Here is a 144,179-nt window from a genome sequence, read left to right on the forward strand (position 1 = left end):
ACATTATATTACAGTGTATGACTACTTACATTCGAAGATTTTCGAACCCATAACTTCTTCGTCAGTGAGTTAAACATGATTTGAAACGAGAAAAACTTATTTCCACGTAACATGAAATGACGGGAGCAAATTTAAAATAAATGTTTTAACTGTCACTGTTTTGTTCGATTTTCAGCAATTGCTAGCTGATCTCGTATCTGAGAAAGATAAGTATATCATAAATTTTTCTCGAAAATTGTTTTCAATTTGTGTGTCACTACTAGGGCAGATCCCTATTCGACTTGATCCATGGCTATGGACAAATTTTCCACCAATTTAAGGGACTGCAATGTCTTTCAATGAATGCCGTTTCCGCCTTTAGTTTGTGTGTGGCACAACTTACAAAATATAAACTCTCCATTCGTAGAAAATAATGTATCTCCTCTGAATTTCTCCACGAAATTTTGTACCTAAAAATAAATATATATATTTTCAAACTTCTATAATACCCATTCGAATAACACGTATTCTCTAATTCCTCTAACAGACCGTTTATTTGTAATTCTCTGATTGTCATTGGCTTCAACATGACACAGTTAGATGTGACCACTTTCTTAGTACACACGACTGTCCTTGAGCGCTTACAGCGTGAGCTTTGTATACGTTGTACCTGTAACCTTACTCATGCACACGACACACAAGTCCCCAAGTTCCGAGCTTTGGTCATTAGTAGACTTCGTTGAATTGCCACACGCAGCATGTAATCAGGTTGCCGATGTACGGTAGTATAGAGGAGGTGAGCGACCGCCCGGTCTCGTAGTATAAGCAGTTCATGTTAAGAGTTGTGACCGATACAAATGGATAGAGCAGCTACAGCTAATGTATACCTATGTAAGCACTTGTTTTTGCATTACTGTGGTTGGAATAGTCAAAGCTTAACATGTGTTCAGTGTAGACAAGAATTCAATCAAACATACTACAATGAGAGTGTTGCTGTTCCAAATAATTGCCCCTGGAATACCCTTACCCTCGCAGCCAGTCTTGACACGTTGGGGCACGTGGTTGGATTCTGTTAATTATTATCCAGAATATTACAGCAAAATAATGGATGTAATTGATGCATTGGATAGCACAGACAGTTCCGCTGTTGCACCTGTAAAATCATTACCTTCTGAACAGCTATTGGAAGATATTCTGTTCATTGATTCTAATTTTAAAATCGTCTCCAAAAGCATCACCCTGTTAGAATCGTCTATACGACAACTCTCAGAAGCTCTTAATATAGTGGATAAAATATCACAAACCGTCATCCAAAATAACAATTCACTAATTTCAGAAAAAGTAAAATGTAAGTTGAGAAACGTTATTGCTAAAAATTCTGCCTATTCACAACTTCGTATTATAAATGATGTACCATGAGGTTACGACAAGAAATCTGAAGTTCGTGTACTAAAAATTAGTGACTTTCCGTTCTTCAAATTGTACTTATTACATCGTGTGATGTTGAAAGTACATTTTCCCAATATAAAAACTGTTTAAGTGACTATCGGAGGAGGTTACTTCGCAGTCGCTCAAAATGTACATAACTCTTCACTGCAATGCACATATTCGAGGATGATGTGAGTATCTTACATTAAATTTTAAGAGTTCATATATCTCACTATAAAATAATTGTGTATTTACATGTTTAGACATTTCCTACTTCAATGATCATTCATTATATTTCTTGAATGCAGGATACAGGTTTTATTGTAACCGCAGTATACTGCTCAGTGTTTACATCAGAGGCATACTCCATCCGTCGCACGTCCCCTTCTCATACAGTCTATACCGCGTGCACAGGAAACCTTACGATTCTCGTGGCAATTCCACGAAGTCTAGTCATTTGTCATATTTTTGCCCTATGTAGCATTATACAGTGAAACCTCTCCTTACGGACATACCCAAGATACGGACACTCCTCATATACGGACAGATTTTTATATCCCAACTTAAATAATATAGAAATAATGATAAATTTAACTCTCGTTTACGGACACACTCAGACAGACACAGACAGCTGTTTCACAGTCCTAAAGCTTACTGTATCTCCTGACTACGGACAGAACTTGGATTTCAAGACCTATACCTGGTAAGGTTTATCTTGTTTCAGTAGCAATAAAACCAAGTCCCTTCAAATGAGAGTGGAGATTATAGGAGGGTTGTAAATTTCAGGATACCTTTCAAAATCTTGTTATTGTACAGACTGCCGGAACTCAGTTTCTTGAAAGAAAGCTTAGTGACGGAACTACACACTACGAAGAGAGATATTTTGTTATTTTATTTTGCGCTACAGAATGTATCAACTAGTCCCTTCCGCCACTGAATGGATGGACGGCACCGCTCCACTCCCCTATCGCCATAACAACATAGACGAAGTAAGACATATCTCCTTTCTCTCTCTGTTTTCACAGTGAGACAAGATACATCACACAGCCTTTAATGTGTTACAAAAATGGAAAATTTAGTTTTGACAACTGTACAGAAATTCGTTAACACGAAAGAAAACGATAAGGGTCTCGTAGGCTACCACTAGCCCAGCCGGCTACCCCTTGTTAGCTGGAAGCGAGTGGATAAACAGTCATAAAATTTAACCTGTCTGATGGGTTTCCGCGATCGTGAAATTGTATTCAACTCATGATAGGGTTAGTAGGATTATTCTCTCCACTTCAATCAGTTGTACTGTTTCGAGAGACATGGCACCTGAACGTAAAGGTCAAGTTGAAAACTGTAAATTACAGTACTGCATAACTGTAGACCTAGAATAAAACTGCATGGCACAGTATTGTATTTTCCTTTTTCGGTCTTATCTACTGTAGTTCAAAGTTGCAAAGAATTTACTGTAGTATAGTGTAGGCTATTTAGAATTAAACTACAGTAATACATTTCATTTAAAGCGTGAAGGGGTACATAATGCATATTATAAATTTACACATCTTGATTACACAACTTGTAACACTGTATCACTTCGGAATATGTATAAGAACTTTGTGTTAAATTTTAACGTACCTTGTTAACTCAACACACTAGAACAATATGAACAGACACACGAAAACAGACCCCAACGATATTCTCAACACATAACTCAATTTCAGAACACATCCACTCTTTGACTCTACACTACGAACGTACCCACACAGGAAACAAGAGACGCCAAGACCAACAACGACCAGTTCCGAAGATGACCGAAAATAGGTCGAAACATGTTAACAAGGTACGTTAAAATTTAACACAAGAAAGTTCTTATCATACATATTCCGAAGGAATATAAATTTACTGTTAGATTGGGGAGCCTCCCTTCCAATAAAGGACACCTCCCAGATGCGGACAGATTGTTACGTCACTTCGATGTCCGTAAATGAGAGGTTTCACTGTATTCCTAACTACACTGTCAAATATTTTCTTAATATTTTTAGTAGGTTATTTTACGACGCTTTATCAACATCTCAGGTTATTTAGCGCCTGAATGATATGAAGGTGATAATGCCGGTGAAATGAGTCCGGGGTCCAACACCGAAAGTTACCCAGCATTTGCTCATATTTGGTTGAGGGAAAACCACGGAAAAAACCTCAACCAGATAACTTGTCCCGACCGGGAATCGAACCCGGGCCACCTGGTTTCGCGGCTAGACGCTCTAACCGTTACTGCACAGGTGTGGACTTTTCTTAATATCTTGGGAGATATTTCTATTGTCAATTAAACCATGTAATGCTGTTAATGCATTCCTTTTGTGCAATTCTGTGTTGTACATTTATTTGACATGTATATTTTGATTTTTTTTTGTTCCAATACATTACATAAAGACTGGGAAAAAAAGTAGAGAATATTGTTCGCTTTTATTCCCAGTTTTTAATATTCTAACCTAACAGCGGTGAAAAACAAATAAAAACCAGAAAACATAACAGCACCGGAAGGTAACAAACGCAACATGAATATAATGAATATGTTTGTTTTGACGTAGAGTGAAATAAAAGCATAGTTTTTAAACGTTGGCTATAATCTTTGCAGCGTTATGGATGCTTTCCTTGTGTCATGTAGAAACAGTACACCATCGCATACCTTACCTTACCTAGGCAGTGCATCAACAACCAAATTTCTTGGTTTGCATATTAATAATACAATAAATTGGAAAAATCATATCAAAGAAATAACTCCCAAACTTAGCTCAGCATGCTTCGCAATTAGGTCGTTACAACAATTTCTAAACAGCAGTATCTTAAAGACAATATATTTTGCCTATTTTCATTCCATTATGTCCCACGGAATAATATTTTGGGGAAATTCTGCAGATAGTAAAAATATATTCTTATTACAGAAAAGAGCCATTAGAATAATAGTTGGAGCAAAGGCTAGAGAATCATGTAGATTATTTTTTAAAAAATTAGAGATTCTAACCTTAACAAATCAATACATATACTCTATAATAAATTTCCTCTTATGTAATAAAGAAAATTTTCCAACCAACTCAGCCATACATAGTATAAATACCCGCAGAAAGAATGATTTTCATACGCCATCATCAAATTTATCATGCTATCAAAGGGGAGTACGTTACATGGCGATAAAAATGTTCAATAGTCTTCCTGAAGACATTAAGAATCATAGTCAAAACCCTGCATTATTTAAGGTAAAACTAAAAAATTACTTAATATCTCACACTTTCTATTCTGTAGATGAATTCTTGACATTTCACAGTACTGTATAAATATTTTAATACTATTAAATGTTAAACATATTACATTGTATAAAATATTATTTTTATTAAGGTATTAATTCTGTACATATTTCATATTTGCATTTTATATGTATTGCATTTATATTTAAACGTAAGAATTGGACATGTTCTTTATTCTATGCTATAAAGCAAATGTAAGAATGTTATGGAACGAATAAATCTATCCATCCATCCAAAAAAATTTGCCGCCCCCCACCTCCCACAAATAGTTTATGAGTAACTATTATACAGGTCATGTTTAGTTTAAATTAGTTTTAAATGAAATATTACAATTCATAAAACTTACTGGAATCAAAATACATGCATTTTACTTGTGTAGTATAAAGATTTCCTTCACACTTTCTTCACAGAAAAAGCATTGTTGAAGTCATCAAAGTCGACCTGATGAAGCACATCAGACTCGATGCAAAGAAAGATATTCAAACTTAATCATTGTCGAAACAAAATTGATTTGTGAAAGGCAGGCTGTGGTTTATTTTTAAGCACTGGTTTTGTTGGTGGTTACGAGTATTTCTTACTTTCATAGGAAGTATAAAGTAAATTGAAAAATAAACTCCAACTCTTTGCGGAATAAATCTTTCATATGGAATTATATAGTGCACATGTTGGAAAGGATTAAATAGTATTGTTGACGATATATTATAGGGAATGTAACTGAGGGTTCTGGTTGCTATTCATAGCGATACACATAGAGTTTGATTTTCAGCAATGCTTTCTTGTTTATACAGGGACATCATTTTATTTTTACTAACATTTTTAATATTAACCTGGTTATACCTTTGGATCAAAGTCGTTTGCTACCCCCTTCCACGACTGGAGTTCGATGATACTGGCGTAAAATACAAACAATTTACTGTACTATGTATAGGAGGAAAGAAAAGTAGTTCGTCCATTTACGTAAACTAGGAAATATCGCGATTTTGAGTTTGACAACTTTCATTAGGGTTTTGTTTAATCAAAATACAGTACTGTATTAAGAATGAGTGTTTTTACTCACAAACCGAGCTATCCATTCGGACGTATTCATTATGCAGTGTATATTATACTGTCTACAGCACATTAGCGTACAATATAGAGAATGAAGTTAAATTGAAAAATAATTATAATATGGATATTTAAACACATTTTTTAAAATGGTGGCAGTTCATTTCGATATAGGCTTCAGTTCTAATGTGCATATTATCGCACTATAGACTATTGTACCTAATCCCAATTACCAGTTTCGTCCTTCGTACTAGTAACTCATGTTGAAATAATTCTGTACCTACTCTATAAATATTAGACCTTAAGTACTGTAAATTCAATCTTCACCTCTGTCCGAAAGGCACAGATAACTTTACTCAGACATGCTATCCACTGCTCGTCCAAGTGGTTTTGTCACAGCGTCGTAGAAAGGGAGAAAATCACGTGAACAGTTAATTACTTAGCGAGGCCCTCTTATTTTAAACAGTTGTATAATATTACGTACACGTCCAATTCCTAACAGAAATTAATGTTTTCAGAAAAGAGCTAAGACAGCCCAGCCACTAGCCTTTACAGAGAATTGAGCAGAAGCGCGTGGGGGAAATCGGGATGGGACGTAGGCAAACGGACGACAGTACCAGTGCGAAAATATGATTCAATATTGAAAGCTCTTTCGTCGCGGGAAAACGCGAACATATTTCTGGAACGCAATATACTTACAACCTTAGAAGTGTTTACTATGACCGTAAAGCAACTTTGACTGCATACGCGGCCTTGGTTCTGTGTGGAGGACGATTGGAAGTTTACTAGTAGAGGGGGTGGGAGTGAAGTACATTCAAAAACTCAGGTACAATAAAAATTGAAGTAAAAATAAAATGATGTCCCTGTATAATAACGTGATACCGGTGTTACAATATAATTATGTAGCTGCACATTTTCCATTTACTCTCGCCACGACCTCGAAAATGTGATAACAAAACAATATCTGACTTCCACAAGATGTTCAACAACAAACTTCAGAAAAGATTTACGAACAATTGTTTCAAAAACAAATTTCACAGTAAAATGAAAATAAAAAGGGGGGGAAGGAAGAGATAGTGAGAGAGAAAATGCCGCCCCCCCCCCTGGAAATTGACGCCCTAGGCAACTAAATCCGGTACTAAACCTTATCCTGGTTAAATGAAGTATCAGTTAACCATGTGTAAGTAACCGGTGATTATATATTAGGCCTCTACATCATTCCGTCAACATTTCTCCATTTCGTCATCATTCCGTAGCATTTCCCGAAGGCCGGCTCACGACGCACGGAAGGGGGTTGCCTGCTCGAAATCTGGGTGCCCAGCGAACCTTAGTGTAGTCAGCCATTGTAGGTTTGGGAAAGTGCACCTTGCTGGAGAGTTAGCGCAATAGATCGTAACAGGTCGCAGTGCTAGGCCAGAGTGCCCCCTCCCGTAAATTCCATTCCATTTCATTCCAACTGGTGATTATAAATGGTACACCAGAATTACATTTTAACCACGTTATTTTTTAACCGTGGTCACTACGTTTCTAACGGAAGATGATTAGCTTCGCTACTAATCTGCCTACATAGCTACTTTCTGTAGGATAATATGTGAATTGACTGATTTAGAAACTTACGTGTTTTGTGCGTGTGGAATGAGTACGGCATTCATTTATGTTAATTGTTTTAAATATACCAATTTGATGATCGTTTAGGATTTTTGTCACTGGAATGTAGGCTTATGTGTTAAAGGCGTAACTGAACTGAAATGGAATGTTCAAGAATGTTATGAATATAAAAGGGTTAAAGTGAAAATACATTTAATTTGAAAGAGAAGAATTTAAGTTGTATGTTTACAATTCTGAGTTTACGTTAAAATTAAAAAAAACTTACATATGAAGAGTCCACTGCAAGAATGATGGATGTCACTTTCTTGTCGAAAATGAACCAAGACTTTCAATGCATACCTTAAGACATATAGAATGTACGTACAAAGTTATATGACATTAACACTGATAGTCATCGTCCAGTAATCGGAAAATCACAGTTAAGCTCTGAGCGCTAAGCATTTCAAGCTTTCAATTGCTTCTCCTGCAAAATGCATTCCAAATGACATCCATCATTCTTGCAGTGGACTCCTCATGTTTAATTATATTTATCTTGTACTAAAATTACTGTATGTACCTAAAGGCATCATTTGACAACGAGCTGTTACATATTTATTTACAAAAATAGAACTTGTTCCAATATGTGTAAGTGTATCTAATGCCTACCCACTTCACTTGTGTGAGTCGGGTTCCGCATATTGCTGATAGATGGCAGGACTGTGACCCCATTGTCAAGTTGCACATCACTCATGCCACGTTATGCATGATGTGTATCTGTGGAGAGTATATGTATAAATGTTCGTGCAAGTGTAGTGTAGGAAATAGGTGAGGACGATGATGAAGAAGATAAAAAAGAGAGAAGGGAAAACCCGGTTCCTGCACGTAGCCTACTCCTGTCGAACAGCACCAAGGGGACCGATATGCTTAACGTCTCCGTCCGACAGACGAATCAATATCTATTGTCAGCATAATTTGACGATTTCTCATTAGGTAAACAAGAGTTTTATCTTGGAGAAATCCTGTGATGGTCGCGACAACGCAACCATAGGACAGAGGTTGTGCTATTCCCATTTCGAATTGCTCCATTGCAGCCGTCCCATCGCCTAAACATCTGCAAAAGGCTTCTATGTTTTAAACGTGACGCTAAATAAATAATTATATGACTGCTATTAATACCCCTACCGGCATGTTTAAGGCTCAGCTTTGGCTAGAAACAATGACTGACATTCATAATTATTTGGACATTAAATACTAAAACCTTCACCTTCAACACAATGTAGTTCTGTTGAGGGTATATTTAAAACTCAGCAGCTGTAAGTGATCGTAGTCTGTTGCCAATACGGCGAAGAAATTGTTTACCTTTACCATTAACATTGTGCTTCAATAGTGGAGACCTCGTCTGAAGTATGTCAATTTCATAGTGATGAGTTAATGAATTTTAATCAAGTTTGCTATTTTTAAGATTTTATTTATAAAAGACAACGAAATCAAACATTGGAATTTTACCTTGGAAATGTTGTGAAAAACTCATAATAAGTTCTAAATACCCAACTATTATCGCCGCGCAGTGTTACCAACTCAGAATTCCATTTACCGCTGCACAAACTTAAAATAACAGCTAAACTGTAGTTAAAAAACTCCAGATTTTTCTTAACATATCACTTCCAAATTTGACATACAAACTATACAGTTTCAGGAACTAGAGAATTTTATAAAAATGTAGACTAAATTATGGAAAGTGTGTATCACTTCATAGGCTCTATGTTCTATGTAAAACCATATGGACAATTAAAACTGAATATTTTGCATTCTGTATCACCTTACACCATTTATTTCGAGCTTTCCAACTATCACCGGCAACTTCTCCCACTCGATCTTTCAACTCAGTAGGTATGTTTTTTTCACACATCTCTAAACTTTTGTACGTATGGAGTTTTACGCGGCATATTTCTTCAAAATTGAATCAAGTACATCAAAAATAATATACTGGAAACTTCGGAAACAATCACATTCACAATCACACCAGTCCGTTCGAAATCTGATTTCACACTGAGCTGGAGACGTGCCTGCCAATAATGAGTCTGGTTTAAGTTTTAAGTATGTCTGTGTTACATAAACTATAATGCGGAATGATAAATTAAATAATATAGCCTATAATATAAGACGACATTAAGAATTATGTATGATATAGGCATAAAGTAGGAAAGACTGGAGAATGTAGTGAAAGACCTACTCATGGGCAGACCATTATGAATGAATAAATCATAATATAGGCTAAGCTAACATAAATGAAAATAATCATTCAGTTCATTATCTACTCTTTATGATTAGACATATCAATTCATTTACAAAACAATGTCTACATGATTAGACTAAGAGTTTAAGGAATGTGACATACCTTATTTGTACAACAACAATGGATGAGGTAGGAAATGGACGTGGTTGTACGAAATCGAGTTAACAAAAAACATTGATATTTTATACTCGCACAAAGAAAAATTGTGGTAATACCATATTAATCTCTGGTTTATGATTGACTAATATCGTTGTTCGCAAGTACATATAAAAACTACAATAATATATTTACAGAAGAAAAGTTTAAAAATATTGTCTCCCTATGCCGGAATCATCAAAAAAGCCAAATAAATAGCTAGCCGCTGACGGTAAAATTCTGTAGCTGACCACAGTCGTAAAAACACCAGATTTAGCTACAAAACCGCTAACTTGGCAACACTGTCGCCGCGGCCTCATGCTTAACATGTCGGCATCATACAATAACGTGCGGTGTGCTTTTAAAACATAATTTTGCCTACTGATTGTTGCTCTGTAGGTTTCACTCTAAGCGTCACGTTGTCACGTCTACTTCCTCGATAAGAATAAGCACTAGTTTGTTATATTGTTAAATGGATATTATTATTATTATTATTATTATTATTATTTCATATACGAGTACGTTGACATTCTTAGCCTTAATAATAACTCTTTAATAATAATTTTTAATCACATACCTTAATGTTCGTCCTCAGCACAAGACATTGCAACCTCGGTTTTAGTCCACGTGGATTAGACAAGTCATTTAAGGGAACCGGGTAGTAATTAGGGGTCAAAAATTCTATTTTTTTTTTATTTTGTATTTAAAAGAAGTATAAAACTCGCACTTTAAAACAATATATTGTTGGGAGGGGTATCTCTGGCGCTGCATGTAATTCATAGATCCTTTTTTTTTTTTAAATACAGTTTTCTGTAAGTTAATATTTTTCAAACTTGAGTGCATTTTTCTCTGAAACTACTAAATCAATTTACATATAATTTTTATAGTGTTTTCTGCAGCCTAAGTTCTACAAAGTAGACCTACGGTTTTAAGAATATCACACATAGAACACGAGGAAAAAAATATATATATTCATTGAAAAATTGGCAAAAATTGTTAATCAAAGTTCAATATTTTTCCGGTTTCACTAAGAGTGAAATACTTAACTAAATTTTGCTTTAGAATTTACAATATACATTACTTGATAACTTAAAAAAATACAAGATATATGAGTGAAGATTGTAGCAAGTAATCTGCACCTGAAGAATGAGGTACACTTAGCAACATTGGAAAACAGGTTATCAGTTAGGACCTTACTTTTGCATTTGGATAGGAAACCAATTAGCTGCCTTTTACACCAATGAATTCAGAATGATTGATTGTATAACCATAGAAATTTTTATTTTACTCTGAACACTAAAATCCTAGAAATATTGAACTAAACTTTTGTACTAAAATTCTTTAATCACAATGGCATCACTACCCACTCCCCTTAACAATGGAAGCAGCTTATTGGTTGCAGTATTGAAATTGAGGCGAGTGATTGGAGTGGCGACATAAGAAATTGAAAACAATAATACAATTAAATTTCAAAGACCTGCCGAATGTTATGCACGAGGCCGCTCAAAGACCTGCCGAATGTTAACCATGAGAGCGCGCAGATAATACCAATCATGATCTAGGACAAGACCGCCCCATATTACTCATTGTTTTAATGCAAGTATATGTGTTGAAAATGTATGTACCTTATGCACGAGTATATTTCATTTCATTTCATTTCATCGCGACGCTGTTATTCCCGGCGTGACTACTCCTCTTTGCTTACGTCTTAGTAAGTCAAGGCTCTACCTATAAAGTCTAGGTAGGTAGCATCGTTCGCCAATATTTTACAGTAACCTCAAAAGAAATAATGGGAAACACTCAAATCAGGCGACATGGGAGGCCATAATCCTGCGCCTGTTGAAATAATTCTGTACCTACTCTATAACAGAGTACCTTACGTACTGTAAATTCAATCTTCATTTCTGCCCGTTCCTCACAGATAAATTTACTCAGACATGCTATCTACTGTCCGTCCAAGTGGTTATGTCGCAGATTCTGATTGAAAAATAATCAAAATCTGATTATTGAAGAAACAATTCTTGAAAATGTATGTATGTATTTATTTACACTGCAAGTGGGCAAGCACCCGGTGGCAGTGGTATATACAATATAAACAATACACAATAAAATGATAAGCAATACACAATACAATTATACAATACACAATACAATTATACAATATTACACAATAATTACAATTAATAATAAAACATAAAATAACCTAATTTTACAATACAACCTACATATGTATAGGCCCTACATAAGTTTCAATAGTCTTTCACTATACTCTCATCTCACTCACTGTAGTGGCACTATGACGCATTTCACTGACACTATGGGACACATTTCACTGACACTCTATAACACATTTCACTGACACTATAGAACACATTTCATTGACGCTATAAATTATCACTGATCGGAACTATTCACTGAACTGTAAAACCATAACTTCACTGACTCACCTCGCTTCACTGATACAACAGTTCAAATAAGTCATATAATTGCATCCTTATGCATACTTATAAACAGAACTACATTTAAGCTAAACGTTTCTAGTCTAAGACCCTCTTACACGCTATTTTTAAATAATTTACAGTTCAAACCATGGCAGTAGCTCTTCAGGCCAAACAAACACATGTCACCTTAAAAAATTAAATGTTAAATGTCACCTTAATTTTAATTTGCACTTTATACACGACTTTTTAAGTTATTCTTGAATCTCCTTAAGGAAGGACAGCCCTCAAAGACCGCTGCAGGTAGGTCATTCCAATCATTTATAGTTCTATTTAAAAAATGAGAATTTACCTACATCCGTTTTCTGTTTCCTACATTTGATTTTAAAATCATGATCGTTCCTACCATAGTAGGTTGGCTTTTCTAACCGAGTCGTTATGTCTACCCATGCTTTCGACCTAGATGTGCTCTATACAATGATGTTATTCTAGTTTTCCTACGTCTGTTTTCCAAAGTTTCCCATTTAAATTCTTTTATCGTATCGTTTCCATCTTCTCTTTTACCTTTAACAAATTTAGCTGCCCTATACTGGATTCTTTCTAAGGAATTTATCTGATATATTCTATAGGGATCCCAACATGTAGTTCCGTATTCCATTAATGGTCGCACTAACGTTAGATATGCTATTTTCCTCGATTTGGGGCTAGCCTTTCTCAAGATTCTCATAATAAAGTGAAGTGCCCTCCATGCTTTACCGTAACATTATCAACATGCTCTCCCCAAGAAAGTTTGGAGTTTAAATACACTCCTAGGTATTTACAACATAGTTCTTGCGGAATTACAACACCACTGAATTCGTAATTAAGACTAGTTTCCTCTCGGGTTTTACAAAATGTTATAGATTTACTTTTAGAACCATTTATTTTCATCGTATGCTTTAACGCCCAGTTATAAATTTTATTCAAGTCTGAATTTTATTCAAGTCTCAAGAACTAATCGATATAAATTTAAAGTTCATTACTCTGTAATTTAAGGCCATTTGATAATGATAACGTTATTTGTAATCAATTTTATTGTCGTATCTGAAATTTTAAGGCAGGATAAAGTAATTAAAATCACTTTTCTTATGAGATATTTCATCATAAAATACTATTAACCTTCAAATCTTTTTGTCTTTTAAAAGATTACTCCATTCCGTACATGATTAGTACAGTACTGCAACTGTTGCGTTTCCATGTTAATGCTAATACGTCTTGTTTCATCTCTGAAACTGGAGCAGCTTAACTGCAGCGAAGACCTTGAGGTGCTGCGATACTCGTGGGAGGACTGAATGACCTGTGCGACTATTCCGAAGCCGGAGGCGGCGCAGCTGCGGATTCTATTTCGGTGTGCCAGCTGATAGCCGCGACATTGTCTCCTCTTGCGGCAGGTTCGTCGCTGTCAGAGGAATCCGTCTCTAGGCTGGGGGATACATGTGTACACGTCACTTCCCGTTCAAATAATCGTGTGGCATGTCAAGAACTAATCAAAGCGGAATTGGAAAAGTTTTGTTATTGTAACATTTAAGAGTTAGGCCCAGTTTCACCAAGCTTCGTTAAAATAACGCTAACATCATGTTAACTAACGTGTTGTTAAAAATTAAACATCCTGTTAGTGTAATAGTGTTTCATCAATCATTTGAGGTACTTTGGTTAGCTAATATGATGTTAAGAGTAATGTAACAGGAATCAAAGAAGCAGTGATTGTATGAAAGTTTACTGAATGTGCCTTTAATTGGCGTAGTCATTTGTTTTAGCGGAAAACTGTATATTTTGTGCGAGATCGTGCGTATTTGCTTGTTTACCGCACAGAACCAATACGCGGCAAGTGTGAAATACCACATTCAGTATTCCCAAAGTAACACACATAACAATTTCCCTCTTCTTACCGCTTAAGCACGACATTCATTTTACTGCTTTAGGCTTTTAACATATTATTTTTAGAGACGTTTAACATAGTAATAATTATAAATTGGAAACTTACCACTGCAATTTCACCTAAATTGCAATGTTAATTATTGTTTTTAAATATTTGCAAAAATTAAGTAAAGTCTACTACTCCACGAATCTTATTGCATTCCTGATACAACTAACATTAAGGAAGCCGTGAAAAAATCAACAAGATTCCAGATGCCGATGCTATTACTGCAATATGTTATATAAATAATATTGTTAAAATATTAAAATGAAAAATAAATCATTACATAACCTTACCGTTTGTTTTAAGTTCGCATTTATAGACTGGTGGAAAAAAAAAGACAGACGTATATCACGGCCTGCTGGAGTATAGTAAACACAGAAAACATTTTATAGCAACAATGTTGAAGAAAGATATTTTGGTTTTCCGAAGTTGCCGTCATTAAACAGAAACCAACATGGAGATTTCATTGCAACTAATTAGAAATTCGTCTTTCAGGTATGTAATAAACGATCTACGCACAAAATAATGTACGATACACGAGCGGTATGTCTGTTTTCATGTTCTCGGAAATTAAAAAAGCTCAACTACATTTCGCTTTTTCAATCTTTTCCTCGACCATGAAAACTTCAACATACCGCTCTTGCAACGTATATTACTATTACATTATGGAAGTATTGGAGATCAATATCATTGCAAAGGAAATCGAGAAAAACAAAGTGTAAGGAGCAGTAATTTTACCTCATATGAGAAATATAATTATTTCAGTAGATGTAGCAATTAATTATATGAATGTAATTGAACTCAAACGTAGTGATGGAACTTTCATTAGGAAAAGGAACAAGCATGGGTCTCTTTAACCCAATATTTTCAATAGCCATTTGGATGTGAAAACGCAAACTATGAAACAAATCAATGTTATGGAAATATCAAAGCAAAAATTAAGTTGGTTCATGCACAAGATACGGTGGAACATTTGAAAACTGACGGTGGTACTTTCACTCTCAAAGTTGATATTTCTGCGAAGATTCTTTCAATTATCTAGGGAACCAGTAGAAAATGAAGATAATAGTGATGCTGAATATTACAATGGTAAAAGTTAACATTATTTTCATATCTCATATACCTAACATATCTTCACCCTGTTAAATAAGTGCAGTAAAAAAATATCGTTTTGAAAATCTGCAATTATATCTGAGTATTACTACGGAATAATAATCACAGAAACGCTTACGTTAATAAACACACATCTTCTGTTTACTGCTGATACAGTGCTAAAATTAATATCAATCATTTTAGTATTTATGAATATATCTATTCTGAATAACTAAAAATCCTGAAGTAGTGATTACAGCTAATAGTTTTCATTTCAAATATATATATATATATCGATATAATAATGCGGCGTGTAACATATTGTGACAGCGACGTGAGTTTCGAACTCACGACCAGCGTCCCGCAAGAGAGCAGATCGCGCGGGCTCCACGGAGCATTAAGGGACGGCGCGCGGCGGAGAAAAGAGAGGAGAAAGGGCCAACGCGACGAGGGGAGAGTGCGCGCGCAGCTGCTACTTGCGGAGTTAAAGGGGGACGGACCCTCCCGACTCTTCTAGAAGTCCGTCGAAGTGGAAAGATCGCGAACTCGAACTTTCCAGGCTACGCCGCTGTGGCTATAAAAGTTGAAACGCCAGCGAACTTGGGCAGTTGCAGTTTCAGTTTATTCAGTCAGTGAGTAAGCCAGAGCAAGCAAGCCAGTCTTGTGTACCGGAGTTCGGCTCGAGTGTGCTTCCGCAACTGTGTCAGCATCCGAAGGCCTGAGTTCGAGTGCAGTGGACCGCAGTTGGAGGGACCTGAGTTCGAGTACAGTGAACTGTCTCTGAAGGTCAGTGGTTCGAGATACTGTGACCTCGAATGACTGAGCTAGAAGAACTGTGAACCGAGAACTGATAGTTCTGATTTGTAAATAGTGCTTTGTAAATATTAGTTAAGATTAACAGTTCATTGTTGTTCGTAAAAGTCCAAGTAAATTGTCATTGCCGTCAGTGGAGTGCTATAACGAATACTGTGTTGAGTGAAAATCCTATTGTTGACGAGAACGTTTAAGGTGAATTGTAGAAAGGAATTATTGTTGGAAGAATAAAATCCTATTATTGTTGAGAAATAAAATTTACAATATGTTCCCTGGCAGCCATGATTCACGCTGTAACAGGATGTTAAGGATTTAACTGCGGGAGTATTCTATGTTAATTTAACAGTGGTTTTAACATTGTGTTAGCAGTAACAATAGTTGATGAAACATCTCTTCCGTTAAGTTTACTGTTAAACTGCCTTAACGACATGTTAAATATTTAACGAAGGTTGGTAAAACTGGGCCTTAGTATTACAAGCATTACATATAGGCCCATAATTACATATTCCTACATTAAAACAGCCTTACTGCCTAACAAGAAGAGGTCCTCATCGGGTTTCATTTAAAAAATAACTCTAAAAAGTTGAATAATGTGGAATGTGAAAACATTTTGTTATTGTAACTTTTAAGAGTATTCTTGACATGAGTTGTCTCTGCGCGATTCCAGGATATCACAGGTCTCCAAATGTGAGACGGCTATACTGACATATGTGGTTTCAGCTCGGAATGATAGCCCTATAACAGGCCTGTAAAACTGTAGCTCCTGAGAGCACTGCTATACTCCCCTTTCTTACCCCACCCACCTTTTCTACCAGTGCGGTCATGACGTTCTAGTTACGCTCGGCTGCATTAACATTCATTCTCGCGGCAGCAGGTATACAATACGCTATCAAGAATTACAAATGAACAGATAATAAAATCCTTAGGAACATACCTTTAGAAAGTAAGAGAAAAATGAATTAGGGAAATAAATAAATTAAAAGACATGTAAAATAAATTTTAAAATGTATGTGTGCTAATAATGTAAGAAGGTCTACCTATGTTTATCGTCCTATTACTAGTAAAGCCGATTAAATCCACTTTTTGTGTAAAATAAGTTAAGTACAGTCCCTGACATGTCTTTCCGTGCTCTGTATTCCACTAAAATGCAATAAGTCCGAAATGTTGCTTGCAGGCAACAAACCAATTACTTTATTTAAAGAACTTATTATGAGTTTTCGTGCATTAATAAAGTTTTAATTCCTGTTTTTTGCAAAACTTGTATTACTGGTCTTAACTGGTTTTACTAATCATAGGACGATAAATAAATTGTACGTTGATAAGTGAGTAATAGCTATATGACCGGTTGTCAATGCTGTCATTCAACATTGTAACGCACTCCAGCCAAATAAATAAATATATAAATAAATAACTAAATGCATAAGTAAATAAGTAAGAAAGTAAGAAATTAAGTACATAAGTAAATAAATAAGTAAATACGTAAATAAATAAGTAAATATATATATATAAGTAAATAAGTAAACAAATAATACGCGTACTGCAGTTTAAAGAGAAATGCAACATGGCAAAATCTAAACCCGTGAAGGAATACTACTTCCAAAGGAAATAGTAATATAATTATTTTGTTGTTGAAGACGAAAGAATTGCTTGTTTACTGTCTCCCATCCAATTTATTTCCACTCGTCATTTCAATATTAAATTACATTTCAAAAAAGTCCATATTAAGAATTATGGAATGCACAAACTTTAGGGTAAGTTCATTATTACGAACTGTGTATTGATTATGGATTTATATACTGTAAAATTAAAGACGTCACTCGTGTTCATTTTGAATTGAAATTAATAGTGACTTCCAAGGTTCATTATATAAATGCTATAAATTTATGTTTCCGTAGGTGATGATAGGAGGAAAGTTTTCGAAAATCTAAAGCAGGTTAGGTGCAAAGAAATCTCAAAGAAACTACCGACAGGAAATCTGGCATAATTGTAAAACTTGAAACGAGATAACGCATTATAAAAACAATGAAATTATTACAATCCTTTTTTAAAATTACATGCCGCCACTGATGTACCTTTGACGACAAGTGAAGGTAAATAACTCTACGCGGAAGTCGATCATCCCCAATAGAAGTGGAGTGAGGCTGACGTCATATTTCCCCTTCTTACGAGTTCTGCAGGCCTGCCCTATATCAACAGTCCATGAAACTTGAATAAACTCATTTCCCCACAAATAGTGACGTGCTGTTTCTGCAATCCCTGATTCATATTTGTTTATTTTATTCAGAATTATCGCAACTACAACTTCTATTCTTAAAATAACCTCTATATCACATTCAAGTAAATTCGTTGATTACAAGACTTGTATTAAAAGAAAATGCTTAGCACTGTTCTAATATAATTTGTTATTTTGTAAACTGGAGCAACAATTGCATCTAAGTCTTCAACATGACAAGCCAACAAGCGTATGCATACAAAACGATGTTTAAAAATGTCAGCGGACCACTGAGCATGCGCTAACAACTGTTAGAACGGACACGAACACAAGCTGGACGCGTAATGTGTTACAACGCAGGAGCATGGATAAATATATAATAGGATGCGAAACTGCGGTCAGCACCATCTGGATTTGGAGGTCTGAGATAAGGTGATCAGCGCCCAACGTCGTAGGTGGTGAACATTAGAACTACGTGTTGGGTACATTACCCAGAGTTCTCTATTTATCCGTTCGAGATATTGCTGTACGGGAGAGTCGAGGAGCCGAGATGGCGGACTGAAACTTGCTAATAAGTGAACATAAAGTGATACGTGTGTGTATAAGCAGTGTATGTTAAACAGTGATGTTTATGGACGTTGTAAAAATAGTGTTGTTGAATGTATTGTAAAGTAATAGTAATATAATAAATTGAACTATCTAAGTAGTTCTTGCAGACTTTTCCATACCCAAAGAATACAATCCCAATTATCTAACCTTTTGCTTTATTTTTTGTATCTGTCTGGTTATATTTTAATCGGGTAGTGAAAACACATCGTCTCTTTTATCTTCCTGTCGGCTCCGGTAAGAATTTTCAGTAGAATATGCTGTGAGGAATAAAACTGTAAATGTTTTATTTTAAACTGTGTTAGTTTTGAATATCGTTGAGGGTGGGAGGGAATACTTTCTGCACAGTTTAACATTTTCGTCACCAGGTGCGCTGCTAAATGCAAGGAGTAATTACTCTTTTCGCTACTTGTTGCGCTGCTAGATGTAATAACGTCCCTCCCACAAACAGATGGCAGCAAGATCAATTTCTACAACAGCGCCTCTAGTATGTGTTACGAGAAACTCAGTAAGTTTCGCATCCTATTATATATTTATCCATGGCAGGAGGTCGTGACAGCAGCAAAGGCGCAGCTTGGTCTGTAGAGGAGGACAGTGTCCCCAGGAGTCCATTGCAGAAAACCCGACTCGTATGCGATGTTAACGTAAACAATGATCTCTCTCCACGTTTGTGTCTCAAGGGCTAACACGCTGTTTTACAAAAATACAAGTTACAGGTCTCCAAGTGTACAGGAAACTGCACTGGTAAGTGCAAGTTACAGGCTACAGACGCTTTTCTTAATTTAGTACAGAACTTCTTTGACTTGAAAGGAAAAGTAGTTATTTAAGACAGCCATGGATTCTGCGCAATATCACTTTTGTTGACGTCGTACAAAATTTTGTCCAATATTCTTTTGAGAAGATTAACTCCGTATCTAGACGACATTATTGGGGATCATCAATGTGGTTTTAGGCGTAATAGATCAACTATTAACAGGATGTTTTGTATAAGACAGATAATGGAGAAAAATGGGAGTACAAGGGTACAATGCATCAGTTATTTATGGATTTCAAAAAGGCATATGACTCGGTTAAGAGAGAAGTTTTATATGATATTCTTATTGAATTTCGTATTCCCAAGAAACTAGTTCGATTATTTAAAATGAGTCTCAGTGAAACATACAGCAGAGTCCGTATAGGTCAGTTTCTGTCAGATGCGTTTCCAATTCACTGTGGGCTAAAGCAAGGAGATGCACTATCACCTTCACTTTTTAACTTTGCTTTAGAGTATGCCATTAGGAAAGTCCAGGATAACAGAGAGGGTTTGGAATTGAACGGGTTACATAAGCTGCTTGCCTATGCGGATGACGTGAATATGTTAGGAGAAAATCCACAAATGATTAGGGAAAACACGGGAATTTTACAGGAAGCAAGTAAAGAGATAGGTTTGGAAGTAAATCCCGAAAAGACAAAGTATATGTTTATGTCTCATGACGAGAATATTGTACGAAATGGAAATATAAAAATTGGAAATTTATCTTTTGAAGAGGTGGAGAAGTTCAAATATCTTGGAGCAACAGTAACAAATATAAATGATACTCGGGAGGAAATTAAACACAGAATAAATATGGGAAATACCTGTAATTATTCGGTTGAGAAGCTTTTATCATCCAGTCTGCTGTCAAAAAATCTGAAAGTTAGAATTTATAAAACAGTTATATTACCGGTTGTTCTGTATGGTTGTGAAACTTGGACTCTCACTTTGAGAGAGGAACATAGGTTAAGGGTGTTTGAGAATAAGGTGCTTAGGAAAATATTTGGGGCTAAGAGGGATGAAGTTAGAGGAGAATGGAGAATGTTACACAACATAGAACTGCACGCATTGTATTCTTCACCTGACATAATTAGGAATATTAAATCTAGACGTTTGAGATGGGCAGGGCATGTAGCACGTATGGACGAATCCAGAAATGCATATAGTGTGTTAGTTGGGAGGCCGGAGGGAAAAAGACCTTTAGGGAGGCCGAGACATAGATGGGAAGATAATATTAAAATGTATTTGAGGGAGGTGGGATATGATTATAGAGACTGGATTAATCTTGCTTAGGATAGCGACCAATAGCGGACTTATGTGAGGGCGGTAATGAACCTCCGGGTTCCTTAAAAGCCAGTAAGTAAGTAAGCAAGCCATGGATTCTGCAATGTAGATCATGATGATGCTTCTTTGTTCACATCACCGCCCTCTGGATTACCTTACCTGCGCAGTGCTAGTTATACATTATTATGACTATTTCGTTTATGACGTCACTCCATTTTCGACCAATGAAGTTTAATGAAATTTTGAATTCCAACCAATGACAGTCACAGATCGCGATAATTTTTGCAGCTATATTTATCGCTATCAATTTATCGCATGGTCGTTCTTTTGTTTAGTCAGTGACGGCAACTGTTTCCCCGTAAATCGATGAGCATGAATCCACTGTACTAAATAAAGTCCGAAATCCTACTTCCACATCTACGAGTACATCTTCATCTACATCTTCATCTTCTAATTCCATGTTCATCGTATCTAAAGAAAATGATACTCTTTCATAACAACTGTTCATTTAATTAATGTAGCTATTAATCAGATTATTTGCAATTATATTATAAAATGTTTAAATTAAATTATTATTTCAGCAGATAATGAAAATGTATTTGTTATAATAACAAGTGAAACGCGCAGTACATGTAACTAACATTGTTAAATCTGTATTTCGTTTTTCTCAATTGGCATTACTGAATAACATCAAATTTCTTTATTGCAGTAATCGACATTCATCTATTTCAACTTCACAATGTCTGAATAGGTTAAGTATTCATAAGTATACATTTATTAACATTTTTTGAGCGAATTTGAAAGATATGTTATTTACATTTTTATTTTATTAACGAAATAGTCCTAATAAATGTCACTCGAGGTCTGAGATTACCTAGATAAATCGGGGAATCTCAGACCTCTCGTGACATTACTATAGAAAAATTACCATTGTTTTAAATTGTAACGTAAAAACTGATTCTAAATTGGTTATCGTGAAGGAAATTCTACAGAAAAAGAATACTTTGTTTGGAGATATTTTTGAAAGGCTTCCGAAAATAAGACAAATTTATTAATTATATGCAACACAAAGTCGCGAATTCTAAATGAGGCAGTAGAGCAAGTGAACAGCTTCAAATAGTACTTGGGTTGAACTATAAGCAGTAACACGAGCTGCTGCCAGGAAGTCAAAAGGAGGATAACAATGGCAAAAGAAGCTTTTAATAGAAAAAATAGGATCTTCTGCTGACCTCTGGAAAAAGAACTAAGGAAGAGACTGTTGAAGTGCTTTGTATGGAGTGTAGCAGAAACATGGACATTACGACGAAGTGAAGAGAAGTGACTAGAAGCACTTGAAATGTGGATAAGGAGAAGGATGGACAGACAGAATAAGAATCGAAGCTGTGTTGGAAAGAGTGGGTGAAGAAAAAATGATGTTGAAAGCGTTCAGGAAGAGGAATGCTGGTGAAATGAGTCCGGGATCCAGCACCGATACTTACCCAAGATTTTCTCATATTGGGTTGGCGGAAAACCCCGGAAAAATTCAACCATTTCCACTAGGGAGGCCGAGACGTAGATGGGAGGATAATATTAAAATGGATTTGAGGGAGGTGGGGTATGATGATAGAGACTGGATTAATCTTGCACAGGATAGGGACCGCTGGCGGGCTTATGTGAGGGCGGCAATGAACCTTCGGGTTCCTTAAAAGCCATTTGTAAGTAAGTAAGTATATATATATATATATATATATATATATATATATATATCAGGACTCACAATGGCCAAAGCAAGCCAAGTAAGTGTACGAACCCATGCGGGGTACAGCCCTCGTAGAGCGAAGCCAAGCCAAACACTGGTCTATGTATAACGAGATGGGCGACCCATCTTATGCCCGGTGACCGCATTAGCATAACAGTACTAAGCGCCGCATCTGTGGCTCAGCGCATCTTCCAACCGGATGGCCCGAGTTCGATTCCCATCCTGTCGTGGTGGAATTTGTTGTGGAAAAATCAGACGTTGTATTCTTCTTTCATTCCATCTTCCTTTGTACGAAAATTGTATAAAATCTACAACATGACAGATTTTTTAAAATTTCATATTGTGGTATGCCGATAAGCTATTAATATTTGACTATATTTCTTTATTTACTGTGCCACATTTGCTTATCTTAAAAGTTAATAATTTACATTAACGTTTTCGATACATTTGTATCATCTTCAGATGTAGAGTGTTAAATAAACATTTATGATGGAAACCTTGCCTGATGGTATGGAACTTATTATGATTTTCAGATCTTGCTAAGGTGAATTGCTCTAACTTAACCTAATTTGGATTATAATACACATGTTACATTAAATTAAATTAAATCATTTGCAGTCCATGTAGTACAATTTAAAAAATTTAAAATTATTTAAAAGTGATATAATAATCAGAAGAACATAAAAACGTTTTAGGACACTTTAAAACACTGTAAGCACTTGTTGGCTGTGTGTGCCAGTTTTCAACATCGTTAGATGGGGCTGCTTTTGTTGATCTTGATTTTAACAACGAAATGAAACGGAGTACTGTTTATATCACTAACATGTCTATAATCATTAACAATGTGTATTATTAAAGCATTTCATTCGATTTTGGTCAATGGATTGATGTGAAAATCATAGATGTATGTTGCTATGCTGCTATATATCGGTGGTTTGACCTTATTGGTACAAGGACTGCAAATGATTTAATTTAATTTAATATAACATGTGTATTATAATCCAAATTAGGTTAAGTTAGAGCAATTCACCTTAGCAAGATCTGAAAATCATAATAAGTTCCATATCATCAGGCAAGGTTTCCATCATAAATGTTTATTTAACACTCTACATCTGAAGATGATACAAATGTATCGAAAACGTTAATGTAAATTATTAACTTTTAAGATAAGCAAAGGTGGCACAGTAAATAAATAAATATAGTCAGAGATTTTTTAAGGTTTCCTTGTGACGCAGAAAGGCACACCTGTCTGAGACCGGAAAAATTCTCGCGTCTAGGATGTACATTGTACCAATATGAGCTTAGGGGTATTGATCCATCCCACACCTTCGAAAAGACCAGACAAAATGAAGGCGAAATGAGTCCGAGACCCAACGCCGAAAGTTGCCTAGGAATTCTGATTAAGTGGTTGAGGGGGGTGAAAACCTCGGAAAAACCCAAACTAGCAACTTGTCCCAACCAGGATTTGAACCCCGAAATGGTGTTACAAATTTTCAGGGATGATGGGGAAGGACACATGTATCAATTTAAGATAAGGAGCCATGGTCCGGAAATGACCGAGTCGAAAGTTATAAGCAAAAATAGTTGTGTGGAAATGGAATTGTAATTTGGTACCACATGCCCTCCTTCCCTTAACTTTTGGAACAGTCGTTGAAAAAAGGTATGGGCCGGATATTTCCTACGTGGGTACTTGTCCCGATACAATCTGTGAGCTTGTCTACTGTTCCCATTGTCTCATCCGTATTCGAAAATCAGATCTGCTTATCCCGCTCTCGTGTACTCCTCCATTTCACTAGGACTGATCGACTGGACACTGCAACTCGTACACATACACTGCTGTCTACAGACGTGCATATCAGGACCGACCATGTCTGTTACACATTACGCTATCTGCATTGCTTTAGTGTAGTTTCCTGTCCCCATCCCTCAGACAGCGCATTGAATGGAATACTGTAAGTAGACAACGTAAACAATACAGTATGTGTAAGATGTACAGATAAATACACATAAATAAGGTGTACAGCGGAATAAAATTATTCCATTTCCACAGAACTATTTTTGCTTGTAACTTTCGACTCGGTCATTTCCGGACCAGGGTTCCTTATCTCAAATTGATACACGTGCCCTTCGCCATCATCCTTGAAAGTTTGTAACACCACCTCGGAAACATCCTGTATATGGATCAAGAATTGGTGCACAGCAGCCAGGGATAGTATGTCCTGAAGAAAAGTCTTCAATAGTACCCAGACGGGTACTAGGCTATAGGGGTGAAGAACTTGATGGTGATATAGCTTTAATTTGTAGTAATTTTATTGAATGATCAAAGTACTCATTTACGGAAAGCCAACTTAAGAAATATGGTATTTCTCACACACAACCATGTAAAATAAAATTATGTACAATGTTATAACACAAATTAGAACAGATGTAGTTAACTAGCCGAATTACCTCCCTCGAGAGACCATGTTATTATGTATGAGCAGAAAAATTCTGAGTTGGGTCGCATTCCCAACTGATGGTCATTGTAAATTGCTGAACAACAGTAAACACAAACTTTATCACGGAATAAACCTGAATAGTAACGGCGTTTGGTCTCTCCTCGTATCTTCCTTTATGGTACTGTATGCAGATCTCTTCGAACTGAAGCGCTTTTCTTTTCCCCCTAACCCTCTACCGTACTATTATGTTTGTAAAATGAGTCGTATTAATTAACAGCCTCAAAAACCAAAGTAATATTCCCTTTGGGCATAGTTTTTAGAATTAGAGAATAGCACTTTTGCTGCTTGCACGGTCGCTAGGAACGCCAGTTTTATCGGTATTTGTTCAGATAATTGAAGTCAGCACAAGTTTCGCTCAGAGATACGCAGAGGCACGAAAACTCTCTGAACTGAAAACGTTTATATGAATAACGTCGAAGTACATGGAATAGTCATAATATTATTACGGAACAAATCTCTACTGTTTCATGGAAACAGGCTTCTCTAGTTATTTCTTTGACTTGCAAGCGCTTGTGCATTATTTTCAGAATCTTTTGATATCCGAATACGTACACCGTAACTAGAGACTGTCTGTCTGTCTGTCTGTCCGTCCGTTTGTTTGTTTATTTATTTACTTATATATTTATTTATTTACTTATATATTTATTTATTACTTATTTATTTATTTACTTATTTATTTCTTCACTTACTTACTTCTTCACTTATTTACTTATTTATTTATTTACTTACTTACCAACTTATTTATATATTTACTTATTTATTTATCTATTTATTTACTTCTTTCCTTATTTATTTATTTATTTATTTATTTACCTTTTTCCTTATATATTTATGTATTTACTTCCTCCTTATTTATTTATTTATTACTTCTTTATTATTTATTTATTTACTTCTTTATTATTTATTTATTTACTTCTTTATTACTTCTTTATTTATTTACTTCTTTCCTTATTTATTTACTTCTTTATTTATTGATTTATTTATTTACTTCTTTACTTCTTTATTTATTTACTTCTTTATTATTTATTTATTTCTTTATTATTTATTTATTTATTTCTTTACTTCTTTATTATTTATTTATTTCTTTACTTCTTTATTTATTCATTTCTTTCCTTATTTATTTACTTCTTTCCTTATTAATTTACTTCTTTATTTATTTATTTACTTCTTTATTTATTTACTTCTTTATTTATTTACTTCTTTATTTATTTACTTCTTTCCTTATTTATTTACTTATTTATTTACTTATTTATTTATTTATTTACTTCTTTATTTATTTATTTACTTCTTTATTTATTTATTTACTTCTTTATTTATTTATTTACTTCTTCATTTATTTACCCCTTTATTTATTTATTTACTTATTTATTTATTTACTTCTTTATTTATTTATTTATTTACTTCTTTATTTATTTACTTCTTTATTTATTTATTTATTTACTTATTTATTTATTTATTTATTTACTTATATAGTTATTTATTTATATTTACTTATATATTTATTTATTTATATTTACTTATATATTTATTTATATTTACTTATATATTTATTTATATTTACTTATATATTTATTTATATTTACTTATATATTTATTTATTTATATTTACTTATATATTTATTTATTTATATTTACTTATATATTTATTTATTTATATTTACTTATATATTTATTTATTTATATTTACTTATATATTTATTTATTTACTTATATATTTATTTATTTACTTATATATTTATTTATTTACTTATATATTTATTTATTTATTTATATTTACTTATATATTTATTTATATTTAATTATATATTTATTTATTTACTTATATATTTATTTATTATATATATTTATTTATTTCTTTATTTAATGTGACAGGATTAAGGCCATAAGGCCTTCTCTTCCATCCTACCAGATAGCACATGATGATTATCAATAGTAGCAATAATATGGCTCACTTCAAAGACGTGTAAGAATTTCATTTTTTCAGTCGATTTCTACTAGTGTTAATCCGCAAAAATGCGAAATCATTTGAAATTCAAAATTTGAATATTTCTATGACGAACATAAAATTATTTTGCGATTTAGTTTCTCGACGAAGTTTTCAAAGCACTAGATTTTTCACTCATTTGAAATTATATATATATTTCGTCACAGCATTTCTTACATGTACTGTAAGGGTGGACCTCAAATTTTGTCCACAACGGTGGAGTAACAGCAAACGCGTCTGTCTGCGAAACCAGGTAGCCAGGGTTCGAATCCCGGTCGGGGCAAGTTACCTGGTTGAGGTTTCTTCCGGGGTTTTCCCTCAACCCAATACGAGCAAATGCTGGGTAACTTTCAGTGCTGGACCTCGGACTCATTTCACCGTCATTATCACCTTAATCTCATTCAGACGCTAAATAACCTGAGATGGTTATACAGCGTCGTAAAATAACCTAATAAAATAAATAAAAAAGTCAATAGTAGCAATAATACGGCTTACTTCCAATACGTGTAAGTATTTCATTTTTTTTCAGTCGATTTCTTCTAGTTTTAAACCGCAAAAATGCGAAGTCATATGAAATTCAAAATTTGAATATTTCTATGACATAAACACAATAAAATTATTTTCCGATTTATCGTGATATTATTTTCTCGACGAAGTTTTCAAAGCACTAGATTTTTCACTCATTTGATATGATGTATACAGAGTGTCCCAAATTGATATATATACACTCTTTGAAATACTATTCCACAGCAAAGAAATACGATTTTTGCAGTTTCTGATTTAGAAGGCAGTGAAAAGCACGGAAACATGTTCATCTGTTTATAAACAAACATGGAGGTGCAATTATCGTTCGATGAACGTAAGTCAACACTGAAATGCTATTGGAAAGTGGAGAATGTTGTTCAGGCTCAATAACATTGGAGGGTTGAATTTGGAACACAACCACCAACAAGGTTAACTATCACAAGAATCCGAGACAAGTTTGAAGTCGACGGAACGGTGCAAGATGTGTTGAAAGAGCGGTGTGGAAGAAAGAGAAGTTCCACCAATAACGAGAGTGTTGATGTAGTCATGCAGGCTTTTGCACAATCCCCAAAGAAGTAAACAAGGCAATGTTCTCGTGAGATCGGTATCAGCAAATCCAGTTTTCATCGAATTTTGCGAGCTCAAAAATAGAAGCCTTACATTCCGAGACTTGTCCACGCACTAAATGAGGACGACCCAGAGATGGATAGGACGAAGAGGAAGTGCTACGGAGTTCCCACCTCGATCTCCGGATTTAACTCCTCCATATTTCTACATATGGGGAGCTCTAAAGGACATACTGTACGACACAAAATAACAAACACTGGAGGAACTGAGAGTTCAGATTGAACATGCCTGTAATGATATTCCATTAACAACAATTCAGTTGTATGTCGCTCTGTTGTACGTCGTTACTGGGAGTGTACTGTGACGGAAGGAGGCCATTTTGAACATGTACGGACTTAAGTAATAGAAACCCGCAAAAATCGTATTTCTATCTCATCTCGTTGCTGAGAAATAGTGTTTCAAAATGTGTATACATTAATTTGGGACACACTGTATTTCGTCACAGCATTTCTTATATATAATGGTAGACCTCACATTTTCACGCTACCACCACCAACAATCATTACAAATAACACCTCTTTGCAGTACACTTAATTAAAACCAACCTAATCCCACTAGCTATCTCCCCTCTTACTGCTCAGTCCATCGCCTATTTAATATTTGTATGACTTGAGGCTTTCCCGGCGTTTGATGTAGAATAACTCTTCTCGGGTTCTCAGCCAGGTGAGTTGGACATTTGCTTCCAAGCTTTCGACGGCTAGCTCTGCCATCTTCTTCAGGGAATGAAGTGATGTGGGACCATGTCTAGCCGGTATATATGCAATAGTAGGGCTTCCCGCTGCGGGCCAATCAGGAGCTAGTTCCTAGTCCCGACCGCCAGAGGCGTTCTAGTTGGTGGAAGCGGCAGCCAATCAGGAGCTAGTTGCTGGTCCCGACTGTCTGCCGTGTGCTGGTGGTCTAAGCGTATTGATGGCAGGTTTCCATGCTGTACTCAGCTGTAGACCCCCGTCTCTGTTGAAATTATTGCCATCTAGCTGGAATTGGATGGCTTCCTTGATAACAAAGTCCCAGTAACCTGATGTCTTGTCCATGATGGTGGTGGCGCCAAAATCTATCTTGTGACCAGTTTCAAATGTCGGGATGAGCCCTAAAAGAAATGGGCCACGGACCTGCATTCATATCCCCATGAATCTCCCTAATTACTCTAAATTAATTAATAATTACATCTCTCCCCTCTCTTCGTAATTGAGTCGCCATAAAGCCAAATGGCTGGTCTCTAAATTGAGACGATTCAACAAGGTTCATGACAACAATCACCTCCTACATAATAGCCAAATTGGCTAGTCTCTTATATATGAGACAACTCATCCTGCCTAAGGTATTCCGTGGTTTTCCTAAGGCGTAAGACAAATGTCGGGATGAGCCCTATAAGAAATGGGCCACGGACCTATATGCCCTTCCCCATATATATTCCCCTTTTCTTTTAAACGACGTATGCCCTAGTTCAGAACCTATAAATTGTCTGTTAAATGTACAAGGTCACTCAATTAGTCGCAATTTGAAAGGACAGGGACCTCTCAAATTGCAGATTTAGATTTCACGGCGCTTCTTCCGATGGCCTTCACATGCCTTGTCATCGAACAACAGATGACAGCGTCTCGCTATCCTAACGGCACACACCAGCCATCTCTCAGTCCCTCTCGCGTATGTGGTACCTAAGAGGTTACGTCCAACTTCGGCTTCCCCTTCAAAATTTTCTAGAGCTCCTTCAGTGGAGCAGCGTAACCCGGAGTGAGACTAGTGGCCAACAGGCTTGGAGCTCACATATTTAGTTTTGTACAGCCCCCAACCCCTTGCAAGGACGCGATTTGCGTACCTTTTAAATTTGTCCTCCCTAATCTCTTTCGATTTTTCGATTTTTTCGGTCCCACATCACTTCATTTCCTGAAGAAGATGGCAGAGCTAGCTGTCGAAAGCTTGGAAGCAAATCTCCAACTCACCTGGCTGAGAACCCGAGAAGAGTTATTCTATTTAATATTTATCCTACCTTGTTTTTGTTATTCATTATTTTATTCACATGTTCACATATACCTTACTGTTTATACCAGTTCACTTCTACAGTCGATTCCTAAAAACAGTTCACTATCCGCTATAATAACTTATGTGCACCATCAATAATTCCTACTATTCACACCTTCGTTATTCCGATGCCTTGATATTAATCTTTCCATCTACTCTTCTCTGTATCTTTTACTACTTCACTAATATTGCTCACTTATTAACTCCAAAAATACTATTCACTAGTATTTTTCCCCCTTAGTAAAAACAGGTCGTTATCGTCACTAATCTCTATCTCCTTCACTGAAAACTTCTCCCTCCCCTTCTTAGCTAGGACTTTCTTCACTCGCTTGTCTTCCGTATACTATGAAATCTCGTCCCCCCCACCATATTTTTCACCAATTTTCTTTATCCCCCACGCACGGGTTACTTAACGTTTGACTTAATTTCTCGAATGTTTTCACCATCATGCTTCTAAAATCTTCAATATCCCCACAGCATTAATCTTTTCTCACTCATTTAAAAGTGTATAATTTGCAGATTGATGTCAGATGTCTCAAGACTACATTGTTCACAACATTCGAGAGAATGGAGATAATGTTTTAGAGACTTATATAATAATAATAATAATAATAATAATAATAATAAAAGTAGGTTATTATACGACGCTGTATCAAGATCTCAGGTTATTTAGCGTCTGAATGAAATGAAGATGATAATGCCGGTGAAATGAGTCCGGAGTCCAGCACCGAAACAGCGTATTCCGAATCTCACCGATCCGGTGGCATCAATGACGTCACGTTGCAGCGAAATAAGGAACAAAACTGCTGGAAGGATTTATGGCTGTCATGGCGACTGTAGAAGTTGTTGTCTGTGCTACGCTAGCAAAATTTTCGAAATTTTCGTACTTCCATCTCGTTCAAAGAAACGAGAGCATGAACAATTTATTTCTTGAACCGGTAGTAATAACTGGTTCGTTGACATGTTCGCTCATAAGCCATTAACATATTGTTTTTACGTTGTGCTCATTACAAACAATACAGCAGAACACACCGCCATGACACAACAGTGCACGATGTTATTGTCTGTTAATTCCAGCCTTATACAAGAACCAATCAGATTCACTGATGGCGGCTGATGGTGCCATCACCTCTGCAAGTTGATGGCACCGGTGCGATACCGGTGGAGCATCAATGACGTCATCGGTGGAATTCGGAACACCGTGATGCCATCGGATTGCGATACATGTGCCCTTCGGCCAGCGAAAGACAATTTTCTCCCGCGCATACGTGAAATTCCTGTAACCTTCTTGGAAAGAGCACGGCTTGAAAAAATCAAACAGATCAATATAATGTTATATTTTCAAATTGCTCAAATCCATGATAAAGTTTTGCATACAGTAATACATATTAATAAATCTTGTTTTTCATACAAAACTCATTTTTATCTGAAATTACTACGTTTTCAGCGAGAGTTAACACAACTTAAATAAGTATATAATAACCGGAAAAAAATTACGAACTAACCGACAGTGTCGATGTCCATTGAATGCGTAACTGAAAACACAAGTAAGCCTAAATACACATTATGAGAATGGAAATGATTAATTAAATAAATTATTATTATTATTATTATTATTATTATTATTATTATTATTATTATCATCATCATTATTATTTACTTACTTACAAATGGCTTTTAAGGAACCCGAAGGTTCATTGCCGCCCTCACATAAGCCCGCAATTATTATTATTATTATTATTATTATTATTATGTACAGTAATATGTTCAGACTGTCAGTGTTCATTAGGTCCACTTGACAGGTCATATAATAGGATGAACTCCTCTTCAATACTAGAGGCCTTTCAGCCCGCCTTGGGGATAAGGAAATAATTTGTCCTGCAGCAGAAAATATTTAAATACAACAGTACCTACGTTGTTGTCTGCTAGAATTAAGTAAAACACGTGAACTCTGTTTGAACTGACCGGTAACGGCTACGGTTAACCGAGTAACTTCGGTGCTCCGCTGCCAAGCACATAAACCGATAGAACCGAGTAACTCAACGGATCTACTCGCTCCGTCCCCAGCTCTACTGAAAACCGAATCGCGATCCTTTCTCCTCACTCACGGACATCGATCGTTTTATACACGCTGCGCCGTGATGTCTTGTTACACGCAGTGCAACAGTGCTGGAGAAGTTGCCGATCAGGTTTGGCGTTAAATGAACGCAAACAAAACTAAACCTTTTCCTAGCAAATAATTAAAATTTTCAAGTCGAACACGCTGGACTAATGAATAATGGTTATCATTCTCGCCTTTAAGTGGTAATGTGAGCCAGTGCCGGTGAGTAAAAAAAGGATAAGCAATGGCAAAGGAAGTTTCAATTAGAAGAAAGGGCATCTTCTATAGGCATATGGAGAAATAACTAAGGAAGAGATTAATTAAGTTCTTTGTGTGGAGTGTGGCATTGTATGGGACAGGAACATGGACATTACGACGAAGTAAAGAGAAATTATTGGAAGCATTTGAAATGTGAGTACGAAGAAGAATGGAGTGTATGAAATGAACAGACAGAATAAGAAATGAAGCTGTGCTAGAAAGAATGGATGAAGACAGAATAAGGCTGAAACTGATAAGGAAGAAAAACGAAATTGGCTAGGTCACTGACTGAACCGCCTACCGAAGGATGCACTGAAAGGAATAGTAAACGGGAGAAAAATTGAGCAGAAGAAGATATCAGATGAGAAATTAGACGTACAGAGAAGCTAGAGTATGCAGATGAAGGAGACCTTGATTTCAGTTCAGTGAAAACTGTTAAGAATTGTGAATGAATGAATGAATGAATGAATGAATGAATGAATGAATGAATGAATGAATGAATGAATGAATGAATGAATTCACTTCTTGTGTTCGGAAGTTCATCAAAGATCGAGCCAAGATCTGGCTATCCTGACTTCAGTTTTTCGTGATTTTCCAAGTCCCCTCCGGATGAATGCTGAGATGGTACCAATTCGAAGGGTCGCGATCACTTTCCTCCCAAATCCTAATTAACCCTCACATTAGAATTGAACAACGATAGAGAAAGCAAGACTAACTGCGCCCGCAAAGCCGAAAACCCGTACGACAGTATTGCCTGGTCGTTGATTGGTTGTCAGTGAATCAAGCGAAAGTTCAAGACATCGGGAGTGGTCAACTCTCGAACGTCAAGCAGCCTTCAATCTCATAGTTGTTTATACCTGATTGAACTTTTGTCTATTTTGGAAACGGTTACGTATGTATAAACAATCAAGTAACCTACTTGAAACATCATCTCTACTTTTCAGTGTACAATAATCTTCAAGAAAGGCAACATCAAAGATTGCACAAACTACAGAGAAATCAGTCTCCTAAATAGTGGATATAAAATTTTCTCAAGAATAATAGCTCTTAAGTTGGAAGCTCACTACGAAACTCTCATTGGTGAAGAACAAAACGATTTTCGAAAAGGCAGATCTTATTGATATTTTACTTTGAAGATTTTGATCGAAAAGCATAGGGAATTTAATGAAGAAACTCACTTGGCTTTTATTGATTACGAAAAAACTTTCGACCGTATTGACAGAAATAAGCGCTTTCAAATTTTGGCAGATGATTCAGTTCCAAACGCAATTATAAGAACAATTTACTAATTATATAACCACAATATTATCAAAATTACTATCGGATCAAAACATATCGAATGGAGACCGATAAACTGTGAAGTTCGTCAAGGATGCCCCCTCTCACCACTTTTATTCAATATATACGTCACCTCCAACAACAATCATTGGCGACTAACAATTCATAGAAACATCCCGCTCTTCCGAAATTGTACTCTAGATGCATTATTATATGCAGACGATCAGGTTCTTTTTGCTACAAATGAAGAAGAGCTGCAATACTCAATATATCACCTGAGTATAATAGCACAAAATTTCAATATGAAAAATTCCCCAAACAAAACAAAAATTATGGCGTTTCCAAGGTAAACAGCCAGTTAGGAGTAAAATTTGCATTGGAACCCATACTTTAGAACAGGTAAACTCATTTAAATATTTAATTTATAATTTGCCATATTTACCTGTTCCTGATATACCTGAAAATATTCAACATTTTAATGGAGCCTTAAGAACCATCAACCAGGTTTTCACAACCACGAAAACCCAAAAACATACCAGGTTAAAAGAGGTTTTCACAACCACGAAAACCCAAAAACATACCAGGTTAAAAGCTTATAAAGTTCTAGCAAGACCTGTCCTCATGTATGGTAGTGAGGCCTGGACTGTCCGAAACTCAGATGTTCAACGCCTAACAACTGCGGAAATGAGATTTCTAAGGAGGACTGCCGGCTACAGCTTGCTTGATCCACAAAAGGAATGAACTAATTACAAAAGAATTGAAAATTACACCTATTTATGAACATCTGAACCACTATAGACATAAATGGCTTAACCATGTCAATAGAATGGACTGTTCTAGACTCCCAATACAAATTCTCCGCTATATACCACATGGAAGACGATCTTTGGGACGCCCCCTGAAAAGATGGACGGAGACAGTAACAGGCCACAAGGCCTAATACCTGCAAGGACGATGATGATGATGATGATGATGATGATGATGATGATGATGACCCAATCCCCAGTCTTTATTTAATTACTAGGCCCTTATTAAAAGGCTATTTTTTTGCGTATGTTTGAAGTCAAGTTTACATTCTCAAGTAAAAAAAAATATGAACGCTTTATTTAACGTTAGGTTTTATTTTTCTTAGAAATGCAAATTTATTTGAGAATTATTTTCTATTTATATAACTATAGCTAATATCGAATAATAGAACCAAAACATTTTGATAACAATTACACTGTTTTGTTTTGTCTTTTTGTATCAGTCAAACATCTCCAGTGCTATTTATTTCAATGATGTATGTTATTCAAAGTTACGAAACCTGTCCAAGCCGACCAAATGCTATTTCGAGAATGATGAGCGAGAATCGAAGCGCACGAGACAAGTGCAACGAACACAGCGAGCGAGAGCGGCAGTAAATTTTGTTCATTTCTACCTGACATACTTCACCATAACATCTACAATTATATATATATGCTATATATATATGTTATATATATATGTTATATATATGCTATATATATACACACATATATATGCTATTTCTTTGTTAAAATTTCGCCACACAGAAAATCGTGTCTTCTATGGGAATCACGGAGGAAAAAGTTTAAAGAATTATTGCCGTAGTAATAGTTGGACAGAAATAGTGACATTTATTTAAATATTTATTAATTTATTGAAATATTTATTTATTTAAATATTGAAATATTTATTTATTCAAATATTGAAATATTTATTTATTGAAATATTTAAATATTTATTTATTTATTTATTTAAATATTCAAATATTTATTTATTTATTTATTTATTTACTTATTTATTTACATATTCAAATACTTATTTATTTAAATATTCAATTATTTATTTATTTAATTATTCAAATATTTATTTATTCATTCATTTACTCATTTCCTTATTCATTTACTCACTTATATATTTATTTACTCATTTATTTACTTATTCATTTATTTACTTATTTACTCATTTATTTACTCATTTATTTACTCATTTATTGACTCATTTATTTATTCATTTGCTCATTCATTTATTTACTCATTTACTTACTCATTCACTTACTCAATTATTTACTTATTTATATGTTCACTTATTTATTTACTTATTTATTTATTTATTCATTTATTTACTTATTTACTCATTTACGTATTTACTCATTTATTTACTCATTTGCTCATTTATTTACTCATTTAATCATTTATTTATTTATTTATTTATTTATTCATTCATTCATTTGCTCAGTCATTTATTTACTCATTCACTTACTCATTCATTTACTCATTCACTTATTTATTTACTTATTTACTCATTTATATATTTATTTACTCATTTATGTACTCATTTATATATTTATTTACTCATTTATTTACTTATGTACTCACTTACTTATGTAATCATTTATGTACTCATTTGCTCATTTGTTTACTCATTTACTCATTTATTTACTTATTTACTCATTTGTTTACTTATTTACTCATTTATTTACTTATTTTAATCATTTATTTACTTATTTACTCATTTATTTACTTATTTACTCATTTATTTACTCATTTGCTCATTTGATTACTTATTTACTCATTTGCTCATTTGATTACTTATTTACTCATTTATTTACTCATTTGCTCATTTGATTACTTATTTACTCATTTATTTACTTATTTACTCATTTATTTACTTATTTACTCATTTATTTACTTATTTACTCATTTATTATTTATTCATTTACTCATTTATTTACCCTTTCTACACATTCGTTTGGTTTATCATCTACCCGTTGAGGGCTCGTTTTTTCCGGGTACGATACATCGACAAAGAGCTTTCAGGGCTATCGCGATGGATACTAAGATGATATGAGTGGTGGGAAAGGGTTAATTAGGATTGAAAAGATGTTGGGTCGTGGTATTAGTATTATTAGAGCATTCTCCTCGAGAGATTTGGGAACCCCTTCTCTGATCCAGCCTCCGAAAAGCCAAGCTGTGACTATAGTAATAATGTCTCAGAAACAAAGTAAAACTAATTGTGATAGCTGTTACAGTATACAAATAGATTACAGTTACTACAACAGTAAGAATAATAGTAGCAATATTAACAACTATTAATAACAATAAGAATAGCAGTTACAGTTATTTTAGTTTCAATCCTGACGCTCTGTAGCATGACCTTAACCTTTTTCAAGGACCAGAACTCGTCCTCTGATCTATTACTCTAATGGGTACTCTAGCCTTCGCTTTGTTCATCACTTCAAACGCCTCTGAATTTCGCGCAGAGTGCAAGGGACATAACTACATTAATTTTAGAGGCGATTCGTAGCGCCGGACGGTGCGATATCGGTTTGGTTTCTGCTTTACTGTTTACAGGACAAAATTAATTGGTAGACACTGTTAGAACCTTTACTGTAAGATAATGTTGGGAAATACCAATTATAAATGTGGGAATTAGAACAGGAAGTTAACTGCGCAATTCACAGCTTTATTCGATCTTTGAATAAATTGTCCCGTTCTTGCAGCATTTAATTTCAACACCGATATTATTCCCTTTATGGTCAATTAAGTGGGAAGCCTTAGTTTCCGAATTGCAACAGATATTTCAGTAGCGCACAAATCACTTAAAATATGTTACATATTTGTATAAATTTTAGATTTAAGATGAAGTTGTTCACACCTGTGGAGTAACGGTCAGCGCGTCTAGCAGCGAAACCAGGTGGCCCGGGCTCGATTCCCGGTCGGGACAAATTACCTGGTTGAGATTTTTTTCCGGGCTTTTCTCTCAACTCAATATGAGCAAATGCTGGGTAACTTTCGGTGCTGAACCCTGAACTCATTTCACCGGCATTATGTATCACCTTCATCTCATTCAGACGTAAAATAACCTAATAAAATAAATAAATAAAAGATAAAGTTATAATTTATTTTCTCCATTTTCCGTCAAGCCACAGTTAGTTTGATATACTGTACAGACAATTCTTTTTCCTTAGTCAAAATTTAAATTTTAAGAAAAGGACAGGAAATGTCTAAAAGTTTCCATGTTTAATGTTCTTAAATATATACAGTAATTGAACTGTTATTATGGAACTTTACAAGTAGCCTATGCCAGCAGTGAATTCAAAGCACTACTATTAACATTGTACAACAGAATTTTAGATGAAGAAATCCTCCCGGATATTTGACATAAGGCTCTAGTAAACCAATTTATGAAAAAGGAGATAGGAATGACTGACAATTACAGAGGTATTAGTCTTCTAAATTCAGGATATAAAATTTACACAAAACTTTTAAATAAAAATTATACACAGTTCATTTTATAAAACAAAATCAACAAGATTAATGTGCTGATGGATGCTTTGCTCTAAAAATGATAATACAAAACAGAGAGTTTAATAAAGAGACACATTTGGCTTTAATCGATTTTATAAAGGCTTTTGATAAAGTTGATACAAAAAAGTTATTTTAAATTCTGAGAGAAGATCATGTTCCAAACCAATTAATAAATGCAACCTATAGTTTATATTATGAAAATTATATTTCAGTACTAGCCGTACCCGTGCGCTCCGCTGCACCCGTTAGAAATAAATATAAAGTAATTACATAATTAAAATAGGACGTTTGATCCAGGGAACATTCGTCTTTGATAGAAGGATAAATCGTTTAATATGTTACTTAATTTAAATTGCATCCAAATAATTAAAATAAGATCATTTTGGTCCAGAGACACTCATTTGGTGCAATGACAATTCCTTTAACCTGTTTCTTAATTTTTATTACATGCAACCATAGTTTAATGAAGATTGACATAATTTAGATTTAATGTGTATATTTTATTTTACTTGTTACAGGTTTCCATTGAATTATGGTAATAACTTAATTTTAACCCTTGTTTTCTACGTATTCAGTAAATGGCGCTTGGCCCACTATGGTTCTGAACCCTTCAAATAACTTAAATTATATTATATAATATTACACATTATATTATATTATATTATATTATATTATATTATATTATATTATATTATATTATATTATATTATATTATATTATATTATATTATATTATATTACATTATATATTACATTATATTATATTATATTATATTATATTATATTATATTATATTATATTATATTATATTATATTATATTATATTATATTATATTATATTATATTATATTATATTATATTATATTATATTATATTATATTATATTATATATCAGAAGTTACTGTAATAACATTATAACATTATGTCCATGTAGAGAAACTACACTTTCCAATGGTGAAATAATAATTAATTATAGAAATCGGTTAATTTAGCTTCCGATATTACTTCATACAAACACAGAAACATTCTCTGTAGGCTATCTTTCATAGCTTTCGACTGTTGCTGTCCAAGGCCCCTTATAGACAAGTCATTTGTTTTTTAATTCATTACACGGCCTTAGATGGCAGTTATTTTAATTTTAAAACTCATTTATCTCATTAAATATCAGTCCTATCAAAATTTTGCAACGGATAAAACGTATCGCAAATTATTTTTAAAGAAACGTTTGTTATGTAACATTTTTCACAAAAATCAATAATAAGCGAGATATTTCGATTTATGTAATTCAGGCCCCCTTATAACCCCCCTTTTAAATAATGTATTTTGAATGCCATATAGCCTAAAATCTAAGTTACAACGAATTTAATTTATATTCCAATTTTCATCGAAATCCGTTCAGCCATTATCGCGTGAAAAGGTAACAAACATACAGACAGACATACATACATACAAACAAAAATTTCAAAAAAGAGATTTTCGGTTTCAGGGTGGTTAATTATATATGTTAGGACCAATTATTTTTGGAAAATCGAAAATTACCAGAAAAATTTCGGCTACAGACTTATTATTAGTATAGATGTATTGGAAACAACCAAACTGAGTGGAAATCAATTAATCAAGGTGTTCGACAAAGTTGTAGCCTATCCCCATTACTATTTATTACATATAGACGGTGTATTCGGGATGACTTAATGAAAAGTGAAGTTGTTTCGTATCGGAGTATATGGCACGTGCCGCGTCGTCCGTCTTTGTGTACCTGGCGAGTACAGCAGCGTACAAAACGAAGGAACCCCGTCCGCTCATAACGCAATGTGTGCAGTTGTGTTATCCTGCTCAAGTATTTAGTACGAGTTGAATAGTGTAGTGCTGGTCCATTCATAATGTCGAAGGCAAAACGTTAAATTCGCTCAGAGATACGAAATGCAATTAAGAAATATGGGAGCGATATTTTATGTATTAACGAAGACAATATCGTGTGTAATGTACACTTAGCGGCAAAAAGAATGGGCAGGCAGACAATGTCTAAGTTCCAGACACATACATTGCGCATGCTCGTCTCGTCAACGCCGTAGTTCACCAGGTAACACATAATTAATCCATTCAAATTTGCTGTATTTTGTTTAAGAGGCTAAAATATGTAATAAAATGGAATGGCGGGTTGATTCTAGATACATCAGGGCCCTTGAAGAGTGAAATAATAATAAAATTGATAAATACAAAATCAACCGGAGCGAATATGAACAGGAAAACCATGTATTATGCCGAACTCATATAAACAGTTGCAGTAGCGTAAGTTGTTACGGCATTGACATATTGAACACGTTAGTACTAGTAGCTCAAGGTTCGAATCTCCCCCAATCTTCTTTTTTTTTATTACAAATTTGTCATCATTTGTGTCTCGTAAAGCTATAATTATGTGGCGATATCTCTTAGAATATGCCCAAACTCTAATAAATAATAAACCTCCCTCTCTCTTTCAAGCAATTCTGCTATCTGTTAATGCAACGTTCTGTCTCGTCATTACGCTTGAAGTTGGCACAGAAACTATAACTCATTGCCCTTGTTCGCATAGGTTATTCTGCGTATGCTACTCTCCGACAGGACTTCGATTGGAGAAATGTCATTTTCTCCGACCAGGTAATTGTCTCCAATGGCAATGATAGTACTGCCTAGTTTATTGTATGAATGACCACCGATACGCTTCGCGTGAGGGTCGCGTGTTGGGGGTGGATGTCATACGATGGGGCAGGACTTCTGGAACGCATCCACGGTCTGTTTACGGCAGAAGTCTACGAACACATTTTGGCAAATGTAATGATCCCTTCCGCCCGAAAACGATATCCAGGAGGAACACTTTTCTTCCAGCAGGATAATCATCCGATACACACCGCCAACCGGATTCAAAGATGGTTTACGAGAAGGCGTGATGTCGACCCTGTCGACTGGCCTCCAAATTCACCAGATATGAATCCGATTCAAAATTTGTGGGCTGCAGTCAAAAGGATCCTACGCTCTAATTGGGCAGAACAACCACCCGCTCGGACACCTGAGGAATTGTGGGACAGAGTTCTAGATGCAAGGGAGAAGATGGCCAAGAATTTAGACCTGTGTATGACTTGAGGCTTTCCCGGCGTTTGATACAGAATAACTCTTCTCGGGTTCTCAGCCAGGTGAGTTGGAGATTAGCTTCCAAGCTTTCGACGGCTAGCTCTGCCATCTTCTGAGAAGAGTTATTCAATTTATACCTGTTTCATAATCTTGTGGACTCCATGCCGCGCTGAATGAGGGCAGATGTTGACGCAGGTGGTTTGTGGACGAGATGCTAGTCCCCACCACAGCCTTGTTTTGTTAATATATTAACAAATTGTTTGTTTTTGTTAATTTAATTATTTATTTGTGTTTGTTATACGTCCGTTTTTTTAGGATGTGAAACAAGTATTTTTGTTCATACAGGCCAGGTCTCACCTACTAACAGCCCACAGATGATGGGCAATAATATTTTTACAAGGCGGGCATAACGAAGTTTGTTAACAAATGCCATTTCACATTTAAACTAATAAATTAAGTAAAAGTTAAAATAAAAATAATAATTTTACCGTACCAGGAGGCGAACTCACAACCTCTGGCACGGATGTCAGACTACTTACCACTGGACCACACACTGCTCGTAAGGTTTACTACATTATAGACGGACGACTTTCAATGAAGAGACACCACAGCAATGCCTTGCAGTGGGTTACGTTTACACGAATGGACCGCGCGATAGAACTTAGCATTTCTATCAACCAAGAGTCGGCCCATTCTTTTTGCCGCTAAGTGTACGTAAAATTGAAATAAAAACCAGAACAACTCAGGTTATAGAGAAACATTGCAACAGTACATCGCACAGGAAATGCGTTGAAATTAAATATGAGGAACCCTCTACATCATCATCATCATCATCATCATCATCATCGTAATCATCATCATTATTTAGTTGTACGGGTCTAAACGAAACGTTTTGCAAAGACATGTGTAATATGATGCTCAGTGCAAATATTCCTCTAAGGTAATTGAATGATCCCCATTTTAGAGTTTTTCTTCAGATACAAAAAATATTTAAGCGATAGGTGAAGACGATTCAGCTTCGACAACTTACGAGAATATATCGTCGTTTACTGCAACGCTGGTAATTCCATCAATGATGATGAGGACTCAACCTTGCAAGGTATGTGCTACAGTACGTCATTTTTCTTTTCCTTCTGAATGTAAGGAGATACAGTAGCATGTTGACGTTGTCTGTTTACGTTTAAAACCTGTTGAGCCAGTGGTCTGAATGAAAAAAAGATGTAACATATAGTAAATGGGCACCTACATTCAGCGATAAATCATCCCGCATCCACTGTCTAGTTATATATAGGAATCATATGATTATGAACTGGAAAAGAACAACACATGGTAATTTGAACATCAATAGAAATTTAAAGTTAGATATATTACTGTTTGCTGATGATGTAATATTATTAGCAGATACTGAAGATGGCCTCTAACGTTCTGTTTTCAAATTACAACTCATTTCTGAGGAATACGGGATGGAAATTTCAGTTAATAAAACTAAAGTAATTGGATTCATCGGAAAAAATCATATCCGAAGCAAAATTAGCCTTTATAATAAACCTGTAGAACAGGTCTCATGTTTTAAATACACTCAGGGACAAAAAAAAACCTGACACTTCTATATTTTCATGTATTTTGTTGCCAGTTATTTCAAAATGAAACAAAACCCATTTAAACAAAATAATGTTTCATTTAGCACCTTATACGACAACATTTGAAAAAAAAAATCTCTGATGACAAAATTTACAAAAAATTACAAAGGGCGTATAACTATGGCAGCGTTTGGTCTAACCGTTTTTTCATTTCATGGTGCCTTAAACATTAAAAACTCTTTTAGTAACGGGTATTACCCCCTCTGGCTTCAATAACTGCATCCATACGTCTTGGCATGCTCTCAATTTGTTTAGCAATGTCTTCTTGAGGAATAAGTTCCCATTCTTCGCCAAGTGCTCGCCTCAACTCTTCTAACGATTCTAGTCTCGGTCGTCTATTCTTAACACGCCATCCCAGCATGTCCCACACGTGTTCAATTGGGTTCATGTCTGGACTCCTTGCTGGCCATGGAATAACATGGCTTCCCACTTCTTGGAGATAATCTCCGACCGCATGGGCAATATGCGGCCGTGCATTATCATGCATTAAAACAAAATTATCGCCTACAAATTGGCCAAATGGCACAACATGATCAGCCAAACATTCATTTATATACTATCAGCTGTTAGTCTTCCATTTTCAACAAAAACCAACTCTGTACGAGCATCCGTACACACTCCTGCCCAAACCATCACTCCACCACCTCCATACGGCACATTTTCGGAAATGCAACACTGTGAAAATCGTTCTCCCCTCCTTCTCCAAACTCTTTCACGTCCATCAGGTGAGCACAGATTGAAACGGGACTCATCGGTGAACAGAACACAGCTCCACTGTCCATTTCTCCAATTCCTGTGATCATTTGCAAAACGCAGTCGTTCAACTCGATGCATCCTGAGAAGTCTGGGACCAGTTGCAGGTCTACTTGATATCAGCCCACTTGCTTTCAAACTCCTTCTAACTGTTTTGGCCGAAATTGGGCGTCCATGCATGTTAACAAATTGCTGGGCTACAGTAGTAACTGGCAGGTTGCGCTCCCTAAGAACTCTCAACACCATATACCTGTCTTCATTTGGATTTGTAGCTCTTGAACGACCCGAACCTGTCTTCTGGTATATTTTAGGGTCTCTCTATACCGTTTTATGGCATCATGGGTTGTGCTTCTAGCCATATTCATAACATTTGCAATGTAACGTACACTGCGTCCATCATCGTAAAGGGCTACAGCTCGAGCCACATCTTCAGGTCGGATCTTGTTTTAAGACAAATGTTACAACCCCACTTAAACTCAGAAAATGTAAAAATAAAGAAATAACGAATGATAACGATAATGAAGCACAAAATGGTTGAGACAAAATTGTTATAGCTGAGACTCCGAAAGCAAAATTGGAATATTTGGTTGTAATGGCTTGTTTATAAAACAAAAAACAATCAACAATGTATAAACGTCTCCATAACAACAGATGGCTACCATAATATTGTATGAGAAGATAATGTTTTGCAAAATACCAACAAATTTTAAAGTGTCCGGTTTTTTTTTTGTCCCTAGGTGTATTTGGGTAATCATTTGAGTTATGAACAAGAGAAAGATATTTCTACAAAACTGAATTACTTTAACTATGCAATGAATACCATTACTAACATTTTCAAACCTTCTTTTGTCCAAAAACATGCAAGAATTAAAGACTATAAAATATTGGCGCCACTGTTCTCATGTATGGAAGAGAAGCTTGAACAAAGCCTGGCTGTCCTGAGCGCTCACGGAAATACCCGATTCGAACTTAGTCTCTCAGACGCCGGCCACTTTCATTTTGACCAAGTGTTCGTTTGGGAACGGAAATGCGCTGCCAGCTGATACCGAAGAAAATTTTTTATCTAGACGAAATCTGGGCTAGCGACCATGTGGTCTTTGCATCTACGAATTTATTTCCATCAACTTATAAAGTCGAGATTCTCTTTATTTATGAAAAGCGGAATAATATGGATAATTAGAACGTCAGGCGGATGGGAAATAAATACAGCGGGAAACAAAGTAGTGATGGTGCCTTGGCGATTGAGAATGCAGACATGTTTGTTTCCACAGCGAGGTTTAAATCAAGCCGAGGCCTCATACAATGTAGGAGACGGATTTTTATAACACTACGTTTGCAAACTTACGCCTAACCGTGTTCGTAGTCAGATCTAGTAAGCACACCAATTACTGCGCTGCCTTTATACTTCGTTGAGGCCACAGTCCTGTGTTCGAATGTCAGTTGGGGTAAGAACATAGTTGTCTGTTGTCAATGCAATTTCCTTTGTAGTTCTAGACGGAGCCTCGATTACGCGTTGACTCCAATTGCAAGGGATTCTCATATGTTCCAACGTCTTTCGAAAATAAAAACATATTTTATGCTCGACCATGCCGAAATGTAGTAATTATACACCTGGTAGCAGTCCTTTAATGCATGACATTAAAGTACACCTACTCATTACAGTACAGGTGATCAGCCAATAACAACTCAGCTTATAGGTGTTCAGCCAATGACAAGTCAGCTTTGTACCGTTATAAAACCGCAAGTATCGATTATTCTCGGATATGCAATCGAAAGAGAATTAGCGAAAAGTCACGGAGGCTGGAAATCCAATACTGTCGCAGAAGGTTATGTTCTGTTACTATAATAATTAGCGTTAATTGTAAATAATATTCAAATAAATTCAATTTGTCATCTCGTTTTTCAATGTCGAATTCAATAATCAAGGTTATATCAAGTTTAACGGGATTACATCAAGGTCAATGACATTATTGTTCCTCGGAAAAAATCAATATTTTCGCGTCTGCGCACATCTCACAATTCACGACCTAGAACAAGGTCACTTCCGATCTTATCAGATACAAATAAAATGTATACATCTGCTCGTTTCATAAATATCCATACTTGCGTCTTAATTACTATGATTATAGGCTCGTTGCATAATGTCCTATTAAACTCTCGTAAACTTCGATATGTTTTAAAATACGAGATGCGGAAGCACATGATTGTACAGTTAACACCAATGTCCAGGAAGTTTTTATTGGAAAAAGGGGCATCTTCTGCGAACCTCTGGAAAAAGAACTAAGAAAGAGACTAGTGAAATGCTTTGTATGGAGTGTGGCATTGTATGGGGCAGAAACATGGACATTACGACGAAGTGAAGAGAAGCGAATAGAAGCATTTTAAATGTGTATATGGAGAAGAATGGAACATGTGAAGTGGACAGACAGAATAAGAAACGAAGCTGTGTTGCAAAGAGTGGGTGAAGAAGGAATGATGCTGAAACTGATCAGAAAGAGAAAAAGGATTGGTTGGGTCACTGGCTGAGAAGAAACTGCCTACTGAAAGATGCACTGGAAGGAATGGTGAGCGGGAGAAGAGTTCGAGGTAGAAGAAGATATGAGGCAGAAACGTGGACATTACGACGAAGTGAACAGAAGCGAATAGAAGCATTTGAAATGTGGATATCGAGAAGAATGGAACGTGTGAAGTGGACAGACAGAATAAGAAACGAAGCTGTGCTGCAAAGAGTGGGTGAAGAAGGAATGATGCTGAAACTGATCAGGAAGAGGAAAAGGAATTGGCTGGACACTGGCTGAGAAGAAACTGCCTACTGAAAGATGCACTGGAAGGAATGGTGAACGGGAGAAGAGTTCGGGGTAGAAGAATATATGAGGCAGAAACATGGACATTACGACGAAGTGAACAGAAGCGAATAGAAGCATTTGAAATGTGGATATCGGGAAGAATGGAACGTGTGAAGTTGACAGACAGAATAAGAAATTAAGCTGTGCTGCAAAGAGTGGGTGAAGAAGGAATGATGCTGAAACTGATCAGAAAGAGAAAAAGGATTGGTTGGGTCACTGGCTGAGAAGAAACTGCCTACTGAAAGATGCACTGGAAGGAATGGTGAACGGCAGAAGAGTTCGGGGTAGAAGAAGGTATCAGATGATAGACGACATTAAGATATATGGATCATATGAAGAAACAAAGAGCAAGGCAGAAAAAAATAGGAAAGACTGGAGAAAGCTGGGTTTGCAGTGAAAGACCTGCCTTTGGGCAGAACACTAAATGAATGAATTAATTAATTTGTTCTGAAGTTTTGTGGCTTATTTCCACTCAATTTCTTTTCCTTTAGAAATTTCCTTTGGTGGGCATATTTTTTGACTAGTTCGATTTCTGGCGGGCAAACGCGTAACTAAATGGAGTGTACGGCACTGGGAAAGGTTATCACTAGCAGATTATATAGCACAGCTAAAAGTCGTAAAAATTAATCAATTTTTCGCGTGATAAGTTACTTACGAAAGACCCTGTACTGTGACAAGTTTTAGAAGTGCCGAAATTCATGAATTTATTAACAAAATCTTCAAGCGCGCTTTCTAATGTCGATATAAAAATGAAAAGATACTACTTACTCCTTTCTTAGCTTATGGTTCGACGGACTCTTGATGAATTCGTTCCCGACTTTTTGTTTTATTATTTAACTCTACACAGATTGTTGTGTACCCAGTGACGTTGATACGCATGGCATTTGAGACAAACCAGAACATCACACGTCAACAGACAAATACACTGGCTCTAGGTCAGTGAAAACACCAGAGACAATTTTCCATCAATTTTGTATCCCCAATGTATTTTTGCAAAATCCAAATTATTCATATAGAACTCAATTTTTAAACTAAGCGCCACTGTCGGTTTGTTCGGTTGTTGGACCTAAAATTAAACCGACTGTCATCTGTTTGTATTGCGATTAACGGCTGTCATTGTCAATTGTCAGTTGTGTGCAGTGTTGCCAACTCAGAATTCCATTTACCGCTGCACAAGCTTAAAAAACCGCTAAACTGTATTTGTCCAGATTTTTCTTAACACGTCACTTCCAAATTTGAAATACAAACTATACGGTTTTGGGAACTAGAGAATTTTATAAAAATGTAGACTAAATTATGGAAAGTGTATATCACTTCACAGGTTCTATGTTCTATGCAAAATCGTATGGACAATAATTAAATCAGAATATTTTGCATTCAATATCACCTTACATAATTTACATCGTGCTTTCGATTTACCACCGGCAACTTCTTCCATCCAATCTTTCAACAATTTCCCCCCCTCCCCCCACACATCTCTAAACTTTTGTACTATGTAGTTTTTTTTTTTTACACGGCTTATTTCTTCAAAATTGAATGAAGTAAATCAAGAATGTACTGGACACTTCGGAAACGATCACATTCACAATCACACCAGTCCGTTCGAAATTTGATTTCACACTGAGCTGGAGACGTGTCTGCCAACAATGAGTCTGGTTTTAAGTTTTAAGTATGTCTGTGTTACAGAAACTACAATCGGAATGATAAATTAAATAATACATAATATAAGACGACATTAAGATATATGGATCATATGAGGAGACAAAGAGGAATGCAGAAAGTAGGAAAGATTGGAGAATGCTTGGTTTGCAGTGAAAGACCTCCCCATGAACAGAACACTATGAATGAATGAATGAATGAATGAATGAATGAATGAATGAATGAATCATAATATAAGTTATCATTCATGAAAGAATAACTCATTTCATTATCAACTCCTTATGATTAAACATATCAATTCATATTTTACAAAAACAATGCCTACATGATTAGACTAAGAGTTTAACGAATGTGGCATATCTTATTTGTACAATAATGCATGAGGCAGAAAATGAACGTGGTTGTACCAAATCAAGTTATCATAAAACATTGATATTTATACTCGCACAATGAAAAATTGTGATAATACCTTACTAATCTCTGGTTTATGACTAACTAATGTTGTTCTCAGCAAGTACATATAATAGTACATTATGCAACGAGCCTATAATGAAGGTAGTTAAGAAGTGAATATGGATATTTATGAAACGAGCGCAAGCGAGTTTCATAATTTTCATATGAGCTTCTTAATTACCATTATAGGCGAGTTTCATATGACTTTTTATGCTCGACCATATTTCTAACTTGATATTATTAATTTTTGTTTGTATCTGACCTTGACCAATGTCCCGTATGTTGTGAGATGTGGGCAGACGCGGAAGTATTGATTTTTTCCGAGGAACAGATGTTCACATTGACCTCGCTAGGCCATAAGAACCTACAGAGATAACATTCAAATTAAATTAGACATTGAAAAACGAGATGACAAATTGAATTTATTTGAATATTATTTACAATTAACGCTAATTATTATAGTAACAGAACATAACCTTCTGCGACAGTATTGGATTTCCAGCCTCCGTGACTTTTCGCTAATTCTCTTTCGATTGCACATCCGAGAATAATCGATACTTGCGGTTTTATAACGGTAGAAAGCTGACCTGTCATTGGTTGAACAGTTGTAACCTGAGTCGTCATTGGCTGAAAGACCTGACCTTTAATGAGTAGGTGTACTTTAATGGCATGCATTAAAGGACTGCTACCAGGTGTATAATTACTACATTTCGGCATGGTCGAGCATAAAAACAATTATAACATCTTTACAGAAAAAAGACTTAAAAATATCGTCTGCCATTGCCGGAATCATCAAAAACGCCAAATAAATAGCTACCCGCTGACGGTAAAATTCTGTAGCTGACCATAGTCCTGAAAACACCAGATTTAGCTACAAAACCGCTGACTTGGCAACACTGGTTGTGTGTATTGTTATCGGCTAAAATGAAGCGATACACGAAGAATCAAGACGTCCAGATTCTGCAAGTGTATTTTTAAGTACGTGAATGTTATGCAGGGACCGTTCAAAGGCTTCGTGTGATTTTTGGTAGGCGATATGCGGCTAACGTGTCAACAATGCAGAGACTGGCAAGGAAATTTGAAGATATAGGATCGACAGAGAACATCAAATCACCTGGACGACGTCGTTGTCGTCGATCGGTACAGAATGGCAGAGCGTTGCTCCGAGCCCAATGAAGTCGAATCGCCGCCTTTCTCAACAATTAGCCATTCCGAGAAGTAGTTTGCAGGGAATTTTAACAAAAGATCTGAATATGTATTCTTTTAAGGTCCAAATAACACAAGAGCTGAAGCCGATGGGCCATTTGAAGCGTAATATACAGGACATATTAAAAGTCCGGTAACACTTTCAATATTTTATTACACAAAAACTACTAATGATAGCACTTTCAAACACACGTCAGTTTGAAGTCAAACTCTCAAAGTTCTGTTTACACCTTACAGAGATTCAATGTGTGAACTACGAGTGACTCGGCAGATGTCCAAACGATAATCAAACTCTTCCCATACCCTTTTCAACATATCCTCTGTGACCGTGGCGGCAGCTTCTCGAATTCTGGTTTTTAGTTTCTCTAAATCACGTGGCAAAGGCGGTACAAACACACGGTCCTTTAGATACTCCCACAGAAAAAAGTCACATGCAGTCATATCGGGTGACCTTGGTGGCCATGTCATGAAACATCTGTCCCTTACTCCAGCACGTCCTATCCAACGATCAGACATCTCCGTATTCAGGTAAGCACGAACTGCATTTTTTCTCTAAAAGTAAGCAAAAACGAGCAAAACTGTATTAAACTTTCTGTTTGAAATATCTGAAAGAATAACCCCCTGAAATTTCTGCTATGTCTCGTGTAATAGTTTATGATATTCGCACAGTAAATGTGTTCAGTGCAAAATGTGGCTAATTATAACCAATTTCTATAGCTCCATTATTTCTTCATATTTTATCCCATTGCTGATTTTAATAAGTAATTGAGTTATGAAACTAAACTCCTAAGTATCTAGGGCATACTCCGAAAAAGGAAAGAAACTCAGCTAAAATTTGAATATTTATTAGTGTTTTTGTTTTCCACAACTTCGTAAAAATTGGAGTTACTTCGTTTTTGCAGGGAGCCCTTCTATTGTAGCATAGGAATACTAGTTTCATGTTACGATATGTGTCAGTCATTCTCAGTGCATGACTAATCCATATCAGATGCTTGCCTATTTCCATTGTGAAGCAACACAGCTTTCAGGCTTTATGAATCTACAAAAGTAGCAAACGAAATGCTCTACGTTAATTATCTAATTAGGTATTCTTGTTTACGAATACGGATGTACCTTTGTGTCAGAAATTCCATTTATTTAGACCTGATTCTGAAAGCTGTCAATGACAGGCTTAATTCTCGCACTAGATAAATTAACTGGCGTTACTTGGTAAGACGTATTGGAATTCCATCCAAGGCCTTATCTAGAGCTTGACGGAAGTGTTTTCATTGGATAATCACTTCTTTGATCTCTCGTTTACCACGCTTGGAGGGGGATGGGAAGGAGAAAATCACCACTATAACTGAAGTTTCTAAAATTATTGAGAGAACTTTCACTTCTCCCTTTAATTCCTACACGTATTGGGTCGATGTGTATATTCTTGGAGTTTTTTATTTAATCCATAATTATTCAAGTCTTACTTACTTACTTACATACTGGCTTTCAACGAGCCCGGAGGTTCGTTGCCGCCTTCACATAAGCCCGCCTTTGGTCCCTATCCTGAGCAAGATTAATCCGTTCTCTATCATCGTATCCCACTTCCCTCAAATCCATTTTAATATTATCTTCCCATCTACGTCTCGGCCTCCCTAAAGGTCTTTTTTCCCAACTAACACTCTATATGCATTTCTGGATTCGCCCATACGTTCCACATGCCCTGCCCATCTCAAACGTCTCGATTTAATGTTCCTAATTATGTCAGGTGAAGAAAACAATGCGTGCAGTTCTGTGTTGTGTAACTTTCTCCATTCTCCTGTACCTTCATCCCTTTCAGCCCCAAATATTTTACTAAGTACCTTATTCTCAAACACCCTTAACCTATGTTCCTCTCTCAAAGTCAGAGTCCAAGTTTCACAACCATATAGAACAACCGGTAATATAACTGTTTTATAAATTCTAACTTTCAGATTTTTTGACAGCAGACTGGATCATAAAAGCTTCTCAACCGAATAATAACAGGCATTTCCCATATTTATTCTGTGTTTAATTTCCTCCCTCATTTATATTTGTTACTGTTGCTCCAAGATATTTGAACTACCCCACCTCTTCAAAAGATAAATTTCCAATTTGTATATTTCCATTTCGTACAATATTCTCGTCACGAGACATAATCAAATACTTTGTCTTTTCGGGATTTACTTCCTAACCTATTAAGCCTATGTTGCATAAACTAAAAGTACAGGCTACACAAACTGTTCACTAATATAATCATGCATTTTTTATCACCGCCTCCCAACGTTCTGGTAGTTTCTCGATTCCACAACTCAAGAAACGGTAGTTTAGAGTTTAAGAAACCGACGAAGTTAATTTTGAAGGCAGTATCGTTATTATAAGAAGTTCCCCGGAGTTGGTTGAATACGGAGTGTTAAATATGGAAATCTGATGGAATAAGATCGGTGGAAGTGAAATAACCTCCCAAATGACGTGTATAATGGCTTTTCTCATGTCAGCAGTATGTGGACTGGCATTATAATGTTACAAACCACTTGATGTTGTCTTACCAGTTCTTTTTCTTGAATTGCGGCCTCAAGACGACTGACAAACAAACATTCTGATGGGGGCAGATAAAAAAGTTATTTTTTTTTCTTTCACCAAGTTAATAATTTCAAAAGAAGTGCTTATACACATTTTTTGCCACTCGACCGCAATTACGAGGGTCGTAAAAAAATAAGTTCGCCAGGGGCCGTTAACAATAAGAAAAGACAATTTCATTGGAAAAATTTATTCGAAAAGAACAGCAATTGTTGAGCTATTTTTCAACATATTCCCCACCGGAATTGAGACATTTGTCATATCATGGGATCGACAGAGAGGTGCAGACGGCTGTCAAACGCTGGTTCCGATCCCAGGCGGCTGACTACTACACAAGGATACAAAAATTGATCCCATGGTATGACAAATGTCTAAATTCAAGTGAGAGATATGTTTACAACGTAACAATTGCTGTAAATTATATTTTTCAATAAATCTTTCCATGCAATTGTGCTTTCTTTCTGTAACAGCTCCAAGAGAAGTGACTTCTGGACGGGCTCGTAATTGCGATCGAGTGGCCAAAATTTATACAGAGACATCATTTTATTTTTACTTCAATTTTTATTGTACCAGAGTTTTTGAATGTACTTCACTCCCACCCCTTCTACTAAAGAAGTTACAACTGTCCTCCACACAGAACCAAGGTCGCATATAGTACTGAGTTATTGAGTATAGTACGTTTCAGAAATATGTTCGCATTTTCCATTGACGAAAGAGCTTTCAATATTGAATCATATTTTCGCACAGATACTGTCGTCCGTTTGCCTACGTCGCATCCCAGTTTCCCCCACCTACTTTTACTCGCCCCTCTGTAAAGCTAGTGGCTGGGCTGTCTTGGCTCTTTTCCGAAAACATTAATTTCTGTTGTAATATTATACAACTGTTTAAAATAACTTAAATAAAAGGGTCTCGTTACGTAATTAACTATCACGTGATTTCCCCTCTTTCTACGATCCTGCGACAAAACAACTTGAACGGACAGTAGATAGCATTTCTGAGTAATTTATCTTTTCGGATCGGGCAGAAGTGAAGATTGAATTTACAGTACGTAAGGTACTCTTTTATAGAGTAGGTACAGAATTATTTCAACATGAGTTACTAGTACGAAGGACGAAACTGGTAATTGGAATTAGGTACAATAGTCTACAGTGCGATAATATGCACAAAAAAACTGAAGCCTGTATCGAAATGAACGGCCACCATTTTAAAAAATGTGTTTAAATATCCATATTATGATTATTTTTCAATTTAACTTCATTCTCTATAGTGTACGCTAATGTGCTGTAGACAGTATAATATACACTGCATAATGAATACGTTCGCATGGATAACTCAGTTCGTGAGTAAAAACACTTATTGTTAATACTGTACTGTATTTTGATTAAACAAAAACCTAATGAAAATCATCAGACTCAAACTTGCGACATTTCCTAGTTTACGTAAATGGACGAACTATTTTTCTCCCCTCCTATACCTAGTAAAGTGATTTGTTTGTATTTTACGCCAGTATCATCGAACTCCAGTCGTGGAATGGGGTAGCAAACGGCGTTTTCTGTTTTCAACCGTTAATCCAAAGGTATAGCCAGGTTGATATTAAAAATATTAGTAAAAATAAAATGATGTCCCTGTATAAGCACTTCCTTTGACATTATTAGCACAGTGAAAGAAAAATAAATAAATCTTTTATCTGCCCCCATCAGAATGTTTGCTTGTGAGCTGTTAGCAGTAAATCTAATCAGTGATGTTATTGTGATGTACCGAAGTACATATGATAATTTCCGTGCAGGAATTCTGCGTTATCATATGATAAAGGATGGGTGGAGCGATCACTTATTCACTCGTAGGCTAATGAGTGCACCTCTGCACATAGTGTGTTGGACATTGTGCTACTGTCACACATCTAAGACACAGTGTACGAGGGTTGGCCACTAAAGGGAAACAGAGGTGAAACTTAAATTGACAGGATTCAATCCGGTATCGGAACTGGAATCCGGTGTGGCTTAGTGCAGCGTTTCTTGAACTATGGTCCGCCGACCACATGTGGTGCTCGAGGTCTGCCCTTGTGGTCCCTCAAAAAAGGCAGTAAGAAAAAATAAAATTCAAACGAATTTCGTATCACTCTACAGCTGAAAATCTCAGAGTTTGGAAATGACACATGGCAATCGCTTTTCACTTTTTCTCTCAGTACTGACAGTTTATGAAATTTATTACCCTATCCGTCTACCGACTTCCCACTCTACTCTCAACAAAAGAGGGATTTGAAGCACTATGAACGTGGTGTTCCACGCCATCTTTTCCTTGCACATCTGACACCGCCCCTGTAACTCAGCCAGGAACCACCCAAATTCATAACAGAGGACCGAACCTTTTCATGTATTTGACTTTCTTAATAGTTTTGCCGACACTCAGTCTGCACATTGAAATAATCACGTATATGTCATACACCAATAATACAAGTCTTAGGTCACAATTTGAAACTTATTTTCCAAGTAAACATGACGAATTTTCATGGGTTCGTGATCACTTTCATTGCGATATTGAAACTAACAAACTTTCTCTGTATGAAAGAGAACAGTTAATTGAACTCTCGAATGACACCGGACTTAAAATGAAATTCCAAGCGGAAGGTATGGTTAATTTCTGGACCCCATCACAAGTGAAAAGAGAATATAGTGAACTGTACAATGATGCTTTAGAGATTATAATTCAGTTTGCTTCTACGTATCTGTGTGAGAAATGGTTTTCATCACTAACTCTAATAAAAACAAAGTACCGAAATCGACTCGATGTATGTGACGATCTCCGACTTGAGCTTACCAGCATACCTACATTCAAATATAGAACAACTGTGCAAGAATCGGCAGGCTCATCCATCTCATTAATGTGAGTTCCAACATTTATTTTTTTTTTAGTTAATAAGCTAAAGATTATCCAAACTCTAATAGCCTTGAATTATTAAAGAAACAAAAATGAATTTTCTTCTATTAACATTAGCTTAATTAGTTAATACTAATATAAAAATAATTTAATTTAATTAATTAATTATATTTTTAAATGTAGGTATACTGATATTAAAATATGCTACAAAAATTATAAATTTGCTTTCGAAGGGAACAAGAGTAAGGTGGTCCGCTGAACTGTTCTGACTTAAAAAAGTGGCCCCCACTTCAAAAAAGTTTGAGAAACGCTGGCTTAGTGGATAAAGCGTCAGAACGTAGAGCTGATAACCTGGGTTCGAGTTGTGGTGCCGGAGAGAATTTTTCTTCGCTCCACCCATCCTTTATCATAATCAGTGATGGTTACATTCCTAGGAAGCAATCCATAGTAGATCAACTCCTTCTTTAACCCAGCAGATGCACAACATTATCTTGCGTGGATGGAAACGGCTTTTGCGCGGGGAGTTGCTTTTTTGTTACGGCTCAATCATTCATTCTGCTCTTGGTGTTGATATAAAAGCACCATTTTTTGTCATCAGTAACAATATGGGACAAACCGAATGACGAACTAAATTATGGTAAATCCAGGCAACGCGTGACGATCTTCCTTAACTCCACCGTCAAAGGGTTGCCTTTTATTTTCAAAAACATTTCCATTATGACGGATAGCATCGAAACAACGGAAAATGAATTTCTATTCTTTTATTAAAAGGGGACGAACATTATGTCCGGAGCATAAATGAAAGTAAGATTCCGATGGCTTTCAAACTCCAGCAACTCCCTCCCAGTTTCCATTAAGTGACCCGGGAAATTCCAAAGCTGAGTCCGCAGTCACACCATAACACCGTTTGTCATTTCTACCTGATCAGTCTGTTTCTAGTGTTCCAACAGTGAATGTACTGTATAAAAATGTCGAAGCGTGAAGTGTTTTCTTTGGAAGATAAGGCGAATATTATAAGTGACATTGAACGTGGTCTTTCGCAAGCGGACGTGGGTCGACGGCATAGTTTAAGTAAATCAACTGTGAGTAACAGTATACAGTGTAATCCAATGCACAAAAATGAAATGTTTTATTTTATTGTTCACAATTTCATTCATTCCTGTCATTTAAGGTTAGAGAAGAGACACTTCGGATATAATGAACCTCGGATATAGCGAATGACACGTGCAAGTCCGCAGAGGTTCACTATATCCGGAGTTGACTATACTACTCGACCAAGGCGGGACCCGTCGTGGCAGAATAAGGAACTCCATGCTCGCTGCGTATGCTTACTGCTGGAGTGTCGTCACATCCAATGCCTAGCGTTTCGATATGGTCGCAATGCCGCGTGTAGGAAGACGAGTGTTTCGTAGCCAAGCCATAAAGTTTTGTGATGAAGAAAATACAACTGGTTTATTCCTATCTCTATCGAAGGCAACAGAGCGTGTTGCAGCTATTTTGAAGACAAAATAAATAAGGAAACAATTAGTAGTCCACACCTGTGGAGTAACGGTTAGCGCTTCTTGCTTCGAAACCATGGTTCGATTCCCGATCGGGGCAAGTTACCTGGTTGAGGTTTTCCCGGGGTTTTCCTTCAACCCAATATGAGCAAATGCTGGGTAACTATCGGTGCTGGACCCCGGACTAATTTCACCGGCATTATCAACTTTATCTCATTCAGACGCTAAATAACCGAATGTTGATAAAGCGTTGTAAAACAACCTACTAAAAACAATTAGTAGGATTAGAAAAGAAGGTAAAGAATGAGAAATGCTAAGATAAGAAATGCATATCAAATGCAATACCATATAAAATACGGTAGCTACTTTAGTTTACGTTACTTTCGATTCATGCTCTCTCCTTTACAAACACCGATGTTGTGGTGTGTTTTCTGAATAGATTTCTATGTGTGTAAGCATATGATAAATAAAACTAACCAATAAATTATAAATTATAAACTTATACGAACACATAATATATAAAGCGTATTAATAATAACGAAACAATGTCGACCTGGTTGGCGAGTTGGTATAGCGCTGGCCTTCTATGCCCAAGGTTGCGGGTTCGATCCCGGGCCAGGTCGATGGCAATTAAGTGTGCTTAAATGCGACAGGCTCATGTCAGTAGATTTACTGGCATGTAAAAGAACTCCTGCGGGACAAAATTCCGGCACATCCGGCGACACTGATATAACCTCTGCAGTTGCGAGCGTCGTTAAATAAAACATAACATTTAACATAACGAAACAAGAGAACAGTTCAGCATGTGCTTCATTTTGCATCTGATGCGGACTTTACAGAACGGCCTGTGTTGTGAAGCGAATCGCAGCGCCACCTAACAAAACGGTTCCTGCCTTGGTCACGTAGTACTATGACATTAAAATCACAAATGACAAATCCCAAGAAAACAACTTTTTACGAAAGCCTAGTACAACGGGCCATACAAAAATAACAGCTATAGAGTTGGTAGTTTTCAGCATTAAATAGGCATTAAGAGCGATAGAGTTATATACGCTTGCTCTTACTCATTCCCTTGAAAGAAGAGCGTCCTATTCATGAAAAGCCTTTCTCTTATTCATGTCACTTGCAACATAAATACGGTTCATTAGTCCCCTCATTAGTGATGTGGCACTCTTTATCTCTGATATATTATTAGGCCTATATGTTCACGGCTTATATAACTTAAGCCTGAACATAAAACTAGCTAATGGAAGGTGCTTACGTGCTTTAAATGCAATGGAAATGTAAAGAGGAGGAATTTTAGGGAGAACTAAGTGTGGATGTAACATTATTGCCAGCCTACATAAGATTACTGAAGACTATATTAGCCAGAAATGAGTATAAATAATTTAAAACTGTTACTCCTTTACCTTAAAACCTCGCTTCAATCGTAAGTAATCACCTAGCATGACACCAATACATGGTAGTAACACTAAAAATGTTATTTCTAGTAGACAGAGTGTTAACTCTTAAAATTTCAACTAGATACACTAAACCCTTACTTACAAACAGCTTTTAAGTAACTCGCAGGTTCATTGCTGCCCTCACATAAGTCCACCATCGGTCCCTATCCTGTGCAAGATTAATCCAATCTCTATCATCATATCCCACCTCCCTCAAATCCATTTTAATATTATCCTCACAACTACGTCTCGGATCCCCAAAGGTCTTTTTCCTTCTGCCCTCCCAACTAACACTCTATATACAGTTCAGCATTCGCCCATACGTGCTACATGCCCTGCCCATCTCAAACGTCTGGATTTAATGTTCCTAATTATGTCAGGTGAAGAATACAATGCGTGCAGTTCTGTGTTGTGTAACTTTCTCCATTCTCCTGTAACTTCATCCCTCTTATCCCCAAATATTTTCCTAAGCACCTTATTCTCAAACACCTTGTTATAGGGGCCATCGCCTCCTGTACTTTCCAGTTAACCAACTTTTCTGTCTTTTACCTGATATAATTTCATTGTATTTGTTTTATTATTATTTCTTGTATTAGTATTTATCACTCTACTTTTGCTTACATATATTTGATTATTTAAATTAAACAATAATTATTTTAGTGTAGGCTTAAACTTGTAATATTACTCTTTAATTATTTAATGTAAACTCCACTCCCGGCCACAAGCTTTTGCTTCATCGGGAGTGCCAGCCAAAAGTGTACCATTATTATCGTTCAAATAAAAAATATATATTATACCTTAATCTCTGTTCCTCTCTCGAAGTGAAAGTCCAAGGTTCACAACCGTACAGAACCACCGGTAATATAACTGTTTTATATATTCTAACTTTCAGATTTTTTGACAGTAAACTAGGTGATAAGAGCTTCTGAACCGATTAATAACAGGAATTTTCCATATTTATTCTGCATTTTATTTCCTCCAGAGTGTCATTTGTATTTGTTATTGTTGCTCCAAGATATTTGAATTTTTCCACCTCTTCGAAGGATAAATCTCCAGTTTTTATATTTCCATTTCGTACAATATTCTGGTCCCGAGACATAATCATATACTTTGTGTTTTAGGGATTTACTTTCAAACCTATCGCTTTACTTGCTTCAAGTAAAATTTCCGTGTTTTCTCCTAACATATTCACGTCATCCGCATAGACAAGAAGGTGATGTAACCCGTTCAATTCCAAACCCTGTGTGTTATCCTGAAGTTTCCTAATGCCATACTCTAGAGCAAAGTTAAAAAGTAAAGGTTATAGTGCATCTCCTTGCTTTAGCCCGCAGTTAATTGAAAAAGATCAGATAGGAACTGGCCTATACGGACTCCAAATTCAATAAGAATATTATATAAAACTTCTCTCTTAACCGAGTCATATGTCTTTCTGAAATCTATGAATAACTGACGTACTGTAACCTTACACTCCCATTGTTTCTTCAATATCTGTCGAATACAAAAAATTTGATCTATTACGCCTAAAACCGCATTGATGATACTTAATAATTTCATAATATCAAGCCCTACACCGTATATGGTTCAAATGAAATTCAATGTTTATTGTTAAATAAAATATGAAGACATAAGACCAGAAATGTATACATCAGACCTGGGCGTTAACAACTCAATTGAGTCACTAAAGACCACCCCTTAACTCTCCCCGCCACATTCCCCGGCTCAGACTACAATGTTTTATGCGGTACGAGCAGACAGGAAGGTTATTGAAGGGTTGTCAGTGGGCATTATAGCTTTTACGAACTTTCTGCTCTCGTTGGTCGTTTAAATTCCACCTTTGACGCACAGAGCTTTTCTCTGCGTTTGTTTATAAGGCGGTGTAGGCGAAAAGGATATGGGTGGAGGGTTCTGCATCCCTTTCAATTCCCTTCTTATGACCAGGACTTGTATACATGGTATTGTAAGAGTTCGACTTTATTTTCTTCCTGGATTTCATTCGCAGCCGATTGAATGGTATGGGGTCGCAAGTTGTTCTGTCCTAGTTACACCCGTTTTCGATTAACTAGCTTAAACTTGCTCGTTTGGTAGAAAGCTGAGCGTTAACAGCGTGTTCATTTAAACCTGCTTTAAGTGTATTTAGTACTTTTAGTTGCAACACACACCATTACTTTACACTCAAATCGATTTTAGTAATGGTCTAGCAAGCTGAGCATGGTTGAGTCACTTTAATGTGTTGGGATTACTAAAATACATCCGATTTGAAGACGCAACAATTTTTAACCAATAGTTTTCTCATTGAATTCGCTTCATTTGCTTTCGTCAGATTTTTACCCCGCGCTGATTCTGTTTTGTCGTAAAGTCACGATGAGTTGGTAAGTCAGATTGTAAGCTACTTCAAACAGATATTACAAACTTACATATTTGGAGTATTAATAATTAATTGTTATTTAATATTAATAAGTGTATACATATGACCTTTTCTAGATTGAAAAATACAATTAAATGTTCATATAAAATAGAGGCAAAAGTTTTACCAACAGAAAATGAACATAAAGATTTAGGTATATTATTTAGGAGTAATTTTACATTTCAAAGTCATATTAATAATATTATAAATTTGTTCTATAAACGTTTAGGTTTTGTTATGAGAAATTCTTGTAAATTCAAAGTCAAAACTATAATAATTTTGTATAATTCCATTGTTCGATCTAAATTAGAGTATGCTGCTGTTATCTGGAACCCAGTTACTAACAAATATATTCTGTTACTAGAAAAAATTCAAAATGAATTTTTAAAATGGTTATATTACAGACTTTATAATGATTATCCTAGCTATGAGAGTTATGCTACAATGCTTCAACATTTCCATTTTACTAGTTTGCATATTAGACGAAATTGTCAATCTTTAAACTTTCTTTATAAAATTATTAACAATAAGTTGGACTGTGTTGGTTTATTTTATTATATAACATTATATGCACCTAAGTTTAAACCGAATTTCGAAATTTGTTTTACATACCAAGGACAAATACTGAATCCCACAAAAATTCCCCAGTTTTCCAAATGTCACAGTTATACAATAAATTACATCCTCATCCGAATGTTGATATTTTCAATATGAATTTCTCTAGATACAGAAGTATTTGTTATCATATTTTACAGAATATTGTTGTTAGTTAATTTGAAGCTACTTTCACACCTTATTTCAATTTCTCTTTTTTCTATTTTGTTTCAGTTTTTAATAAGTGCATGTTTCCTTTTCCTTGTTTATGTTTTACAAAATTAACTAGCCGTACCCGTGCGCTCCGCTTCACCTGTTAGAAATAAATATAAAGTAATTACATAATTAAAATAGGACATTTCATCCAGGGAACATTCGTGTTTGATAGAAGGATAAATCGTTTAATATGTCACTTAATTTAAATTGTGTTTAAATAATTAAAATGCGATCATTTTGGTCCAGAGACACTCATTTGGTGCAATGCCAATTCCTTTAACATGTTTCTTAATTTTTATTACATGCAACCATAGTTTAATGAAGATTGACATCATTTAGATCTAATGTGTATATTTTATTTTACTTGTTATAGGTTTCCATTGAATTATGGCAATAACTTAATTTTAACCCTTGTTTTCTACGTATTCAGTAAATGGCGCTTGGCCCACTGTGGTTCTGAACCCTTCAAATAACTTAAATTATATTACATAATATTACATATTATATTATATTATATTATATTATATTATATTATATTATATTATATTATATTATATTATATCAGAAGTTACTGTAATAACGTTATAGCATTATGTCCATCTAGAGAAACTACACTTTCCAATGGTGAAATAATAATTAATTATACAAATCGATTAATTTAGCTTCCGATATTACTTCATACAAACACAGAAACATTCTCTGTAGGCTATCTTTCATAGCTTTCGATTGTTGCTGTCCAAGGCCCCTTATAGACCAAGTCATTTGTTTTTTAATTCATTACACGGCCTTAGATGGCAGTTATTTTAATTTTAAAACTCATTTATCTCATTAAATATCAGTCCTATTAAAAATTTTTCAAGGAATAAAACTTATCGCAAATTATTTTTAAAGAAACTTTTGTTATGTAACATTTTTCACAAAAATCAATAATAAGCGAGATATTTCGATTTATTTAATTCAGGCCCTCTTATAACCCCCCTTTTAAATAATGTATTTTGAATGCCATATAGCCTAAAATCTAAGTTATAACGAACTTAATTTATATTCCAATTTTCATCGAAATCCGTTCAGCCATTATCGCGTGAAAAGGTAACAAACATACAGACAGACAGACAGACAGATAGACACACAAAAATTTCAAAAAAGCAATTTTCGGTTTCAGGGTGGTTAATTATATGTTAGGACCAATTATTTTTGGAAAATCGAAAATTACCAGAAAAATTTCGGCTACAGATTTATTATTAGTATAGATTTGTTAGTCGTGAACATTGTAATTAGGCTTTGCCTGTTATGTTCAACAACAAATGAATAAATAAATAAAAAATAAATAAATAAAGTTTCTTATTTCCTCCCCAGTTTTTACATTGGTAATGTACTCTACAGCTTAAAGGATGAAGTCAATCTATTCTGTTGGATTACGAAAATATATTAGGTTGAAACTTATTTGAAAACTGCGAGGATGTTTGAAACAGTCCGACAAACAAAAACGAAGCGATAATTGACAGAGTGCGTTCGTTCGCTGTTTTATACGCGGTAACCTAGCGCTCAGATGATTCTTCTCAAGCGAGCGTACCGTCAGCTGACGGTACTGAGGGAAAATGTCGGTGCACCGCATCTGTAACTTGATCACTGTCAAGAATTAACCATGTTTCCGTGATTGGTGATAAACGGGTTAGGTGATCGAGAATGGTGCACACGGCCATAAGTCTACCAGAATTTGATTTTTTCCAAAACCCTGCACGTACACTCAAGCAGGAGCGGACGCAGGATTTTTTTTCGGGGAGTGATTTGAGGAGTTAGTAAAAATGGAGTAATGAGAAATAAGTTTATACACTCACAATTTGTTTCCGAGTCACAAACATTTACAAGTTGGCCTAAGTTGCGTAGTCGGTATAGCCTTCTGTGCTCGAAGTTGCGGGTTCTATCCCAGCGCAGTTCGATGGCATTTAAGTGTGCTTAAATGTGGCAGGCCTCATATCGGTAAATTTATTGGCATGTAAAAGAAGCCCTGCGGGAAAAAATTCTGGCACACCAGTGACGCTGATATAACCTCGGCAATTGCGAGCGTTGTTAAATAAACAACAATTTTTAAATTTTAATATTTACAATGACTGCAATACAAAAACAATGACAGAATGACATTTACAGAAGAAGGCGACGAGGCTTCTTAGACATTTCATCCAGTACTTCATGAGCTTTTACTTCTACATTTTTATGTATATACATCAAGCCAGTCCATTTAATCTGTCTGCTCCAATCGTGCTCCTCAAGTAAGTCTTCAAATACCGCAAAGTTGAGAACGGCCGTTCTGGTGTTGTTGTAGTTACAGGCAACGTGCAGAAAAGTTTTAGCGCCTTGCGAGTGCAGGGAAAAATAATTTTATTGCACCTGTTCAAAGATGATATAAAATCAGTAGGCATTAGGTAAAGATTTTTCTTATCAAGGAAATTTCTTCTCCACATCTTCAATTCATTGAAGAAAGACTCTGGTGATGCATCAACATCATTGGGCCACTGATTTACTATAGCCTCAACAGTTTCTAAATCTTCATCTGATGCTCGCACTATGTTTTAGGCAACAAAGTTTGTATGGACTTTAGGATTCTCTTATGATTTAAAAACCTGTCCCTGAGCTGACTAATGAAATAGTATAAGAAGGGAAGGAGAATTGAAAGCCTAAAATACTCTTCAGGACTCTCTGTCTTGAAGTTAGAATGTTGTGTTTGTGTCTCTGCAGTTCTTAGGATTTCCAGCGTAATTCCAGTAGTTCAGCAAAACTTTTTGCCTCTAGGTTCACTGGCTGAAAATTTAAACGAAAATCTTCCAGTTCTCTTTCTAGATTCTCACATAGTTCAACGCATGTCTTAAGGTCCATCTGTTCTGACTGTAGTAGACTGGCTAAACCATGTGACAGGCTAAAAACATTGCTAGCTACAATCATAAACACCAAAAATTTTGGTTTCTGTATGGCTTATATTACGATGTACCGAAGTACATATGATAATATTTCAGTGCAGAAATTCTGCGTCATCATATGATGATGGAAGAGTGGAACAGAGAAAAATTCTCTCCGGCACCAGGATTTGAACCCGGGTTTTCAGCTCTACGTGCTGACACTTCATCCACTGAGCCACACTGGATTCCCATTCCGATGTCGGATCAAATCCTCTTAGTTTAAGTTCCACTTCTTGGGTTCCCTCTAGTGGCCTACCCTCACGCACTGCGTCATAGAGATGTATGACAATGGCACAATCTCCATACATGTGCAGAGGTGCATATCATGATATGCGAAAAATAATCACTTTGTGATTTAAGATGGTGCTTATTCCGTCGGATCCTGGCCACTTAGTCACTCATAACTAGTTATATTATTAGTCCTCTTGCGTTGGATCTCTTGTAGTGAGTGTCAGAGAACAGTGCTGCTCTGCAATGGACAGTGGATCAGAGTTGCGAAGCAGAGGCAAGAAAAATCCCATATATAGGGATTTCTTTCAATGTAAAGATACATTTGTTTAACATTTTAGCAAAGAGAATTTACGTGGAAAACCCTCTAATTCCTATGTACATTCACGAATTAAAATCAATGTTATTTTTGTTTCTTGTTTCGTATTTTTCTCAAAATTTCGGGAGGGGATATATCCCCTTAATCCCCGCCCCTGCGTCCGCCCCTGCACTCAAGATACTATACAGAAGGACATATAGAGCGATGCAATGGTGGCTCTTCAGCTCGTCCCTCCCCCAACTTTCAAGCGCTGGAAATCACCGTCGTGCTACACGTCATAAATTCACCACATCTCCACACGCCACTTCACAGCGTCCTTAGCAGCTAATCGAATATAGTTCCAGTCATGCTGAAGAAGCATGAGCATTTCACACTTTTTGCACCCATTCATTTACTTGCCTAAACTAAATATTTGCAGTATGAACATTGTCATGGTAACGACTCTTAATCTGACATTAAATTTGCTCCTTGAATTTTTCATTACAACTAAATAATACCAATGAGATAAGATTGTTAATTATTTATAAGCTACAACAGAACTAGGTACAAAAACTGTCCGTAGATTTCAGTTTAATATGTACGAAAATTGTCTATATTTTAATAAATTTTTTTCTAGAGACAATGACTTCCTATATCGTATAGAAAGTAGTAACAATTCACATTTGAGCAGGGTTTCCGGACGTCCTAGAATTCCCGTGATTTTTCTGGATTTTAATGTGTGGCATGTGTCCTGAATTTAGTTATTTTTGTCACTCAATTTTAAACAAAAAGCATTCTTTGCTCATGTCCATAAAACCATTTTTAAAATACCTTATTCATTTTTTAAGACCCTGTGCAACCTATGTTCAATGTCGTGGTCAACGCCGTCTGACGCCGTCTATCGGGTTGCATTGAAATAAAAACGATAATACTATAGACAAGGAAGCGTTTAATAGAAAAAGAAGCATCTTCTGTGGACCTCTGGAAAAAGAACTAAAGAAGAGACTAGTGAAGTCCTTTGTATGGAATGTGGCATTGTATGGGGCAGAAACATGGACATTACGACAAAGTGAAGAGAAGCGAATAGAAGCATTTTAAATGTGGATATGGAGAAGAATGGAAAGTGTGAAGTGGACAGACAGAATAAGAAATGAAGCTGTGTTGGAAAGAGTGGGGGAAGAAAGAATGATGCTGAAACTGATCAGGAAGAGGAAAAGGAATTGGTTGCGTCACTGGCTGAGAAGAAACTGCCTACAGAAGGATGCACTGGAAGGAATGGTGAACAGGAGAAGAGTTCGGGGCAGAAGAAGATATCAGATGATAGACGACATTAAGATATATGGGTCATATGAAGAGAAAAAGAGGAAGGCTTGATATATATTTCACCAAGTACAAATACAGTACTACAAGCAATAGCTTTATTTCCATATCTTATAAACTTTATAACTCTTTACTATTGCATATAAGGAAAACGTCATATTTTACTTTCAGAAGGTTGGTGAGAAGGACATTGATGGCAAATCCACTCTACAGTGTCAATGATTTTAGCAATATTACGTTTTAGATACTATTTGTTTTAACCTCATGTAATTGACAAATCTGTACATTTCAACCTGATTTTATTCTGTTTTTTTTTTTACTTATTTTTGTGATTATCTGGTGATTGTATATTTATTTTTTATTTTATTTCTACATTTATCATATTGTAGTAGCTATGCAATTTATATTTCTACTCTAACGTTGTCTATGGCTATTAATTTGCTGAATGACATTAAATTCATCTATCTAATCTAATCTATCTATCCTATTCTATCTAAATCTATCCAATCTAATCTATCCATCTAATCTACCTACCTAATCTAACCTACCTAACCTACTTATCTAACCTACCTACTTTTCTTTCTAGGAAAGATTGAATAAAGCTGGGTTTACAGAGAAATACTTCCATTGGGCAGAACACTAGATGAAGGAGTGAATGAATGTATGAATGAATGAATACTATAGAATAAATTAGACATTACACAGCATCTTTATTCCTTACTCTCTTTCGAAGTGGATTTATTATTGAAAGGATTTCAAACATTGTATCGTGCATTTTTCTGTATAGATGAGGCTGTAATAGAACATTATTTTTCTATACTTCAATAATATTTAAAGGAAATTTTATAATCTAGCAAATAAGTAACAAAATTCAAAATTCAGGCCCTGTATAAACAGTTGAAATATATGAAACGAATAAAATCAATTTTATTGCAAACTGAATTAATTCAAATGTGTAGTCACATAAAGGTACGCAGTATCATCACCTGTCCTTCATTCCTGATAAGAGAATCTGGCAACCCGGAATTTGAGTTGATTAAGGAGTGAGTATATTCAACCAAGTTCATTATCAATTCTTCTTTCGCTGTATACTTCTGAGATACTGCATCGTATGTTACTTCTAAAAATAACAAGAATTCTCCACTGTCCAGCAACATACTAATCGTTTCTTTTTCTATACGTAGTGTAATGCTGTGAGAAATTGTTTCGATTTATAGCATTTCTGGCAATGAAAAAGTTCGTTTTCATCACACCATCTGTTTCTGTCTCTCTGTTTGTATGCGTACAATTTTTTATCCACAACTGTTTGTAAGATTTTATTCATGGTATCTATCAGTAAATTTAAGCAGGAATTTTGCGTAAAAATTATACAGTACCCACAAATATTACCCTGAATTCAGACTGTTATTGCTTTCCACTGATGTCACAGTCTATGGAATGGTAATAGTGAGATGGTATTTGCCGATATGAGGCTCAGGATTCGTCATAGATTATCCGATATATATATAATGTAACTTCGCGCTAGAATATGCCATTAGGAAAGTTCAGGATAACAGGCAGGGTTTGGAATTGAACGGGTTACATCAGCTTCTTGTCTATGCGGATGACGTGAATATGTTAGGAGAAAATACACAAACGATTAGGGAAAACACGGAAATTTTACTTGAAGCAAGTAGAGCGATCGGTTTGGAAGTAAATCCCGAAAAGACAAAGTATATGATTATGTCTCGTGACAAGAATATTGTACGAAATGGAAATATAAAAATTGGAGATTTATCCTTCGAAGAGGTGGAAAAATTCAAATATCTTGGAGCAACAGTAACAAATATAAATGACACTCGGGAGGAAATTAAACGCAGAATAAATATGGGAAATGCGTGTTATTATTCGGTTGAGAAGCTCTTATCATCCAGTCTGCTGTCCAAAAATCTGAAAGTTAGAATTTATAAAACAGTTATATTACCGGTTCTTCTGTATGGTTGTGAAACTTGGACTCTCACTCTGAGAGAGGAACATAGGTTCAGGGTGTTTGAGAATAAGGTGCTTAGGAAAATATTTGGGGCTAAGCGGGATGAAGTTACAGGAGAATGGAGAAAGTTACACAACACAGAACTGCACGCATTGTATTCTTCACCTGACATAAATTAGGAACATTAAATCCAGACGTTTGAGATGGGCAGGGCATGTAGCACGTATGGGCGAATCCAGAAATGCATATAGAGTGTTAGTTGGGAGACCGGAGGGAAAAAGACCTTTAGGGAGGCCGAGACGTAGATGGGAGGATAATATTAAAATGGATTTGAGGGAGGTGGGGTATGATGATAGTGACTGGATTGATCTTGCACAGGATAGGGACCGCTGGCGGGCTTATGTGAGGGCGGCAATGAACCTTCGGGTTCCTTAAAAGCCATTTGTAAGTAAGTAAGTAAGTAAGTATAATAATGTACCGAAGTACATATGACATTTCCGTGCAGATATGCTGCGTCTTCATATGATGAAGGATGAGTGGAATGCAGAAAAATTCTCTCCGGCGAATAATCACTTAGGGCCGTATTCATAGACATTCTTAGCGCGGGCTTTCGGTGGACGATCAGCGAACTAACGTTTTTCGTATTCATAAACCAGTGTTAGCGATATGATATGATATGATATGATATGATATGATATGATATGATATGATATGATATGATATGATATGATATGATATATGATATGATATATGATATGATATATGATATGATATATGATATGATATGATATGATATGATATGATATGATATGATATGATATGATATGATATGATATGATATGAATCCTGTACAAGTAATCAGTCGATAGCCGGGGCTAATTTAGCACGCTCGTAGCGCGAGCTAGCGAAATTTCTATGAATAGCACCCTTAGTGATTTAAGACGGCGCTTATTCCGTCGGATCCCGGTCACTTAGTCACTCATAACAAGTGCACCTCTGCACATGTGTGGAAATTGCGCCACTGTCATACATCTATGACGCAGAGCATGAGGGTAGGCCTCTAGAGGGAACCCAAGAAGTGGAACTTAAACTGAGAGGATTCGATCCGACACCGGGATGGGAATCCGGTGTGGCTTAGTGGATAGAGCACCAGCACGTAGAGCTGAAAACCCGGGTTCAAATCCCGGTGTCGGAGAGAATTTTTCTCCGTTCCACTCATCTTTCATTATATACACTAAATTTCAACAAATTATAGTTTCATTAATACCCTTTAAGCCTGTTAATCTTCATAGAAGTCAACTTCAACGAATTCTTAATAGACGAATGTGCAAAATAAAACATAATACGTACGTGCGAAATCATACAACCGTTGTAATCCTGATTTTATTCTGCTATTGCATTTTCTAGAAAATTATAGTTAATTGCTATAGGAGTCTAAAGTTTATCAGGCAATATAATAGATTGTGACAGCCACACAGTAATTAAAAATAGCAAAATACAGTAATGGTTGACACGTATTATCATTTTTCTAATAAGCAAAATTATAACGGGATCGATTTATATTCCATGTGTGTATATATATGTGTAAGAGAGAGAGAGACTAATGCCAACCCACTTCAATTGCGTGATTCGGGTTCCGCATACCGCGGATAGATGGCAGAACTATGACCCATTATCAAATTGCACACCACTTCGGCGGGCCACATTATGCATGAATTGGCTATGATCCACAAATTAATCGTGACAGAACGTACCAATGAGATGATCAAGTCATAATTTCCAATTCAGAGGATAATTTACAAAGAGGATTATATACATTAAATAAAATATTAAAAGATTTTGGGATGGAAATTTCAGCACAAAAATCAAAAGTAATGGCATTTTTAGGACAAGACCCAGTCAGAAGTAAGATAATACACAATAACCAATGCCTCGAACAAGTGCAAAATTTCAATTATCTGGGTTGTGAAATATCTTATCAAAATGAAAAAGATGTGAACAAGAAAATTACCAAATTTACACAAATTCTAGGAATAATGAACAATACATTAAAAGCTAAATTAGTACAAAAATCTACAAGAATATAAATATATAATACACTAGCATTACCCTCCCTTTTATACGGAAGCGAGATTTGGACATTAAAGGAAAAAGACATGAACAGAATCAAAGCAACGGAAATGAAATTTTTCAGGAGAACAGCAGGATATACTCTTTTAGACTGAAAAAGGAATGGAGAAATTTTAGAACAATTAGAAGTAGAGTCAGTAGAAGAAAAAATCAGCAGATACAAATTCAATTGGCTAGATCATGTAAGAAGAATGGAAAATTCAAGAATCCCAAAAATTATGATGCAATATAAACCTAGAGGACATCGTCGACCAGGAAGACCTTTAAGAAGACTGCTAGATGGGGCCGAAACAGGTCTACACAGGGGCCTAATTCGTGAAGGATGATGATGATGATGATGATGTAACTCATTATTAGGTTACCTAATAATATAAACTGGGGATTTATTATAAGACAGAGTTCAACGTAATCCAGGAAAACATACATAAAAGCAGACGAGATAAATTTCCTCAACACAGTTAATGTTCTTGCGAGCATGTACGTCATTCACATCTTTAGTAACGTAGATAACGTAGAACAGAATGGAAGGAACATCATTAACGAACGGAAACAGTCGGAAGCTGAAAGTTTCCGTCAACTGCACTTCTGTAAGAGACGACAGCGGATGTGGTGGAAATGTAGACGAAGACAGGAGGGAAAATTTGTTATACAGAATGCATGAAAATATTACAAAATTATACGTAGGCCTATTCTCCTTGTTATTTACATTTGAAGTTTAATTTATGCTACTTATATATTATACGAAAAATGTTTTTTCTTCACATTTTACTTTTCCATTATGTTGTATAGAAACAAGCATTATTGCAATACTGCACACAATTTATTGAAGAACTTCCATGACAATATAAGAAACGGGGCTGTATTGGAAAGAGTGGATGAAGAAAAAATGATGCTGAAACTGATTAGAAAGAGGAAAAGGATATGGCTGGGTCACTGGCTGAGAAGAAACTGCCTTCTGAAGGATGCAGTGGAAGAAACGGTGAACGGGAAAAGAGTTCGGAGAAGAAGAAGATATCAGATGATTGACGACATTAAGATATATGGATCATATGATAAGACAAAGAGGAAGGGAGAAAATAGGAAAAATGAGAATGCTGGGTTTGCAGTGAAAGATCTGTACTTGGGCAGAACACTGTGACTGAATGAATGAATGAATTAATTAATTAATTAATTATATAAATTATCAACTAGTATCTCTTTGTCCGCACTTCCAAGTATACTGCATTCCATTAATACCATAATTTTGTCAAGGGAGCGGTGATTATTCAAATTGTTTACAAATTGCATTATTGGTATTTAAAATTTTGTGTATTATTATTATTATTATTATTATTATTATTATTATTATTATCATTATCATGAGCCGAGACGTAGATGGGAAAATAATATTAAAATGGATTTAAGGCGGTGGAAAATGATATTACTGACTGGATTAATCTTATTATAGATTTATTAATTTGCCATAATGAATAATATCTGTAATACTGACAATTAATATTTGGGGAGAAAAATTCGCCCCGGCGCACAGTGGTCTAAAATCCATATTTAGGACAAATGCAGAAAAATGACCTGTAAAAAAATGAAATTAAACCCTTAAATTATTTTTCCTATATAACTGAGTAACACTGAATTGATTATCTTAATCAGCGGAGGTGGCTGCATAGCGAGATAAGAAGCCGGTACAATGCCACATTTCGCCACCCAGCATTCTTACTCAGCAAGTGCCGCGAGTCTGCCGTTTTCCTTGTGCTGTAACTCTGTTGTAAGTGGTCGATTCCATTCATATTTGGTATCAACGTGTCAAGTAGTTCTTTAGGTATGTAATACTGTTTGTTTTTGTTACATTTAATGTTATTATAGGGTAGTATGTAAAATTAGCATGAATGGACACGGGACAAAATATAAATATAACCATTGAGTGCAGACTTTGCTAAGGTAGAGAAAAAAAAACCCCCCTCTGGTTCGTCCAAAAATGATTTTTTTTTTTCACTTTCTCCACTATTTACCTCTATTTTAAATCTAGTCTTAAGGCGCGCAGATTTGCGGAAGTAATAATTCATGAGCACTATTCTTTCGAGGTGCAGTAGTGCAATTCTACTCGGTTGCAGTTATTTCAATATCTGTGAGCCGAATCTACTTCCGCAGTATAATTCAGGGAATTCAAGACGACAGCTTGTTAATTGTGCACCAAATAAGCTTCCCGAGTGTCCAAAAGGTGTAATAGTACCTAAAATGTTACATTTTCCCCCCCTGTAAGATTTTGTCTAAATGCATCCCCCTGTATGGGGCACTTCTGTTCATACCAACGTAAACAGAGTTTGTACACAAATCAAATGTACTAAGTGTAACTACTGTATAAAATTTCATAAAAATCTGTTAGATAGGACAAAAGTTACTAATTTTGTCTAATTGCGCCCCCCTATAAGGGGTAGTTCCCCTTATACCAACGTAATGAGAGCTTGTATACAAAACATATATGCTACCTGTAACTACTTTGTAAAATTTCATTAAATCTGTTAAATAGGAGAAATGTTACTAATTTTGTCTAATTGAGCCCCCTATAAGGGGTAGTTCCCCTTATACGAACGTAATCAGAGCCTGTATACAAAACATATATGCTACTTGTAACTGCCTTGTAAAATTTCATAAAAATCTGTCAGATAGGAGAAAAGTTTCTAATTTTGTCTAAATGCGCCCACCTATAAGGGGTAGTTCCCCTTATACCAACGTAACAAGAGCTTGCATACAAAACATATATGCTACCTGTAACTACTGTGTAAATTTCACTAAAAATCTGTTATGTAGCTGAAAAGTTATTAATATGTCCCGCTAAATTTGCATTCTAGACCACTGTGCGGCGCCGGGTATCGATCCCGTGTCCTTGGTTCTACGTACCAAGCGCTCTGACCACTGAGCTACTGTCAATATTGCAGATATTATTCCGTAGGACAAATTAATAAATCTATAATATTCTCATAGCTGCAGTGCATATGTCTGTACAGATTACTGTGCACGTAACTGCGGAATCCCGGCCGAACAAGTCACTCAGCTGAGTGCGCTCCTAATATAATGGCAGTTGACATTGGATACACGTCAACATATATATGCCTAACTTGGAGTCACGCCAAAAAGGGAAATAATGAAGGAGGAGAATTCGATCCAGTGCTGTGGATTGAATTCGGCGTAGCTCAGTGGTCAGAGCGTTTGGTACGTAGAACCAAGGACCCGGGTTCGATCCCCGGCCCCAAGACAAATTTGTCTCCTCAAATATTAATTGGATTAATCTTGCTCAGGATAGGGACCAATGGCGGGCTTATGTGAGGGCGGCAATGAAACTCCGGGTTCCTTAAAAGCCAGTAAGTAAGTAAGTAAGTAAGTAAGTAAGTAAGTATCAGCTCAGTATTCACATGAGAATGTAAAAATAGTTCCTAAAAGAACGTTCATGACAACATCGTCACTCTGCGGCTGCGAAGAAACATTTTAATGCGAAATTTTCACTAACCTGACGAAAATCGCAATGCAACTTTTTGCTAAAGAATTGTAAAATTGAGTTTTGTGGTAGCTTAGAAGTATCAAAAAACTCAGAACGACAATTTGAAGATTATATTTACTTGCCGCCCTCACATAAGCCCGCCAACAGTCTCTATACTATGCAAGATTAATCCAGTCTCTACAATCATATATCACACACGTCAAATCCATTTCAATATTATCCTCCCATCTACGTCTCCGCCTCCCCAAAGGTCTTTTTCCCTCCGGTCTCCCAACTAACACAATATGTGCATTTCTGCATTCGCCCATACGTGCTACATGCCCTGCCCATCTCACACGTCTGGATATAATGTTCCTAATTATGTCAGGTGAAGAATACAATGCTTGCAGTTCTGTGTTGTGTAACTTTCTCCATTCTCCTGTAACTTCATCCTTTTTAGCCCCAAATAATTTCCTAACCGTAAGCATTTTATTCTCAAACAACCTTAACCTCTGTTCCTCTCTGAAAGTGAAGTTTATAAGAACTCTGAAATACACGTAAGGTTTAAAAAACGTTTCACAATAAAGTCAGAACTCTAACGAACGGGTGAATACCATTCTTAAAATGAGTTTAAAATCGAAAATGCACTATATTTAGGTAAGATCTGAATTGCATAACTGTCAAAACAACCTTTCCAATATGTTTCACAAGTTAAATTCCATACTGTGTCAGTTTCATTTTATTACAAGATAGATTCTACGCGATAAGTCTCTCTATAACAAAGACAGTATTTTGTGTGGGTGTGTGCGTGCGTGTGTGTCTAATGCCTACTCACTTTACTTGCGTGATTCGGGTTTCGCATACTGCGGATAGATGGCACGACTGTGATCCATTTTCAAGTTGCAAACCACTTCGGCGGGCCACGTTATGCATGAGGTGTATCTGTGAGGAGTTCTGTCGTGTACTACGGTGAGTGTATATGTAAGTGTTCGTTTAAGTGTGGTGTAGGGAATAGGTGAGGATGATGAAGTGAAAAGGAGAAGGGGAAACCCGGTGCCCGTACATAGCATCAAGGGGACCCCCAGGCTTAACGTCCCCATCCGACGGACGAATCACTATCAACAGTGACATATACAGGGATATTATTTTATTTTTACTTCAATTTTTATTGTACCTGAGTTTTTTAATGTACTTCATTCCTACTCCCTCTACTAGTAAACTTCCAACCGTTCTCCACACAGAACCAAGCGTATACAGTCAAAGTCGCCTTACGGTCATAGTAAACACAAACAGTACTGAGTTAGTGAGTATATTACGTTCCATAAATATGTTCGCTTTCAATATTGAATCATATTCTCGCACAGGTACTGTCGTCCGTTTGCCTATGTCGCATCCCGGTTTCCCCCACCCACTTCTGCCCGTCCCTTTGTGGCTGAGCTGTCTTTGCTCTTTTCTGAAAACATTAATTTCTGTTAGGAAGTGGACGTCTACCTAATATTACACAAGTGTTTAAAATAACTTAAATAAAAGGGCCTCGTTTAGTAATTAACTGTCACGTGATTCCCCCCTTTCTACGAACCTGCGACAAAACCACTTGAACGGACAGTAGATAGCATTTCTGAGTAATTTTATCTTTTCGGATCTGGCAGAAGTGAAGATTGAATTTACAGTACGTAAGGTACTCTTTTATAGAGTAGGTACACAATTATTTCAACATGAGTTACTAGTACGAAGGACGAAACTGTAATTGGAATTAGGTACAATAGTCTATAGTGCGATACTATGCACAAAAGAACTGAAACCTGTATAGAAATGAACGGCCATCGTTTTCAAATATGTGTTTAAATATCCATATTATGATTATTTTTCAATTTAACTTCATTCTCTATATTGTACGCTAATGTGCTGTAGACAGTATAGTATGCACTGCATAATGACAGCTCAGTTCGAGAGTAAAAATACTTATTGTTAACATTTTACTGTATTTTGATTAAAGAAAAACCTAATGAAAATTATCAAACTCAAAATCGCGATATTTCCTACTTTACGTAAATGGATGAAGTACTTTTCGTCCCTCCTATACCTAGTAAAGTGATTTGTTTGTATCTTACGGCAGTATCATCGAACTCCAGTGGAAGGGGGTAGCAAACGGTGTTTCAGGTTCACAACCTTTAAGCCAAAGGTATAGGCAGGTTAATATTAGAAATGTTAGTAAAAATAAAATGATGTCCCTATACTTTCTCTTCATATGCACTGCTGAGAGATTTGAGATTTAACCGAGGCATATTGGTGCACAATTTAGTGATTAGAAGTTGTGCACCAGCAAATCTCCTAGTCCCGAGATAGAAATTTTACATGAACATTTCTGACCACTCCGGGAATCGAACCCGGGCCGGCTAGTCTAGAGGCAGACGTGCAACCATAGAGCTAACTCGGCGGACACAGACATCATTGTTATAATTCGGACATACCGCAACACCCAGCCAGGGATTATATTGAAGAAGGCGTAGGAAGATTATGCCTTATGCTGATGTAGATTTTGTTACTCTAACAGTGAAAAATTAGAGAAGGAGAAAAGATTGTGGATTTATAAAATGCTGAAATCTAAATATGTAGGCCTAATTGTTTCAAAAAGTCCAAGGAGAGGGGGGTTCAAACCCGATAACCTCACCTTGAATACGTCCCTGACTGTAGTTCATATTTGAGCCGTTGAGAGCAGAAGTGATGTAAGTTAAAATGGGTAATTAGCGTTAAAGTAAACATTCTGTAAAATAGGGCGCAAAGTAGCAATTAATATTCAATTTATTTAAACTATCAGTAGCCAGTGGATAGCACGAAGGGCATTAATTGCTACTTTGCGCTGCATTTTACAGAATTTTTACTTTAAACCTCATTACCCAATTTTGACTTGGGCCACTTCTGCTCTGAATGGCTTATTTTTCCTTTAAGACGACCCTCAAACGATCAACTGTATGGGCATCGGTGGGTAACTCGTGCTCTCGAAGTGTGAACACAACCTCAGTGCAGGTAGAACGGACTCTGTACTGTAGTGTCTGTATGCAAGTTTGCTCGCGTCTGCAGTAAGTGGCGGCTTGTTTTAAGTGGAAAACAATATAATTCCCGGATCATTCCCCTTTCGTGATGAGTCGAAAGAGAAAGATTTTTATTATGAAAGGCGGTAAAGCTTGTATTGGGTTCTATTGACTTTCTTACGCATGACATTTTATGTTACAAATAAACGCAGTGAAGGTTTTAGTAAAGAAATACTGTCTAGATCTGGTTTAGAATAGCTAAAGGTAAAAATGGGATATCAACAAGGTGAGACTGATATCAAATATCCTTAGCACGTTGTGCGTTCGAGTCACAGAATTGCACGACATATGATCGACTAGGTAAGAGCATTTATGGATAAATTTGAAATGTGGCAGTATCATGTAGAACATAGACAACTTCACTTTCTTTGAGTATAAACTATCTTGAAGAGTGATAAGAAAATCTTCTTATTAAATATAAGACCATACTTCAAGACCTACAGCAGAATTCACTGGTAAGTTTGGAGAAACAGTGACAATTGACAAGGAATCGAGATTTTTCTGAAATCCTTTTGGCTTACAGCAGATAGAAGATCCTGAAAGTTTATAGCTTGAATTGATAAATCTACAAAACAGCACGCCACTCAGATTCCAGCGAAATCAGGAATCATACTGTTCGTAATGTTGCCTAAGTCAGAATTTCCAAATATACTTTTTGCTTCCATATATATTGTATGTCCTTGAGACAGACTTTAATACAAGAAAGAAATGTAAAAGCTCTCAATGTACAGAAAGAGCTTAGAAGTAAGTTTATTTCATCTCCCGTGACATGTGAAAAATACTTCCTTAAATTTGTGTTTGTTTACGAATAAAGACTACAGTAGAACCCCGATTATCCGTCACCCTATTAACCGATTGCTGGATTATCCGACTATCTTTCTCTTGATTTTTTTTTTCTTGCTACAGAGACATATAGTCTGTCTTCTTCATATGTATGAAGTACTACTATACGTTATATTAGTACCAGAATGTATTTTTTCTAGAGTAGCCTATGTTATTACAAACCTTGACACACAGTATGATCTGCTGTTAGAGTTGCCGTAATGTAGAATTTCTATATAAAATATATTCCATGAGTATCAAAAGAAAACGTGTTGTGGTAAGTACCGAAAAAACGGAAATAATTGAGTGGTTCGCGGAAAGAGAAACTGTGGCTCATCTCGCATCAGAGTACGAGATTGGTGTTACAATTGTGCGCGATTTAATAAAAATCAACAATAAACTGTATAAAGTATGTAAATCTACAAGACGAGACCTGTATTATTCCTATGTTTCCGCTGACAGCCATTACAAAGAATTTCCTTGCCCCTTAAAAACCCGTCATTGACAACCAGACTTGAATGATGAACTTTTGATTCACTATCTAGCATGTTAAACACAAGAACACGGAGAAAATTAAGAACTGCAAGTTTTATTCACTTAATTTACGAAAAGAAATTACGGTACGGTTTATCAGATTTTTTCGCTTAACCGTTCAATCCACCCCCTTCATTACCACGGATAATAGAGGTTCTACTGTATTATATTTGTGAGAACAGAGGAATACTCTTTAATGTATAAAGACTTGTAAATTCTCGCGTTCTATGTTTCAAATAAGACATCATAAAATATTAACAAGTAGCATAATAATAAATAAATGTTGCAGCTACGTTTGTTGTATCTTGAAAAGGTTGTATTCAGTTTGTGTTTCCAGTACTAAACTAATTTACAAAGCTAGAAAATAATATAATTTTGTTATGTGTGTTTAGGTACAGTCTGTCTAAAATTACTATAATTATTGTACCAGCGTCATTCTGAAATTCAAATCATGGAGTAGATATCACGATCACCTGCATGAGCCGCCAGAGCGCACCGTGGCAGTGAACTGCTTTTGCAGCGAAACTACAAACAACTTGTAACTGCTGCAGCTGGCTCCGTCTGCCTTTCTCTCTTTCAAGGTTTTTTAGCACTTTGGGAGCACGAGTTGCCCAACCATGGTCATGGGCATGGATGGGCAACTCGTGCTCCCAAAGTGCTAAAAAAAACCTTGAAAGAGAGAAAGGCAGACGGAGCCAGCCGCAGCAGTTACAAGTTGTTTGTAGTTTCGCTGCAAAAGCCACGGTGCGCTCTGGCGGCTCATGCAGGTGGTCGTGATATCTATTCCATGATTTGAATTTCAGAATGACGCATGGTACAATAATTGTAGTAATTTTAGACGGACTATACCTGAACACATAACAAAAGTATATTATTTTCTAGCTTTGTAAATTAGTTTAGTACTGGAAACACAACCTGAATACGGTACAACCTTTTTCAAGATGCAACAAATATAGCTGCAACACTTATTTATTATTACACTATTTGTTAATATTTATTATTATATGTCTTATTGAAACGTAGAACGCTAGAATTTACAAGTCTTTATACATTATAGAGTATTCCTCTGTTCTCACAAACGTAATAGTCTGTATTCGCAAACAAACACAAATTTAAGGAAGTATTTTTCACATGTCCCGGCAGATAAAATAAACTTACTTCTAAGCTCTTTCTGTACATTGAGAGCTTTTACATTTCTTTCTTGTATTAAACTCTGCCTCAAGCACATACAGTATATATGGAAACAAACAGTGTATTTGGAAATTCTAGTTACGCAACATTACGAACAGTTCGAGTCCTGATTTTGCTGGAATCTGAGTGGCGTGCTAATCTGTAGATTTATTAATTCAAGCTATAAATTTTCAGAATTTTCTATCGGCGTAAGCCAAAAGGATTTCAGAAAAATCTCGATTCCTTGTCAATTGTCACTGTTTCTCCAAACTTAGCAGTGAATTCTGCTGTAAGTCTTGAAGTAGGATCTTATATTTGATAAGATTTTCTCATCACTCTTCAAGATAGTTTATAGTCAAAGAAAGTGAAGTTTTCTATGTTCTACATGATACTACCACATTTCAATTTTATCCATAAATGTTCTTAGCTAGTCGATTATATGTCGTGCAATTCTGTAACTCGCACGCACAACGTGCTAATGATATTTGATATCAGTCTCACCTTGTTGATAACTTATCTCATTTTTACCTTTAGCTGTTCTAAAGCAGATGCAGACAGTATTTCTTTACTAAAACCTTCACTGTTTATTTATAACATAAAAAGTCATGTGTAAGAAAGTGTAATAGAATACAAGCTTTACCTCTCTTCTTAATTAAAAAAAATATATATATCTTTTTACTCGTAACTAAAGGGAAATGATCTGGGAATTATATTGTTTTTCACTTAAAACGAGCCGCCACTAACTGCAGACCCGTTCGAACTTGTGTCTTAAAAGAACCGCACACAGACAGTACAGCTAGTACAGAGTCCGTTCTACCTGCACTGAGATTGTGTTGACACTTTGAGAGCACGAGTTGCCCACCCATGGTCATGGGAAAAAGTGAAAGTGGAAACAGTGTTGAGACATGAAAATCTGCAGTTGCAATTTATACTAATAATAAATCTGTAGCCGAAATTTTTCTGGTAATTTTCGATTTTCCAAAAATAATTGGTCCTAACATATACAATTAACCACCCTGAAACCGAAAATCGCTTTTTTGAAATTGTTGTCTGTCTGTCTGACTGACTGACTGACTGACTGACTGACTGACTGACTGACTGACTGACTGACTGACTGACTGACTGACTGACTGACTGACTGACCGACTGACCGACTGACCGACTGACCGACTGTCTGTCTGTTACCTTTTCACGCGATAATGGATGAACGGATGTCGATGAAAATTGGAATATAAATTATTTTCGTTGTAACTTAGATTTTAGGTTATATGGCATTCAAAATACATTATTTAAAAGGGGGGTTATAAGAGGGGCCTGAATTAAATAAATCGAAATATCTCGCTTATTATTGATTTTTGTGAAAAATGTTACATAACAAACGTTTCTTTAAAAATAATTTGCGATAAGTTTTATTCTTTGAAAAATTTTGATAGGACTGATATTGAATGAGATAAATGAGTTTCAAAATTAAAGTAACTGCCATCTAAGGTCGTATAATGAAATAAAAAAACAATGACTTCGTCTATAAGGGGCCTTGGACAGCAACAATCGAAAGCTATGAAAGATAGCCTACAGAGAATGTTCCTGTGTTTGTATGATGTAATATCGGAAGCTAAATTAACCGATTTGTATAATTAATTATTATTTCACCATTGGAAAGTGTAGTTTCTCTAGATGGACATAATGCTATAATGTTATTACAGTAACTTCTGATATAATATAATGTAATATAATATAATATATGTAATGTAATATTATATAATATACTTTAAGTTATTTGAAGGGTTCAGAACCATAGCGGGCCAAACTCCATTTACTGAATACGTAGAAAACAAGGGTTAAAATTAAGTTATTACCATAATTCAATGGAAACATATAACAAGTAAAATAAAGTATACACATTAAATTTAAATGATGTCAATCTTCATTAAGGTATGGTTGCATGTAATAAAAATTAAGAAACATGTTAAAGGAATTGTCATTGCACCAATGAGTAGTCTCTGGACCAAAATGATCGCATTTTAATATTTTAAATACAATTTAAATTAAGTAACATATTAAACGATTTATCCTTCTATCAAACACGAATCTTCCCTGGATCAAATGTCCTATTTTAATTATGTAATTACGTTATATTTATTTCTAACGGTTGCAGCGGAGCGCACGGGTGCGGCTAGTAAGCCTATAAAACTTGGAGGATGCTTTGCATGCGCAAACGGGATGCAGGAACCGCCTTCTCGTTAACACGTTGCTTGATATTGTTTCTCTGTCAAAATCTGTACGCCATTCTACGTTCCGTGCAGTGCGTAGACTGAACATTACTGCTGTGTAAACATGATTATTGCTTCTGTCTATATTTGTTCACCGATGACTGCTAGTGGCAGACGTTGGATTTCAGCGGATTGTGCTCCGCTTCCAGGATTATATTATCCTTACTTCGATATCTCGCGTCGCCTGTCAGTTGTTCGCATTATTGGTAGTGACACCAGCTAATTACAGATGAGCGTCTTCCTAGACGTAGGCCTATATACAAACATCACACTGTGCACCGAGCCAGGTTGCGGGGTATACTCCGTCGTTTTGTTAATACGTAGGAAGATGTTCAATAACATACCTCTTAAAGCAGGTATGCACAAAATTGTAAAAGCCCCGATTACACGGATGATGCTGCACTGCATAACATACACAGTGTAGGAACTGGGCTCCGCAACTACATTGCAACACCGCCCGTAGCATAGTTCTTACACTCTTACAAATATGGATAATAAACTGAATTGGAAAAAGGAAAGAGTATACACTGCAAGTTATTACATTATTTATTATATTTAATATAGTATTTAGTATTTATTTATTTAACCTGGTAGAGATAAGGCCGTCAGGCCTTCTCTGCCCCTCTACCAGGAGATTCCAACTACAATATCAACAATAAAATTACAATTAGTATTAAATTTACAATTACAATTACAAACAATATTACAATTAGTATTAAATTTACAATTACAATAAAATCAAAATACGATAAGATTACCTGAATAATTAAAGCTAGATAATTTATCATAGAGAAACAAAGAATATTTTATATTTACTGAATTACAAATTAAATCTAGAATAACAAAATTGTATAGTGATGAAATTACTGAATATTGAAATATTTTGTGATAGATTAAAGAAACTATTTACAAGTAATCAATTACTGACCAAGTGCCTAGTAAGTTTTCGTTTGAATTCAATTTAATTTCGACAGTCCCTGATGCTAGCAGGTAGCGAATTCCAGAGTCTTGGCAGGGCTATTGTGAAAGAAGATGAGTATGAGGAGGTGCGATGGGATGGTATTGTTAGTATTGTTTCATGACGAGAGCGTGTGTTCAGATTATGGTGGGAAGAAAGGTACGTGAAGCGAGATGACAGGTACGAAGGAATAGAAGAGTTCAAGATTTCGAAGAGAAAGAGAAGTGAATGTAAATTTCTTTTCTTATCTAGTTTAAGCCAACCTATTGCTTCCAGGGATGGGGTAATATGATCATATTTACGAACATTGCTTACAAAACGTACACACAAATTATGAGCACGTTGAAGTTTCATTTTGTTGTCGCTGGAGAGGTCAGTCAGTAAAATGTCCGCATAGTCGAAATAGGGAAATGCAAGTGTCTGCACAAGGGACTTTTTTAAGCAAGTTATGATATAATAATATCATAGATAATATCATTTTCATATTCCACCATACAGTCTACTTTGCGGTCTATTCAACATCTGCATTCTTTTCTGCAAGTAATCGGGAATCTATTTCCAACGAATTTACTGCAATGTGCAAAAGATGCTCATCTGTTAATCGGGACCTATGTTTGGATTTAGTAACCTTCATTCTCGAAAATAATTGTTCGCACATTATATGTCGAGGCGAAGGTAGCTAACATAGTGGCCGCGAATAAGCTCATCTTGTAATATTTAGTTTTGTTCATTTTTTAAATAATTCTATGCTTGTCAAGTCATATTCTCTGCATTTAGTTCTGAATTCTATGTTACTTAGTAAATCAATTAACTCGTCCTGGAACTGCACTCTCCGGATTGTACTAAATTTATGAAAAGATTAACAAAAATACTAATATCACTCTCCATACGTCTAAAATCACTAAATCTATGTTCTGTGAATTCACATTTGAACAGTTGCAGTACAGAGACATAATTAACTATATTTTGTTCAGGCACCATACATCTCTTTACAAGTTCACCATCCGTGAAGGGTTTTAGTGCCTTAGCTAATTCCCAACATACTACATAGGCTAACTTGCTCCAAAACATAGACTCTGAATTGTTCGACTCTCTTCAATGTTTGGCCTTTCATGAAGTGCTTTCAATTCTTGAAGCTGTAGTGCACGTTGCACCCCTGAAAAATTATTTTATCAAAATATTTATTTCTCCTGGAATAAAATCGCCACAATAACAATAATAATAGTAATAATAATAGGTCTAATAATAATAATAATAATAATAATAACGTTGGTATATGAAAATAGATAAAAACAGCTTCTCTGTCACTTCCGCATGTTCCGGGTAGCAGAGCCTATAATGTAGTTTTATGTTGCTCAGTAGTATTCCTGACAGTACCTTACAACATAGTAAACAGTTCACGTTTTCACCGAACGCACAACAAAAATAGTCTTCTTCCCACACTGTACGGAATGATCGTTTGCTTACAGAAGGTTTTGACTGTGTCATTGTCCCGCACTGTTCTACGTTTACTAAGTACTTGAACTGCCTTCCGCAGCCATCCGTCGAGCTTCGAACGAGGAACAGCACGCTCTACATTGGAAGGTTGTGATTACAGAACGTAATCGCGAGTCAGAGAATGAGCATACCTGCTATAAAATAACGCAATACAGCTACTAACATACAAAGCATCACCAGTTTGCATTACACCTCTTCATAGGTGTGCAGTAAGAATATACCGTAACTCTAGAACACCCTGTTTGTGAAGTACCGTTGCTATAGATACGCTATTTCAATAATGGAATTCGTTCCTTTAGAAATCTAATTTTATGGACGAAATTGGTATCGATTTTGGTACTTCCATTTGTAAAAATAATGTCAGCTGCTCTGGAGATGCTGGAAAAAGGAGCGCTTACGTACCAGCAACGTGTGTTCGAGAAAGTCATTTCGTGTTGTTACGTGTAACAAGATGGATAGAGACAAATTCAGGCTCCATGCTTCTAGATGAAATACGAAGTCGATTTTAAGACCATCAACATTTGAATAATATACTAGAGACTGTAAGAAAATTCTTTCAAGTGTAACGAAACAATATGCGAACACATTTCATCATAATGTAAGCCGGGAAAAACAGCATTACTTAATTTATATTTGAATGTCTACAGACAGGTCTCCAACTGTGACAATTTAACCCTAGAATGCTGTCGTACGTAATTTTGACGTATAATGGGTAAACAACTTATCCTCACTACTTTTCCCGCCAAGCGAGCCCCTCCTTCTTCTAGCTATGCAGTGTTGCCAACCGTACGATCTGGATCGTACATCTACGATAATTTGGCATCATGTACGATCCAACCCGTGGCTAGTACGCAAAATGTACAAATCTGTCTGGCAAAAAGGGTAAAATATGTCAAAAAGAGAGGATCTTATGGGGAGGGGACGGTATTTTTTTTTAACTTTTTTCCTATTTGATGTAAAATTTTGATTTTTTGTGTGTAGAGAGTTCATAGCTACAGCAACTCAACCAAATATAAATATTTAAAAAAAATTATTTTGGGCCCAGATTAAAAAAAAAACCAATGTAGGATTTTACTAAAATCGATATATCTAAGACATTTTTAAAGATAAATTCAAATTGTTTTTACATTTTACTTGTCAAAGCATGCTCTACAAATTGTCTGTAACAGAATTTTGATATCAGTCTCTACATTTGTAAAATAAACAATTAAAACTGAAGAACATTTTTTATTTCCTTTTTTGCAAACAGACGCATATCTTTACAATGAAATCAATCAGCAAAATTCTGTTATAGAGAAACGTTTCCTAATAGTTTAGAGAATGTGTGTTCTAAATTTCACGCATGTATCTTTAATAGTTCACAAATTACATCCATTTTTGATTGGCAGTGTAAGAAAAAAATGAAGTTACCAGAAACAACAATCAAAGGAGCATGTGATTTAAAAACCCAGAGCGCAGGAACTTTAAAAATGGTGTCTCAAAGGGCATAAATACCCACAAAATGTAGTGCAATGTATTCTACACGTACCACACATTTTAAAGATTTTTTTTAATTTACTAATTTTGTCAAAAAAATACCGTCCTCTCCCTTTAAACATGTATTACAATTTATAACATTTACAATTTTATATATACATTTCTGCAGTATTACGGGTATATTTCACTTATTCATTTACGGCCTTACTAATAAAAACTCTATATACAGACGTTTAACTGTCTTATACTTATACAATGAGTAGCTCGTTTATAAGTCGTGTGTAAATTCCTTACTAATAATCACTACATACGTCGTGTATAACAGTATAACTGTTACACAGCTACGTCATAGTTTCGTCATTACTTCGTTACAAAAGGTAATAGAATATCTGAGGTTCTGTACTGCATCCGGTAGAGCGCTCTAGTGTGGCGTGTTAAGTATCGACAGTACAACTGACTGTAATCGATTACCACACTATATTTTGGTCAAAGAGTACAAGCTGCAGCATATTATTCTAATTATTCTGTGCTCTTTGGTTTGTTCTTCTGTGGTTACAAGGCAACCATCATCATAAAATGACAGTCGATACGAACAGCTGTTAGAAATTATTATGTTTTATTTAACAACGCTCGCAACTGCAGAGGATATATCAGAGGCCGGATGTGCCGGAATTTTGTCCCGCAGGAGTTCTTTTACATGCCAGTAAAATCTACTGACACGAGCCTGTCGCATTTAAGCACACTTAAATGCCATTGACCTCGCCCGGGATCGAACCCGTAACCTTGGGCATAGAAGGCCAGCGCTATACCAACTCGCCAACCAGGTCGACAACAGCTGTTAGAGGGGCAGCCATTTTTTCTCTATATACAACGCTTAAACAAGGAGTTTCGTGTATATAACTACTGCAAAGCAATTCCCATTGTATAGTTACAGCCTGTTTATACATCCATTGTTTATGCATGGTTTATTAGTAACGTTTTCTGTCCCAACTCCATGTAAGTCTCGTATAAAAATTATACACGGTTTATTAGTAAGACTGCTAAAGTATTTTCTGCACGTAGCACTTCTGCATTACAAGTACTGTAGAGAGTACTGTCGCAAAACATATTTCTGTAAACATTGCTCGCCTAAGTTTCCAGGTCCATGTGGCATGACAGCTTTATTTTGGTAAACATTATTATAGCGATAAGAAGTCACGTAGTGTCCATTACTTGTGGCTATTCAAAAATGATGCTGACAAACATTCCTTCGTTTATTTCCAAATGTCTCAGATAAATGATCTCTCCAATCCTCTCAATAGACTAAACATAATTACCATTGCCACGTCAGCCAGTAATAACTAGTAAGTTGGTTGTGTTTTGAGAAACCCATAACAGAAAAAGGAAATAAACATATTCAAAATCTATATATATAATTTGAACTGGTAATGGAAATTACGGGAAAACGGCTGAACGGATTTTAATGAGTGACCCCTCATTTTAATGTCTGGTATCCAAAGTTTTTCGGAAAAGTAGTAGTTTTCAGTGAAATGTCAATTTTCCTACATAATTTTCCTATTTTCCAAAATCCATCTGTTGTCAGTTTTCAGAACTAATTGTATTGACTCACGGCCGACTTGATTGAATTTCAGAACAAAACACACACTACAATAAACAATAGGCTATTACACGAAGGCCATGACCTGCAGGATTGCCGACATATTTAGGGCTCAATTCAATTTGTTATTAAAAACTGATTCTGCAGAGTATAATTTTCTGAGTATAGCTGTGTATCGGATATTCAAATCTACGAAACCTGAGGTGGTTTGATGACATTATTACTATTAGGAATTAAATATTATTATAGTTAATATTATGGCGCATCTTTTTTTCATTAATTGTACATAATATTGATGCTATATTGATGACGTGAAAGTGAAACTTTTGTAGTTATGTAAGTAAATGCAGAGAATATCTTAATTTAGATCTTCATTTCTATAATTTACTGAGTAGCTGCTATATATAAATAAAAAACTTAAGTAAGATAATAATATTGTTATTAAAATCAAATATATTTATACTTATTAACCCAGTGGGGTTGGGTCTTTTTCATATACTTAATGGCGGTGTAGTGTAGATATTGATATGTGTCATTGTCTTCAGTACTTGGCTCGAGAGAGCGCAAAAATTACAGTTCCTAAGGAAAGATGAAAATGTATTACTTACTGATAAAATAAGAGGCCTGGAAAATTTTGTAGTCTCCAGATCATTTCAGCATGATCTCTTAGTAGGATAAAATGATTTTACGCTCTACATTTCAAGTTCTACATGCAGCAGCTATACGAAAATGCTATTGTTCGAAAGCTTAGCAAACCTGACATTTTTTAACTTTTGCCTACAATCCACAATGACCTGAAATAGCTACTGCTATCGTCCTGACATTGATACTTGCGTTTTCGCGTTGAAACTCAAAAACTGAAGTTGGATAGGTTCAAGAAAAAGTATTTGGCCTAAAAAAAATCCACTCAGGGGGAGTATGTTTCATTATTATAGAAGCAAATAACTATCAAAAAGACAAGTATTCTTCATTGAAAATAAATCTGAGAAATTGTTATTTGAACGTCTAACGAACTTAGTTTGCAGCAGCATTTGCTGCACAAGCCACTAGTATGGGTCTATTTTGTGGATACAAAGGAACAAGGAACAGCCTGTTATAGTACTTGCTTGTGCCAGTCGTGTTTCGTGGTAGTGCACGGGCAGTGACAAATCAGGTGTCATTGTGACAGGTTCTGACGTGAAATAGTGGCAATGGAATCAGAAGATAGTGATAGGAGTCCTAGTAAGCAAGTTCTACTCTCAAAAAATCTATATACATATATAAATATACGGGACGGAAACAAAATTGTAAAAAAATATGATCAACAATTCCTAAATTTAAAGCTTGGTTTTGCTCTGATGAAACAAACTGTAAAAGAGCTAGATGTAGGTTCTGGTTCTTCTCTTCCTGCTGTTGTTGATCCTTCTGAGGATCCTTCCAAGGTAAGGAAACAACAAGGTGTTTAAAAATCATTTTGTGCGAGATCGTGCGTATTTGCTTGGTTTTCGCACAAAACCAATCCGCGGAAAGTCTAAAATTCCACATTCAGTATTCCCAACCTAACACATAACAATTTCCCCTCTTCTTACCGCTTAAGTGAGATATCGATTTTACTGCTTTAGGCTTTTAACATATTATTTTTAGAGACGTTCAATATAGTAATAATTATAAATTGGAAACTTACCATTGCAATTTCACCTAAATTGCACTGTTAATTATTGTTTTTAAATATTTGCAAAAATTAAGTAAAGTCTACAATTCCACTGAAGTTACTGCATTTCGTGATGCATGTAACATTAAGGAAGCCGTTTGTTTCAAGTTCGCATTTATAGACTGGGGGGAAAAAAGACAGACTATATTACGGTCTGCTGGAATATAGTAAGCAGAGAAAACATTTTAAAGCAACAATGTTGAAGATAGATTTTTTTTTTTTTTTGCCGTCATTGAACAGAAACCAAGATGGAGATTTCATTGCAACTAATTAGAAATTCCTCTTTCAGGTATGTAATAAACGATCTTCGCACAACATAATGTACGATACACGAGCGGTATGTTTTCTTTCAATTCTCGGAAATTAAAAAAGCTCAACTACGTTTCGCTTTTTCAAACTTTTCCTCGAACATGAAAACTTCAATATACCGCTCTTGTAACGCATATTACTATTATACGCCGATATTTAATTTTAACAATTAGTTTCTTGGAAGAATTTTAAAAATCGTTTAAATAAAACACTGTGTAGGGATTTTAGGTAAAATAATCATAAATAGGCCTATTTTATGTGTAGTGCACGATCGTACTATCAAAAGTACGATTATTTGGAACCAATTGTGCAATCCAGTCAAGCCTCAGGGTTGGCTATGCTGCTCCATCCGTCAGCCCCTGTCTAAATCAGTCGTGACAGCAGGTTGCAATTTACGCGCTTAGCCAAGTTATTACAAGATATATTTGTGCGAGATCGTGCGTATTTGCTTGTTTTGCGCACAGAACCAATACGCGGTAAGTGTGAAATACCACATTCAGTATTCCCAACGTAACACACATAACAATTTCCCTCTTATTACCGCTTAAGCGCGACATTCATTTTACTGCTTTAGGCTTTTAACATATTATTTTTAGAGACGTTTAACATAGTAATAATTATAAATTGGAAACTTACCACTGCAATTTCACCTAAATTGCAATGTTAATTATTGTTTTTAAATATTTGCACAAATTAAGTAAAGTCTACTACTCCACGAAACTTATTGCTTTCCTGATACAAGTAACATTAAGGAAGCCGTGAAAAAATCAACAAGATTCCAGATGCCGATGTTATTACTGCAATATGTTATATAAATAATAGTGTTAAAATATTAAAATGAAAAATAAATCATTACATAACCTTACCGTTTGTCTTAAGTCCGCATTTATAGACTGGGGGGAAAAAAAAGACAGACGTATATCACGGCCTGCTGGAGTATAATAAACACAGAAAACATTTTATAGCAACAATGTCGAAGAAAGATATTTTGGTTTTCCGAAGTTGCCGTCATTAAACAGAAACCAACATGGAGATTCCATTGCAACTAATTAGAAATTCGTCTTTCAGGTATGTAATAAACGATCTTCGCACAAAATAATGCACGATACACGAGCGGTGTGTTTGTTTTCATGTTCTCGGAAATTAAAAAAGCTCAACTACGTTTTGCTTTTTCAATCTTTTCCTCGAACATGAAAACGTCAACACACAGCTCTTGTAACGTATATTACTATTATTTATTTATTATACTCCAATTTTACAGAGAACCCTATTTTACCTGAGATAGGTATGTTAGGGTTATAAATACATAATAATAATAATAATAATAATAATAATATATTTATTTATTTAATGTGCTGTACAACAGCCAGTGGCCAATTACAGTTCAGCACAAATATGACAAAAACATAAAACAGAACAAAACAACAAAAGATGATGAGAATGAATGATAGAAAATGGCAATGAGATGAAATACAAACAATATAATAGTCTACATCAATTATTGATAAATAATAATTATAAAATTATAAATTTAGTACAATGAGATAATTGAAATAATGGAATAGTCTACCTTAATCAATTGACCAAATGCAAGAGAAAAAAAAAATGGACAAATAAATATTAAAATTAGATCAGTGAGAAAAAAACTCAGATATACTACACATTAAATGGATCCAAGTTGTATCCATGCAAATTAGCATATTTAATGCATCTGCAGACCGGAGAGAGAGATTTAGGATTCTTATTATAAAACGATTTATGAAATCTTAAACCATTAGCAGGAATACGAAGACTGATATTGCTTATGAAGGATTCACAATCAATATCACCCTTAATGACTTTGCAAAAAAATAAATAATCAAGATCCTGACGTCTGGTGAACAAACTACCGCAATTGAAATATTTGCATTTAATCTCATAGTTATAATCGGAATTTGGTAAAAATCTATAAGAACACAAGGAAATAAATTTTCTTTGAATATTCTCCAATTTAGCCGAGTCAGTGGAAGTAATGGAGTTCCATACAACAGATGCATATTCAAGCTTGGATCTAACCAACGTATAGTATAAAATTAATAAACACATAGGAGTGGAAAAAGAATAAGTTATAGACCTAATTAGACCAAGCATTCTTAACGAATGGGTATAAATATATTGCACATGATCATGGAAATATAATTTTGAATCAAGTAGGACACCAAGATCTCTAATACAATCTTTCCTAGTAATTACGACATTACAGAGAGAATAGTTAAATTTTAGGGAGATAGTTTTCCGTGAAAAGGAAATAACAAAAGTTTTGGATTGATTAATTTTCATTCCATTTTCAACAGACCATTGTGAAATTGAATTAATGTCATTTTGAAGAATTTGACAATCAACCAAACTATTAATTTTGCGAAAGATTTTGAGATCATCCGCAAATAAAAGGCAGCTAGAACTTATTCTTTTACTTATATCATTTATAAATAATAAAAATAAGAGAGGTCCCAATGTAGACCCTTGAGGAACACCGCATAAACTATTAAATGGAACCGAGAGAGAATTACCTAGTCGAACACAAGACTGTCTATCTGTTAAATAATTTTCAAACCAATTAACGTAGTTAGCGGAGAGACCAAAAATTACTAATTTATTTAATAAAATTTTGTGAGGAACAACATCAAATGCTTTGCTAAAATCAAAATAAATTGAGTCAATTTGACCTTGATTTTCAACTATAGGCATTATGAGATTAAGATAGGAAACTAAATTAGTAGTAGTAGATTTCCTCTTGTAAATCCATGTTGGGCCGAATTGATCTTATTTTTGACATAAAATGAAATGTGTTTGTGGATAATTTTTTCAAAAATTTTAGAAAAATTGTTTAGGATAGAAATGGGTCTATAATTAGTAACACTGTTTTTATTACCATTTTTGAAAACTGGAATAATGGATGCTTCCTTCCAAAGTGACGGGTAAATTCCTGTTTTTAAGCTAAGATTGAATAAAAAAGTTAAAATAGGCAAGAAAATATTAGAGCAACCCTTGATTATAAAATTAGGAATGCTATCAGTACCTTTACATTTATTAGGCTTTAGCTTTTTAATAGCTTTATTTACATCATCGAATGTAATATTAGGCAGGGACAAACAGTCAGTAATATTAGAATCATAAGTAATGAAATTAGAGTTACAATTTTGTTGAACAGATTTAAATTGACTAGCAAATGCATTTGCAATTTCTTTTTCATCTGTGATGTGAACGCCATTTATTTAATAATAATAATAATAATAATAATAATAATAATAATAATAATAATAATATGATATTGATTAATGAAATCTCCTATTGATTTAATCTTACGTTTCAATTATGGAATTAATACAATTTTACAAATCTATAAATTCAGCAAATCTCTACAAAGTTTTATAATTTATACTCATGAATGAATGAAATGCAATGAGATGAAATTAAATACTAAAATACAATCTTATATTTCTATTAACAAGTTTCATTAAATGTATACTATATTATAACCTAAGCAAATAACTAATCCTAATATTCACTAGAATGTAGTTTAAATTTCTCTGGGTTGATATCTCTGAAGACGTTACACAGTTTTCCGTTAAACAATGTTGTTACAAGCAGTTTCTAAATTTCATACAACACATTTATCGTGAATATCTTTTAGATTATTATCCTAATTTATTTCTATCAACTGTTAATTTAAATATTTATAGCAAAATATATAAGGAAAAAACTATAGAGAAAAATAATAATAATTCAGTGGATATATACAAATTTTATCATGTGTTCAGATTACAACTTTTGTGAACGTAATTTACATATCTCATAAAATCTTGATAACAGCATTTATTTCGGACCACTTGTAATGGTGGGGAGTACTTGGTATCGCACCTGTCTAACCGACAAACTAGTTCAAGACGTTGGAGTTCAAATTTGTGACACTCATATAACAAATGTTCGACTGTTTGCAGGGAATCATCACATGCACAAATATTTCCACCTTCTGTTTCTATCTTGAACCTTTCGAAATAGCTACCAAACTTGCCATGTCCAGAGAAGAACTGAGTAAGAACAAAGTTTGGTTGCAGTAACTTAGAATTTACTCTATCGTAAGATATATTTGAAAGTGTACGTAAGATTTAAGTAACAATAACTGTATTTTTAATCTTATTACACATCTCCCACAATATTGTAACCAGTTTTATATTCGGCAGTTTAACAGAGCACATCGAAGCATTTTTATTGAAAGACTAGCCGTACCCGTGCGCTCCGCTGCACCTGTTAGAAATAAATATAAAGTAATTACATAATTAAAATAGGACGTTTGATCCAGGGAACAACTTTTACAACAGCGCAACATAATCTGCTTCGCTCATTACCCATTTTTTTGCATTGCATTTATTGCATATATATTTTATTCTATGTATTTTAACACGATTCAATTGAGCATAGTTAAAATTTGATTTATAAAATAATGGATTGCTAAGCTAACGTATTATTACTGCATACTAAATCAATACACTCTCGTTGTTCGTTAATTCTCTGATATTAAAATAAGTGTACATAAATATTATTTTAAGAAACACAGACAACGAATGTACAAAATAGTCTATCAAATTTTCTGTGCATAAGAAGCTATTTTAATCTTACCTGTCCTCGATTTACTCAGACGTTACTGTAATAACATTATAGCATTATGTTCATCTAGAGAAACTACACTTTCCAATAGTGAAATAATAATTAATTATACAAATCGGTTAATTTGGCTTCTGATATGACTTCATACAAACACAGAAACATTCTCTGTAGGCCACGTTTAATAGCTTTCGATTATTGATGTCCAAGGCCCCTGTTTCGATTGTTGTTGCCCAAGGCCCCTTATAGACGAAGTCATTTGTTCTTAATTCATTGCACCGTCTTAGATGGCGTTATTTTAATTTTAAAACTCATTTATCTCATTACATATCAGTTCTATCAAACATTTGTAAAGAATAAAACTTATCGGAAATAATTTTTAAAGAAACTTTTGTTATGTAACATTTTTCACAAAAATCAATAATAAGCGAGATATTTCGATTTATTTAATTCAGGCCCCCTTATAACGTCCCTTTTAAATAAAGTATTTTGAATGCCATATAGCCTAAAATCTAAGTTACAACGAACTTAATTTATATTACAATATTCATATAAATCGGTTCAGCCATTATCGCGTGAAAAGGTAACAAACATACAGACAGACATACAAACAAAAATTTCAAAAATGCGATTTTCGGTTTCAGGGTGGTTAATTATATATGTTAGGACCAATTATTTTTGGAAAATCGAAAATTACCAGAAAAATTTCGGCTACAGATTTATTATTAGTATAGATATGCCTAGGTTTAATCCAGCAATATCCAACACCAAAATTTCAAATCTCACAGCTATTCATTTGTTTGCTCCTGTTGCTAAGATTCAGTCACGAGCAGATGGAAGAATAAACAAAGCAAATGACGTTACAACTTCATAACTGTCGGATACCAGCAAGAGATACACCGTCCTCTGCTTTATAAATAGCTCGTCCAATCCAAACATTGATGTTAGAAGTTAACACACACCCGTGTATCTGTCGACTCCCTCACCTACAACGGCAATCCTTAGTCCAACAGGGTCTCGATTCCCAGAAGGGAAATGGAGATTTACCTCCCTTCCGTAGGGACTACCGGTACGTTCTTCGTCTTAGGCCCGTAACACACTTGCAGAATTTTCGCCAGAGAGAAATGTGTTGCGAGAAAATTAAAAAATTAATAACATGGATTCCAATGGACGTCCACATACTGGAAGAGATTCTCGTTCGAGGCAAAAATCTCGCGCGAGTTTCTGGCTGGAATCGGTAGCTCAGCGAATTTTCTTGATACATTTATCAAAGATATTTGACATTTATACTCTTTATGACGATTGAATGTAGAAAAAGATATCACAGATGGTGATTAATTGTATTGTTTTTATTTGAAAATGAGGAAAGATGGCTGATAATTGCAATCACAAACTTATCGAACTTGTACGTTATCACCCGTAGGCTTATTTATATGAAACACGGGATGAAAACTATAAAAACACGAAACTTACAGAAGAAATCTGGAGACAAATATTAGATTATCTGAAAATAAATAGGGCTATATTTTATTTTGATTAGATTTAATAGTATTGATTAAACATTTGAAATAACGTATCTATATGTCTTAAGAGTTTACGTAATTTTAATCAAAATATAGCAAAGAATTCTCTATCATATCATGAATGGCAAAAAAACTGTGGTCCATTCAACCTGAAATAACGCTTAAACGTATCATCATTCAAATCGAAACCAGTGTCCAAAACTCGCCCTTATCAGATACAAGGTGATTTTCAGATATTTATGGCTTTAATTTCAGGCCTACTTCTTCTTTTCATGAACAAAATATGTTCATGTAACTCCATTTCCTCAGATGGATAAATTATTCAGGCCGAAGCACAAGAAGGCTCATAAAATAATTTTTAGTTGAGATGCCAACAGATAAAATGTTGATTCGTGAGTACTCGCCAAGCGAAAACGTTCCGTTAACTCGCCATAACTTGGAAACCAGCGTTCGTACGTAATTTGTAAAGTACGACAATATACTTACAGGTTATATATTTAAGTACGACAATATACGTAAATACATAACCTATAATATTTCCCCCAACGAGTCATTACTATAATCAGAAAAATGCTTTCTGCATGAAGGCAGTGCATAGATGATCATAGCGAGGTGTGATCTGTGATAGCGAGAACTCGCCAAGTGTGTGGAGGAAGGCTCTTCGCCTCTTTCTCGCGACACATTTCTCGCTAGCGAAAACTCTTCAAGTGTGTTACGGGTCTTATGTTGGCGTTGAATTCGTCTTAGAAAAAGTGATCTTATACCACACTCCAGTATATTCAGTCACGAAGCTTGAGTTGTTCAGGGTACTAGAAACAATAGACGGTGCCAGTAGTATTTCGCTTTGTCTGTAATGAGGCGATAGCAGCGATCCTAGTGGTTAGCAACTATCTATGGATGAATATTTATTACGTATGAGCTTCGTGACTGTATATACTAGACAGTGCTTATACCATGTTAAATGCATGACCACAAAATGCTTAAAAACAAATAATAAAGTAAGAAGATGTGACAAAATATTCGAGCTGAATTGTATAGTGCTGTAATATTATTAATAGAGTCCGGATATTTGGCAAAATGCCTTTTTTTTATTGAGTTGAAGTAAATCATTATTTTCATAGATATAATTGTGATTTGGGATAAATCAAAATGATAGGGGCAATTTTTATTTTGCCTATTTTGCCTTTTTAAGGGGTTTCTTTCTTACTAATAAATGCCTTTTTTGTCATTTTAAAACAATATTTCTTGTTTATTTGCAATTTTCTAATTAATTGTAATGTAATGCGTACGAAATTTAAATATTTGAAACAATGACTAACTTTACTAACAATAGTAAATAAAAGTAATTTATTTCGGTGCTTAATCTGCTAATAATCGTGCTTTAATAATATTAGTGTAATATGAATAATTATCGACAATCCACAGTTACAAATATAATATTGTCATATCTTCACGGTACCAACAACCAGCTTTATAATTTTAAATATTAAGCTCTAGATTGTGCACCAATATGCCTGGGTTAAATCCCAAATCTCTCCTCAGAGCATACAAAGAGAAGACGTATGTCACTGTTGAGAGTGATTTGTCCGTCGGATGGGGACGTTAAGCCTGACGGCCCCCTTGGCGCTATTCGACAGGAGTAGGCTACGTGCCGGCACCGTTACACCTTCATAAATTGATAAGCGGTAAACTTCTCTCTTTTCACGTTATATGGAGGGTCAAAGCGAGAGAAATGTTGAGAAAGAACGCAAATTACTTTTAAAAATGATCGCTACTCAAAATCTTTACTGGTTTCCAAGTTATGGCGAATTAACGGAGCGTTTTCGCTTGGCGCAGTACTCACGAATCAACCTTTTATCTGTTGGCATCTCAACGAAAAATTCTTTTATGAGCCTTCATGTGCTTCGGCCTGAATAATTTATCCATCTCGAGCTGTTCTAGGTATATGAATATCATCCACAGTCATAAATCGCAAACTAGATGTCATGTTTTAACACCGAATTAGGCCTACGTTAAATTTCTTTCACGTCCACGTTATCTGACTAGAGATAGCGGATTCCGCTATTGAAATAACGTAAGGTGAATGACTCTAATTGGCTCTTTCATCAATGACGTCAACATAGCGTTAACGTTTAGCGTACGGTGAGGATGTGTGTGTATTAACAATTAAGAGTTTTCGGAATAATTTTTACCTTGGGTGAATTTGTTTGGCGTTTGTAGTGCTCATTTCTTTTTCTCGCTCATTATTATTATTATTATTATATTATAGTATTAATATTATTATTATTATTATTATTATTATTATTATTATTAATTCGTCGCCATTGTATATTTCTTCTTAATAAGAGAATCGAAGAAACTCTACAAATTGTATCCCGATTTAAAAACAAAACAAATCGCATTGTGATAAAAATGTGAGGTTATGATAAGGCATGACTTTTGCAGGAATATCTATATATATAATTTGAAATGGTAATGGAAATTACGGGAAACGGCTGAACGGATTTTAATAAATGACCCCACATTTTGAAGCTTGGAACCCAAACTTTGTCAGAAAAATAGTAGTTTTCAGTGAAATGTCAATTTTTCAACATAATTTTCCTATTTTCTGAAATCCATTTGTCGTCACTAACTAATTGCATTTCAGAATAAAACAAAACACACACTACAGTAAACAATATTACACGAAGGCCATGATCTGCAAGAAAGCTGAATATATCGAGCTCAAATTAAATTAGTTATTCAAAACTTCAAGAGTTACTAAAAATAATTTACAGGTCTGATTCTGTGGTGTGTAATTTTCTGAGTACAGCTGTGTATTGGATATTAAAAATTACAAAACTTGAGGTGGTTTGATAACATTATTACCATTAGAAATAAATTATTATTATTATAATTAATGCCATGATGTGACTATTTTTCATTAATTATACATATTAATGCTACATTGATATGAAGTGAAACTTTTTGGGGTTATATAAGTATGTGTAGAGAATATCTTAAATTAGATAATGATTTCTATAATTTATGATAAGTATATGTTACTGAAAACTATAAAACTTACGTAAGATAATAATACTGTTATTAAAATTCAAATATTTTTATAGTTATTAATCTAGTGGGGTTGGGTCTTTTTCATATATTTAATGGCGATGTGGTGTAGATATTTATATGCGTCATTCTCTTCAGTATTGGCTCGAGAGAGTGCAAAAATTAGAGTTCCTAAGGAAAGACTAAAAGATATTACTTACTGATAAAATAAGAGGCCTACAAAATTTTGTAGTCTCCCGATCATTTCAGAAGATCTCTTAGCAGAATAAAATTATTTTACCCTGTACATTTCAAGCTCTACATGCAGCAGCTATACCAAGATGCTATGTCTATTGTTCGAAAGCATAGCAAACCGGACTATTTTTTTAACTTTCACCTACAATCCACAATGACCTGAAATAGCTATTGCTTTACTTCCACATGAAAAACCCACTGATCGTCCTGACATTGTTACTTGCGTTTTCGCGTTGAAACTCAAAAAATGAAGGTGAATAGGTTCAAGAAAAAGTATTTGGCATAAAAAAACATTCAGAGGGAATATACATCATTATTATGGAAGCAAATAACTTTCAAAATGTCTGGTATTCATTAAAATAAATCTGAAAAATTTTTATTTGAACGTCTAATGAACTTAGTTCGCAGCACTTGCTGTACAAGCCACTAGTTATTTTATAAAATGATTAACGAATTTTACATTAAGAGTATCACTATGGTTACGATATTGCAACTCGTTGACTGTGAAGTATGGTGCATCTGCGTTGTAGGAATGAGGTAAAAAACTATATGTCTTGGATTGGCTTTCCGAGTGCTAGACCAATAACGAAACCTTGTACTGAGGCATAAAAACGATTGGTGGACTGATGCTGGTAGCTAGGGTTGCCAGATCTCCGGGCACCGCCCGGAGTGCCCGGCTTTATGAATCCATCTCCGGCCGACAGGAAACCTTTGCCCGGAGGGAAATTGAGTTTGAAATGTTAGTAATTAGCAATGTTGTAGTGAAAATTCACTGTCCATCAAATAACTTTAAAAGTGAGCGTCTGTGACAGTGTTGAAGTTTCAGCGCGTTTCTCTTCTCACCAATCACACACTAGTCTCTCACACTACGCCAACAATCACCAACAATGAAAGATGACATAAATAGAAAATTAAAACAGATAATCTTTATACGATGAAAGTATATTTCAGAAATATGATTTCAATCAAGCATTTTCAATTAAGTTTTGTCAACAGTAATCTCACGAGAGGTTTTGATTTATCAACAGTAATCTCACTAGACGTTTTGATTTATCTAGAGAAAATCAAAACTCGAGTGGGATTTAATTGACTATTACACGATTACAAGAAAGTATATAACGATGAGAAGTAACGAAGTACTCCAATACAATAAAATATTAATTGACTCACGAAAATACAACTGTCTTCAAATGTATTATTGTACCATCTCAACATTGCAAATATTACGCTAGATGCATGCTAGATGGCAGTAGTGAGGAATGCCTTCTCGTCGAGAAGATCTCGATCTATACACTATGGCAATGTTACTAGTCAAGAAGGCTTTGTTGATTCAGTTTCATTTTTATTAAGACAGTTGCATTCCACGTCAATTATTCGAATCCCAGTAATCAATGTCACTTGACAGATGATTTTCAATAAATCTTAATATTAAACAATCTCTGATACGTGACTATCCATAATATCATATAGCAGAAGCTATAACATAACCTAACTAATATACACAAGTGTTAGAAAAGTTTTAATTAACGACATGAATAATTTTAAAAGGAATAGCCTAATTATTGAATGTATAATTTTCAAATTTGAATGTGGTTGGTGGCTCAATTGATGTTATATTGGACGTGTGCGTAATAGAAGTGGAACTCGTTGATTTAGGCCTACATGGTGTATTCAACTTATTCAGGATTTCCGAATGGTGCTCTTCATTTATTTGTAAATCGGATTTCAGAAGATGCATAGGTATGATCAGTGATTTTTATTAATTCTTGTTCTTGAATGCCAATGCGAGTCATATTTGAAACTGCTGTGCATCGACTGGAGTGGTTTGTAATTTTATATATGTATTTGACGTCCAGACCAGCGCAGTTTCAAATGTTGGCAAACAAAGAAACAAATGATAGGGACGCGATAAAATTAAACAAATGCTAGGGACGCTATAAAATTAAACAAATGCTAGGGACGCGATAAAATTGTGCGATAAGCAGCCATGATTGGTTGAAATACGTCCTTTCGTACCATTTTATTGGTCAAAAGTAGTATGACGTAGTAAGAGTGTAATAGTCTAGAGAAAATCAAAACTCGAGTGGGATTTAATTGACTATTACACGATTAGAAGAAAGTATATGAAGATTAGAAGTAACAAAGTACTCCAATACAATAAAATATTAATTCTCTTACGAAAATACAACTGTCTTCAAATGTATTATTGTACCATCTCAACATTACGCTAAATGGCAGTAGTGTTTTATGATTGTTTTCTTGTTACCGGTATCAGTTGTGCCAACTATGGAATCATCATTGAACTCTGTGGACTGTTACTAGTCAAGAAGGCTTTGTTGATTCAGTTTCATTTTTATTAAAACATTTGCATTTCACTTCAATCGTCCGGATCCCAGTAATCAACGTCACTTCACAGATGATTTTCAATAAATCTTAATATTAAACAATCTCTGATACGTGACTATTCATAATATCATATAGCAGAAGCTATAACAAACATTACCTAAATAATATAAGCAAGTGTTAGAAAAGTTTTAATTAGGGATGATGAAATAAACAAGAAAAGTTTTAATTAAGGACGATGAAATAAAAAATAAACATGAATAATTTTAAAAGAAACAATTATTGAAAGTACAATTTTCAAATTTGAATGTTTAGTGGTTGGTGGTTCAGTTGATGTTATATTAGACGTTTGCGTAAAAGAAGTGAACTCGTTGATGTACATGGTGTATCCCTCAACTTATTCAGGATTTCCGAATGGTGCTCTTCATATATGAGCAGTGATCTTTATTAATTCTTATTCTTGAATGCCAATGCGAGTCATATTTGAAAGTGCTGTGCATCGACTGGAGTGGTTTGTAATTTTCTGTTTTTTGACGTCCAGATCAGTGCAGTTTGAAATGTTGGCAAACAAAGAAACAAATGTTAGGGTAGTGATAAAAATAAACAAATGCTAGGGACGCGATAAAATTAAACAAATGCTAGGGACGCGATAAAATTAAACAAATGCTAGGGACGCGATAAAATTAAACAAATGCTAGGGACGCATTAAAATTATGCGATAAGCAGCCATGATTGGTTGAAATACGTCCTTTCGTACCGTTTTATTGGCCAAAAGTAGTATGACGTAGTAAGAGTGTAATAGTCATTAATAAAGTTTTGTATCAGTATTTTAACAACACCTGAATCCGTAATAATGGAACAATTTCAAATTTAAAACTCAATATTCACTTTCTTGATCCTTCACAAGTCAGTTCTTACAGCTATATAGTGCAGTACAGTCTGTTGTGCGAAGTGCGAGAATTTGTGCGATTTTTCTTTTTTAGTATTGTGTTGTGTTCAATATGAATCCGACAAACAGATGCTTTAGTTCTTTTCGTGATGAATGGTTGATAAGTACACGGACTGGCTAGAAAAAGGAGAGAATGAACTTTCTGGCAGTTGGAAACTGTGCAATGTTTCATTTACAGTAAAGTATGATGGCGTTAAAGCTGTTAATAAGCATTTGTAATCAGAGAGGCATAAAGAACATTACAGAGTACAAAGCAGGAATAATTCTATTCTAAAATTTATGCCCCAACGATGTACAGTAGTGCCAAAAAAACGGGACCGACCCTTGTAGCTGATACAAAAGAATCCTGTGCTGTGTATTGTGTCAAACCGTGGTAATTTCAATATGGATAGTGAAGCTAGAGATATGTACTGTTATTTAATGTAAAAATACGCAGTTATCTTTGCCGAATAGAGGTAGAAATGTAATATTGATGCCAGATGAAAATAAAACTCTCAAAGTTTTTTCGTCTGTAAATTTGAAGCACTGAAGGAAACAAAAAAGACGGTAAGAATCGAACAAATGCAATAAATTTCATTGTTACAATTAATTATACAAGATGGATGTGTTTTGTGACTGGCAAAATTTGAATCTGTGACTCTGAAATCAGCTACAAGCGTCGGTGCGGTTTTTTTTTTTTTTTTTTTTTTTTTTTTTTTTTGGCACTACTGTACAGTTGAGCATGGTAAAGTTACAGTAACTGAGTTGGCTTTAACATTTCATGGTGCAAAACGTCAACACTCTACAATTCACAAGAATGTGGTAATAAAGTTTACTCTTGTGTGTTTTCAATAACTCTTCAGAGGCGGAAAAAATAAGTTGTGCGCAAACAAAAAGTAAAGCCCTAGTTACAAGCGTTCTTTTATCATTCTCACAGGAAAAGCTTCGGAACGACTTAAAAAAAATACTCCATTCTCAATATTAGTGGTTCATACGCGTCAATTAATAAAGGTAACACGAAAAATTTCCCATTAGTGGCAAGAAATTTTTCTGTAAAACATGAAGGGTACACGGGAAAAACGATCAAGGTCCATCAAAAATCGAAATTGAGTTAATAATGCTATCTTGTAGTGGAAAGGAAGTACTATCATGTGGTCTACCTAGTAATAAGAAATAATCTTTCTTGACATTCTACTACGTCAATTTCTATTAAATATACACATAACAAAGTATTAAGTGCTTAAACTTTATTCGTTTTTCTCGAAACTTTCTAAAATGGACCTTGATCGTTATTCCCGTGTACCCTTCACATGGAAAACGTAGCGATATTCTAGACTTCTATGAAGACATTAAGAGTGGTGAAGACATTTCAAATAAAATTATAAGTTATCAATTGTTGCAGAAAATGAACTTAGTTTAAGTAACATTGTAACATATATTCGGGTGACAATCCATCGGTCAACTATGGTAAATACAGAGACATAATTTTATTTTTACTTCAATTTTTATTGTACCTAAGTTTTTGAATGTACTTCACTCCCACTCCTTCTACTAATGAAGTTCAACCGTCCTCCACACAGATCCAAGACCGTATATACAGTCATAATAGCCTTACGGCCATAGTAAACAGTACGTTCCAAAAATATGTTCGCGTTTTCCAGGTACGAAAGAGCTTTCAATATTGAATCATTTTTGCACAGGTACTGACATCCATTTGCCTACGTCGTATCCCGGTTTCCCCCACCAGCTTTTATTTTCCAGCTAGTGGCTGGGCTGTCTTAGCTCTTTTCTGAGAACATTAATTTCTGTTAGGAATTGGACGTCTACGTAATATTATACAACTGTTTAAAATAACTTAAATAAAAGGGCCTCGTTAGGTAATTAACTGTCAAGTGATTTCCTCCCTTTCTACGACCCTACGACATAACCATTTGGACGGACAATAGATAGTATGTCTGAGTAATTTTATCTTTTCGGATCGGGCAGAAGTGAAGATTGAATTTACAGTACGTAAGGTATTCTTTTATAGAGTAGGTACAGAATTATTTCAACATGAGTTACTAGTACGAAAAACGAAACTGGTAATTGGGATTAGGTACTATAGTATATAGCGCGATAATATGCACATTAGAACTGAAGCCTGTATCGAAATGAACGGCGATCATTTTAAAAAATGTGTTTAAATATCCATATTATGATTATTTTTAAATTTAACTTCATTCTCTATATTGTACGCTAATGTGCTGTAGACAGTATAATTTACACTGCATAATGAATACGTCCACATGGACAGCTCAGTTCGTGAGTAAAAACACTCATTGTTAATACTGTACTGTATTTTGATTAAACAAAACCTAATGAAAATGATTAAACTCAAATGCGCAATATTTCCTAGTTTACGTAAATGGATGAACTACATTTCTTCCCTCCTATACCTAGTAAAGTGATCTGTTTGTATATCACGCCATTATCATCGAACTCCAGTCGTGGAAGGGGGTAGCAAACGACGTTGATCCAGAGGTATAGGCAAGTTAATATTAAGAATGTTAGTAAAAATAAAATGATGTCCCAGTACAATTCAGTGTTCAGAAAAATGAAAGATAAAAATCCTTATATAGTAAAGGCTAAGTTGTTGCCATGTACTGCATTTCTATGTCAAATTTTGTTTTAAATTCCTTAGGTATGATGTTGAGGCATTAGTCTTGAAAATATATTCCGATTTATCGTCATATAAGAAAGTCGAGAAACTTAGATCGTTCTATGAATTTGCTCAACAAGACTATTTTCAGATTTTGCATCATATTCCAGTTCGATGGTTGTCCCTTAAACTAGCTGTTGAACGCCTTTTTAAAATGTGGCGCGCTTTCAAAATGTATTATTGAGCAAAAGGTGAAGAAGAAACTCATCCTTTAGTTTGGAAATTTGTATGTTCCCAAGAAGATGAAGTAAATGAACATTCATTGTCAATGCCAGAATGTTTTCTGTATTTTGTTAATTGTATACTTCCAATTTTCTGTAAGGCGATTAAAATATTTTTTATTTATTTATTATTTTGCTAATAATTGTAATATAAAATATAAAATATACAGAGAAACTTTAGCTCGCCTCTGAAAGAGTAGAACTCGTGCTCAGGGGCGGATTCATGAATTGAAATTAATAATTATACAATACAATAAATTAATAATTATAAAATACAATTTGCAATTATAGTATATAAATTTAAATTTATAATTTTTCAATTTTTATAAAATCCATACATAACTTTTTAAATTTAATACTAGAACTATTAGAATTGACAAGATTAGGATATTTAAATATAAATTTGTTATATATTCTTGGGCCTAAATTACTACTATGATTAAATACTGTAACAGTGTTGCATTTTGGTTCAAACAATCTTAAAGAATTCATACCTTTTGTTTCATAACTATGAGAATACAATTCAAAATTATTTCGATTTTTATGTATGAATTTTATTAATACAATATAATAAATTTGTCTTACGTTAAGTACATTAAAGTCTAGAAAGAAATTTTGAGATGGAAAATCAATAGGTTTATGAAGACATATTTTAATTATTTTCTTCTGTAATAAATAAAGTAGATTAAAATTGGATTTAAATGAGCTACCCCATCCTATAATTCCATACATAATTACCGATTGAAATAAAGTTAAATAAATTGTGCGTAATAATATATTATTTTACGTAATTTATTACAAAAGTAATTAATGTGTTGGTTACATTTTAAATGATTATCGAAAATAATGCCTAAATACTTAACTTCAGAGGACTCCTTAATAATCGGACATTTACATTGTATAAGACAACAATCAGAATTATGTAATTTAATACTTAATATAGATGTAGGAGGTTTGTTACATTTTTCAGATAATGAGAATGGAATAATTATGGTTTTATTTTCATTGATAGAAAGATAATTGATGTCAAACCATTTTTTTTTTTATTAATTTAAGTCCATTATATAATTATTATATGCATCATACCAGGTTTTGCCACCAAAAAGTAAAACTGTGTCATCTGGATAAGAATAATGAACACCATTGTTCCAATTTTCTGTAAGGCGATTAAAATATTAGAATGTGAAAATACGCTTTCAACAGAGGTGCACATAAAATCATGTTGGTAGTAAAGACTGAAATAGAAAGTGGCCAAATGGAGTCATTTTTCGGTTTTGAAGTGAATATGTGGCTTCAAAGTCTCACAGAGGCCGAAAAACGAACTGTAATGAAAGAGTTCACCACTATGTATGACAGTGTTGCAGTATCTAGCCAAGTGGTACGATTTTAGTAACAATAATATATTTTCAATTGTATCTGTTCTTGATCTATCTCGCCCATCACTGTTCTCATATAATTACTTAGTCCAAGTAGCAAAGAAATTGCAAATTACTTTCGAGTTTGACGGAAATGAACTCTACAATGAGAGGTCAATTTTAAAGGCAGTGGTAACAACACTGATGCAAGATAAAGATAAAAATCAGTGTTGCGAATTTTCGGTATCTTTTTTTCCAAAAAGCTACGGCCTCTAATATGTTAGTAATATTTCAACGTGTGCTAGCAATTCCGGTAAGTAACGCGCATGTGGAAAAGGTGTTTAGAGTCATGAATGGTTTGTGAACAGATGACAGGAACCGAATGTCAACAGAACTAGTGAAAGCGAAAATTTGTATTGAAATGAACTTTAGTATAAGCTGTCAGGAATTTCAAAAAATAGCCTTAGAAAACAAAAGAATTCTGGAATCTATAAGGAGTTCCAACAAATACAAATTTTAAGGTGGGCCTACGTCTATTCTTAATACAGTAAAGATTTAATTATTGCTGAATTTTTAACAGTTTTACAACTTTATTATACGAGGCTCTGAAAAAAACGACCATCATGCATTTAAAAGAGTCTAGTTTTCTATGCCATGCATAACAATTTTACCGTGATTGGATTTTATTTGAGTGAGAAATAAATTCCTAAAGTCTGAAAATCTGGCATTAAAATTAAGGTACTTGTTGAAAACGTACAGTATTTTTTTTTTCACGATTTAAAATATTAATTTAGCCGTCAAATCAAATCCAACATTGCTGAATTTTTAAGCGATCTTTTAATTTGTAATACAAAATGAAATATAATAATACTTACTTACTTACTGGCTTTTAAGGAACCCGGAGGTTCATTGCCGCCCTCACATAAGCCCGCCATTGGTCCCCATCCTGTGCAAGATTAATCCAGTCTCTATCAACATATCCCACCTCCCTCAAATCCATTTTAATATCTTCCTATCTACGTCTCGGCCTCCCTAAAGGTCTTTTTCCCTCCGGCCTCCCAACTAACACTCTATATATATATTTCTGGATTCGATCATACGTGCTACTTGCCCTGCCCATCTCAAAGATCGGGATTTAATGTTCCTAATTATGTCAGGTGAAGAATACAATGCGTGCAGTTCTGTGTTGTGTAACTTTTTCCATTCTCCTGTAACTTCATCCCTCTTAGCCCCAAATATTTTCCTAAGCACCTTATTCTCAAACACCCTTAACCTATGTTCCTCTCTCAAAGTGAGAGTCTAAGTTTCACAACCATATAGAACAACCGGTAATCTGAAATATAATAATAATAATAATAATAATAATAATAATAATAATAATAATAATAATAATATCTGACTATAATCTTTGAGTTGTAACAACGCAACGCAACACATAAATTATCATTATGTATTAATGGACTATTGATACTGATATTAATTAATTATTAGTACATTCAAATTTCACTAGCGTCCAGTAATCGGCTAAGAATTCTAGAACAATTTAAATTTTCAGAATTTGCACTACTGACATCTGCTGTCACTGTTGCCAACATAACAGTTAGGAAATCACTATGAGTTGTATTATTTCTCAATACCGAAATTCGAAACGAAGTTGGCAAAATAAAAATGAACTGTAAACTGTAAAATCGCCATAATCCACTAGCATATGTTGTAATCGGGGGGAAATGGTTTAAAGATTTGTTCTGTAATGGATAATAACAATTCCATGTAAAATGATGTAACATCAGATTAGGATAAATATTTTCTAATGAACGAAGATTGATAGAAGTCTTGTCACTTCATTTAATCACTTCCCGTAGGAAAGTGACACTTCCAGCGATTTTGTTCCGGTGTTTTAAGTTAAAAAATATTGTATGACGTCACAACACGTCCCATGTCTCGTCTAAGTCTTTTTCCTTTCAGTGTCTTGGACTTGATCCCGGCTCAAAACTTCCCAAGTACATGAACAAAATTTCCTTTATTTCCAAACTTTGAAACTTAGAAAACTCATTAGGAACTTCTAGAACAAGGTGTGCCACAATAGAGGCTTCTATGAAATTCTGTGCTGAATGTTCAGTTCAAATGTCCGTTTATCGAATAAAGTAGAACAGAGAATACATTCAAAGTAGGAGTAGTCTGTGTTGAGGTGTTGTCTTTGCTGATCATCTAGCTGTGAAATCATTTGTAGGTTGTTAGCATCGAACCTCCGCTCCTGCTCATGTTTGTGTTTTATATAAATTCCAATCTTGCTGTGAAATTTAATTATTACTTGGATTGGATAAAAAGTAATGGCAACAGTTCGATATTTCTGACATGGCCTTATTCACAAGGGTACAACTTTTACGTACCTTCTATATAGTCCCCCCCTTATTTATTACCTTTTGCCAAATGTTTGGAAGGCGTCGTACACCATCAGCGCGTCCATCTTTGTTGATGTTCCGTATTGACCGCCCTAAAGCACGGATAAGTTCATCTCTGGTATTGTACCGGGTCCCTCGCAGTGGTTCTTTCACTTTGGTGAAAAGATCGTAATCGCATGGATCATATCGGGTGCGTACGGAGGATGTTCCAGAATCTCCCATTGCCAGCGACGCAAGAGGTCCTTGACAGCATCAGCGATGTGACTCCTTGCATTATCATGAATAATGATGGGGTTCTGTACCACCAAGTGTCGTCGTTTTCTCCTGAGGGCTGGACGAAGGTGGTGCTGCAGGAACCTGCAGTAGTAGTCCGCGTTTACCGTCTGCCTTGGAGGTACAGCGTGGTGCAGTATTACCCCATCAATGTCATACGCCACGATGAACATCACCTTCACAGCACTTCCAACAAGGCCTTCCCGAAACGCTGTAACCCATCGTGCCACTGTGCGATATGGCAACGCTGCATCTCCACATGCTTCACGCAGTCCCTGAAAACATTCTTGTGCACTGCGACCTCGTGCCACTTCAATTTTGATCCAGGAACGTTGCTCTAGTTTTGTAAACATGATCTTAGGGCGCTCTCACTATCCCTATGAAAGTCAACGTTCTAGACACTGCAGTAGATTGACAGAGTACTGTCGCCGCTGGCTACACTAACTCGTCTAACAGTCCTTGTTCATGTCCATACAGCTGGCAACTCTCGAACGTACCATCGTCACGTGATAGCAGTGTTGCCATTACTTTTTACCCAACCTATGTATTTTTTTCAATATTGCTGCTGAAACGTTTTTGATATACAGTGAAACCTGTTTAAGACGGAAGTGACATGGTCCCAATTTTTTTTCCGTTGTGGACAGGTTTCCGTGTTTTTCAGGTGTGAAGTTAAAATGGATTATTTTATCATTTGTATAAATGAAAAACAAAATTGTAGGAATTACAAAATATTCCGTTTAACACTACTGCCATTAAATCAGCTTCCTGTCACTTATTTAATTGGTGAATGATCTTGATGAAAATCTCATTTCGTGTATAAGTTGTATCGCAACTCACTCATTAAACACTATAAAGTTTATTAATTACACTAAATTTAGTATCTAATACTATAATATAATACTGTACTGTATATCACAGCACATTATTTAATTGGACTAGGAGCCTAGAAGCCTTGAATTCTGGATTATTTAATTTCTTTGCCAGTTCAAGGGTATTCTTTGCAGAATAGGTCCAGAAATTTGCATGATCTTTGAAAGGGCAAGAACAATCCACTCCCACAACAGTTAATTTAGTTCTATGTAACCAGTTGTTTTCTGTTTCCTTTTATGTCACCATTATTGACCGCAAGCCACTCATTCATGATACAGCCTTTATTCTTTAAAGTGTTAAGTTACACCTGAGTTTTCCATTCATAAATTTCAACATTATTTTCCATACTCTTCGTTTCTCATTTTCCTCGATAACTGTCAATTAATGACAGTGCAACATTTTTACGTAACTTTTTTTATCACGAAATCACTAATACACTTGCGTTCTACCCAGCTACGACAGTATACAGGAGTAAAGCATTCAACATCTTTGAAGGGACTCGTCTGCCTAGTCAATAGGGTAATAAAATTTATGACCACCAGGCCAACACACCCTCGCACCCTCAAAAATTTTACAAAGAAAACTTGTTTTTATCTTAGTGACCTACTAATATTTCGTACATTCCTTGAAAGCACATACTGTTGCAAAATATAGTTTACATTAAAGTAGTGTGTCCAAAATATTATTTCCGTTTTGAACAGTAGCAGACTGTTTCCGTTTCCGCGTTGGACAGTTTCCGTTTTATTCAGGAAAAATTACACATAATACATATGAATTTCGCCGGGACCAATGAATTGTTCCGAAATAGACAGGATTCCGGATTATTCAGGTTCCGATTTGAACAGGTTTCACTGTATTTACTCACTGCGTATTTTGAAGCACTACTGACATCGACAATATTTGAAAAGACCCAGTAGTATAGAATTTAGAATTAATAGCTGGTGAATTGGAGCAAGAGGCCTATTTTTGTTTGTAGGATATTCAAATCTGACTTCAATTTCTTGCCGCGTTGAGTTGCCAAATTTTATAAATATTAAATATAGATAATAGCGAGCATCAAAACAAGCAGTCAGTATGATAATCAGTTGACTTTTAAAGATTATCTTCCCTATACAACATTCCAAGAATCTTTTAAATGTTGTATTATCAGTCATACACTAAACATTCCTTGAGGAGAGACATAAATAGCAATATGCGTTACAAGAGCGGTATGTTGAAGTTTTCATGTTCGAGGAAAAGTTTGAAAAAGCGAAACGTAGTTGAGCTTTTTAATTTCCTAGAATTGAAAGAAAACATACCGCTCGTGTATTGTACATTATTTTGTGCGAAGATCGTTTATTACATTCCTGAAAGAGGAACTTCTAATTAGTTGCAATGAAATCTCCATCTTGGTTTCTGTTCAATGACGGCAAATTTCCAAAATAAAAATATCCATCTTCAACATTGTTGCTTTAAAATGTTTTCTGTGTTTACTATACTCCAGCAGGCCGTGATATACGTCTGTCTTCCCCCCCCCCCAGTCTATGATGAGTATGGAATCTTGTTGATTTTTTCACGGCTTCCTTAATGTTACTTGCATCACGAATGTAGTAACTTCAATGGAGTTGTAGAGTTTACTTAATTTTTGCAAATATTTAAAAACAATAACTAACAGTGCAATTTAGGTGAAATTGCAGTGGTAAGTTTCCAATTTATAATTATCACTATGAACGTCTCTAAAAATATGTTAAAAGCCTAAAGCAGTAAAATAAATATGTCACTTAAGCGGTAAGAAGAGGGAAACTGTTATGTGTGTTAGGTTGGGAATACTGAATGTGGAATTTTAGACTTTCCGCGGATTGGTTTTGTGCGGAAACCAAGCAAATAAGCACGATCTCGCACAAACATTATTTTCACAACTTCTGTCTGAACAGCTGTGGTGTTATCCGCTATATTCAACCATTTGTTAAATGAGTTAACTGCCTGAAATCCTACATTTAAAGTTAATAAATACTTAACAATCTGTTAAGCCAAACTAGTGTTGAAGACATGAAAAAACTGTATTTAAAAAAATGTTGAGTTCTAATGCTGGGTTGCAAAAACCAGACCTATAAATAATGTATTCCCCCATTAGTTAGTGGACGTTTAAAGTTGGTGGATTGTCGGATTGCAGAAGAGGGATTTAACGGGCCACTAGCTATTGGATCGTTAACCAAGCATCTTTGGATTTCACAATAGTACGGGAATGAATAAAAAGTGAACATCGGCTGCTAGACTGATGTGAGGCATTGCTTTTATTGTTGTCAAAATTTGCAATAAATATAGACTAATACGGACCAGAAAGAAATCAGGAACAGAAGTTTCTGTGACAAAGATGCCTATTTGATATTAGAAATAGCGCACGAGTGTATTCATTTTATAGAAAATAAAAAGACAGATTACAGAGCACATAACCTCATCGTCAGACGATGAACTAGAGTCTGTAATAAAGTAATAAATAATAACTTCGCTATTCGAAGAATGAATAAATAAATAAGTAATCGAATTAAGCTATCGTATATCGATGACTAAGAAGAGATACCTCTATCTACAAAAATGGTAATTTAGTTTAACTACATTATTATTATTATTATTATTATTATTATTATTATTATTATTATTGTTAAAGCGATAGGGTTGGAAGTAAATCCCGAAAAGACTAAGTATATGATTATGTCTCGTGACCAGAATATTGTACGAAATGGAACTATAAAAATTGGAGATTTATCCTTCGAAGAGGTGGAAAAATCCAAATATCTTGGAGCAACAGTAACAAATATAAATGACACTCGGGAGGAAATTAAACGCAGAATAAATATGGGAAATGTCTGTTATTATTCGGTTTTTTTTTTTTTCGTTGTTGGTAACTCTATAGCATCTATTAGATGCTTTATGGTTGTGCTAACAGATGGAGTTACTTGTCAACAATGTGACGCTGAAACGTGTGTTCAGGTTACTGCCCAGCGACAGTCCTGATGTATTTTTGTATTTGTGATGATTGGTTAATTAATATTAACCCGGCACACTCACAGTCACACTCACATTCATATAAATTTCCAGACTCTAGATACCCAGGGAATTCTTCTTCTTCTTCAAGAAAAATTCACCGAGCGCCGAGCCCGGGAATCGAACCCGGGACCTCCTGATCTGGAAGCCAGCATGCTGAGAAGCTTTTGTCATCTAGTCTGCTGTCAAAAAATCTGAAAGTTAGAATTTATAAAACAGTTATATTACCGGTTGTTCTGTATGGTTGTGAAACTTGGGCTCTGACTTTGAGAGAGGAACAGAGATTAAGGGTGTTTGAGAATAAGGTTCTTAGGAAAATATTTGGGGCTAAGAGGGATGAAGTTACAGGAGAATGGAGAAAGTTGCACAACGCAGAGCTGCACGCATTGTATTCTTCACCTGACATAATTAGGAACATAAAATCCAGACGTTTGAGATGGGCAGGACATGTAGCACGTATGGGCGAATCCAGAAATACATATAGTGTGTTAGTTGGGAGGCCGGAGGGAAAAATACCTTTAGGGAGGCCGAGACGTAGATGGGAAGATAATATTAAAATGGATTTGAGGGAGGTGGGATATGATGGTAGAGACTGGATTAATCTTGCTCAGGATAGGGACCGATGGCGGGCTTATGTGAGGGCGGCAATGAACCTCCAGGTTGCTTAAAAGTAAGTAAGTATTATTATTATTATTATTATTATTATTATTATTATTATTATTATTTTGTTTACAAAATTACACAGTTTACTAATATATTGTTCTCGAATAGAAGATGTTGCAAAGCAAAATATATATAAAGTTTGTCTATTTTGAGAAAATTATTTCGAACTTTTTACTTTATTTACCTGGAAATGTACAGATACGTGGTATCACTTCTTAGCCACTGATATGCAATATTATTATAAAAGGGTTATTATACAAAATATCGCATGCCTGAATCTCATACAGATAACATTAAGATGAATCAAAATATATTAAACTCTTCGCCAATACACAAAATGTACGTAAGATGGCTGTCAAACGGAGGAATAAATATTATTATAGGAGGGAAATCAGATCTCTAAGTTAGTGAATCCTTTAACGGATCAATAACACTAAAGATGTTTCTTGCAACGCGTCTTTCGAACTTATTGGTCCGTTAGCTAACGAAGGAATAAATGCGTTCTTGCAACCCACCATAAGAATACTTTGAGAAACCGGCCCTAGGATTAATTGTTATTTCACAACTAATTAAAAGTTTGCTTTTCCTATTTACCTGTGTCATCAGTAGGGCCTGGATTTTTATGTAATATCAAGATGTGAAATATGTACATATTTATGTAAGAAAAATAAGCTGAATATGTATCAAAATATGTAAAATCATGAATATGTTTAATATCAATATCTGGCAGGTATAGGATAGGTAAGACTCTGCAGTTGTGATTTCATAGAGCACCCGACTTTTTTACCGCACATTGACACATTACTAATTTTCCATCTGTAGTGAAAGTTTGAAATTAAATCACAACTGAGGTGCTCAGACGAATGTCTCACCGAACCTGGCGACGCTTTGATTTGTGTGAAGAGAATTATGGGTTACATGCCTACTAATTCTTTAGACACATAGGACACAAGTTAGTGTAAAGTAGATGTATGTCTGAATTATGAATTACATACATAATATGTATATTTGAGGTATTTATAGGGGATAGCTTTGTGCCCACCCTGTAGATACTATAAAAACCCCTAACCATGCGGCTCATGTCAGACTTGACACGGGTTTTACATGGAAGGATTAGGAAGAGGGTGAGTAAGGTTGCAAATTGAATGGGAACGGCTTGTTAAGACGTGTGCAGAAAAATTATAGTTCGAAACAAATCATGTCGTCCTCTTCTCACTTCACAGCATGAAGACAACGCTACTCTGAGTGATTTTTACAATACAAGGTAGTTGTATGAGAAAGAGTGCCTTTTGTTCATTCATATTTACAGTGGGCGGTATGGGGTGAGTGCCTCTATTACTTTCTGGAACTAAGGACATTACGTTTCGTCACGAAATATATCTTTTCTTGCGTAGGTTATGTTTTCATTTAACGACGCTCGCAACTGCAGAGGTTATATCAGCGTCGCCGGATGTGCCGGAATTTTGCCAGTAAATCTACTGACATGAGCCTGTCGAATTTAAGCACACTTAAATGCCATCGACCTGGCCCGGGATCGAACCCGCAACCTTGGGCATAGGAGGCCAGCGCTATACCAACTTGCCAACCAGGTCGACTCTTGCGTAGGTAAAAAGGCTTTTCAAATCTGTGTATTTCAAATTTTAACTTTCCCAGCAGAAGTTTATTATTTTTTTTTCCTTTTAGAGAAGTAAAAATTAATAAAACCCCTAGATATGTAGATTTATGTAATACCAAGCCATAATATGTAATGAGGGGTAAATATGTAAAAATATATAGTATCAAATTTTAATATACTTACTTACTTACTGGCTTTTATGGAACCCGGAGGTTCATTGCCACCCTCACATAAGCCCGCCATTGGTCCCTATCCAGAGCAAAATTAATCCATTCTCTATCATCATATCCCACCTCCCTCAAATCCATTTTAATATTATCTTCCCATCTACGTCTCGGCCTCCCTAAAGGTCTTTTTCCCTCCGGCCTCCCAACTAACACTCTATATGCATTTCTGGATTCAACCATACGTGCTACATACCCTGCCCATCTCAAACGTCTGGATTTAATGTTCCTAATTATGTCAGGTGAAGAATACTATGCGTGCAGTTCTGTGTTGTGTAACTTTCTCATTCTCCTGTAACTTTATCCCTCTTAGACCCAAATATTTTCCTAAGCACCTTATTCTCAAACATCCTTAATCTCTGTTCCTCTCTCAAAGTTAGAGTCCAAGTTTCATAACCATAAAGAACAACCAGTAATATAACTGTTTTATAAATTCTAACTTTGAGATTTTTCGACAGAAGACTGGAAGATAAAAAGTTTCTCAACCGAATAATAACAGGCATTTCCCATATTTATTCTGTGTTTAATTTCCTCCCGAGTATCATTTACATTTGTTACTGTTGCTCCCAGATATTTGAACTTTCTCCACCTCTTCAAAAGATAAATTTCCAATTTTTATATTTCCATTTCGTACAATATTCTCGTCACGAGACATAATCATATACTTTGTCTTTTCGGGATTTACTTCCAAACCTATCTCTTTACTTGCTTCCAGTAAAATTCCCGTGTTTTCCCTAATCGTTTGTGGATTTTCTCCTAACATATTCACATCATCCGCATAGACAAGCAGCTGATGTAACCCGTTCAATTCCAAACCCTCTCTGTTACCCTGAACTTTCCTAATGGCATACTCTAGAGCAAAGTTAAAAAGTAAAGGTGATAGTGCATCTCCTTGCTTTAGCCCACAGTGAATTGGAAACGCATCTGACAAAAACTGACTTATACGAACTCTGCTGTACGTTTCACTGAGACACATTTTAATTAATCGAACTAGTTTCTTGGGAATACCAAATTCAATAAGAATATCATATAAGACTTCTCTCTTAACCGAGTCATATGCCTTTTTGAAATCTATGAATAACTGATGCACCAAATTTTAATATATTAATGGTAATTACAAGATTCGCAAAGATTTGTTATTTATATACCTTTAGGTTGAAAGGAATATAATTTGTAATTAGATAAAAATCCGGTCCCTATTCATCAGTGTATAGTTTAAATTTCAGCGGCGTAGATTCAACACAGGAAATGCTTCAATATGCGCCTATAATGCCATACAAGCATATAGTGACTGCAGTAATTTGGTGTTGAGAATAAAATAATTTTACTATTGATTGCATCGCAGATCCAAGCTTTCTTACATATTGCAAGCCATGTTATAACCATACACCTGTGTCGGGCATAACGTTTCTGTTTTTTGGAGGGTTCTCAAGTCTTCTTTTCTTTTCTTTAAAACTTGTCGCCACTGAATGGCTTCCCACATCACTGAGCTAAGTTTATATGTCACTACTTCAGAAGCAGGAACAATGTTGCCTCTGACATTTTCCAGTTCATTCGGTTAACATAAACTTTTTTAAAACATCACTAAGTAGACATGCATAATGCAACGAGCAGCGGGATATCGAGGCTATTGCATTCTTTATGCCTTCTCGCATTTACATGATCCAGAAGTTTTACATTTCTGCAAAACTTAAGAGTTTCGTATTTTTACGACTTTCAATTCTCAAACATGAAGAACTAAAATGAAACAGATGGATAGTAAGAGGCTAAACCTTAAGTAAAACAACGACCGTATCCGTTTCACGACAAACCTTGCAGGGTCAAAGCCTACCTGCTGACAGCTGGCTCACGTCCATATGCTTAGAGGCAATCATCCAAACCGTACTGTGGTAACGTGTGACTAGCCGTTATAGCTGGTTAGCGAAACCTGATTTCGCTACCTAGATAACTCCCCAATTCACTAAAATGCTGGGTGGGTACGGGTCCTATAAACTGAGAGAAATTTTGATGGCGATACGACAGTAGTGTTGGTCATGCCGATATTTTAACAGTGTTGGTCATGCCGATATTTTAACAGTGTTGGTCATGCCGATATTTTAACAGTGTTGGTCATGCCGATATTTTAACAGTGTTGGTCATGCCGATATTTTAACAGTGTTGGTCATGGCGATATTTTAACAGTGTTGGTCATGGCGATATTTTAATAGTGGTGGCCATGGCGATATTTTAATAGTGGTGCTCATGGCGATATTTTAATAGTGGTTCTCATGGCGATATTTTAATAGTGGTGTTCATGGCGGCATTTTAATAGAGGTGGTCATGGCATTATTTTAATAGTGGAGGTCATGGCGATATTTTAATAGTGTTGGTTATGGCGATATTTTAATAGTGATGGTCATGGCGATATTTTAATACCGGTGGTCATGGCGGCATTTTAATAGTGGTGGTCATGGCGATATTTTAATAGTGGTGGTCATGGCGATATTTTAATAGTGGTGGTAATGGCGATATTTTAACAGTGTTGGTCATGGCGATATTTTAATAGTGGTGGCCATGGCGATATTTTAATAGTGGTGCTCATGGCGATATTTTAATAGTGGTTCTCATGGCGATATTTTAATAGTGGTGTTCATGGCGGCATTTTAATAGAGGTGGTCATGGCGATATTTTAATAGTGGAGGTCATGGCGATATTTTAATAGTGTTGGTTATGGCGATATTTTAATAGTGATGGTCATGGCGATATTTTAATACTGGTGGTCATGGCGGCATTTTAATAGTGGTGGTCATGGCGGTATTTTAATAGTGGTGGTCATGGCGATATTTTAATAGTGGTGGTCATGGCGATATTTTAATAGTGGTGGTCATGGCGATAATTTAATAGTGGTGGTCATGGCGATATTTTAATAGTGGTGGTCATGGCGATATTTTAATAATGGTGGTCATGGCGATATTTTAATAGTGGTGGTATGGCGATGTTTCAATAGTGGTGATCATGGCGATATTTTAATAGTGGTGTTCATGGCGGCATTTTAATAGAGGTGGTCATGGCGATATTTTAATAGTGGAGGTCATGGCGATATTTTAATACTGGTGGTCATGGCGGTATTTTAATAGTGGTGGTCATGGCAATATTTTAATAGTGGTGGTCATGGCGATATTTTAATAGTGGTGGTCATGGCGATATTTTAATAGTGGTGCTCATGGCGATATTTTAATAGTGGACGTCATGGCGATATTTTAATAGTGGTGGTCATGGCGATATTTTAATAGTGGTGGTCATGGCGATAATTTAATAGTGGTGGTCATGGCGATATTTTAATAGTGGTGGTCATGGCGATATTTTAATAATGGTGGTCATGGCGATATTTTAATAGTGATGGTCATGGCGATGTTTTAATAGTGATGGTCATGGCGATATTTTAATACTGGTGGTCATGGCGGCATTTTAATAGTGGTGGTCATGGCGGTATTTTAATAGTGGTGGTCATGACGATATTTTAATAGTGGTGGTCATGGCGATATTTTAATAGTGGTGGTCATGGCGATATTTTAATAATGGTAGTCATGGCGATATTTTAATAGTGGTGGTCATGGCGATGTTTCAATAGTGGTGATCATGGCGATATTTTAATAGTGGTGTTCATGGCGGCATTTTAATAGAGGTGGTCATGGCGATATTTTAATAGTGGAGGTCATGGCGATATTTTAATACTGGTGGTCATGGCGGTATTTTAATAGTGGTGGTCATGGCAATATTTTAATAGTGGTGGTCATGGCGATATTTTAATAGTGGTGGTCATGGCGATATTTTAATAGTGGTGCTCATGGCGATATTTTAATAGTGGACGTCATGGCGATATTTTAATAGTGGTGGTCATGGCGATATTTTAATAGTGGTGGTCATGGCGATAATGTAATAGTGGTAGTCATGGCGATATTTTAATAGTGGTGGTCATGGCGATATTTTAATAATGGTGGTCATGGCGATATTTTAATAGTGGTGGTCATGGCGATGTTTCAATAGTGGTGATCATGGCGATATTTTAATAGTGGTGGTCATGGCGATATTTTAATAATGGTGGTCATGGCGATATTTTAATAGTGGTGTTCATGGCGATATTTTAATAGTGGTGGTCATGGCGATATTTTAATAGTGTTGGTCATGGCGATATTTTAATAGTGGTGATCATGGCGATATTTTAATAGTGGTGATCATGGCTATATTTTAATAGTGGTGGTCATGGCGATATTTTAATAGTGCTGGTCATGGCGATATTTTAATAGTGGTGATCACTGCAATATTTTAATAGTGTTGGTCATGGCGATATATTAAGAGTGGTGATCATGGCAATATTTTAATAGCGGTTGTCATGGCGATATTGTAATAGTGGTGCTCATGGCGATATTTTAATAGTGTTGGTCATGGCGATATTTTAATAGAGTTGGTCATGGCGATATTTTAATAGTGGTGGTCTTAGCGATATTTTAATAGTGGTGGTCAGAGCGATATTTTAATAGTGGTGGTCTTAGCGATATTTTAATAGTGTTGGTCATGGCGACATTTTAATAGTGGTGGTCTCAGCGATATTTCAATAGTGGTGGTCATAGCGACATTTTAATAGTGGTGGTCTCAGCGATATTTCAATAGTGGTGGTCATAGCGACATTTTAATAGTGGTGGTCTCAGCGATATTTTAATAGTGGTGGTCATAGCGATATTTTAATAGTGTTGGTCATGACGATATTTTAATAGGTTTGGTCTCAGCGATATTTTAATAGTGGTGGTCATGGCAATATTTTAAGAGGTGGTCTCAGCGGTTTTTAATTGTGGTGGTCTTAGCGATATTTTAATAGTGGTGGTCATGGCAATATTTTAATACTGGTGGTCTTAACGATATTTTAATAGTGGTGGTTTCAGCGATATTTTAATAATGGTGGTCTCAGCGATATTTTAATAGTAGTGGTCATCGCAATATTTTAAGCGGTGGTCATGGCGATATTTTCATTGTGGTGGTAATGGTGATATTTTAATAGTGGTGATCTTAGCGATATTTTAATAGTGGTGGTCTCAGCGTTATTTTAATAGTGGTGGTCATCGCACTATTTTAAGCGGTGGTCATGGCGATATTTTAATTGTGGTGGTCATGGTGATATTTTAATAGTGGTGGTCTTAGCGATATTTTAATAGTGGTGGTCTTAGCGATATTTTAATAGTGGTGGTCTCAGCGTTATTTTAATAGTGGTGGTCTTAGCGATATTTTAATAGTGGTGGTTATGGCGATATTTTAATTGTGGTGGTCATGGCAATATTTTAATAGTGGCGGTCTTAGCGATATTTTAATAGTGGTGGTCTTAGCGATATTTTAATAGTGGTGGTTTCAGCGATATTTTAATAGTGGTGGTCTCAGCGATATTTTAATAGTAGTGGTCATCGCAATATTTTAAGCGGTGGTCACGGCGATATTTTAATTGTGGTGGTCATGGTGATATTTTAATAGTGGTGGTCTTAGCGATATTTTAATAGTGGTGGTCCTAGCGATATTTTAATAGTGGTGGTCTCAGCGATATTTTAATAGTGGTGGTCTTAGCGATATTTTAATAGTGGTGGTCTTAGCGATGTTTTAATAGTGGTGGTCTTAGCGATATTTTAATAGTGGTGGTCTTAGCGATATTTTAATAGTGGTGGTCTCAGCGTTATTTTAATAGTGGTGGTCTTAGCGATATTTTAACAGTGTTGGTTATGGCGATATTTTAATTGTGTTGGTCATGGAGATATTTTAATAGTGGTGGTCACTAAGATGTTTTAATAGTGGTGATCACTGGCATATTTTAATAGTGGTTGTCACTAAGATATTTTAATGTTGGTCACTGCAATATTTTAATAATGGTGGTCACTAAGAAATTTTAATAGTGGTGAACAGTGCAATATTTTAATAGTGGTGGTCACTGCGATATTTTAATAGTGGTGATCACTGTGATATTTTAATAGTGGTGATCACTGCGATATTTTAATAGTGGTGGTCTTGGCGATATTTTAATAGTGGTGGTCTTAGCGATGTTTTAATAGTGGTGGTCTTAGCGATATTTTAATAGTGGTGGTCTTAGCGATATTTTAATAGTGGTGGTCTCAGCGTTATTTTAATAGTGGTGGTCTTAGCGATATTTTAACAGTGGTGGTTATGGCGATATTTTAATTGTGTTGGTCATGGAGATATTTTAATAGTGGTGGTCACTAAGATGTTTTAATAGTGGTGATCACTGGCATATTTTAATAGTGGTTGTCACTAAGATATTTTAATGTTGGTCACTGCAATATTTTAATAATGGTGGTCACTAAGAAATTTTAATAGTGGTGATCAGTGCAATATTTTAATAGTGGTGGTCACTGCGATATTTTAATAGTGGTGATCACTGTGATATTTTAATAGTGGTGATCACTGCGATATTTTAATAGTGGTGATCACTGCGATATTTTAATAGTGGTGGCCACTGCGATATTTTAATAGTGGTGGTCACTAAGAAGTTTTAATAGTGGTAATCACTGCAATATTTTAATAGTGGTGGTCACTGCGATATTTTAATAGTGGTGGTCACTGCGATATTTTAATAATGGTATTTATCTTTATTGGGATATCTTACGACGCTGTATCAACATCCAGGTTATTTAGCGTCTGAATGAAATGAAGGTGATAATGCCGGTGAAATGAGTCCGGGGTCCAGCACCCAAAGTTACCCAGCATTTGCTCGTATTGGGTTGTGGGAAAACCCCGGAAAAATCCTCAACCAGGTAACTTGCCCCGACCTGTATTCGAACCCGTGTCACCTGGTTTCGCAGCCAGACGCGCTGACCGTTACTCCACAGGTGTGGACTTTTAATAGCGGTGGTCATGGCTATATTTTAATAGTGGTGGTCCTGGCGACATTATAATAGTGGTGGTCATAGCGACATTTTAATAATAGTGGTCATCATGATATAATTATGGTTGTGTTAATGGTGATTTTAGGTCATATGGCAATAGTGATATGAATGATGATCTGGTAATAGTGGTATTAATGGTACAGTAATATTGCTATTAATGTCAATGCGGTAATTTTGACTTTGTTAATGATGTGTCCTTCACAGCGCCTTTTGGTCCGATACAACACAGGGTAACTTGAACTTCTACAGAGCCACGGTATCGCAAAGCCTTGTTAACACGAAATTCTACAGACAAGCTGAACTACGAGCAACACCACAGGGTCAGGGGAGGGAGACGGGAAGCTTGGAAGCCTTGTGTTGGAGTAATGCAATTTAAATTTGTAAATAGTTCGTCACTCAGACCTTTACAATAGCAGCACAGCGGGACTTCGTGGTCTTTCCTTGCGAGAACCAATATACATTACTACTACTTTCTGCAACGATCACCTGAATATTGATGTTACTGTAATGTTTCGTATTATTGGAAAAATCAGCATTTAGTTTTATTATTGGAATTGAGCTGTGTCGCTCACAGTGTACGGACTTGTTTGACTTCTAGTACTTCTCATATCGAGAGATTCAGTTGTCAGCGCCATCAAAGTCAGTTGGTACATCGTTGATATGCAAGCGTTACAAAAACAAAGACAAGGTTTCTAATGATATTAAATGTGTATATTGCAGAGCCTTCTTTAGTTACAAGCCGGGGCATGGGTAGGTTTGGCAACGCAGAGTGGAGGCGGGAGATTTTAGAGTGATATTGTGTTTGCTCATTGCTTTCGTTATACGTAACACGTATTTTTTTCAATATTACTTCATGCACAAAGGTAAGATCAAGATTCAGAGTAGTGATGTAAATTATTACGGGTTCGAAAATAGTGTTTTATTGCAATCAATTAGCTATACTTCAGAATACGGCGTAAGTAGGCGACTTACATACAAAGGCTGCCACTTAAAATAATTACAAAAAAACATGTTTTTATTGATAGTACGAAGATAAATAAATAAATAAATAAATAAAAAAGATATTCCTTGCACCGAAAATAATAAAATCAATAACGCAATAACGACGTAAGTTCCTACGCAGTATTCTTAAGTTCCATTCAGTTAACAAATTTGTGGCTAGCAAATTGACAATGTTTTGCGACTTAATGGTGTTTCATCTGTGAAAGGTTTAGGATATATTTTAATATTATCTTATGCGATTATCTATCGTGTTTTTCTACAAATATTTCAGATGCCTAGAAAGTGCTGTGTGCCTATGTGTCGTAGCAACTACACTTATAATTAAAAAAAAAAATAAAACATACGTCTTGTCTTTTTATTGATGGTACAAGGGAAAATAAATAAATACTTAAAGAAATGTTACTTGCATCAAAAATAAATAAAATAATGACGTACTTTCCCAATACCCTATTCCAATCAATTAACCATTATGTGGCTAGTAAATTGACAATGTTTTGCCGCTTAATGTTCTTTCACCTCTGACATGAAAGGTGTAGGATATCATATGCATTTTAATTTCATGCGATTATGTCGTGCTTTTCTATAAATATTTCAGATGTCCAGGAAGCCAGTTTTAGTTTGAACCTGTCCAGTCACCATAACAATACTGTTATCTTAAATTATTTGTTATAAACTTTTTAAAATATAATTTTAAATAAATATAACTACAGAAAACAAGCTAAGAATGTGAATTATGCAAATAGGCCTAAAATAAAATGTAAACAGAAGAAACTATTGACATTCCTATTACAATAAATTTATTTTCATTTATTGTCTTGTTTTTTTATCACCAACACGCATTTAGTTTATAATACATCAACAATTAACGTTTGGTACGACCGCAAACATAATTCCATCGACACACACTTATATTGTAACATTAATTGACATTGAAAATCGGCATTAGCACAAACACTTGTACTGTACGGTCAGCCTCCGGGTGACAGTTAATTACAGTGTTGCCGACGTATGGCCCCGGCTTGTAACTAAAGAAGGCTCTGGTATATTGTGATTGAATATTGAATTTTCTAAAAACGTTATGAAGACTATTACACTTTTACTATGTCATACTACTTTTAACCAATAAAACAGTACGAAAAGACGTATTTCAACCAATCATGGCTGCTTATCCCACAATTTTATCACGTCCCTAGCATTTGTTCAATTTTACCGCTTCCCTAGCATTTATTTGTTTTTGTCATTACCCTAGCATTTATCTCTTTGCTTGCCAACATTTCAAACTGCACTGGTCTGGACATCAAAAAACAGAAAATTACAGACCACTCCAGTCGGTACACAGCAGTTTCAAATATGACTCGCATTGGCATTCAAGAACATCTTCCCTGAAACCCTATTTACAAAAATAAATGAAACGCACCAATCGGAAATCTTGAATAAGTTGAGGAATACACCGTGTACATCAACGAGTTCCACTTCTCTTACGCACACGTCCAATATAACATCAACTGAACCACCAACCACTAAAACATTCAAATTTGAAAGTTGTACTTTCAATAATTGTTTCTTTTAAAATTACTTATGTTTATTTTTTATTTCATCATCGTTAATTAAAAGTTGTCTTGTTTATTTCACCATCCCTAATTAAAACTTTTCTAACACTTGTTTATATTATTTAGGTTATGTTATAGCTTCTGGTATATGATATTATGGATAGTCACGTATCAGAGATTGTTTAATACTAAGATTTATTGGAAATCATCTGTCAAGTGACGTTGATTACTGGGATCCGGATAATTGAAGTGAAATACAACTGTTTTAATAAAAATTAAACTGAATCAACAAAGCCTTCTTGACTAGTAACCGTCCACAGAGTTTAATGAAGATTCCATATTTGGCACAACTGAAACAAGAAAACAGCTAATCACAACTAGTTAGATAACTCGTTGGCTAATCATAACACACTACTGCCATCTAGCGTAATATTTGTAATGTTGAGATGGTACAACAATACATTTGAACAGTAGCGGCTGGTGGTCAAAATAATGAGTGTGCTACAATTTCTATATTGGCCTACTGTATACACTTATATGTATTTATCTTAATTTGAGACTCGCCTAGTGACGAAATATGAAATCCATACGACGTTCCTTCCTACTGTCAATTACCCTGGTGTTAAACCCTTCATCTTGGATATCATACTCTTTTCTATTGACAGTGTTACTTCACAAAATGGATCCTGTGAATTGTTGGAGGCTATGTATCGTAACAATTGAACAGCTCCATCTATATTCCGGAAGGCAGATGTTCCGTATAGAACTCAAAGTTGTGTCTTTAACACTCTTTTGTTCAGTACAGTATAGCTGTTGACAGCAACTTCAAGTTCGCGTTCAGGAAAATTAGGCTATCCAAAAATTGCCAGAAAATTTGCTTTTTAACAATTTTGTTGCATCTAGATAGCTTAAAGACTGGAAACGGTGAGTAGTTTTCTGAATTATACGGTCACATACTTCCTTGGCTTCAGTTTTCTGGGATTCCATTCTCCGTCGCTTGCTGACTGGTTCAGGAGGAACCTCAAAAACCAGGTAGACGGCAGCAGCAGTCGGACACTTGAATTACCAAATAGGCCTACATTGTAAATAGTTCCCAGTTCTTCCACAAACAAGCGTTCTCTCGTTACGCTTTACTTTTGCAATCTCCAAGCTGTGTTGTGCTGAAGCTGACTACAGCACTTCCCCGCGTAAAAATAGCCAATCAGGGCAGTGATTTCAGCTTCGCACATGCGCATTAATTGTCTACATTCTCATGTAGAGTTTTGAGTAGCACAATGTACCCCCTGAGGCACCAAAGAGCTAAGAGCGAAGACTAAACCCTCTATAACGCGTCATGAACATAACCACGGGAAATTGTCAAATGGCAGATCAGATACTATGGTGGTATTGCAAATACATTATTTGAGCAAAAATTATCATTGTACTGTAGCACATAAGGACGGGCCGCCCCTGCATTTGAAGACAGTTGTATTTTCGTTAGTCAATATTTTATTGTATTGGAGTATTTCGTTACTTCTAATCTTTATATATTTTCTTCTAATTGTGTAATAGTCAATTAAATCCCACTCGAGTTTTGATTTTCTCTAGATAAATCAAAACCTCTAGTGAGATTTCTGTTGAAAAAAAATTTCTTGGGTGAATAGTTAAAAGATCCTAGACTGTGTTGTTAATGTAGGTCTTTAAAACATTCTTGTAAAAGAATCAAGCAGGTGTTTAATTAATTGTATAATATTTTGTTATGTAAATTCTTTACGGTTATAAAAAATGCAAATTCGATGTTATTTTTGTAGGTAATTATTAGCTATTTTAATATTCTGAATAATGGTTTATAAAGTGTAATGTATACATATTAAGCATGAAAAGTTTTGTTTATTTAGCTTTTATAGTAGGTGAGATATAAAAAAAATGAATTTCACTCATTTTTGCAGCCCAATGTTGTACCTTTCCCCTTAAGATAAAGATGCATCTGGAAATGAGATCGCTTTCGTAATAGGCTCTTATCATATTAAAATTCAAAGCAAGGAGATAAATAATTAAACCTCTCAGACAATCTCTCTATACAACATAATATATTTAGAATGTTTACTGTATGAATTGTGTACTTTTTGTTTACACTCACTGTTTGTTCAGACCTCAATGACAACAAAATCGCTTGAGAGGATTGGCTGCCTAAAATCTGTTAATTCCCTACTCATTTCCCTCTCGCAAAAAAATTATAATCTATGCCTAATGTGTGTATTCATCCGTCCAAATGCACGTTTACTGGGAATTCAGTAAAACAATGTAGACTGGATAAACGCAAAAAAGCACAAAATTAATGACAGCGCTTGAGAATTGAAAAGCCATAGATATTCGTTAAAATAGTCGTTTGCAGGCAAGATTTATATTCATTTGTCTGTGATACATAGCTTCCAACAAAGACAGGGAACAACATAACGTCAATCAACTGCATTAAACCAAGTCAAGTCTAACTCTCTCGAGGAATTTTAAAATTTATTATGCTCGACCATGCCGAAATGTAGTAATTATACACCTGGTAGCAGTCCTTTAATGCATGTCATTAAAGTACACCTACTCATTAAAGTACAGGTGTTTTCAGCCAATGGCAACTCAGCTTACAGGTGTTCAGCCAATGACAAGTCAGCTTTGTACCATTATAAAACCGCAAGTATCGATTATTCTCGGATATGCAATCGAAAGAGAATTAGCGAAAAGTCACGGAGACTGGAAATCTAATAATGTCGCAGAAGGTTATGTTCTGTTACTATAATAATTAGCGTTAATTGTAAATAATATTCAAATAAATTCAATTTGTCATCTCGTTTTTCAATGTCGAATTCAATAATCAAGGTTATACCAAGTTTAAAGGGATTACATCAAAGTCAATGACATTATTGTTCCTCGGAAAAAAACCAAATACTTTCGCGTCTGCGCACATCTCACAATTCACGACCTAGAACAAGGTCACTTCCGATCTTGTCAGATACAAATCAAATGTATACATCTGAATAATTTTTCTAGTTAGAAATATGGTCGAGCATAAAGAGTCGTATGAAACTCGCCTATAATGGTAATTAAGAAGCTCGTATGAAAATTATGAAACTCTCTTTCGCTCGTTTCATAAACATTCATACTCGCTTCTTAATTACTATCATTATAGGCTCGTTGCATAATGTACTATTTTACATGCCCTTTAATTTATTTATTTCCCTCATTCATTTTTCTCTTACTTTCTAAAGGTATGTTATTAAGGATTTTATTATCTGTTGATAGCGTATTGCAGTCATGTTAATTGATGCCCATAGGTGCAAGCGCGCGCTTAAGAGCTCAGGAGAGCCTGAGCGCTATACAACGGAAAGGAAAGATACAGACGAAAGAGGCAGTATATGCCGCTTGGTCGAGCTATATTCAGGGATGGCCAGCACTGATTCAATGGATAAATGGAAGAGAATTTATTAAAACTGTATCCACGTTAATTTTTAAATTTGTCTCAGAAGTATAATTGCATTATGAGAAAGTAAGTTTTAATTTAATACTCATTTTCCACAAGTATGTTTTTTTTTTCTATCAAAAGGAATATTTTCCCAACTTTTTTTATAGAAAAGTGAAATTTTCAGATATAGGGCTATTTATTTAGTAGCCTTACAGGTACTGAAATAATGTTTTCGTAAATCTAATATACAGTAAATACGTATTAGGCCTACTGAAGATAGTGTATTGAAAATTTTGAAAATATTCGCATGGAAATTGTTTGTAAGGAAATGAATTAACAAAGCAACTACTGTTACATCATAAGCAAAACATACTTATATGCCTGTGTCTTGTAAAAATGTCAGCTCTATAGTTTCAGCAGGTTTCGAGAAAATAATGTAATATTATGATAGGAAGTTGCTCACCAATATTACCTTAAAAGCATAATGCGATAAGAGTTTTGCTATGGAATATTAGTTACACTTAAAACATATACAGTATCTAGGTAACTTTGCTTTGTACTATAATATTGTTTTGATTAGTTCATTGATTACTTTTATAAGGCTAAAGATACCACCAAGATCAATTCCAACTTATCATGTCATACTCAAGCTCTTTCCTTAATATCAAAGAAAGTAATACAGTATTAATACCGATCACACATCACCGTCCTTCGCAAGTCTTTCGTGGCTCTGACTTAAAGAACGCGGAACTTTACACTCTTTGTCTTTACTCTTTCGAATTCTGCACACCTTAACACCAAATTACCTTTCGTCTCGTTTCTCTTATCTATACTTTAACCACGACGTAAATACGAGATCATTTATCTGTGGCACGCTAAGTATACCTCTTCATAGAACATCTTGTTATTCATCATCTTTTACAATATCCACCTCGCGTCAATGGAATTCCTTGTCACAAAGTATTTGGGGCTGCAAGACAATAAACACCTTTAAAAACAGCTTAAAAGATAACCTTATTAGCATTTCACTCCAATCATACTGATTTAAACTGTAACTAACTACATTGTTACTTCTTTCTTTAGACATAATCCTGATAGTGCTGTATTTTTAAAATTGTCTCATAATAATCTCTTTCTATTATCTAATATCATTTGAAATATATTAACATTCTATGTATTTTAGCTTAATTCTCCTACACAGTTTATTTCAGTGTTTAATTAATAGTTCATAGTATTTTGTTGTTTAATTCGTAAATAACTCTTATATACATGTAGCTCTTATCTAAATCAAATTGTTGAATTCTTTGTAAGTTCATGCATATGTATATACACTTTCTGCTGGTTGAGTGGGAGAGAAGGCCTTACGGCCTTAACTCTGCCAGGTAAAATAAATTATTATTATTATTATTATTATTATTATTATTATTATTATTATTATTATTATTATAGTTGTAGGTACTACGGAATTTATGTGAATATTCCTTCTTAACTCTTTATTATGTTATTAACGTTTAAAAAGCAACTGCAATATTAAGAATTCGGTTTAAATACTTTTGTGTTACAGACAATATAGATAATATCAAACATAAAGAAGCCATATAAAAATAACGACATAAAATTTCACGTTCCGTTTGAAGTTTGTGCACCACTGTTTTCTTAATTCAACAGGCTGCTTATTCCTTCTAGCGTACCTAGCGCTTGATGCCCGCGCACGACGTCAAGGTCAGAAAAATGCGCTTGTTTTGACATCACTGGCGTATTGTATACCTGCCGCCGCGTTGATGCAGCCGACCGTAACTAGAACGTCATGACCGCACTGGTAGAAAAGGTGGGTGGGGTAAGAAAGGGGAGTAAAGCAGTCGCTCTTGGGAGCTACAGTTCTGCAGGTCTGCTCTAGGTGAACATGTGTACTCTTCGGGTGTATAGACGGTAATTATTAAGGAGCGGATTCCTATGTAATTAAATATTATTTTTGCGTGTGATAAAACACAATTAACAAAGTTAAAAATTCCGAACATGAAGTTTCAAGTTTAAAACCCGAATTTTATTTCACATAAATACATATTTTCAGGAAATCTATTATAAACACATAAATCTTTGAGTTTTTTTTTTACTTAAATAATTTTTTTAGAAGAACTTTTAAATATATTATATCACTCAGAAGTACGTTATCGTTTTTAGGAATTCTTGGTTGCTTCGTGTATCTAAGCGCTGTGTGGTGTACCCGTGATCCATTTTCGTAATAGTATCGCCACAGGTTCTGAGAACTGCTAGGCAGCATATCAGTGTTATTATTAGAGAATAAATTAATATGGACAAGGAGGAGAGATCTTGCAACACATAATTAGGGATGTTGATTGTTCCTGAAGATGATTTCATTCCACGCTTTGTTTGTGAAACAGAACAGATAAGAGCTCGGGTATGAACATTATTTAATTTAAACAAATCTCTCGCCTCTCGTTCATGTCTATCGAGTAAGGCAATATATATTGTTGTGATTCTCTGTTATCGGGCTTCGTCAATCGATATCGTTCAAGATATCGTCGCTTAAGAACCAATACCGCGTAACTGACAAAATGTAAATTTTACAGGAGAAGGAAAAAACCGAATAAAAACCATAAAAATAACGCAATAATCTTGAAAAGTGGTGTATGGCTATGAAATAGCATAACTAATTTGTAACTAAGTGAAAATGAATGATCATGGCCGTAGACATTTGGCCATGTCACTTACGCGGTATTGGAACTCTGCCGTTGACTACATTTTGTTAGTTACGCGGTATTGTGGGGCAACTTTAGCAGCTTCAGGACACATGCTGACGAGCGTTTTCTTTGCGTGAAAACTGCCTTCTGGAAATATTATTCGTGCTCTTGTATATGTCAATATGTTATCTGAATTGTTGTCCTACCATCTGACTTGAGGTCAAGGTCGATAGGCTGTAGCTTGAATCAGCACTAGATTACGTTCCAGACAATGATTGCTGCATTCTTAGTCAATCAAATGCTGAAACTATGGGAAAGGAAAAACGAAGACACAGTTCAATGTTTATTGTTATAATAATAATAATAATAATAATAATAATAATAATAATAATAATAATAATAATAATAATAGGGACCGATGGCGGGCTTATGTGAGGGCGGCAATGAACCTTCGGGTTCCTTAAAAGACATTTGTAAGTAAGTAAATAATAATAATAATAATAATAATAATAATAATAATAATAATAATAATAATAATAATAATGACAATCTGATACCAGATACTTTACTTTCACACTACGTATATGAATAGATAAGTAGAATTGTTGCTAAAACGTTGCTGACAAATATAATTTTATAATAAAATAATTAATAATAATAATAATATTATTATTATTATTATCATTATTATTATTGACAATGGACTTGACTGACTTGCGAATAATGAAAAGAAAATCATATAAAAATATAATAATGATGACAATTTTTCAGGCACAATTTTCGTTAAACACAATAAAGAAATAATTATAGGCCTATGCTGAAATCACAAAAAGTAATCATTGAGTAACCCTAGTGTGGAATACTATCATAAAAAGTTTGGCACAATCGGTTCTATATACAATAATGTGACGGTAATTTAGGCAGGCTACTAATGCTCTTTTTTTTTCTGTGCTTTTGCACGAGAACATGACTTTTTTTTACTGAAGGGACGCCATCAGTACTATTAGCTAACCAATATTGCATAGTTCATTCTTTAATTCCCATTGTACACAGAAACATCTTTTTGCAAACCTGAATTTTTTTCTCATCAACTTTTAGGTTGTGGACAAATGTTCTCTTTCTTCTCGATTCAGAATTTGTACCGTCAGGTCTTTTCGTAGATATGATACGTAAACGGTCCTCTGTTCCCAAGTCATAGATTTCCAGAATGCCTGAAAGATGTCTTCTCTCATTAGAAATTAAATTACAGCCCATTACTTTCGAATTTTGGCACATTTTATAACTACACTCTGGCCCCAAATTCCTTGCATCTCTTTCCGTATCATGTGTTACTTTGGCATCTTTCGATCTCTTGTAGCTAAGATAAGCTTCCTCTTCCATTCTAAGTTTTCTATTTTTCATTTTCTTCCACTTACCCTTTTGTGGCTTTGAACTTCTTTTTCTTTTCTGTCAAATTTCCATGAAACGCTTGTAGATTCTTCTCTTTACCTTTTTCTGACGAATGTAAAGATGTAGAATAAGTAACACAAATTCTTCGGGGTCGTCTACATATGAAGACGCTTCCGAAATTTGGTGTAGATCCTTCATTGACATGGTATTGTCTTCAGTTTCTGTCCTATCCTATTTCTAGCTGTATTATTTTAATAGCGTTGCTTTAAATCATACCAGACTGCATAATACGATCATAACATTACCGGTAACACTGGACGGATAATCCCTGATCTGCAGCACCCCATTTCCAGAAGGACGGTTTTCTTTTGCATTTGAATTATCAGGCAGTACACCTACGAATAAGATGAGATTACTAGTGTTTATAAATGTGATATAAATGGCTTAAAAACATGTGTAGTAAATATTATCATCAATTTAGATCTTCCTCATACCGGAGGAAATGGAAGGAACCAAGCTCAGCACCACTAAATGTAGCACAAATTATTTTAGCGGCCCCATTCATGATTATTTATATTAAGTACTTAAATTAAGTTTGCTGTTATGATTCCGTAACTGAAGAAAAATAAACGATTAATAACTGTGATACTTCTTATGCCATACCTTTGTCAATGTTCACAGAAGTTTCTCCCGTCTTGAATGCAGAACATAGCACAGATAGGATTTCGTTCTCGCTAAACTGACTGTCGTCTGATTCATTGTCCATTTCTTTTCTTGTATCTGTAGGCCTATATAATAACAAAATATTAAATGTACTATATTTCAGTGAATGAACTTGGAGATTCTGCGGCAATTCAGCTCAACTAGCATTCAATTGACATTAGTGAAATAATTCTATTATATTTACCTTTTAAATAATTGAAACTGAACACTTCTTTAATCTTCTCAGAATATCACACACTGTTGATACAATTTTACAAGGCAGTAACGAGAACCAGCTTCTGTACTGAGAGCGCGCAGGGAGTAGACATAACAGCCTATCTTCTGTCAGATACGCGGTATTTCCTACAGACTTCTCGTGACTTCAGATACGCGGTATTGTACCCCCCTCCTTCGCACGCAGGCCATTCATGCAATCAAATTTCCGCGCTTGTCAATGCATGCAGATGACAGTGGAGGTACCATCTGTGCAAAAAAACAGTTTTGACCAAAAATGTCAGTTACGCGGTATTGGTTCTTAAGCGACGATATACTGAAAGATGGTTGTTTAAAAAACGATTTGGCTTTCCTATTAGCAAATTTAAGCTTTTTGTGTGACGCCATAAAAAAACTCGAAACATCCAAAAACCTGTTGTCTGAAACAGGGAGGTACATGGCGTGGAAATTAAACTAGACTCGCTACCAGGTTCAGAAGAACAATTACTAAGGAACAAATTCCAGAATGTGTTTGGGAAAAACAGTGGATATAAAAAATGTGTGAAGTTGCTCAAGTATAGGAGGATGTGCCTGTAGGTGAAATTGACGGTGTAGGTGTTTGTGACATTCCTCTCTTTAAATATGCACGTCTGACGTCCTGTAATGTGGAAATATCGTTTTCACAGTATAAGTCGTTGTTCAGAGATAATCGGCATGCAATTCTCGGGCAACTGCTAGCACTCAAGTGTGGTTGGTGAGTACCTAGTAACATTTTTTTTTTCAAGCTAAGTAAGGTATTTTTGTCATATTTAAAATAAATATTTTTTTATTTTTAGCAAATATTTTAGTACTTTTTAGCACATAAAAAATAAATATATTTAAATTTTTTAGCACATAAAAATCCGCTCCCTAGTAATTATACACAGTATTTAAAGGGTGTAAATGATATGTCGTTATTGAAGTGTTGTATCTGTGAAGAATTATGTTGTGTCAGTGAAGTGTGTTGTATCAGTGAAGAAGTATGTAGTGTCAGTGAAGTGTGCTGTGTAAGTGAAACGTGTTCCTGTCAGTGAAGCTTTATAGTTTATAGTGGCAGTGCATAGTATTTGAACAGTGAAATGTTTTTGAAGTGTTAGTGAAATCAGGATAGAATCAGTGAAATGTGTCGTAGTTCCATTGCAGTGAGTGAATTGACAGCGAAATGAGTGTAATTTGAAAGGTACTTGTGCAGATATGAACATATCATACTCATGGGTTTTAGTTCGATCTTAGTTTTAAGATGCAAATTAGATTTATTTCAAATATTATTTTAAGTGATCGTTTCATTTAATTTAGTATATTCCCTGTTGTTGTATTATTATTATTATTATTATTATTATTATTATTAATTGTATTTTTAATTAATAAGTTTATTATTGTTATTATTGAGTGTAATTAGTTACCACCGCCACCGGGTATATACCCACTGCAGTGTGAATAAATACATACATACATTGCCTGCCTTAGCACATTTTTAAACTTTTCTTCCTACGCGTCCTTAAAGTGTAAACCTATTATACAAAAATTATCTTAAAATATTGGCAGCACGTCTATAACCATTCAAACCGCGCTTGTATCACTTTAAATTGAATTCAGTGTCGATTCGCGTTTGTTGAGTACGTTAAAATGCCGGTAAAATGATTCTGAGGGCCAATAATTCAATATTGCAGAGCGTGATAAATAAATCACTGCTGAAAACTACATTACCAGTGTTTACAGTTTATAGTTTGCTAACTGCAACAAGATACGGGATGTTTCCCGGACACGAGCTTCCATTACCAGCAGAATAGGTTGTAACCATTTTTCACCACCTCGAAAGTCTTTGTCCAGAGAAGGCGCTACGTTTGCTCTGTAATGTTATTGAATTTAATTCAATGCTGTTAACGAGGGGGATGTTAAGGGGAGGCCCCGAACTGAAAAAGTGATATTTCAGTGCAAATGGTATCATGTTTCATGTTTAAAGAGTATATTCCTACAAAATTACGAGAGCGGTTTCGAAAGTAAGCTATACCTTGAAAGAAGCAAATAAAAATTTTATTCAAGTTGTTTGCAATTGGAGTATAAAAGTACAGTGCATCAGTTATTCATAGACTTCAAAAAGGCGTATGACTCTGTTAAGAGAGAAGTTTTATATGATATTCTTATTGAATTTGGTATCCCCAAGAAACTAGTTCGATTAATTAAAATGTGTCTCAGTGAAACGTACAGCAGAGTTCGTATAGGTCAGTTTCTGTCAGATGCTTTTCCAATTGACTGTGAGCTAAAGCAAGTAGATCCACTATCACCTTTACTTTTTAACTTTGCTCTACAACATCCGTGGCGAAAATGTGATCGTGCGCCGAGCCACTGTGTAACCTGCAACGTGCATAGCACTTATGGAAGGAGGCGGACACCCGAAGGGGAAGTCAAGCAACTGTCTGACTTATTAACGGATTTTTATTTTCCTTACATCAAGCACTCAAATATTATTTTATACAGTACAAGGAAACAAACTGATGTTTAGTACGTGTAACGAAGAAAGAAATGAACAAGAAAACATAGGAGACATTATCACAACCTAAAATTGTCTTCAGAATGTGTCTGCGACAGAGTTTCAAAATCAGGAATTATGTCACTTACTGCCAGTCGTAGTTGATCACGAAGGTATTTGTCTGTCAGTCGTAGTAGGTACTAATTATTTTAAAGTAATAGTCCCTACTCTTTCATTGTTCGTCAAGCATTATTATTTACTGTGACAATTGGTGCACAAATGTTGAAGAAAATATTATACTCCCAATTAATTACATACAGTAGGACATTGTGAAGTTTTTACACTGAAATCATGTCTTTGCTCTATGTCAATATAAGTTAATATTAATATTAATATTAATAATTAATATTAATATTAATAATTAATATTAATATTAATAAATATAAATTAAGCTTAGAATTTAAACTCGCATATAGTTTATTTGAAAACGTTGAGAGCAAGTATCGAAAAATTGGGAGCGTAACACAAAGAAATTAAAAGTGTAGTTCACAAGCTGTGAAGCGACGATATTCTCTTTATGTCAGATTTAAAGATTTATTAATATCAATATATTGAATTGATATTGTGACATGAGATGGAAAATTTGCCATTATATATTTTTCCAGAAAATTTTTCCGCCTTGCAAATAGCTGTTTTCTTCTCTCCTTACAACCTCAAGAGCCTCACATGTATTCCTTACTATATTCTCATCACTTACTAGTTTATGAAATGAAAGTCTTAAGTCGTCTAACCTTTGATGGCTGTGTTAGTACAAACTCCAAAACAACGTCATTGTCAATTACGTTTTGCCGTGAGAGCACTGATTAACAAATAAGAGCTGGCAATATATTTTGAGAACTTTACTAATCTGATCTAAATTGTCACCTCACAACACTATTACCTCGACATAGGCTGATGAAAGCCTTTCATTTTAAAATAATTATTGTTGGCTGAGGAAAACATTGTAACAATTATGTTATATGATTCGTAATTTCTCTTCTCCGTTATCTGTGAACTCCTCACTTTATTTATCATAACTCATTCACAGACACAGCCAAATCGGCACTCGTACTGAAACTGTGTTACTGAAACAAAAGCTGCTGCAGGTATTGTACAGCCCTGTCGCGTCCCCCTCCAAGGCGATTCACTCCCTTCAGGTAGGGGAATAGAGAGTGCACATCGCACAGAGACAGTTGCACAATGTGCGCGACTGCGCAATGTGCAGGGTTTTGACTTGCCTGCTCTACATGTACCTTACTTTTGGATCCGACCTTTCAGGTTACAAGCGTAGACTAGCTAGCGCGTAATCTCGGTTCTTTTCAGCAAAAAATAGCTTCTGAGCAGCCGACTATACCAGGTATGCTCATTCTCTGACTCACGATTAAGTTCTGTAATCACAACCTTCGAATGTACAGCGTGCTGTTCCCCGTTCGAAGCTCGACGGATGGCTGCGGAAGGCAGTTCAAGTACTTCGTAAACGCACGAACAGTGCGGGACAAAGACACAGTCAAAACCTTCTGTGGGCAAACGATCATTCCGTACAGTGTGGGAAGAAGACTATTTTTGTTGTACGTTCGGTGAAAACGGAAAGTGATTACTATATTGTAAGGTACTGTCAGGAATACTACTGAGCAACATAAAACTACATTATAGGCTCTGCTACCCAGAACATGCAGAAGTGACAGGGAAGCTGTTTTCTCTAATATAGACTACTAGTGGCTTGTGCAGCAAATACTGCTGCAAACTAAGTTCGTTAGACGTTCAAATAAAAATTTTTCAGATTTATTTTCAATGAAGAATACTTGTCTTTTTGATAGTTATTTGCTTCCATAATAATGAAACATACTCCCTCTGAATGAATATTTTAGGCCAAATACTTTTCCTTGAACCTATCCAAATTCAGTTTTTGAGTTTCAACGCGAAAACGCAAGTATCAATGTCAGGACGATAGCAGTAGCTATTTCAGGTCATTGTGGATTGTAGGCAAAGGTTAAAAAAATGTCAGGTTTGCTAAGCTTTCGAACAATAGCATTTTCGTATAGCTGCTGCATGTAGAACTTGAAATGTAGAGAGTAAAATCATTTTATCCTACTAAGAGATGTTGCTGAAATGATCTGGAAACTACAAAATTTTCTAGGCCTCTTATTTTATCAGTAAGTAATACCTTTTGATCTTTCCTTAGGAACTGTAATTTTTGCGCTCTCTCGAGCCAATACTGAAGACAATGACACATATTAATATCTATACTACACCGCCATTAAGTATATGAAAAAGACCCAACCCCACTGGGTTAATAAGTATAAAAATATTTGATTTTTAATAACAATATTACTATCTTACTTACGTTTTGTAGTTATATATAGCAGCCACTCAGTAAATTATAGAAACGAAGATCTAAATTAAGATATTCTCTACATTTACTTACATAACCACAAAACGTTTCACTTTCATATCATCAATATAGCATCAATATTATGTACGATTAATGAAAAATAGATGCATCATGATATTAACTATAATAATATTTAATTTCTGATGGTAATAATGTCATCAAACCACCTCAAGTTTCGTAGATTTGAATATCCAATACACAGCTGTACTCAGAAAATTATACACTGCAGAATCAGTTTTTAATAACAAATTGAATTGAGCTCTAAATATGTCGGCAATCTGCAGGTCATGGCCTTCGTGTAATGGCCTATTGTTTATTGTAGTGTGTGTTTTGTTCTGAAATTCAATCAAGTCGGTCGTGATTGAATAAAATTAGTTCTCAAAACTGACAACAGATGGATTTTGGAAAATAGGAAAATTATGTAGGAAAATTGACAATTCACTGAAAACTACTACTTTTCCGAAAAACTTTAGGTTCCAAGCTTCAAAATGAGGGGCCATTTATTAAAATCCGTTCAGCCGTTTTCTCGTAATTTCCATTACCAGTTCAAATTATATATATACATTTTCATATACCAACCTTGTTATTATTATTATTATTATTATTATTATTATTATTACTATTATATTATTACTTACTTAATGGCTTTTAAAGAACCCGCAGGTTCATTGCCGCCCTCACATAAGCCCGCCATTGGTCCCTATCCTGAGCAAGATTAATCCAGTCTCTACCATCATATTCTACGTCCCTCAAATCCATTTTAATATTATCTTCCCATCTATGTCTCGGCCTCCCCAAAGGTCTTTTTCCCTCCGGCCTCCCAACTGACACTCTATATGCATTTCTGGATTCACCCATACGTGCTACATGTCCTGCCCATCTCAAACGTCTGGATTTTATGTTATTATTATTATTATTATTATTATTATTATTATCAGACCTATTATTATTACTATTAGCCTATTATTGTTATTGTGGTGATTTTATTCCAGCAGAAATAGATATTTTGATAAAATAATTTTGCAGGGGTTCAACGTGCACTAGCCTATGTAGTATGTTGGGAATTAGATAAGGCACTAAAACCCTTCACGGATGGTGAACTTGTAAAGAGATGTATGGTTCCTGAACAAGATATAGTTAATTATGTCTCTGTACTGCAACAGTTCAAATGCGAATTCACAGAACATAGATTTAGTGATTTTAGACGTATGGAGAGTGATATTAGTATTTTTGCTAATCTTTTCATAAATTTAGTACAATCCGTGAGAGTGCAGTTCCAGGACGAGTTAATTGATTTACTAAGTAACATAGAATTCAGAACTAAATGCAGAGAATATGACTTGACAAGCATAGAATTATTTAAAAAATAAACAAAACTAAATATTACAAGGTGAGCTTATTCGTTGCCACTATGTTAGCTACCTTCGCCTCGACATATGTGTGCGAACAATTATTTTCGAGAATGAAGGTTACTAAATCCAAACATAGGTCCCAATTAACAGATGAGCATCTTCAGCGCATTGCAGTAAATTCGTTAGAAATAGATTCCCGATTACTTGCAGAAAAGAATGCACATGTTGAATAGACCGCAAAGTAGACTGTATGGTGGAATATGAAAATGATATTATCTATGATATTATTATATCATAACTATATTAAATATAATAAATAATGTAATAACTGAATATTACAGTGTATACTTTTTCCTTTTCAAATTCAGTTTATTATCCGTATTTGTAAGAGTGTGAGAACTATGCTATGGGCGGTGCTGCAATGTAGTTGCGGAGCCCAGTCCGTACACTGTGTGTGTTATGCAGTGCAGCATCATCCGTGTAAACGGAGCTTTTACAATTTTGAGCATACTTGGAGGCGTCTTGGGGAATAGTGACAGTTCTAGCGATAGGAAATTGGCAAGTCAAAAGAAGTACGTACTTTTATTACGTGTTGGTGGAGACCGTTGCCTACACAAGTTCTAGTTATGAATGGGAGAAACAATATTTATACAAAAAGGAAATAACGAAAAATGTTCAAGAGCTTGGAAAGATTCATCACATTGTTCTTCAAAATACCGTAATTCACAGAGACATTCATGCCACCAATTTCGTGCATTGGAGCTGAACATATTCATCAAGGTAGCAACTTAAACAGGAAATTTCATCTGACAATCCTCGATTTAAGCGAACGCTGCGACTGAATCCACAGTAAAAAGCTATTTACATGGATGAAAATGAAAAATATCTTCACTGGAGCCAGCTCTCAAGTCACAATTTAAAATGTACTCTCCAGTTATATACTGAATAGACTAGGATTCCGAATATTATGAAACTCGCTGAGGACCGAGGGAATGTAGTATCCCAGTGATGTCAACGAGAGCGTAAGCGTGCCTCTTCGCCCGTATGCGCTGTTCAGAACACGTACGGCACGCAGATACAGGGACATCATTTTATTTTTACTAACATTTCTGATATTAACCTGGCTATACCTTTGTATCAACGGTTGCTACTCCATTCCAAGACTGGAGTTCGATGGCGTAATATACAAACAAATCACTTTAATAAGTATAGGAGGGAAGAAAAGTAGTTCATCCATTTACGTAAACTAGGAAATATCACGCTTTTGAGTTTTATAATTTTCATTACGTTTTTGTTTAATCTGAATATAGTACAGTATTAACAATGAGTGTTTTTACTCACGAACTGAGCTGTCCATACGGACGTATTCATTATGCAGTGTATATTATACTGTCTACAGCACATTAGCGTACAATATAGAGAATGAAGTTAAATTGAAAAATAATAATAATATGGATATTTAAACACATTTTTCAAAATGGTGGCGGTTCATTTTGATACAGACTCCAGTTCTAATGTGTGTAATTCCAATTACCAGTTTCGTCCTTCGTACTAGTAACTCATGTTGGAATAATTTTGTACCTACTCTGTAAAAGAGTACCTTACGTACTGTAAATTCAATCTTCACTTCTGCCCGATCCGAAAAGATAAAATTACTCAGACATGCTATCTACTGTCCGTCCAAGTGGTTATGTCGCAGGATCGTAGAAAGGAGGGAAATCACGTGACAGTTAATTACTTAACGAGGCCCTTTTATTTAAGTTATTTTAAACAGTTTTATGAGTATAATATTACGTAGATGTCCAATTCCTAACAGAAAGTAATGTTCTCAGAAAAGAGATAAGACAGCCCAGCCACTAGCCTTTACAGAGAGGCGAATAGAAGCTGGTGGAGAAAACCGGAATGCGACGTAGGCAAATGGACGACAGTACCTGTGCGAAAATGATGCAATATTGAAAGCTCTTTCCTCATTGGAAAACGCGAACATATTTTTGGAACGTACTGTGACGGTGAGGCTACTATGACTGTATACGCGGTCGTGGATCTGTGTGGAGGACGGTTGAACTTCATTAGTAGAAGGAGTGGGAGTGAAGTAAATTCAAAAACTCAGGTACAATAAAAATTTAAGTAAAAATAAAATGATGTCCCTGTACAAGTCACTGATGAACTGAAGGGTTGTACATACACATTGAGGAGGAAGTCGTTCAGTAAGTTTTAGGCTGACTGGACTCTTGACTTCTTATGAGTGAAAGAGGCGAAAATGTTCTTGTGCGAGATCGTGCGTATTTGCTTGTTTTCCGCACAAAACCAATCCGCGGAAAGTCTAAAATTCCACATTCAGTATTCCCAACCTAACACACATAACAATTTCCCTCTTCTTACCGCTTAAGTGACATATTGATTTTACTGCTTTAGGCTTTTAACATATTATTTTTAGAGACGTTCAATATAGTAATAATTATAAATTGGAAAATTACCACTGCAATTTCACCTAAATTGCACTGTTAATTATTGTTTTTAAATATTTGCAAAAATTAAGTAAACTCTACAACTCCACTGAAGTTACTGCATTCGTGATGCAAGTAAAATTAAGGAAACCGTGAAAAAATCAACAAGATTCCAGACTCATCATAGACTGGGGGGAAAAAAAGACAGACGTATATCACGGCCTGCTGGAATGTAGTAAACACAGAAAACATTTTAAAGCAACAATGTTGAAGATAGATTTTTTTGTTTTGCAAATTTGCCGTCATTGAACAGAAACCAAGATGGAGATTTCATTGCAACTAATTATAAATTCCTCTTTCAGGTATGTAATAAACGATCTTCGCACAAAATAATGTACGATACACGAGCGGTATGTTTTCTTTCAATTCTCGGAAATTAAAAAAGCTCAACTTCGTTTCGCTTCTTCAAACTTTTCCTCGAACATGAAAACTTCAACATACCGCTCTTGTAACGAATATTACTATTGTATGATATATGGAAAGAATTTAGTTACGAAGAGAAGCAATGTGAAACGCCTGAAATTATTAATTGATGTACATAATGATGTATTGAAATTTTGTTGCTTCATTGACATTAAATAATAATAAATATATGTTTAGATGTACTGCAGAGGTTCTTCATCGCTGCATTGCATTTAAGTTTACAGAATAAAGTACAAAAAGTATGGATGCTAATAGCGTAGACTCGTTATGAATTCTGTCTAAAAATTGTGAAGATATGTCGTCTATAGATTTTCAGTTTGTCCTTTGGTTAAGCCGAGGAAAAGTTCTCTCCTGGTTCTTTGAATTGCGTGAACAGAGTCAAGTTGGAAGTTCGCTTTGCCTGGTAATACAGGGACATCATTTTATTTTTACTAACATTTTTAATATTAACCTGGCTATACCTTTGGATCAACCGGAAACACGTTTTCTACCCCTTTCCACGACTGGACTTCGATGATACTGGCGTAATATACGAACAAATCAGTTTACTAGGTATAGGAGAGAAGAAAAGTAGTTCATACATTTACGTAAACTAGAAAATATCACGCTTTTGAGTTTGATCATTTTCATTAGGTTTTTGTTTAATCAAAATACAGTACAGTATTAACAATGAGTGTTTTTACTCACGAACTGAGCTATCCATTCGCACGTATTCATTATGCAGTGTATATTATACTGTCTACAGCACATTAGCGTACACTATAGAGAATGAAGTTAAATTGAAAAATAATCATTATATGGATATTTAAACACATTTTTTAAAATGGTGGCCGTTCATTTATATTCAGGCTTCAGTTCTAATGTGCATATTATCGCACTATAGACTATTGTACCTAATTCCAATTACCAGTTTCGTCCTTCGTACCAGTAACTCATGTTGAAATAATTCTGTACCTACTCTATAAAAGAGTACCTTACGTACTGTAAATTCAATCTTCACTTCTGCCCGATCCGGAAAGATACAATTACTCAGACATGCTATCTACTGTCCAAGTTGTTATGTTGCAGGATCGTGACAGTTAATTACTTAACGAGGCCCTTTTATTTAAGTTATTTTAAACAGTTGTATGGGTATAATATTATGTCCAATTTCTAACAGAAATTAATGTTCTCAGAAAAGAGCTAAGACAGTCCAGTCACTAGATGGCGAATAAAAGCTGGTGGGGGAAACAGGGATACGACGTAGGCAAATGGACGACAGTACCTTTGCGAAGATGATTCAATATTGAAACCTGTTTCGTCACTGAAAAACGCGAAGATATTTTTGGAACGTACTGTTCACTATACCGTAAGGCTACTATGACTGTATATGCGGTCTTGGATCTGTGTGGAGGACGGTTGAACTTCACTAGTAGAAGGGGTGGGAGTGAAGTACATTAAAAAACTCAGATACAATAAAAATTGAAGTAAAAATAAAATGATGTCCCTGTATATCCAGGGTACGAATATTTGTGGCGAAAATTATTTCTATATTTGGCAGTAAACACGTATGTGAGCAATTTCCCTCAATTATGAATATTATATTATTATGAATATTATTATAATATATCTGTTCATAGTGTTCTGCCCA

Source organism: Periplaneta americana, chromosome 13 (assembly GCF_040183065.1).
Source record: "Periplaneta americana isolate PAMFEO1 chromosome 13, P.americana_PAMFEO1_priV1, whole genome shotgun sequence".
NCBI lineage: Eukaryota > Metazoa > Arthropoda > Insecta > Blattodea > Blattidae > Periplaneta > Periplaneta americana.